The sequence below is a fragment of the Labeo rohita genome, chromosome 13, assembly GCF_022985175.1.
Source record: "Labeo rohita strain BAU-BD-2019 chromosome 13, IGBB_LRoh.1.0, whole genome shotgun sequence".
Lineage (NCBI taxonomy): Eukaryota > Metazoa > Chordata > Actinopteri > Cypriniformes > Cyprinidae > Labeo > Labeo rohita.
Window position 1 is genome coordinate 7,094,731 of NC_066881.1, and position 144,179 is coordinate 7,238,909.

At 35.4% G+C, this 144,179-nt stretch overlaps 3 protein-coding genes across 7 annotated transcripts; 1 reads left to right on the forward strand and 2 right to left on the reverse strand.

The window, feature by feature from the left end:
• Positions 1 to 322: 322 nt before the first annotated feature.
• On the forward strand, positions 323 to 121,380 carry LOC127174889 (echinoderm microtubule-associated protein-like 4). Of its 5 annotated transcripts, none has more exons than XM_051125530.1 (24): positions 323 to 616; positions 65,896 to 66,078; positions 77,983 to 78,115; positions 78,533 to 78,730; positions 83,044 to 83,184; positions 86,317 to 86,342; positions 86,981 to 87,013; positions 91,085 to 91,208; positions 91,586 to 91,735; positions 92,285 to 92,354; positions 93,135 to 93,245; positions 93,982 to 94,077; positions 94,415 to 94,549; positions 96,324 to 96,459; positions 99,552 to 99,703; positions 102,461 to 102,586; positions 102,754 to 102,885; positions 105,480 to 105,547; positions 105,666 to 105,754; positions 105,847 to 105,944; positions 111,760 to 111,847; positions 112,069 to 112,167; positions 113,545 to 113,675; positions 115,870 to 121,380. In XM_051125530.1, the coding sequence occupies exons 1-24, from the start codon at positions 592 to 594 to the stop codon at positions 116,362 to 116,364; spliced, it is 3,039 nt and encodes a 1,012-aa protein (XP_050981487.1). In that variant the 5' UTR covers positions 323 to 591; the 3' UTR covers positions 116,365 to 121,380. The 5 variants fall into 5 exon arrangements, with proteins under 5 accessions (XP_050981487.1, XP_050981484.1, XP_050981485.1 ...); XM_051125527.1 differs by lacking the exon at positions 323 to 616 and adding an exon at positions 47,865 to 48,158; XM_051125528.1 differs by lacking the exon at positions 323 to 616 and adding an exon at positions 47,865 to 48,158 and having other exon boundaries at positions 83,047 to 83,184.
• Positions 121,381 to 124,070: 2,690 nt separating this feature from the next.
• wu:fj16a03 (uncharacterized protein LOC335475 homolog) lies at positions 124,071 to 128,159 on the reverse strand. Its single transcript, XM_051126468.1, has 3 exons — positions 128,019 to 128,159; positions 125,951 to 126,049; positions 124,071 to 124,522 (listed from the first exon to the last, which is right to left on the reverse strand). The coding sequence occupies exons 1-3, from the start codon at positions 128,062 to 128,064 to the stop codon at positions 124,437 to 124,439; spliced, it is 231 nt and encodes a 76-aa protein (XP_050982425.1). The 5' UTR covers positions 128,065 to 128,159; the 3' UTR covers positions 124,071 to 124,436.
• A 3,374-nt stretch (positions 128,160 to 131,533) lies between these two features.
• LOC127174720 (zinc-binding protein A33) lies at positions 131,534 to 142,427 on the reverse strand. The gene is made up of 6 exons (XM_051125246.1): positions 141,914 to 142,427; positions 133,859 to 133,954; positions 133,549 to 133,779; positions 133,419 to 133,441; positions 133,158 to 133,279; positions 131,534 to 132,992 (listed from the first exon to the last, which is right to left on the reverse strand). Exons 1-6 carry the CDS (start codon positions 142,361 to 142,363, stop codon positions 132,424 to 132,426), a joined length of 1,491 nt encoding a protein of 496 aa, XP_050981203.1. The 5' UTR covers positions 142,364 to 142,427; the 3' UTR covers positions 131,534 to 132,423.
• Between the last annotated feature and the right edge of the window lie 1,752 nt (positions 142,428 to 144,179).

Sequence of the window (144,179 nt, forward strand, 5' to 3'; positions counted from 1 at the left end):
AAGATGCTATCTTCTAAAAACGTCATACTTGCATTTTTTGTAGCCTATCTAAGATTTATAAATGCATATACAAGACCAGCATGGCAATTGTTTGAGGCAGAAGCAAATGCATACACAAATAAATAAACAAACAAACAAAAGACGTTCTACAAAGACACTGGCGGTCCTTTCATGAGGACAGCAGCGCGCACTAGAGCTGTCCTGTTGAGCTGCTCTGTAGTGTCAGAGCGTGGCGCAGTCGGGCTCCGGCAGCAGTGAGCGCTGCTGTGCGTCTGAAGGGAAGCTTGCCGTGCCAAAGCAGGCGGAGTCGGAAACGCGAAAGCCCAGCGCTCCTTATACTCCCTCCCCCGCCGGAGGTGTAAACGATCGTGGTGGAGCAGCTCAGGGTGCCGCCGTGATCGACTGCCCCAGAAAAGCGCTGCGTTATCCGGACGGAGATTCAGCCGCCAGTCGGTCGCCCCGTTGTTCTTGCATTTAAGCGCATCCAGAGGAGCCGGCGTGACATTACACGAGCTCTTCCTTTTCTTCTCAAATAAAGGACGAATTCCCCCAGTCGCCCCAGGAATATCTCCCTGGATATTTACCCCAGAAATGGACGGATTCGCCGGTAGTTTAGGTGAGTGTGTCTGTCTGTCTGTCTGTCTGTCTGTCTGTGTGCTGAAATGTTGACTATTAATAGATGCGTCTTCTGCAGACATGGCGAATATAGACGCAAGTGTGGAATGTGTGTATGTGTGCTGGCTTACTGTACACTCGTGTCAGCTGTATAGCCACGCTCCTCTGACATTGCATTCGTGGTTAGAAAGCTACAATGAGAGGAGCGTTGTGTCAGGAGACTCATACCACGAATCACGATGGCCGTATATCTTTAACCTGGTGTTTATTTCCGTTGTTAAACCATGCTGTAACATGCCATTGGAAAATGCTTTGAACACACAACACACTACAGGCTCAGGCTGTATACCAGATTTGCATTTCCTAAAGGAAATGCCAGTGTTTATTTGTAATGCAGCCAAAAGGTAGTGTTAAACATACAGGTAGCCTATGCTTACAGGTTCTGGGTCAGTGTAAATGAAACCCCGCTGTTGTCATGACACCCAGCTGGCATCTTCAGTTTCATTTTTCAAGAATCACATAATTAGCTTGTTTCACTGTAACGCGGCAAGGATGCTGCCATATGTTTCATGTATTTAAGTATAAGACAATGCCAATTATAATTGGAAGTCACAATGACAATGCAAATGAATTCAAGGATGGAAACCAATCCCAAGCCAGTATGCAAATATTATGGTGACGCAGGTTACATTTTCAGTGGCTGGTCAAAAATGCAAAGTTTAATCTTTAATACTCTCTTAAAACTTATATTGTTTATAAAACAAACAGAGCACACTGAGGCTGAATAGTGTTTGCTGTACAAATAGTGTTGCTGAATGAGGACTGCAACCACAAGAATGTGAGTTTACATGTTGGACAAATCAGACATCTGTTCCAGCAACTACAAACCACAGCGACTTCAAATTACTGTGGGTAATTTATATTTTAGAACAAACTATGAAAGCAATATTGACCGCAAACCTTGATTTACTGAAATAAAATCAAAAAGAACAATTATAAAAACACACATGAAATTCATGAGGAAAACAGGGATGAATTTGGTTGTCCTACAAGTTAATGTCATGATTTAACAGCTCTATCATAGAGAAAAAAAAAATCATAATTTATGAATAATATAAGTTCTGTGAAATACATTATCAGTGCTGTAAAATGCAAGCACTGTATTGCAATGTGTGTGTGTGTGTGTGTGTATAGCACTAGTAGTGCTGATTTTTTTTGGTGTTGGTGGTTTTAGAGCTTAGGCTGTCAGTGCAGATTATTTGGTCAGATAACAGTCCATGCCAGAGGCACATGAGGCAGCAGGAATGTATTTATTTTGTTTATGAAGGGTGCACTTGGGGTTTATGGATGTACAGATCTTTTGATGTACTGTGTGTCAGTTTATCATTAGTGTCAGATGCGTGGCTGGAGGTAAAGGGGTCTCCTGAATAGCTACAGGTGACAAGTTTAATTGCATAATGGATTGAGTGTGCTCTAACACAGGGAGTGACATGAAAAGCCTTTATTGCTCCTTTTAAACCACTCTGAAGCCATATCACAAGGACTTTTCTATTGCATAGATGTTTATTTTAGTATGGATGCTTTTCATATTTCCAGGTTTGTCAGACGCTAAGTCGTCATAGCTGGGTAAACGTATATTGCAGTGAATGGGATACTATGTCAGTTGTATTTTTTAGCTTTCCAATTTGCTTGAATAGCAAAAGACAAGCTTGCTTTTGATGTTTTATTTATTTTTTTTTTAATTGATGCAAAGTTATTTTACAAAAGTATAGCGAAACAAAGTGTTATAAGTAGTGCGTGCCAAACACGAGTTACTTCCTTTTTTTACTTTTAATGCAAAAACAAACAAACAAACACATAATGTTTTTATGGTATTGTTTGTCAACTCTGTTACGGACATAACTCTGTTATGCAAAAATAAGATTTTAAACAATTTTATTATTTTTTGTGAAAATAGTTCACAAACAGAGTTGATATTTTAAGTAACAGAACTGTAAAGTCAATTGTCAATTCTGTTACTGTATTGTCAGCATTGTTACTCTACCTTGGTAACAGAATTGACATTTTTTTGCCCAAAACTCCACTTGCTAGCATAAATGCTAAGAGCACATGGCACTGATGAAATCATGATTAAATGATTTAAAGATTTATATATCCTTTGATATTTTGGTAACAGTTATGACACTTTATAAAATAACTCTTGGTTTAAGATCTTTTTAGATTAAAATATTTTCTTAGAAAGAACACTGAGACTTTTCAGTGCTTCAGATCTTATCAGCGAGGGAAAATGATACATTTCCTGTATCTTGCACAGCTGTGGGTGATAATTTTACTAATGTAAAGGCAAAGTATGGTACAGTAACAGCTGAAGCAAGATTTACAGACACATTTTTATAAGAAAGATTTTTTTTAAATAATACTATTGTAGATTTAGGTAAATTACTCTTTTGGGCTTTTATAAATAAAATGAATGAAATATTTTCAAAACAAAAGTAGAATAAAATATTTTGATTACACAATGATACATGATGGACAAAATGCACAGACTAATTCGGACAAGAAGAAATCATGTTTTTCAAGTATTTAGGACACGTTTTGCAGAAATTATTATATTGTTATGGACTGTAACTTGTTGCAATTCATAACAGTAAGTAAAATATTATTATCTTTGTAAATCAATGCTGATGAAACACCTTGTCGTCTGTGAAAAGGGTCCTTTTAACATAATACAAATAATTTAGTAATCAATGTAAAATTAATATATATTATTGAATACTTAATTTCTCATATTTTATTTTGGATATATTTTATTGTGATTTAAAAAAAAGAAATGAACAAAAACAGATACAAATACAATATATATATTATATATATACAATATATATATATATATATATATATATATATATATTAGTTAATCTGCAAAAAAAAAACAGTTTTTAACAATTTTCATATTTTTTCATTGTGCCTAAATTAAATCTTAATCTCATATTACATCAAAAAAAAAAACAATATTTAAGTTACTCAGAAGAACACAATTATATAAAAAAAGTTGTGTTTCAAATTCATTGTTTTGATGTCAGATCATTTCATTCATTTTAATGCAAAAATGTGAAGCTGTGTGGGACTTTGCCCGGTAATTGTTGACTTGAGAGCAGCTGCTTGAACATCCTGTCATATAACAGCTGATCAATGAAATTCTGTGCTGATTATATAACTTGATTCTGTTGCTTGGTTACACTCGGAGGAGAGTTGAGTGCTCAATTTGTCCTGCTCCGAGTTACCGTGGTGATGCTGCAGTGTCTGGCAGGGATGCGAGGTAAAGTAAAGGGCCAGTGAGCGACACAGAGAAAAGTGTCAGACTTTTTTGCAGGCGTATGTGATGGAAAACTTTATTTTGGGCCTGTTTTGAAATGGCAGTGCAGTTTTGTGTATATGGACATTACGCTGCGGTCTGAATTATTGGATATGACTGTTGCTGAACTGCAGTATGTGAGTGTGCGTGTGGTGTGGTGCATTCTCTGCAATGTCCTACATTGTCTCAGCAAAACTCCCCCATCATCCCATACTAATGACTTCTAGTTTTTCCTTTTTTCTTCTATAAATAAGCTATTTATCTTTTTTTTAAAATCTATAAAAAGGCGAATTGTTATCAAACCTCATCATCTAAATTTAATTTGTTATTCATTTGAGTTATCAGTCAAATAATAGATGAAATCTAGTTTTGGCTTCCTTTTTGTACTGTCTTTGTTTTCCCCCGAAACTGCTTGTCTAATGCCAAAGGTACAGGTTTCAAACACGAAAGCGCACTAAGCATGTCTAAAACCAGATCTAGTATCAGTTTTGCACCACAGGTACATCCGTCAGAGTCTGACCACACTCTCCGCCACACGCAACCTTGGCGTAAACCATGCGCTTGCCCTCTCGTCACCTCCGTTTCTGCGTCACACATGGCACCGGCAGCGATTGAACCCGCTTTTTTCAGTATGACGTGCAGTCCCGTGTTGACTCATTTGGTTCTTGGAAGATCTAAATGTGGTTTTCGACAATGTAAAATGTGGTTTTGGTCATGACGACAGAAAAGCAAAACTTGCACAGCTGAACTTGAAAGATGTACGTATGTAATAGAGAGCGGTCTGATTTCCTTTTATGACATCTTTGATGTAGGTGTGAAAAAAAAAAAAAAGAAATTCTCAATGCTTGTGACACGTTTATAAAAATGAATTATGTTGAAAAGTTGCTTTTGGAGAACTTGAAATCTATTAATTTTAATGACTCATGAATAAAAATATCATGTGGTGTCATGTTATGTGGGTTTAACACTTTGCTTACACCTTGAATACATGACTATGGAAGCCGGTTTCCGCCACTGAATAAAAAGATAATTGTGACTTTTTATCGTATAATTCTGACTTTTTTTTCTCAGAGTGCTGAATACTTGCAATTGTGAGTTTATATCATGCAGTTATGAGAAAAAAAAGTGATGATATAAACTCACAGTTGTGAGTTATGAAGTCAGGATTACAAGATATAAATTCACAATTGACTTTTTTTTTCCCTCAGAATTGCAAGATATAAACTCACAATTCTGAGAAAAAGCCAATTGTGAGTTTATATCTTGCAGTTCTGACTTTTAACTTGCAATTGTGAGTTTATATCATACAATTCTGAGAAAAGTCAACTGTGAGTTTATATCTTGCAGTTCTGACTTTATAACTTGCAATTGTGAGTTCATATCATACAATTCTGAGAAAATAGTCAACTGTGTTTATATCTTTCAAATCTGACTTTATAACTCGTTTATATCTTGCAATTCTGAGAAAAGTCAATTGTAAGTTTATATCTTGTAGTTCTGACTTTATAACTCGCAGTTGTGAGTTCGTATCTTGCAACTCTGAGACAAGTCAATTGTGAGTTTATATCTTGCAATTCTGAGAAAAGTCAATTGTGAGTTTATATCTTGTAGTTCTGACTTTATAACTCGCAGTTGTGAGTTCGTATCTTGCAACTCTGATCTTGTGAGTTCGTATCTTGCAACTCTGAGAAAAGTCAATTGTGAGTTTATATCTTGCAATTCTGACTTTATAACTCGCAGTTGTGAGTTTATATCTTGTAGTTCTGACTTTATAACTCGCAGTTGTGAGTTCGTATCTTGCAACTCTGAGAAAAGTCAATTGTGAGTTTATATCTTGCAATTCTGAGAAAAGTCAATTGTGAGTTTATATCTTGTAGTTCTGACTTTATAACTCGCAGTTGTGAGTTCGTATCTTGCAACTCTGAGAAAAGTCAATTGTGAGTTTATATCTTGCAATTCTGACTTTATAACTGTGAGTTTATATCTTGTAAGTTGTGAGTTCGTTCTGAGAAAAGTCAATTTGAGTTTATATCTTGCAATTCTGAGAAAAGTCAGTTTTATATCTTGTGAGTTGTGAGTATCTTGCAACTAGTTCTGACTTTATATAAGTTCTATCTTGCAGTCAATTGTGAGTTTATCTTTGCATCTTGCTGAGAAAAGTCAATTGTGAGTTTATATCTTGTAGTTCTGACTTTATAACTCGCAGTTGTGAGTTCGTATCTTGCAATTCTGAGAAAAGTCAATTGTGAGTTTATATCTTGTAGTTCTGAGAAAAAAAGTAAACTGATTACAAATAACTTTAATTTGGCAGGCACAAGTTTTTTTCCCTCCCTTTAATTTACAGTGAAGCTGATTGTAAAAAATGCCATTTTGATGCCAAAGTTTTGTCTTGTTTTATCTTAATGCATTTTTTATATTTAGAAATTCAAGTCATTGTACGAATGAATTGCATTTTTAGTGTTTTTTTTTTTTTTTTTTTTTTAAACATTAATAGATATTAATGTCATGTAATTGTCCCCTGTGGTTTAGATCAGTGCCTTTTAAGTGGTTTTGCTTCAGAACTCAGGTCAGTGTTGGACTTGTGTTGTTTACCCAACACAGTACTCATAGACAACCATTAAAATGATAATAAAAACATATTCTAATTTAATAAATCTAAATTTAATTTTGGGTTGCGACCCACCACTTAAAAACTAGTGTTGTCAAGCATGCTGAGTTATGTGTGCTTAAGAGTGTAGGTCAGTAGGTTGGCCTGTGAGCGGTGTGCTGCCTTTTAAGGCATGTGCATGTGTTATGTTGATGTGGAAAAGACACTGAAGCAGGGTGCTTCATGGAGGTGTAGGGTCTTGCTCATGGCTCCAGGTCTCCGTGTAGACCTTTGCTGTGTCGAGATGGCGTCAGCTTTCGCTCTGCACCCAATCAGCCGCCCAACTGTCAAACTCAACATAAAAATAGCAGCCGCCCCCGCTCCTCCCGTCGCCAGGTGCATTCCCCACCTCCATTGCTCAATCCCAGGCCTCTGTGGGGCCTTGTGTGGGTTATACAGCAGTACCAGGCTGATGTAGTATAGAGGCTGAAAGCTCACACTGCATAAACAGATGGCTGCTGGTTTAAGCCCTGTGAAGAGCGAGCTGTGACCTAGTGTGGCCTTGACTATGGCACAGTTTTCCACAGAGGCGTTTAACTTCACACTTACAGCAATTTGCATTGAAAATGCACCCAGAAGCCATTTGTTTTCAGTTACAGTTGGTGATTTCCTGTGATGTAGCGCAGGTTTGTCCAGTGACGCAACAAAGTTTTCTAAGCAAATGAAAAGCAACGCAATGTGACAACTACATATGTGACCCTGGACCACAAAACCAGTCTTAAGTAGCACGGGTATATTTGTAGCAATAGCCAAAAATATATTGTATGGGTCAAAATTATGTTGTTTTTTTTTTCTTTTATGCCAAAAATCATTAGGATATTAAGCAAAGATCATGTTCCATGAAGATATTGTGTAAATTTCCTACCATAAAACTTAATTTTTGATTAGTAATATGCATTGAACTTCAATTGGACAACTTTAAAAGCAGTTTTCTCAATATTTAGGGTTTTTTTCTGCACCCTCACATTCCAGATTTTCAAATATTGTCCTATCCTAACAAACCATACATCAATGGAAAGCTTATTTATTTAGCTTTCAGAAGACGTATAAATCTCAATTTCAAAAAACTAACCCTTGTAATTGATTTTGTGGTCCGGGGTCACATATATGAGTGAAGGCATTCGTATGAAAGCTTATTCATGACCCTGGACCCCATAAGGGTCAGTTTTTTTAATTTGAGATTATGCATCATTTGAAAGATGAATAAATAAGTGTTCCATTGATGTATGGTTTGTTAGGATATAATATATTTGGCTAAGATACAACTTTTCTGGAAAATCTGAAAAAAATCAAAATATTGAGAAAATTGCCTTAAATGTTCTCCAAATGAAGTTCTTAGCAATGCATATTACTAATCAAAAATTAAGTTTTGACATATTTACAGTAGGAAATTTACAAAATATCTTCATGGAACATGATATTTACTTAATATCCTCATGATTGTTGGCATAAAATTAAAAATTTGCCCCATACAGTGTATTTTTGTCTTTTGCCAAATATACCAGTGCTACTAATGACTTGTTTTGTGGTCCAGGGTCACATTTCTGCCATGGAATACAAAAGATCATTGTGATTGCACAAGATAGACTTGTTTTCCACACAATTTAGAGTATTTACTGTATCTCCCAAATCTGACATCGGTGTTCTGAAATGAAGAGGCAGAGTTTTATTTATTTATTTTTTTTTTTATGTCATGTCAGTAACAGTTTAGACAGTATAGCCAGTATAGCGTATTTTATTTGTGAACTTCACTGTTCTTTGTAATATTTAACTTTTAACTATTTTTTAAATTTTCATGTCATCAGTCGAGAGCCGGGATTTAACGCATAAACCAATCACAGCCAAACATAACCAGTCATATCCAATCATATCGTGATTGTCACATGACTTCCCTCCATTCATTCTCAATTATCCCCCACCAAACTCATTGCATGCTTTAGGGGGTCTTTTAAAACTCAATGGGCTCAGAGGAGGAGAAAGAGATGTGGACTCCTGCTGTAACTTTACCTGCTGGTGTCACACATAATCGCGAGATGTAAATGTATATAATTCTGAGAAAAAAGTCTGAGTTGTGAGATAAATTTGCAAGTACCTTCCATACTTTGGAACACATATGACAGGTTTCACTTGTAAGATACTATAGTCAAAAAAAAAAAAAAAAAAAAAAAAAAAAAAAATGTCAGAAAAACATCAGGAACATTTGATTCTTGCATTCGAATTTTCTTGTTTTTCGTTCTACTGTGATGCTTTTCCGTTGTTTTTCTATGGGATGCAACAATACAGTTAGTCCACGGTTCAATATGTACCTCCGTTTTTAACCACCGTTTTCAGTTCGGTTCAGTTCTGATATCTTGCCACTTCAGTGTTTTTTTTTTTTTTTTTTTTTTTTTTGCAACAAATCAACAAAATACTCCTGTAAACCTCTGTACACTGGAAAAAGCGTGGTTTAGTATATGTCTGCTTAAAAAAATCCAAATATGCATCAAAGTATCACTGATGACGTTCTGTTTCAGCTTCTCTAATATGGATAAAGGCATCACTATTGCTGTAGCTGAATAAAAACAAGATATAACGTTAAACGTTTTGAATGATGAAATGTAAGGACAATAAACACTGTAATATATGGTTTATCTGTGTTCTTCAAGCCATCTCATGTATTTTCATAAGCATTGCTAGCATTCGACATACGTAGAATATGAGTATAGAATTTATTGTCTGCCTCATTCTGTTATGAGAATCCACATCAGATCACATAAGGAAGTTATTTCAAACGCTTGACTGATGTTGGGAATTAAAAACAAGTTATAATGTTTTTGTTGGACAATAGGTTTAGAAAGGCTTATCATTAGAATGGAAGATGCTCTGCGTGTGTTGCTTTTTCAAATATAAGCAGGGGAGCATTTCCTCATTTCTGGTGAAATCGTGGGCACACATAACGTTACAGCAAATTCTGAGAGAAATTCACAAGCGCGTATTGAACCGTGGATGTCGTACCGAACTTTTGATATTATATTGAGAATTGTGACATCCCTAGTAAATAGGGATGTGACAGATCTTGTGACGATCTCCTCGGAAAACATTTTGCAGTCTTTACATTAGAGCTGCACAATTAATCCTTAAAATATTGAGATCTCGATTCAAACACCCACACGATTTAGCTATGACTATTAGGACTGTTTCACATCGCGAGTGTCAGTGGAGCGTGAGAAGCACGTTTTGTTGCTGCACATGTCAATGAATCAGAGAGTCGGGGTAAATGTGGACGCAAAAAGAGCAACACAAACAGTCTTTTCAACCACATTATAATCATTATTTCTGTGTTACAGACATTAAAATAATAGAAGTACTGAGATAAAAGTTTATAGTTTGGGTATAAACACTTATTGTCTACAGTAGCGATCAAAACAAAAGTATCTTAACACTTGTATGTATTGTAACACTTCCCTTCGGCCAGGATGGCGACAACTGCCTGTTTAAAAAAAAGTATGTCATTGAATCATTCATTCAGATTGGGATAAGTGTCACGTCACACCCCTACTAGTAAACATACACTACACGGACACGTCTAACTGTTGTGTTTACAAGGTCTTTTGTGCATGAAACCACATTCTAAAAATGTGATGCTCAAGTTATAAAAAGTAAAAAAAAAAAACATCTCTAGACCTTTCGTTTTTCTTTTTCCATTCCGCTACCGTACGTCTGGTGTTTTTAAACACAAAAATATGCTTTGTTGTGAGTGGCTCCAAATAGTTTATTTTGTTCATAATATGATTCATTACCAATGCTTTCCTCTCCAGAGTGTTTGTAAAGATTTCATAATTTTTAAAATGACATCTTATCGTCCAAGAGTTTTCTCTCTGCAGAATTTATCTTCCGTACTTGCTCAGAAACATAGTGTCATAATATCATAATATCTTCTTCGAGCTAAAAATTTAGCTAGATTTTTATGAAATCAGTTTGTGCTATGCTAAGCTAGTAAGCCAAGCTGTTAAATGAAAGCTAACTAACAGAAATGTTTAGTTCGACCATTTTAGCTTATTTATTAGGAACATCCACTACATTAAAAGACCTCCAGTGATAAAACAGTGTATCAACAATAAGGACACTGCAATCTCTTTGGAGTGTCTTCTAAATGAATGTTGACTTATTTATTGGAGCTACAGTAGATGCACCAGTGCACTGGCTTAGGTTTCTGATTCAAGGAAACACTACAGCATGTCTTTGTGTGCTCAGTTTTCCTCAGTGTTTGTGAAAACCCCAAAAGGGTCAGATGCAAATATGTTTTAACGTCAGCAGATAAACACAATGCAACTTCTGTGAAAGCCGTAACGGGATGCAAAGACCGTATCATTGATGAAACCCCTGACTAATGTTGGTTTGGGATGAGCAGGTCTCCAGCATCGTTTACGGTTCATTTGCAGTGTGTCAAACTGGGTTTTATGCACAAGTTTGTTTTGGAAGTATCTGATTAATTTGACTCTAAATGACCTGTGATGTGGTTTTGGTGTGGCTGTGATTGCATATGGCAGTTGTTAATGTTAGTGTGTGTGCTGAGTTGCACTTGGAAAGACGAGCTGTGGATCAGATTTCAAAATTCCTTCTTTGAAAGAAAAGATGGAGGGAAGCAGGACACAGACAGACAGAAAGAGAAAAAGCAAAGGGAGGGAGAGATCCGGAAAGGGACACACGTGTGCCCGAACGCTTCCAGATGCTGGAATGTTGCCTCCCAACTTTTTGCATTCCTCCTTCCCTTCTTCCCTCATAACAATGGATGAGATTACAGCTGGAGCGAGAGGAGAAATATGTGTGTGTGAGTGTGCAGAGGACGGATAGATGAAGCCTGATGAATTGCAGAGCTGCAGACGCTGATGTCCACAGATTCCAGAATATATGCACGTCATTATTTTGTTCTGCACACCGGGTCCAAAACACTCACCGAGTGCCAAACGTGAGTAAAAGCTGCCTTTGGTGAGTAAGTAAACCAAATAAGTCAGCAGGTAACTGTTTACGCACACATAAGCTTAGAAATAAAGCAACACACAGTTTGGCGGGATAATTTTTGGTGTGTGAGTTTGCAAGGGTGGATTTTGGGCCACTGGCTGCTGTATGTAAACATCACTACAGTGTCGCAGCCTTTAATTTGAGCGGCTTCTTAGCATGGGACACTCATATGGTTGAGTCAGCGAAGGAGTGTCTGGAACTTTTCCCAGAAGCCCTCTCTCGCTTTCTTTTTCTTTCTGTCATTCATGTTTGTTTCATTTTGGTTAATTGCCTGTAAACTCCACCAAATTTCCTCTTGGGTTCTCTGGGGAAAACAGGAAGTAGTATGATTAGTCAACAACAACCTCTGATGTCTGCTTTCAAGAACAAAAAAACACACACACACATGCAGATGCAGGATTTTAATGTTGACATCAGGTCTGTGCAGTATAACTTACAATATAATATCCTGATTATATATTGAAAATTGATGCAAGATATCTGTTTACGTGTTGGTTATCCTTTTTTTTTTTTTTTCTAGGGCTGGCGTCAACTAAAGATTTTTTTTCTGGTCAACTAGTAGTCGTTCATTTTAAGCATTAGTCGACTATTAGTTGCACGTTTATTAAAGGAGAAGTCCACTTCCAAAACAAAGATTCACATATAATGTACTCACCCACCTTGTCATCCAAGATGTTCATGTCTTCCTTTCTTCAGTCATAAATAAATTATGTTTTTTGAGGAAAACATTTCAGCATTTTTTCTCCATATAATGGACTGATATGGTGCCCCGATATTGAACTTCCAAAATGCAGTTTAAATGGAGCTTTAAATGATCCCAAATGCGGTTGTAAATGATCCCAGCCAAGAAAGAAAGGTCTTATCTAGTGTAACCATTGGTTATTTTCATAAAAATAATACAGTATGTTTACTTTTTAATGTCAAACGTCATCTTGTCTTACTCTGCCTGGACTGTTTTTTTGGTTCATGACAGTTAGTGTATGTTGAAAAACTCCCATCTCATGTTCTCCCTCAACTTCAAAATCGTTGGTGTTTTACCTTTTTTGTTAAGGGTGTTTGATCTTCTTTGCATATTCACTTTGCAAAGACTGGGTCGGTACTTCTGCAGCAATGTAGGATGATTTTAAAATGAGTTTTGAAGTTGAGGGAGAAATACCATTGGAGTTTTTCGACATACACTAACTGTCTTGAGGCAGAGTACACAGAGTTCAGGGAGAGCAAGACAAGATGAGCGTTTGAGATTAAAAAGTATTTAAATTGTATTTTTTTTAATGAAAAAAAAGAAAACGATAGTTTTGCTAGATAAGACCCTTCTTCCTCGGCTGAGATCATTTACAACCGCATTTGGGATTGTTTGAAACCACATTTAAACTGCATTTTGAAAGTTCAAAATCGGGGCACCATATCAGTCCATTATATGGAGAAAAATGCTGAAATGTTTTCCTCAAAAAACAATTTATTTATGACTGAAGAAAGAGACATGAACATCTTGGATGACAAGGGGGTGAGTACATTATATGTGAATCTTTGTTTTGGAAATGGACTTCTCCTTTAATAAACCATATAAGTCATAATAATGAGCCTTTAATTGCCTATATAGCCTAATAAGCACTCAAGTGCATGCAAAAAAAGCTTGCCACAGTGCACCATTAAGTATAATAATTATGAATGCATCAGGGAAAAACAGCAAGGAGACTGCATTAACATTTTAATAATTAATTGGTAAGTGATGAAGTTACAACACTGACAGTAGTGATGTGCCTGTATGCATGTTTCATACAGATTACATAATCTGAGAATATTTGTTTTCTGTTTGAATTGGTTCATTTCAAAGTAGACATTTCACTGTCTGTATATATATTTTTCACGTCTGTCAGCTGTATACACAAAGTTTCATGTTCAAGTTCACAGAGACAGAGATGGCAGAAAGCGCATCCTATTTGCTTGAATCATTTTACAGAAGTGCAACGTTTTGTTGTTATTGTGAGTGCACACAAATAAATGTAGAGTATTACTTTCATCTGTATGACTAAAAATGGAGTATTTTAAGAGCAAGTGACCAAGATGCAGTGAGTGCGCCACTATTCAGCTTCCACACTCCGCACATAGACTTAAACAGTTCACATTTTTCTAGGTTAACATTAGATTGAGTGTCTGTGTAAAGTTGCTACTACATACATCTTTCAGTTGAGAAGCCATATTTAAGGTCGATGAATAATAGGTGAGTGTTTGGATGTCCTGCCTGATGTACTATATTACCACATAGACCAGCCGTTAGCCGACTGCGTGACTTCGCCACTTCCTGTGTAATTTTTTTTTCTGGAACTAAGTGACTAATAAAATTTTTGGTCGACCAAGTCTCTTCTCGTCAACTAACGGTTTGTAAACTGTTAGGTGGCAGCCTTAATTTTTTCAGTCTTAATTTCAATCCAATTTACAGTTTTTAAATAGTAATTCATAATGCTTAATGCACTGAACTAAATATAGTAAAAAAAACAATCACTAATAACCTTTTTCACAAATGATTTTCATTTAACGTTCATAAGTGTGGGGTTGGTATGATTTTTTTTTTAAATGTTTTTGAAATAAGTCTTTTAAGCTCACCAAAGCTGTATTTATTAGACCAAAAATACAGTAAAAAGTAATACTGCGAAATGTGATTACAGTTCAATATAACTGTTTTCTGTTTTTAAAGGTAGTTTATTCCTTTGATTGCAAAGCTGAATGCTTTAAGAAACATTTATAGTAACAATTTATTCAGCTTAATAGTTTTGTTTAATAAAACAGTGACGCTTTTTAAAGGATTCTCCGATGAATAGAAAGTTAGAATTAACAGCATTTATTTGAAATAGACAGTTTGTGTTTTGTCACTTTTGATCAATTTAATGCATCCTCACAGAATGTTTTTTTGTTTGAAATCTGACCCTTAACTTTTGAGTGATATGTGTACATCAATATAAAATACTGAGGTTGATATATATAATTTATTGAAACATTAATACATTAAAAATGCCAATATTTTGAGTATTGAATCATTGCAAATCATCACTTCATTAAAATTTTCTTAACATCCCTAGTTAAAAAAAAATATATATATTTAAAATAAAATAAAACTTATTTTATACTAAGTATAGTTTAACATATTTACACCTATCTGCATTAAAATCGTGACTTTTTTCATGAATTTTTATTATGCTACTTAATTTTGTGATCAGCATACTTGTAAATAAATTTAAGTATTTAAAATATCATGTAACCCTTGTTTCTATGTTTATTCTGGAAATGAATGCACAGAAATCTATTGAACACATGAGACTTGACTGATTTATTAATCCAGGGCGTGGAGCCAGCAGCCATGAAATTAAGAATTAAAACAGCTAATTAAGATCTGGTTTGCTCTGCTTCTCCCAAGTGGGAATAAGAGCGAGAGAATGGGCTGCACTAAAGGACAGTGCTGGTGAACATAAGGGGCCAGATTTTGTGTTGTCTGTACTGTAACCGTAATCAGGATTAATCAGGATGTGCCGCCATCCCTCACGAATCTCTGTGTATGTGTGTGTGTGACGGGGTTGTAATCTCAGGGTGGGGATAAATCCATATGTACGGTAGAACAGCATGTAGTCTGAAGTGGTTCAGGATGGATTAAGTTAATGGCTGGGTTGGACACAGATCTTGGATGAGGTTTCAAGCACCCTTTCTCCACTCATGGAACCCAGTCAAAGTTTTTAGACACAAGTATTGAGTTCAAGATGCACATGGTCATGAAAAAAATACCATCTGGGTCATGTGTGATGTGGTTCAGACTCTATAAATGGTCCATAAACCATGAGGCGCACTAAAACACTTGTGTTAGGATAAACAGCATGTTTGGCAAGTTGTGCTTTAAAAGTTGTAGTTGTTTACAGTGTTGGTTGCCTTTACAAACTCATCTGCACTGACACACACACACATATTCTGGTTCTGTGTGTCGCAAAAGACAGGTGTGCGCTCAGCGGGAGCTGGATCAGTATCAAATGTACTGCTATAGATGTGCCAGATTATCTTCTCACAGGCTCTTTTCAATTAGCTTGCCTTCTAAAGTCAATGGCTCATAGATCAGTCGCCCTTTTCTATGTGTGTTTGTGTAGAGCAGAAGACTGCAGTGTTAGTTTAATATGATGTAACATGGCAAAATCATTTTAAAAACACTGCATACATTTGTTACATAGCTGAAATTTGTATCCAGTTCTTTAAAGGCATGGTGTAACATGGCACAGCAACAGTGTTGGCCAGTAGACTTGTGCCGATATTCGATAGTATCGTGTATCGACGATAGTCAGAGATATCGCCTGTTGCTGATGCCTTTGAGGATAGCAAGACGATTATTATTATTATTATTATTATCCATCAAAAATAGATTAGGCACCTAACTTTAGCGATGCAGGGCAGAGAGCCGCTTTTGGGGTGCTTCAAAAACGTGCTGGTATAAACACAAAGGCACAAATCACGGTGAGCGGGAGGGGGTGTTTCGTGTGGGACGCATGCAATCTGTAATTGCGTGCAGTGGACTACTTGCACGTAGCCTCGTGACGCTCTTCCGTTTTGAAATCTGTTATTTCCGGTTATGTACATTTTCAATGCGCTGTAATCATCTAGTTGACTTAAACGCCTAATAAAATGAGATTTCACGGGATGATTTCAAATTTGGAAATCTTCAGAGACAGGAGAAGACATATTCTGATGATTACTGAGTACTAACTCAACGGAACGTGTTTTAATCCAACATAAACCGATTTGAGAAAACAGCGGCAAAATATGAGTACTCAATAGTCGCACTGTCAGTGTTACTGTTAAAAAATTATTTAAATGTTTAACATTGTTAAATAAGGCAGTTACCTCACATTCATTAAGCCATTTTAAACAATGGTATAATCAGTATGGGCTCGGAATAAGAGCACCAACGCACACAAACAAATTAGCCATGGTTTTATCACAAATAAAACCAAAAATTGCAATTGAAGTTAAACCATATAACCACAAATTAACTCGGATATTACTACACTGTCCATAGTTTAACGATGGTAGGCTATTTGTAGTAAAAGTGTTGTTATACAAATGGTAAAATCATGGCACTTTTACTATAGTAAAACCATGGTTCATTTTCGCAAGGGTGTTTATCATTCAAACTCATTTAAAACTGAACATTCATCAGGTATGATCAGTAAAAAAATAAATACTGTTCATGAGAATCCGGCAGGTTAATGGGGAAATATTTATTTTTTATTCTGCACATACCGAAGGGAAATGTATTTATAGTAACCTTTCAGCGTTTATGTTAACGCAGAGAAATGATTAATTGTTTTTTTAAAGAAATGCCAGCCCTAAAATGTTTTGGGGAATGGCCCCCCTTCTCGCCGCAAACGTGTGCAGTGCAAATAAGGGGTAAGAAATGTATTCATCATACAGTGATGTAGCTGTTGTATTTACTTCTGGTAGCGGGAGTGTTTTTTAAAGTGCATAAACTCGCACTAGGCTAGGCTAGTCAGTGACGATGTTCTTTGATAATGTAAATGTTCTTCACTCGTTTTCTGTAACGTTAGCTGCTTTTTTGAATAACTAAGGAAATGTTAGCATTAGTAACTTACAATGTTTCTATTAAATTGTTATCATGTTAAAATTAAGTCATATTGAGAACATTAAACTGCTTTTAGCCTTATGCTGGTGTTGGTTTATTTGCTGGCAGTGAAACTAAGTAGGTAAATAATTAAATAAATTTGCACGATAATATCGTGCATCTGCGATCTCGCAGGCTGACGATATGAAAATTGAGCATATCGCCCAACACTATTGGCCAGTATGTTGTTGTATGTAATTTAAATATATACACTATACAATATCATTCAAGCATTTGGGGTCAGATCTTTTTTTTTTATTTTTTATTATTATTATATTTTAATATTTTAAAATGTCTCTTATGCTCACCCAGGCACTTATTTGATCAAATACAGAAAAATACCTGTTTTCTAAATAATATGTATTTTAAAATGTGATTTATTCCTGTGATGTAAAGCTGAATTTTCAGCATCATTACTCCAGTCTTCAGTGTCACATGATCCTCCAGAAGTCAATGTAACATGTTGATTTGCTGCTTAAGAAACATTTTTATTATTATCAATGTTGAAAAGTTGTGCTGTTTAGTATTTTTTTGGAAACTTGATACTTTTTCTTCTTTTTTTTTTTAGTCTTTGGTGAATAGAAAGGAACAGCATTTATTTGACATTGAAGTATTTGTAACATTATAAATCTCTTTACAGTCACTTTTGATCAATTTAATGCGAATTTGTTGAATTATAGTATTAATTTCTTTACAAAATTTGTATGTAAATACAGTATAACATGGAATGTCAACAAATTTGGCAAATTTTGGATAAATGGTATTTAAATTAAGGCCGTCAGAAAAATTACTATGAAAAAAAAACTGAATTATGGGGGAAAAAGTTTATATACACTGGTGTTCAAAAGTTTGGGATTAGAAAGATTTGTAATGTTTTTAAAGGCTGCATTTATTTGATTAAAATTCAAGAAAAAAACAGTAATATTATTGCAATTTAAAATAATGTATTTCTGTGTAAATATACCTTAAAATAAAATTTATTTTTCTGGCGCAAAGCTGAATATTCAGCATCATTACTACAGTCTTCAGTGTCACATGATCCTTCAGAAATCATTCTAATATGATGCTTTCATATCAGTAAACCATATATTGGTATACTATATATATGCTTTTTTTCAGGATTCTTTGAATAAAACATTAAAAAGAACAGCATTTATTTAAAATATATATTTTTTGGTAACAATATACACTACCATTCAAAGTTTGAGGTCAGTAATGTCTTTCTTTCTTTCTTTGAAAGAAATTAATACTTTGATTCAGCAAGGATGTATTAAATTGATAAAAAGTGATAGTAAAAGCTTACTTTGTTAGAAAATGTTTCTATTTTGAAGAAATGCTTGATTTTAACTTTTTAATCATCAGAGAATCCTGATGAAAATTCAGTTTTGCATCACAGAAATAAATATTATTTTCAAATACATTAAAATAGAAAACAGTTATGATTATGCTTATCTAATCACAATGTTTACTCAAAATTGTGATTAAATTTAATCACAATGTTTACTTAAAAAATGTACTGAAAAAATGTCCAGCACAAAAAAAGACTGTCTAGATTTCGAAACTTTTGCGAATTACCACTTCTCTTAATCGACAGGAAATGTACTGTACTTCATGAGACCTCCTAAGGTTTTTTTTGTGCGTGACGTGCTGACAAGTACAGTAGCTTGCTCTGCTCTCATGGGTTATTATTTTTAGATGTTTTGTCACCTATAAATCACAAATGTGCAACGGCTGTCATTTTCTGCTTTCAGACGCCTCCTCGCTATTCTCCTGAAATGCTAACCTTTACCACACGCCGGCCGCAGTCACTCACCTACGCACGCAAATACTGAGTACAGCTGCCTCAGTAAACACACACAAATGTACTCTAAAATTAAGCTAAACAAAGTCAGCTAGTGTGATTAAACCACAAAAACTGTAATTTAATTCATTTTAAGACATTTAAGTCTGTTGTCTATACATATTCGGATCACGCATGGTGGTCATAGCATTTCCAGAAACTCAATTTTATAATTCACAGTTCCAATCACAATCAAAATTGCAGACTAAACGCATCCTCACCAAACATTGTTGATATGTTCCAGGTTACTAAAAAGATATACATGGTTGTTTTACAGGAAAACACAAACGTTCCTGTGCTAACGTCTCTGCATAATTGAGGTTGTGGGGAGAGGGCATTTGCACAATTTGAGGTCAGCCAGTGCAGTGACACTGCAGATTTTCTGCTCCGCATAAACATGTGTTTGTCCGACGGCCAGGTGGCACAGAGCGCCGGCCTCATTCCGTCCCCGCAGTGCAGCAGAACCCAGTGATGACTCTGCATTTTCACTCAGGAGAGCTGGGTATTTAAAGGCAGGCCACTGCAGTCCATCCAACTTTCTCTAGTAGTTTTCCACAGCATCCAGCTCAAACATAACTGGTAAAACGATTTCCATGCCGACCAGGTGCGCAGCAGCAGTAGATGCTCACAATTTTGTCCCATCAGACGCTTTGCACAGTTTGTGTGTGGCACAGACAGGGGGCGCTGCAGACACTTCAGACAACTGGATTTGAGGCTGAGGAGGGTTTTTTTTTCCTCCAGATAATACAGTTAATCCTAATGAATAGTGCTTTTGACAGATGTTTAAAAGGATGGATGAAGATATAGTCATAAAAGTAGCCTAGAAAAGGTTGTTAAGTTGTGTTTCTGCGTGGCCCCCATACTGAGATAACATGACCAGTCAAAAATACATTAAACTGAAGAAGGGGAAAAATTAATAAAAAATATAAGTAAAACTACAATCGCAAATCATACAATACAATACTACAATACAATCATTTTTAATTTACGGATGTTTCCATTAACTCTAAAACTGCAATGATTCAGAAAAAAATCTAAATGTTTTATCTTATTAATACAGTACAAGTTAATTATTTATTTATTAAATGAATACGTTTATTCATCAGTTATGCATTATATTTTTAAAAGTTTTTGAAAATTTTCAACATTGATAATAATTAGAAATGTTTCTTGAGCCGCAAATCAACATACTAGAGTGATTTCTGAAGGATCATGTGACACTAAAGACTGGAGTAATGATGCTGAAATTAAATTAAATTTGAAAATATATTCAATTAGAAAATAGCTATTTTAAATTGTAGTAATATTTTACTATGTTTCTGTTTTTTTTTCTATCATTTAAATATAGTCTTGATGAGCAGAAAATACTTATTTTGAAAGCATGCCACACTACACGTCAAAAGTATTTGAACAGTAAGATTTTTAATGTTTTTAAGTCTTTTCTGCTCGCCAAGCCTGCATTTATTTGATCCAAAGTGCAGCAAAAACAGTACAATTTTGAAATATTTTTACTATTTAAAATAACAGTTTTCTATTTGAATATATTTTAAAATGTAAATTATTCCTGTGATTTCAAAGCTGATTTTTTTAGCATCATTCCTGCAGTCACATGATCCTTCAGAAATCATTCTAATATTTTGATTTTCTGCTCAAAAAACATTTATTATTATTTTGTTGAAAACAGCTGAGTAGATTTTTTTTTTTTCCAGGTTTCTTTGATGAATAGAAAGTTCAGAAGAACATTTATCTGAAATGGAAATATTTTGTAACATTACAAATGTCTTTATCATCACTTTTGATCAATTTAAAGCATCCTTGCCAAAAAAAGTATTAATTTCTATACTGGCTCCAAGCATTTGAATGGTACAATGTATAATGTTACAAAAGCTTTTTATTTCAGATAAATGGTGATCTTTTGGGGGAAAAAAACAAAAAAAAAAAAACTCAACTGTTTTAAATATTAGTAATAATAATAATAATAATAATAAATGTTTTTGAACCTCAAATCAGCATATTAGGATCATTTCTGAATGATCAGTTTACACTAAAGACTGGAGTAATGATGCTGAAAATGTAGCTTTGATCACAAAAATAAATTACATTTTAAAATATATTAAAATAGAAAGCGGTTATTTTAAATAGTAAAAATATTTCACAATATTACTGCTTTTGTGTATTTTTGATCAAATAAATGCAGGCTTGGTGAGTAGAAGTAATTTCAATGTAAATCTTAAATATTTAAAATATAGAAAATATTTATATATTCACTCTATAAAAATACAGTATTATAGAGTGATTCTATAATAAAGTAGAGCAAAATGTATCCTGGCTCAGATTCTAAGCCCATTTGCAATGTGAATACAATGAGATCTGGGCTTATTTCTTCTTCGTTTGACTTTTGGGTCATCTGAAAGAGGTTTGAGTCATTTTAAATTGCTTAAAACTGCACCTTTTTTGCAATGGATGAACCTTTTTTTGTGATGCTTCATCCTAGTGATAGGTGTCAGTATAACACCCAGATCCACAAACAAAAATGCTTAGTGCACCTGGCATCTAGTGAACACCACCATGAGTGTTCATCATCACACAGAGATCCATTCAATATTCTGCTCTAGAGAGAAATCATTAGTACCTAAAATTACCCTCTTAGGGACTCTTAAATAATCCTTTGTAATTAAGCATTTGAAGAAAGACATTTCAGTTTTGTTTTTGTAGGATAAACTGTTATTGCTGTAGTAATTGTATATCTCCAGTGAGCTACTACAGACAGAGTATTGTGAGCCTGTGTTTGGAACCGTGTGGTTCGGTTTTGCTGTTGGAAGCGTTTCACTCCTATAGTGCCCATTAATTCCTGTAAGTACCACACTGGGGTTTGAGTGTATGTACTTCCCCTAACATTTCATTTTGATCTGGCCTGAATAAATTTGAAAGCTTGCGTAAGCACATCAAGCTAAATGGCAAGAGAGACTGAGTGAAAGAGGAGAAACAGATGTAAAAAGAGAGAGTAAATAAGAGAAATATGGGAAGAGATATGAAAACATAAAATAAGAAAATCAGAAACAAGATGAATAGCAACGAAAACAGTTATTTTGATGTTACATTTGATGTACAAGGTAAAAAACAATTTGAGTCAACTTAAAATAATTTGTTACCCAGCTGCCTTAAAATTTTAAGTTCAGTCAACTCAAAAAAAGATTATTCAACTTGAAATGTTAAGTTAGACTAAGTGACATCTTAGATATTTGAGTTGATTCAACTTGAAAGGTTACTTACCCAGCTTTAAAGTTTAACAAACACACATAACTAAGTTGCCACTTAGTACAACTTAACATTTCAAGTTGACTAAACTGATTTGAGTTGACTGAATTTCTAATTTTATAAGGCAGCAAGGTAACAAATTATTTTAAGCTGACTCAACAAATTGTGTTTTTTTTTGTCCTAACTGATTATCAAAACAAGGTGAAAGGTTCTTCACAATATCATCTGTAATGGTAAAGGAAGGGTCAGTAAATTATGACTCTAGCATACTTTTCTACTATGTAGTATGCAAAAAACAATACCCTGTGACCTAAAACTATTGCTCAGATTCTGGTTTTGCATCTGATGGACACTTTAGTATCCCGTGAGGCCATAGGAGAGGATTCGTGAATGGCAGGTGAGCGACACAAGTAGGTCACATGACAAAACAAATATGTCATGGGTGTGAACTGTGAGGTGTGTGGATCAAACATACTCTTTGCACTCAATCACAAAGCATTTAAAGCCATTGTTGGCTGTTTAAGTTATCTGTAGGACGAACTCATTTTGGTTGGATTCATTTATTTAACAATGTGCTGTCATTTGGGATAAAACGTCCTGGTGATGCCCTAAAATATATACATTGTTTGTTCTATTCATGTTGACCTGAATTATACCTGAATGAACTGAACTGAAATTAACCAAACTTTTAATTATACACACTTTATTTTTTTTTATATTTATGTTTATATAGATGTTTTCTGAAAAATATATTTAAATAAAACGTTGAAAGATTATGTATGAAAGATGACAGAATGTATGGTTATTCTTTATTGCCAAGTTAACTAAAGGATTAATAGACGGATCAGAATACATTAATTGATTAAAATAAATACATGCATACATACATACGTTTTTAGTTGCAGCCTTACATACTACACACATTTATACTATATGGGTCAAAGACGAAATGCAACATTTTGGTGTCTGCATCAAATTAAATTTATAAAAGGGATTTTATATACATAGAAAGCATATTAAATGCAAGTAAAGTATCTTACTTTAATTTTTCAAATAATTTGTGTCAAAATATGGGTGAAATAATATTTCATCTTCATTATTCAGCGTAACAAATTTATGTAAAAATGAAACCACTCACATAACAAATTAATTTTACTTAAACAACAATTAATTTGTTTGTGGGGGCTGTACCTACTTTTTTAGGAAAGTTATAGTTTGCCAAAAATTTTAAATTGCATGATTTACTCACTCTCAAGCCATCCTAGGTGTATATGACTTTCTTCTTTTAGACAAATAAAATCGGAGTTATAGCAAAAATGTCCTGGATCTTCCAAGCTTTATAATGGCAGTGAATGGGTGAGACTTTGAACGCAAAATAAAGTGCATCCATCCATCATAAAAAGTGCTTTGAGGGTTTACTTTATTTGAAGTACTACTTGTGCACAATGCGCATTTCTTAATATTAAGCCTAAAATATGTTTTAATGTCACTGCTGATGAGGATTGTATGATTTTTACATAATGTCAGTCTTTAAATTCAAAATATTTAAAGTGTACCTAAAGTATACTTGCATTAGTTCCACTTTAGCACAAACAAATATATTTAAAGAAGATTAATTTCCAGAACACAAATTTACAGATAATTTACTTACCCCCTTGTCATCCAAGATGTTCATGTCTTTCTTTCTTAACTTAAGGAAAACATTTCTGAAAAGTTTAAACTTGAACTTGCAGATAATTCCTGATTTTTTTTTTTTTTTTTTTCTTATCAACTGAAGAAAGAAAGAACATCTTGGATGACAAGGGGGTGAGTAAATTATCTGCAAATTTTTGTTCTGGAAGTGGACTTCTCCTTTAAGTATATCTTTAGTTGGACTTCAGCACTACTTCCGTAATTAAATTGCATTAAGTACAAAATTAGTTGTACCAGTTTAGCAGACTTTAAATATACCAACTTAGTATACTAAAAGTACAACTGCAGGGTATATTTATTAAGTACATAATATGTAAATGTATTTGTAGTGTACTTCCAACTTAGTATACTGAAAGTACAACTGCAGGGTATATTTGAAGAGTTCAGATGCAAAACCAGCTAAAAGCCATCTCGGTCAAAAATGAGATAATGATACTGAGTGAATGCTCCTGACACTGATATTATACATCCATCAAATACTTTTTCTAAATTCCAGCCTCAGCCCAATCAGAAGTACCAGAAACCTATACAAAGTAGCCAGAACAAAATGCTAATTTTAAAGAAATATGTCAGATGGATTTAGAGGCTTTTGCGTCTGAACTCTTCATTTATTAAGTACATAATATGTAAATGTATTTGTAGTATACTTAGCATGAAATAAATGTATTTTAAATATATTTTAGTATATTTATTTTTCACTAGGGGTATGCATTATTAATCGTGATTAATCGCATACAAAATACAAGTTTGAGTTTGCTTGAAGGGGTCATCGGATGCCCATTTTCCACAAGTTAATATGATTCTTTAGGGTCTTAATATACTTTGGTTAAAAATTCTCAATGGTTGTGTAAAACAACACCCTTTTTACCTTGTCAAAATGAGGTAAGATGAGGTAAGACGCTCATGTCAATCAGCTATCGTGGGAGCGGCCTCTGTGGGTGTGACGCCACAACGACAGGCATCTGAGAACGGCTCGATTTGGAAAAAGGGGATATTATTTTTACAGATTAATTAAAAACCACTGCATGGATTTGTATCATTATAGGGTAGATTTGTACATACACTGCCAACACACATTACTGTTCAAACAACATGAAAAGTGAACTTTGCATCCGATGACCCCTTTCATATATGTGTGTGTACTGTGTGCAATTTTAATGTATATATAAATACACACAAATTAATTTATATATTTAAGAGAAATATGTTATGTACAACATATTTTTATTTATATATAATGCAAATTCTATAAAAAATTATAATAAATACATAGACTTGTAAATATTTCTTAACTTTATACATGAATATGCTTATAATGTTCATTACACACAGTACACACGCATATTAGGCAAACTCAAACATTTATTTTGTATGTGATTAATCACGATTAATCGTTTGCCAGCCCTACGATTAAGATATTACTGCAGACAATATATATCGCAGACCCCTAGCTGTAAACAAAACTGGGTTCTCGTGAGACAAGCATATTCTTACCGGAGCTTACGCTGTGCCTACATCCTCCTCCATCCGCTGGAACGCTACTGACTTGTGTACACACGTATGACAGTTAGCGTAAGCTACAGATTAAAGTTTGTAAAGTTTTAAAGGGGTCATCGGAGTTCACTTTTACATGTTGTTTGAACATTAATGTGTGTTGGCAGTGTATGTACAAATCTACCCTATAATGATAAAAATCCATGCAGTGGTTTTTAATTAATCTGTAAAAAATAATATTTCCTTTTTCAAATCGAGCCATTCTCGTTGTGGCGTTACACCCACAGAGGCCGCTCCCACGATAGTTGATTGACATGAGCGTCTTACCTCAGATCAGTTGTAACAGTCCAACCTCCATGTTTAGATGCCGGAGGAGGGATGTAAGTCAGACAAGAATTGAGCGATTGAGGTGTTGTGTTGCTGGCCGTAATAATAAACATAGTGGTCATCATTTACTCCCGACATCTGAGCCGCTGAAGATGCAGTAGATTACGTTTGTTTGTGAAGGGAATGCACCTCCTGATCTAAATATATCTGTATATGTTCGCACGAATCATTCGTGATCCAGCTTCACTTACAGCAGAAGTGAGTATAAGGGTTTTTTTTTTTTTTATGAATCTTTGCGATCGCCTTTCCTAATAATGTGCTAGTTAGCAAGTTTAGTGGCTAAAGTCCACTAAGAGAGAAGAGAGGGGTGGGGCGAGCAGAGCTCATTTGCATTTAAAGCAACCTCGACCAGAATGAGATGATTATTGCAGAGCTGATTTTGGCAAGGTAAAAAGGGTGTTGATTTACACAACCATTGAGAATTTTTAACCAAAGTATATTATGGACTTTTCATTAAGACCCTAAAAAATCATATCAACTTGATATGGCATCTGATGACCCCTGATTACACAAATGCATCAATTCACTTTATTAACATTAGAAGGCCTTTGTTAACCCCCCGGCTGTCGTGTGGAGCACTTTGATGTTAAATGGATGCACATTATTGGACTTCAAAATCTTAACAGCCATTTACCGCTATTATAGAACTGGCAGATCCAGGACATTTTTTTTAATAGAACTCAGATTGTATTTGTCTGAAAGAATAAAGTCATATACACCTAGGATGGCTTGGGGGTGAGTAAATCAATGAGTGAGTAATTTTACCATCCCTTTAATAGGCAATTAAAACATGCATTAAAATAATCACAATTTTAAGATTACTGCAACAGTGCCTCGAAAATGATTGTGATATTATAAGTTCTTGTTACACGAGGACATTCTTCTCACGGATGGTGAAATTAAATCTGATTAAATCTGAGAAACCATTTGGAGAGAGAAGCTGGGAATTGGCAGAGACGGAGAGAGAAGTTACTGACAGCAGTTCTGCAGTCAAACGAGTGTCAGCTTGTCAGTAAGTGTCAGGTTTGCAGTTTGAATTCTTGAGCAGCCCTGCAGCGCTCTGGCTATGTGCTTTCTTTGATTTCCCTCCTCAAAGCTGGCTTTAACGCCAAAACTAGACACGCACAAATTGACACTGCGGACTGTAGAAGATCATTTTTTTTCATACAAGTCTGACTGGGCTTGATGCTAATTATAGTCTTAAGGTGCAGTTAAATTTTTGGCGGACTGTGTTCATTTGACCTTGTTTGTCAGGGTGTTGCGATATGATTCTTAAGGCGTTAAGAGCGATTGTTGACAATTAGTATTGTCTTATCAGTCATAGCCCTGCAGCCAGTTGCAAACTGGTCCTGCGTGTAACTTCGCCCGGATCAATGTACAGCCCTCTAGTCAAGTTCAGTTACTGCAAACCCGATCCGTCTGCTATTATTTAGCTGATAATGTGGCTTTCATTAGTGCAGGCTGTATGAACTGTATCCTGCCATCTGTATGCTCTGCTTGTGCATGAGGACTGTGCGTTTCCTTCATTTAATGTGCGCTGAAGCATGTACGCAGGCACAGAGATGACCTGAGATGTGTGTTTGTTTGTCTGTGAGGAAGAGATATTGAAACGATTCATCGGTATTGGTTGTACATTTGGGTGTTTTTATTACTCTCAGTTGTAGTAGATGATTAACTCTCTCATATATTAGAAAGAAGGTTCATTCATTACAGAACATACTTCCATGCTGCTTTCATTTCATGCTGTTGACATAGGTTGTAGGGGAACTTCAGCTTGCATCCAGTTTTTGGCTTTAAGCAGGTGAGGAGAGAACGTCATGGACGACAGACTGCGGCAGATTGATACTGTTGATGTGTTCCTAACTACTACTACTAATATATTTGGGGACTTGTAAACACTACTTCTATTCTTTCCTTTCTTGTTTTGGGTCCCCTCTGTATTTTATGCGGTGTCTGAGCTGCCACAGACCCAACCGCTCTCTCAATCCCAATTAAATAATAGATTATAAAGCTTTATTTATTCTATATTATATATTTATTATATGTTTGGACATTTTGATTATTATCAGCTGATCAATCGAATTGAAGTAATTAATTAATTAATATATTTATTTAAAATGTGTATACAAGATACATTTATTATATTTTTATTTATATATTTCTTAATTATCATTTTATTTTTAAGCAATTTATTTTTTGAAAACATTTTAATACTTTAATTTGTTTTAATTCATTCATCCATTCATTTGTCTAAATAAAATTATGTATTTATTTATTCAATCAGTAATTAATTAATTCATCTGTTTACATGGAATTCTGTAATCATATTCATTCATTCATTCATTCGTCTAAGTAATATTATTTAATCTTATTTATTTAGTTATTTATTCAGTCGTCTAAAGAAAATTATATATATTTTGCATTCGTTCATTTATTTGTCTAAATAAAATTCTGTAGTCTTGTTCATTCATTATTTGTCTAAATAAAATTAATCTTATTTTTTAATCATTAATTAATTCATCTGTCTACATAAAATTATATAAGCTTATTTATTTATTTATTTAGCTATTCATTCATTCTAAATAAAATGATATAATAATATCATTCATTCATTTATTCATTTGTATAAATAAAATATAATATATCATTCATTCATTCATTTGTATAAATACAATTATATTATTCATTCATTCCTTCATTTAAATACAATTATATAATTTAATTCATTCATTGTTTCATTTGTCTAAATAAAATTATATAATCTTATTAATTAATTAATTAATTAATTCATTCATTCATTCATTCGTCTAAATAAAATTCTATAATATTGTTTATTAATTAATAAATTCATTCATTCATTCATTTGCCTAAATAAATAAAATTATATAATCTTATTTTTATTCATTCATGCATGCATTCATTCATTCATTCATTCATTCATTCATTCATTCATTTGTCTAATTAAAATTCTATAATATTATTAATTAATAAATGCGTTCATTCATTCATTTGCCTAAATAAAATTGTATAATATTTTTTTATTCATGCATTCATTCATTTGTCTAAATAAAATTATATAGTCTTATTTATTTAACTAATTCATTCATTCATTCATTCATTCTTTTTCTTAATAAAATTATATAAGCTTTTTGTTAATTCATTTATTAATTCATTTATCTGTCTTAAAACTATACAATCTTATTTATTTATTCATTTATTTGTGTGTTTGTTTGTTTGTTTGTTTGTTTAGCTAGTTAGTCATTCTTCTGAGTTATCATTTTGACCGTTTTCTGCCTTTATTGACAGTTTTGAAGCAAGGAGCTCTTGTTGTTTTAAATGATATTTCTGTAGACCAGTTATATTATTATTTTAATGAACAGAACATTTTGAAAAAAAAAAACAAAAAAACATTAGTGTTTTTAAAATCTGTTCAAATTTGGCTAACAGAGTCTCTGAATACAATGTATTGTTGCTGTAGATATCTAACACACAATACTTTCAGGGATGATTTCAAAGAATTAGACCATACAGCCATTATATAGCGTAGTAAACACCACTAACATCTGAGACAGGTTGTTTGCATTCTTTTGATGTTTACACCCCCTCCTCACACACACACACACACACACGCGTAGCGTAAGCCGGCTGCACACCTGTGATTTCACTCAGGCGGGGTGTCGGTGATCGCTGCCGTCAGCAGAAAGCCAAGTGAGCTCTCTGGCGCCGTACCACTCATCTGTGGCACACTGTTGCGTGTGTCTGTGTGTGTGTGTGAGGTTAGCAGCAGAATTGGCGGCAAAAGACTGAAACTTGTTTAAACGCAACTCTTTCAGGTTCGTCAACTCTTCTTGCAGCAACCAGTTGCACACAAACGGCGGCTTGGATTACCATACAAATGATTTAATGGCATGTTCAGAAACATATTTGTGGGATTTAATGTGTTGTAGGATTGCATACAGCTTTTTTTCACTCTGTACACAGAGATTGTAGCCCAGAATAGCACAGAGATTGGTTTATGATGTATGGCAGCGCAATACAAGTTTTGGCGGCATTGCACTAGATGAACTGTTGGGTTATGCCATTAAACATTCGTTGTTCTCGTCATGTACGCGCAGGCTTTGAACTCTTTGGAAGGCGAGATTGAGTAGAATGGCAGAACATCAAAGCATAATGTGCTTTATTTGTATGCAAATGTGGTGGTCTTTTGGTTTTGGCGCCACCGGCAATGATCCTTTGGTGTGTTTGAAAAGCGCAAGAATGCGCTAGCTAATAACGGCGTCTGGTAGCAGTGGTTTTTCTTCTTGCAGGGCTGATGAAAAAACAGAAATATGAGCAAGAAATGTACAGCCAACTTTTTCCGGTCCACAACATATCCAGGTGAAACGTGAATGTTGCGCAGAACATTGCGGCTTAGCACCGGGGCAGTAGTATTGTTTCCACTCGGCTCTCATGGCCCCTCAGTACTGCAGAGCTCTTCCAGGCTAATTGGAAACAGGGATGGGAGGAATGCAGCCGATGCTGCCGAAGGGTTCAGCGGTGGGCGGCCAAATCTGCACCCACACACGCACTTGACACACACCCATTTGCTGGGGCACCGCAGGAGGGGGCAGGAATCATGGCTCTTTGTGCATTTCGTCTTCAATTAGACAGACGCACCGTGAGCCTTGATGTGCAATTTGTGCAGATTGGAGAACAAAGTGGCTTAGATGAGTGTAGATTTGGAATAGCTGCTACTGAGGGCCGTACCTGTTGATCTAATGCCTCTAAGTCAACGCATGTGCTTAGGGTTGGGGAACTGAGAACTTCAGTTCTTATTTCGAATCAGTTGTTTATTTTTAAATACCAAAACCAAGTGGTTTTCATGATAGTTTTGTTAATGCTTCCTGAACATCTGCATTTTTTTTTAATTTATTATCATTATTTATGTTATCAAACAATTTATTGTTAAAGTTATATATGTTTTAGAACAATTTTTCTGCTGCTTTTGCTGATTAGCATCTTCTACTCTTGAGTTAGATTTATTTGTTTAATTAAAATAAAATAGTAACTAAATAGATTAATAAATAAGCAAAATTACATTAATTCATTCATATATTCATTCATTAATTTTAAAAATCGGTAAGTTTAGGGATGCACAATATTGGATTTTTGCCGATATCCGATATGCCGAGATGCCGATTATTATAATTTTTTTCAACTCATTTGAGCTGATAGCCATTGTTGATACCAGTATATTTCCTTTTGTTTGGAAACAACAAAGTCTCCCTTTTGCAGAAATTCTAAGCAAATAATTTGTAGTTTTTACCAAGAACTTTTTATTTGTTAGAATTAACCCTTTAACTGTCACTCCCATTTTTAAACACCAACATAAAAATGCACTATTTACTTTAATTTTTTATAATTCATTAATGAAAACATTTTGTAATATGATTTTAATGTACATTTTTTGTGGTAATGCAATGTCTGATTTTAAAATGCCTTTCAAAGGATGAATTTTGAGATTTTAAGTTTTGAACTGATATATAATTCCTTATGATTTCTAAAATGTGATCGAAGGCGACGAAGAAAGTCTTTTGTGGCAAAGGTCAGAACTGTTATGATGTAGAGTTGCACTCTTGACATATATTAATCTATTACTTTTCCTACATAATTCGTAACACAAAAATATGGTAAAATATCTATTTAGGAGTCTTAGACCTTTCCACGATGTATAGTTTGCCATGATTAGATTAGGATTTATTTGTAAATAAATTTGTGAAGTAAACTTAGGCATCCAACAGAGGGGACGATGACAGTTAAAGAGTTAAATAAACAATAATGTAGTTCTTTTATAATGACAGTACATTTGAAGCTTTAAAAACAACTATAAATAAACTATAAATCTTTTTTTGTTTGTTTTTTTTTTTTTTTTTCAGAAAAGTGCAGTGGTAACCTTAACATTTGTAGATGGTCTAATGCAAAAGAGTTTAAAAATTCTGAAAATCTTTTAGAGCTTATAATTTGTTTAAAAACATATAACTTATTGCACATTAATGAATAAATCAGTATATATAAAATTATTTAATTTACAAATGTCATGTCTGTGTATTTGTTTTTGGGTTTTTTGTGTGTGTGTGTGTCCTCGCACACACTGCTATCAACGCTTAAACTTAATTCTACTACTCATTCACATGAAACGGAGTCTAACTCAGAGTCTAGTTCAATGTCTTCCTGCTATCCATTCTGATTATCCATGTTCTCCCAAGCTCTTTCTTCTCTGCTGTGTGGGCGTCCAAACACAGCCTTCCTCTAACAATCTGCGGTTGAAATGAACTGAAGTTGAAAAGCAATAAAAGGGTTCTGTGGCCAAGTTAAGGAACAAAAAAAGCTTCAGACTGCATTGCTGCGTTGTACAATGCCATTTATAATGGCACCATGTTGCTGGATGTTTACGTAACGCTTTTGTTAGCATCTTAACCTCAGTCTCATACAGCCCTCACACGGACCATATGATGCATATTACACAGCAGAATAAAAAACACTTTGAAAACAGCAAGCTTTATTCGGATTGGCTTGCTTTGTGTAATTTCTGGGAGTCAGACTTCAGCAGTATTATATTTAGATATTTACAGTTACAGTCACTTAGTACCAATTAAACAAGATTAATTGCCAGTAAACATCAAAGCCTGTGGTTGGTCACTTCACATGTTGTTTCCTGTTAAAGTGGGCAGTTCTTGACTAAAATAAACTGCGATGTGCACCAGACTTCATGCCGATTTTCAAAAGTCAGATTACATGAGACTAGCTGACGTGGGAGGCATTTCCCTAAACGCTAGTTTGCGTGTGACTGCTGTATGTCGAACATGTCTTGTTTTGTCAGGCTCACCCCATTGTGGTTTCTCTGTCTCTGTATACATCACTTTTTGTGTCATCCCTCACTGTGTCTGTGTGTGTGTGTCAGTCCTGTAATTCATGGCTGCTATTCTCTCAGTAGTCTGTTTGACCTCAAATGCCCTTATCACTTCGTAGGGGCCAGCTGTGCATATGCGTACATGTGCGTTGGTGTATTTCTGGCCCTCTGTCTTTCTCGTTCTAATTTAGCGAGGCTTAACAAACCACGTTCATCGCTGGGAGGAGCGGTGGAGCTCTGCATGCTGATTTCAAACGATATTACATAGACTCTGAACCTGAAGTGTGTCATTTTTTTGACGTTAAAATACTTTACCCTAGATAAATATTAATGGAGAATTATTACTAAGCCAGGTGGATTCTTTTGAGTAATGTAAAGCACTAGTGCTTTCAAAACATTGCTCAATTTGTTTGAGAATCTGACCAGCCCAGCACAGCAACACTGGCTTAGCCAATAGTGTGAGTTTGGGGGTGGGGCTGTATGTTTGTCAGACCAATTGCGGATAAAAAGAGTGTTCAGAAAACACATTTACATTTACGCATTTGGCAGATGCTTTTATCCAAAGGTACACATTTTTTTCAGTTCTCTTTTCAGTTTTTCTGGGAATTGAACGCATGACCTTGCCGTCATTAGTGCCACATCATATTGTTTGAGCTAAAAAACAAAACAAAAAACAGTTTATATTATTTCTATTTCATTCAGTGATGCAAGTGGCTGAAAATTATACACTTCACCTTTTACTTAATAAAAAAAATAATTAAAGAGGCGAAAATACAACACAGAGATTCGGGGATCTTGAGTTTCAGCCTGATACGTCTTAACATAAAGTACATTGCGCAAGATGCTAAAAATAACAACGCAAAATGCGAAGCAGCGGCCAAAGATGCCAGAATCTAGAGACATTGAAGACGAACGCAAAGAGGAGACAGGACTGTACAGAAATTCAGGGGTCTTGAGGTGTTTTTGTTTGCAGTTTCTGTTTGCAACCTGACACGTCTTAACATGAAGCACATTGCGCAAGATGGTAAAAAAACAACACAAAATTCGAAGCAGCAACCAAAGATGCCAGAAGCCAGAGGCGCTGAAGACGAACGCAGGAGAAGAAAATACTGTACAGAATTTCACGAGTCTTGATTTATTTATTTATTTTTTGACTGTTTTCAATCTAACGCATCTTAACATGATGCGCATTGCGCAAGATGCTAAAAAACAACGTAAGATGCGGAGCGGCGACCAGAGATGTCTGTCGATGACTGACAGAACACAACTGAATGTAAGGAAATTCAGTGGTCTAAAGACGAATGCGAAGAGGAGAATATACTGTACAGAAATTCAGGGCTCTTGAGGTTTTTTTAAATTAATTAATTTTTTTTAACTTGTCTTCAACCTGACGCATTTTAATATGAAGCACATAGCACAATATGCTAAAAAACAATGCAAGATGCAAAGCAGCAGCCAAACACGCCAGAAGCCAGAGACTTGAATGCAAAGAGGAAAAAATCATTTTTTTTTGTTTGTTTTGAACCTGATGCGTCTTAACATGAAGCATATTGTGTAAGATGCTAAAAAAAACAACGCAAGATGCGAAACAGCGACCAAAGACGCCTTTCAATGACTGACAGTGCACAACTGAATATAAGGAAATTTAGGGCTCTGAAGACGAATGCAAACTGAAATTTAGGGGTCTTGAGTTTTTATTTTTTTATTTTTTTTTAGTCTGTTTTGAACCTGATGCGTCTTAACATGAAGCATATTGTGCAAGATGCTAAAAAAACCAATGCAAGATGCGAAACAGCGACCAAAGACACCTTTCAATGACTGACAGTGCACAACTGAATATAAGGAAATTTAGGGCTCTGAAGACGAATGCAAACTGAAATTTAGGGGTCTTCAGTTTTTTTTTTTTTTTTTTTTTTTTTTTTTTTTTTTTATAATTCTGTTAGTCTGTTTTGAACCTGATGCGTCTTAACATGAAGCATATTGTGCAAGATGCTAAAAAACAATGCAAGGTGCGAAACAGCAACCAAAGACACCTTTCAATGATTGACAGTGCACAATTGAATATAATGAAATTTAGGGCTCTGAAGACAAACGCAAACAGAAATTTAGGGGTCTTGAGGTTTTTGTTGGAGTGTTTTCAACCTGACGTGTCTTAGCATGAAGCACATTGCTCATTGGGTCTTGAGCGTTTTTTTTGACTGTTTTCAACCTGATACGTCTTAACATGAAGCACATTGTGCAAGATGCTAAAAAACAACGCAAGATGCGAAGCAGCGACCATAGATGCATTTCAGTGACTGACAGTGCACAACTGAATGTAAGGAAATTCAGGAATCTGAAGATGAATGCAAACAGAAATGTAGGGGTCTTACGGTTTTTCTTATTCTTTTTCTTTTTTTTGGACTGTTTTCAACCTGTTCTAACATGAAGCACATTGCACAAGATGCTGAAAACAGCACAAGATGCTGAAAAACAACGCAAAATGCTGAAAAACAACGCAAAATGCAAATCTGTAGAAATGCAGGGGTCTTAAGTTTTTTATTTATTTTTTTTTTTTTTGACTTTTTAACCTGATACATCTAAACATGGAGCACATTTTGCAAGATACTAAAAAACAGCAATGCGAGATGTGAGGCAGCGACCTATAATGCCAGAAGCCAGAGATGCTTAAACGTAAAGAGGAGAAAATACTGTACAGAATTTCAGGGGTCTTGAGTATTTTTTTTAGACTGTTTTCAACCTGATACATCTTAAGCACATTGCGCAAGATGCTAAAAAACAACACAAGATGTGGAGCAGTGACCAAAGTTGCCAGAAGCCAGAGATGCTAAAAAATGAATGCAAAGGGGAGAAAATACTGTACAGAAATTCAGACTCTTTTCAACCTGATATGTCTTAACATGAAGCATATTGTGCAAGATGCTAAAAAAACAACGCAAGATGCGAAACTGCGACCATCGATGCATTTCAGTGACTGACAGTGCACAATTGAATGTAAGGAATTTCAGGGGTCTGAAGACGAACGCTTGGACTGTTGGACTGTTTTCAACATGATGCATCCTAACATGAAGCACATTGAGCAAGATGCTAAAAAACAGCGCAAGATGCTGAAAAATGATGCAAGATGTGAAGCAGCAGCTAAAGATGCCAGGATCCAGAGACGCTGAAGACGAACGCAAAGAGGAGATAATACTGTACAGAAATTCAGGGGTCTTGAGTGTTTTTTTTTTAGACTCTTTTCAACCTGATATGTCTTAACATGAAGCATATTGTGCAAGATGCTAAAAAACAATGCAAGATGCGAAACGGCGACCAAAGATCCCTTTCAATGACTGACAGTGCACAATTGAATGTAAGGAATTTCAGAGGTCTGAAGATAAACGCAAACAGAAATTTAGGGGTCTTGAGTGTTTTTTTTTTTTTTTTTTTTTTTTTTTTTTTTTTTTGTAATCTGTTTTCAACCTGACGTGTCGTAACATGAAGCACATTGCGCGAGATGCTGAGCTAAAGATGCCAGAACATGAAGAGGAGAAAATACTGTACGGAAATTGAGGGGTCTTGAGTTTTTTTATTTATTTATTTATTTTTTCACTGTTTTCAGTTTGACATGTCTTAACATGAAGCGCATTGCGTAAGATACTAAAAAACAACACAGGATGCGAAGCAGCAACCAAAGGTCCCAGATTCCAGAGATACTGAAGGTAAACGCAAAAAGGAGAAAATACTGTACCAGAAGGGGTATTCAGGGGTCTTGAGTGCTTTTTTAGACTGTTTTCAGCCTGGTACAACATGAAGCACATTGCACATAATGCTAAAAAACAACGCAAGATGTGAAGCAGCGGCCAAAAATGCCTGTTGATAGTGTCAGCAGGATGAATTTAAAGATGCATTTTCAGAGTGTTTTACCATGCAAACTGTCTAACAGCTGAAGTTAAGTATGCGGTCACAGGCCACGCTAATTAAAGCACCACTAGAAATATCAGAACTAAAAATAAGAAAACATCTAAAACTAATCAACCTCACTATTTAGACTTGAAGTCAGGGCTTTACTAGTCTCACAGAACTAAACTTTTAGTTATTTGTAGCCCACTTTGAAACTTATACTGTCTAAGAATTCCCCATTTAGGAAAAGTGGGATTCTTAACATGATGTTTAAGGTTGTTTAGGATCTTCCGATTCAGCCACTGAGACTCTCATCTCTGACGTTGACACCTCTCTCTTTTAGGACGTAGCCAAAGTGATCATACTGGTATCAGAGTGCATTACTCTTAAATATTGTGTAAGCGTTAACGCCACCGTTCAGACATGCCCAAATGTGTCATGTCAAAAACCATTAGACTTATTATGATTTATGCAGGGCAGAGATGTAAAGATATGGAGCAAATTAAAAATAAGAATGGAGAAGAGGAATAATAATGCAGTAAATCAAATTAGAGACCTTCGGCTGGGTTTGACATTGCAGAATGGATACGCAATATGTCTTTACCTACTCAAGTGCAAGCTTGCTTGATCTGTACCTTCCCGCTTTATCACCACTGTTAAAAAGAAGAATATTTGGAAACGTGCCCTTGAAAATGTTTTTTTTTTTTTTTTTTTTCTTTTGTCTGGCCTCAGTGGGTGTTATGAGTCACTAGTTAAGAGTTTTGGATAAAGCACTGAGAATTTCAGAGCTTTCACAACACATTTTTCAGGGCAAAGTTTATTCACTTAACTGCTGTATCATGACATTTATAGATTTCTGAAATGACTCTCACCTAGCCAGACTTTAGATATAGAGTAAGGTCTTCCTTCCAGATTATTCTGAACAAAAATGCCTATTTAGAAAAGTTCTAGTATGTTCTAGTACTAGTGGACTGCTAGTTATGTATAGCCAAATCTGACAGGAACTGCTCATTTGTTGTAAGTTCGTCACAATTTTAAGTGCAACATATGTCACTTGGTCCATGGGTGTTGCATCTGAGGCTGAAAGTGATTCTTTCTTGGCTCAACAGAGTGATGTGGTGTTGGTAACCAGGAGGTTGTAGGTTCAGACCCCAGATTTTTTTGAGCATTACTCTTAAACTCTGTTTGCTCAAAGGGGACCATCCCTATAATAAGTAGAGTAATAAATCTTTTTGGATAAAAGCATCTGCTAAATGACTACTTACTCACTCTCATAAACCGCTGAGGTGTTTAATATTGCTGCAGCAGTGCGTTTTACTGGTGACAGTGTTTCTGGGAAGGCGTCGGGCGTTCGTGCAGATGCTTCACTGAAAGTATGAACCCCCCTTCTGCTTTCACCCTTTGCACATTCTCTCTTTCCTGTGTGCCACCGGCTGCCTTCCTGTCATCTCTATTTTAGTGTGAGGTCTGTGGGCCTCTGACGAGTCTCGTTTCCTTTCTCGAGATGACTGTGTCCACCGCCAGGCCACACGACAGCGGGTCCTGCTTCTCGGGCATGCTTGGATATGGGGAGTGGCACATGCCTTGTGTCTGTAGGGGAGTTATTTTGCATGTCTCACTCTGGGATTTGTGCATTCTGCCAACATGTGTACAAAAAATGTTTTCAGGCATCTCATTTGTTCTCAAGTTTGGTGAGAAATCAAGAACTGAGCAAAACAAATGCGTACATTTACAGACACAAAAGGCTGGAATTCACCCACACATCTGTTAAAATGATATATTGCACCTTTTACCTGTTTAACACCAGATAAACACCTTAGCACTTCTGTTACGTGTCAGCGTTTTGAATTAGTGTATCTGCACACCTGAATATGGCAGTTTCAGCCGTGTTAAATTTGCCTTAGGGTCTCACCCGCCAACACGCCCAGTTTGACCTGACTCACAAAACGAGTCAATCTGCTGCTGAAAAAATAATTAATAGATCAAAAGTGTCATTTCTTGTTGTGCAAGCATGCCTTTTTTATTTTAAAGTGACATTAATCACTTAAATTGCTCTGGTATGAAGAGTAAAGGTACAGCTCAATAAAAAAAAAAATGTTCCTGTTGCTGAAAGATAAGTCTTATGCATCCACTCTTTTTAAAAATGACATCTATCTATCTGTTGTGTATATACACACACACATACATATATACATTTAAGAAATACATAATATATATATTTAAATTTATATATAATAGAAATCATGTAAATACACACACGCAAATATACATGTATGTGTGTTTACACACACTCATTTTTGTATGTCTGGTGCTGGGAAAAGGCTTACGTGCCCTAACGTTTTGAATGTACATAAATTAAAGACATTTTTAAATGAGCAAAAATGCAATGCTGGGCATTAGGGGTCCAAACTTTGTGATGATTAATTAAATTGTCAAATTGTAAACTTTCTTTACTTTTCATAATTATGTCCACACTGATTCAAATGTCTATCGTCTCACAAAATGGCACAATTCCTAACACTTTAACAACAAAGTATTTACTAATACACATATTTGACATCTCATATATATCGATTAATCACGATTAGTTGCATCCAAAATAAAAGTTTGTGTTTACATAATATATGTGTGTATTGTGTATATTCATATGTATATATAATATAATTCTCTCTCTCTCTCTCTCTCTCTCTCTCATATATATATATATGTATGTATGTGTGTGTATTTATATATACACATAAATATTCACAGTACACACACATATATAATGTAAACAAACTTTTATTTTTGTTGTGATTAACCGATTTTGTGATTTTTAATTAATCAGTTTAATTTCTGTGCGTCTAGTGATGGGAAAAGGCCTACATGCCCTAACATTTTGAATGTACATAAATTAAAGTCAAACTTCTTGATATGTAATACAATAGCTAAATGGTCATAATAATAAAATTTCTTAACTTTTCATGGTTATACCTTTACTGGTTAAAATGTATTGTTTTTTCCAATATCTTTTGAATTCAAAGATTTTTGTGTCAAAAAATAGTGGTGAGCATTTGCTTGTTCTGATGGTTAAATGCAAACATTATCCATCATGGCAGCAATAATTCTGAAATGATATAGCGGTGCTGTACAGCCTCAGTAAAGCATGCCAGATTGTGCTGGTCTGCTGCATCCTTTAGAAACTAGTGCTTTGAATTCAACCCATGAAACATTGTGATCAGCAATAACGTGGTGGATATGCTTGTGAAATTTGCATAATTGCTTTGTGCTCAAGCGAATCGACAGCAGTTGTAATTCATTTTCTGTGGATTTCCCCAAAGTATTCTAGGAACAATGCTGCAGATTTGCAGTTAATATGCAAATGAACAGTTTGTGCAAGTGAATAAAAGAAATACTCAAAAGACAGTTATTCAATTTGTGATTCTGGAAACTGTGGGACTTTACCAACCAGATATAGGTGACAGTTGACATGGTGCGTCTATAGACAGACTGCCACTGCTGTGTTAGTAGCTGTATAGGAGTTGGCACTGTTATCCGCAAGATTCTCTTACTGTAGTTCAACTGGTACAACAAGGTGCCAAGGTCAAGCGAGGTCATGGGTTCGATTCCCAAGGAATTGGAAATTGTCCAGTTTGTGCATGGATTGTGTTTCTGCATAGAGAAATGAAAAATGTTTAATTAACTTAATAATGAAATGTAGAATAACACCCGAAGTTTACATTTTTATTTATTAAAGGGGCAATATTATGCTTGAACTTTAGTCAGTGTGTGGTATCTTTGGGCATAAAAAAGTTACAAATCTCAAAGTCCACTCCAAAAGGAGATATTTCTTTTTTAAAAAATCCCTTTTCAAGAACTACAACGAACGGCTCCTTTGGACTACAATGTTTGTTTTCCACATGCAATGATGTCACAGCGTGGTCCATTAGAATATCTTTAAATTAAATCCCGCCCACGGAAATTCGAATTGTTGGGGGTTTTGTAGGGACAAGATGGGGGATTAGTCTAATGATGCAGCACAGAGAGCTGCTTCAACGAGGGTATAAACACAAGCATTGACTAGAGTGGCCGCTTCAGAGCTGTAACGTGCCGCAGATGTGAGCAGTACAGGGGGGTCAAAACACATGCCGAAGCCATGATCTACTGATCTACTATAGCTTCACTTACAATGCGAATGTGTTTTTTTTTTTGTTTTTTTTTGTTTTTTTAAATGCATAAACCTGCACTAAAATAGGCAAGGCTAATCAGTGATATTGTTCTTTGATAATGTTAGGCTGCTTTTAGCCTTATGCTGGAGCTGGTTTCAGGCAATGAAACTAAGTATGTAAATAATTAGCACGATAATATCATGTATTGGCGATCTCGCAGGCTGATGATAGGACCCAACACTACTGTAGCATATTATTTACTCACCCTCCATGCATCCTAGTCATATATGACTACGAATGCAAGCAGAGTTATATTAAAATTTATCCTGGCACTCCCAAGCTTTAGAATGGCATAGACGGGTGTTTCTCCTCATCAGTCCAAAACAAGTCCAATAATATGCATCCAGCCATAATAAAAAGTGCCTCACACGGCTCCAGGGGGTTAATAAAAGCCTCCTGTAGCAAATCGATGCATTTTTGTAAGAAAAATATCCATATTTAAACGTAAGAATCACTTTAATCTAGCTTGCACTAACAGTTGTACACGGAACTTGCTTCTTTGACAAGGGTCAAGGCAGTACTGAAACACCATCTAAGCTGTTCACCAATCACAACGCAGTGGGACAGCTAACCAAACACAACACATTTCGATTTTCGGAAGGCTAAGGAACTAATCGAGCCATATGCCCAGGCTGGGAGAAATGTATAGTAATAATGTAAATTATGTTAAAAATAATGCGTTTTTCTAACCAACAAGCATGAAAGCATGTTCTAGTACACCCCCAAAACAAAATCAAGACTTATAATAATAGGAGCTCTTTAAAATAAAAATATTTTCCAGTTCATTATTTGTATGATTCACAGAGCTATTAACTTTAGAATTATCAGGGTTCCAAACAGTTTTTAAGGTTTGGAATGTGTTTGAATTTTGAATATTGTCCTTGAAAACGCTTGATCTTTTTTCTTAGAACTTCTAGTGTGATTATGAAAAAAAAAAAAAGAACAAAAAAAAAAACACTTTTCTTTTTTTTTTTTTTTTTTTTTTTTTTTTTTTTTTGGAAGTGAAATCCTGGAAAAGTACTTGAAATTCACTCTAAACAACTGTACAAACTCTGAGTATTCCAGATCAGTTGCATTTTAAATCAGAAGTTCCATTTCACTTGGAATACTGCCATCAATGAGAGCTGCCTAATGTAGGTAGAAGGCTAATGTAGCTTAGTATGTTTTGGAAAAGAGCTAATATGTCTTTTTTGATCATTCACATGTAGGCGTGCTCGCTGTTTGTGGTTAGTAATTTCATTGTAAGCTGAAATAAGTTTGGCTGAAAGAAGATGTTAATTGTGCAATGCATATATATGCATGTGCATGTGAGAGTGGGAGTTTGACAGTCCCTATGATTGGCCTTTGACCTACTTTCTTTTCATTCCTCCTCTGTAATTGTGTCAGTATGACATATCCCATCATATCCCAGCGCGAGAAGACGTTTCCACCTCGTTTGCCGTCTCTTGCGCTGCGATTATCTTCTCAATCTCCTGTCGTTCGGTTTATGGGGTTTTTTTTACACCGAAAGGATTGCGGTGTACGTGGCCGCGATACTCTTTCTCTCCTCTGTTCTCCTCTCTCTGGCTTCTAAGCAGTCACTTTTTGTTGTTGGTTTTTCTTCCAACTTGGCAGCTGTGTGCTGAAGGAATGCTCTCTCTCACTCGCTCTCCTTCTCATTGTTTTATAGCTGTCCTCAGTGACAGGCTGGCCTCTCACAAATGTGGGATAATTAAATGTTTCATTCTTTTTTAAACAGTGCTTCTATGCTCCACTACTTCTACTCAGGTCGAAGATTAATAAACAACCATGTTGTTTTTGAACGAGGGCCCGCCAAGGCACACTTACCATTGTAACTCATTGAAATCTGAGGGATATAATCATGCTGCGATTTAAACTACGTACCTCTGGGAACTTTTTCAAAAAACGTGAAATACATACTAATAAGTACATATCAATTCAGTTTCCAACAGAAATTAACACTAGAGGCACTAAAGCAGTGAGCACTTGTAATCGTTTCCATCCACAGTTATGATTACAGCTCCATATATTTTGCTTTTCGGACGCAACAAAATTGCTTGGTAGCATTTAGTTATAGTGCCATTCAATGTACATTTCAATTCAGAACTACAATGGCGCATATAAAACCAACGTCACATAAAACGTACCATATCGTTAATCTGTTCCTGGAAAAAAAAAAAATTCTTTTAGTGCCACCTAGTGGACATTTTACATCGAATATATCAGGAAACGTACATGGAGGTACACATTCCATGTCTTGCGGAAAAGTTCCCACAGGTGCACAACGATATAGTGAAAAGTCTTTTCAGTTTACAGATTTCCATCAATTACCATGGATTTACTGTAGTAACATAAACTGCACCCTGGTATTGTGGCAGATATGTGGATATTTCATTATATTATTCATGTAGATGTATTAAATGTAGTAAAGGAGTAATGGAATATAATTATAGTATTTTTTTTTTTGTGATTAAGCTATTCGTGAATTTAATGTATTTAGACTGCTGTTTTTCATATAAATAGCTAGAAACCATATATGATCTAAATGTATGCTAATTATAATTAAGTACCTAACGTGCTGTAGTCAGCCCAATCTCACGGCAATTTGTACATATTTAATGAGGTGGCTAATTCATATGAATTCGTACGACCTCACGTGTACAAATTCACATGATTTGAGCGAAAACGTAGGTATTTTACGAGGTGCACAAAAAAAATATGAATTTGGATGAATGACCTACACCTACCCCCGCCCCGAAACCTACCCGTCACTAAAATCGTACAAATTCGTATGAATTAGCCACCTCGTAAAATATGTACGAATTGGTCGTGAGATAGCGTTAGCTATACTACGTTAGTCAACAAGTCAAAAATAAGTGTACTTGTTTAAAGCATTACAAAATATTCAGAAAACATGTTGGTGTATATTGTACTGCATTACAACAAAATGCACTTAAAGTTTGTAAAATTCTTGATTACTGTATTTTACCGGATTAGTTCTCTTCCAGATGTTCATGTCTTTCTTTCTTCAGTTGTAAAGAAATTATGTTTTTTTGAGGAAAATATTTCAGGAATTATCTTCATATAGTGGACTTCTATGGTGCCTGTGAGTTTGAACTTCCAAAATGCAGTTTAAAAAAAAAAAATGTACACGCTTCTTAACATCAAATGCTAGCTCTGTGATGCGCAGGCATACTCTGTGTAATCCGGGTCAATACAGTTAGGGTAGATCGAAATACTCCCATCTCATTTTCTCTTCCAACTTCAAAATCGTCCTACATTGATGTTTTACAGTTTTTTTTGTATATACATATATATATATATATATACACACTACCGTTCAAAAGTTTGGGGTCAGTAAGACTTGTAATAGTCTTTAAAGAAGTCTCTTATGCTCATCAAGGCTGCATTTATTTGATTAAAAATATAGAAAAAAAAACAGTAATATTGCAAAATGTTTTTACAATATAAAATAATGTTTTTTATTTTAACATACTTTAAAATAGAATTTATTCCTGTGATGAAAAGCTGAATTTTTATCAGCTGTTACTCCAGTCTTAAGTGTCACATGATCCTTCAGAAATCATTCTAATATGCGGATTTATTATTAGAATGATCAGTGTTGGATAATATCAACAGTTGTGCTGCCAAATATTTTTTGGAACCTGTGATGAACCTTTTTTTTTTTTTTTTTCAGGATTCTTTCATGAATAACAAGTTTAAAAAGTACAGTGTTTATTCAAAATATAAATATTTTATAACAATGTAAATTATTTATTATGAACTTTTAATAAACTTTTAATTATTAACTTAATACATCCTTGGTGAATAAAACTATTAATTTCTTAAAAAAAAAAAAAAAAAAAGAAAGAAACAATAAAAATGTACTGACCCCAAACTTTTGAACGGTAGTGTGTGTATATATATATATATATATATATATATATATATATATATATATATATATATATATATATATATATATATATATATATATACAGTCATGTGACAAAGTTAGGACACCCTATTGAATTCCATGGTTTTCCGTATCAGGACATCATTAAAAAAACTGGTCCCTGGCTGGTCTTAAAATTTCGAAAATTAAGCCTCAGCATGAACATCAGCACATGACAAATTGCACCGTGTCATTATTTACTGAACAAAAATAAAGCCAAAATGGAAAAGCCACGTGTGACAAAGTTAGGACACCCTTACATTGGAATTAAGAGGGTAAATAACAGTCAAGCACTGCTAATCAAATACCTTTGATTAACTGATTATCAGTAAGTCTGAGCACCTCTATAAAAGCATAAGCTTCACCAGTTTGCTGGTCTGGAGCCTTCAGGTGTGTGTTAACACAATGCCAAGGAGGTAAGACATCAGCAATCATCTTAGAGAAGCATTTGTTGCTGCCATCAATCTGAGAAGAGTAATACGGCCATTTCCAAACAATTTGAAGTTTATTCACAAGTGGAAGACATTTAAAACAGACACCTCTCCTTCCTGAAGTGGACGTCCCAGAAAATTCACCCCAAGATCAGACCGTGTAAAGCTGAGAGAAATGGCAGACAACCCAAGAACCCAAGACTCTACAGGCCTCAGTTAACAGTTCAGTTTTAAATGATACATTTCATGACAATACTATTAGAAAAATATGGGACAAAAATGGCATGTTTGGAAGGCTTGGCAGAACAAAAACCTGTTCTATCTAAAAAAAAAAAAAAAAAAGAAGAAAGAAACATTGCAGCACAATTTAGGTCTGCAAAGTTGCATCTGAACAAAACACAAGTCTTCTAGAATAATGTTCTTTGAACAGACAAGACCGAAGCAGAGATGTTTGACCATAATGCACAGCGCCAAGTTTGGTGAAAACCTAAAGAGAATATCAGGACAAACACCTCATACCAAAAGACAAGCATGCTGGAGGAAGGACCTGGGCACCTCACAGTCATTGAGTTGGCCATGAACTCCTCTGTATATCAGAGTATTCTAGAGTCAAATGCGAAGGCATCTGTCTGACATCTAAAGTTGGGCCAAAATTGGGTCATGCAACAGGACAATGATCCCAAGCACACCAGGAAATCTACAACAGAATGGCTGAAAAGAAAATAATCAAGGTGTTGCAAAAGCCCAGTCAAAGTCCAGAGCTCATCCTGACTCAAATGCTGTGGTGAGAGCTGTGCATAAGCAAATGCCCACAAACCTCAATAAACTGGAGCAACGTTAAAAATTTCTCCAGAAGAGTGGTCCAAATTCCTCCACACAGAAAATGAATGCTTCAAGTTATTGCTGCAAAAAGTGGATCTACAGGCAGTTGACTCATAGGATGTCCTAACTTTGTCACACATGCCCTTTCCCTCTTGGCTGTATTTTCCTAAATAAAGAATGACACTTTATGATATGTCATGTGATGATGTTTATCTGAGGATTTATTTTCCAAATTTTAAGACCTGCCAAAGACCAGAGAATTTATTATGTCCTGATACAGAAAACCATGAAATTCAATATGGTGTCCTAACTTTTTCACATGACTGTGTGTGTGTATATATATATATATAGCCATCTCGGGTATTTTCATAATGATTTTCATAATGATATTTGTAAGCCATAATCGACGTACAGTGTAGAATTTATTGTCTGCCTCATTCTATGATAAGAAGCCACATCAGATCACAAAAAGAAGTTATTTCAAACACTTGACTGATGCTGTGAAGTAAAAATAAGTTATAATGTTCTCTTTTGTTGGACAACAGGTTTAGAAAGGCTTATCACTGCATTTCATTAGAATGGAAGGTGCTGTGCGTGTGTTGCCTGTTTTCTCATCTCAGCACGTGAAATCATGGGCACACACAGCAAATTTCGAGAGAAATGAAACTAATTATTTAAATGCAAAACCGAAAAACCGCAATTCACAAGCGCGTATTGAACCGTGGATGTCATACCGAACGGATCGATATTATATTGAGTATTGTGACATCCCTAACGTGTATATATATATATATATATATATATATATATATATACATACATACATACATACATTATTTTATTTATTTATTTATTTTTTAATAACATTGTTTCGCTAGATAAGACCCTTCTTCCACGGCTGGGATCATTTAGAGCCCTTTGAAGCTGCATTTTGGAAGTTCAAACTCACGGACACCATAGAAGTCCACGATGGAAAATAATAGAAATAATGCCTGAAATATTTTCCTCAAAAAACATAATTTCTTCATGACTGAAGAAAGAAAGACAAGGTGAGTACATTATCTGTAATTTTTAGTTCTGGATGTGAAATACTCCTGTATGTACCCTTAAGTGACCTTTTATTTCATAAAACTAGTGTTTTATTTATATATATATATATATATATAAGTATTGAATAGACTACAAGTGTACAGTCAATTTAGTAAAACACCTATTTTTTGCAAGGAAGCTGAGTATAGTTGCTAGTGAATTGTCATGATGTTATTTTTTTTATTCAGCTCTAAAGTAATTAGTCACAAGACACAAAGTTCCAGTGAGCAAAGCTGGCTTTGGAAGCGTCTCAAGGACGCTTGAGTTGTTCACAGTCTGTGTCAACTGGAATAGCCTTAGCAATTATATGGAATTGCAATTTACAGTTTTGTTTTGCATCTTGAAATCATGTGATGTGATGACATTTCAGCATGTGCGCTTCCAGCAGCCAGTGCAGCTGCAGAGCTGTTGTAATTTGCTGTAGTGTGCATGGCTGATTTCTTAAAGCTTTGACACCTCCACGTGGTCTTCTCCCCTCTCCTGGCGCTCCCTTCCCCCAGTCCCAGCACACAGTAAAACAACATACAATGTGTGTGGCTCCGTCGGAACGGCAGAGGTTAAAGACGTGCAAGCTTTAGCCACTCCCTTAGCCAACCAAGATTTTCTTTTTTTATCCCTTTATCTCCTCCTCCTCTAGTTTCCCTTGTTCTCTCTCACCCTCGCGCTCACTCGCTCGCCCTGGCTTTTGTGTGAGCAGGCGTATGTGTGCAGCACCGTCCGGGAAAGAAAGAATGCGTGTGTGAGACCGAGAAAGAGAGACACACGGGCAAAGAAAGACTGCAGGGAGACAGACGAGCAGACACGAAAGGAGGAGAAGAGTAGAAGCGGACACACAGCGGAGAAGATTGCAGACGTACGCGCGAGTGGAGAATGGAAGACAGCACGGCAGGTTTAGCTCCAGTGTGCAACTCTACAGCCACGCTGAACCACCACTGCACCGGTAATGCAGCGCTGTGGGATTGTGGGGAGGGCTGTGCTTGTGAGTGAATTTATGAAGGGGTTGTATTGAGATGCATGCGTGTCTGCGTGTGTGTGCGTGCGCAGTGTAATAGCTTGAGTCTTCCTTTTTGTCATTTAGAGGTTCCCCTCTACACACCACACAGAGAGGAAGTGTGTTTAACGCTCTAACCTCACTACATTGATGCACGTCTGTTGTGTGTCTGTGTGTTTAGTGAGCAAAGCAGTTTATCTGAATGCTGTGTTGAATGTTGGTCACCACACCGGTGCGAAGTTGTCGTGTGGTTAGTTGTACTTTGAATAAACCATAATTTGATATTCAGGTTGGCTTGACAAAGTTGGCATAGTTTTTCTTTTCTGACTGATTCAACTTGTGGTTTTCTTGGAATTGATCAAATATCGCCCCCCAAAAACCATTTTGCTTTGAATGTTCAACATCCATTGAAAATGTTTCTAGATCCTTCAAGCTACATCCAGCAGACTCAACAAAGACCTGTAGTCTGTTCTGATGTAGTGTGTCGAATCTCTCATAACCAACTGAATGTACAGTTTTCCCACAGCAGAGGATTCAACACTGCAAAAATACCTTAGACTTAGAAAATTTCTCACTGTGTTTAATCTAAGTGCAACAAACTTGGCACAGACTAAACAGAACTATTTCTTGAGCAGCAAATCAGCATATTAGAATGTTTTCTGAATGATCATGTGACACTGATTTCTGCTTTGCATCACATGTATAAATTTAAATATATTACAATTTTAAAAAAGGGTCTCGCTTTATATTAAGTGGCCTTACTATGTATTACTATGTACGTTTAAATTAATCATTTTATTCAATGCATTTACTGTGTACATACATGTTTTTATATTGTACTTACATACATATATATATATATATATATATATATATATATATAAATTATTATTTATTTATTTATTTTCCCCAGAATGTTTGAATGATTTTTTTTTTATACGATTTTTAACTAGTCAACTTGAAAATGTAACTGCAACATAATTCAAGTAACTTTTTCTTTATTAATCTTCTAGTTAAAGACAATTCTATTCCAATTGCACCACACATGAATTTGTCAACATGTAAATGTTAAACAAATCATTTGTTAAATATCTTTGCAGAAAAGATGCATAAACTACATCTGTATGTTAAGAAATAATACGAAGAAAATGCTTTAAAAACAATCTAAAAAAAAAGGTTATTCAAATTCAGAATAACTGAAGGCATAACACCAGTAGACTATTATTAACTATAAATGTTTTGTAAAAACAATGAACAGCAGCTTTCAGCCTATCATCATGATAAAAACATGAAATATCAGACATATAGTATTAGTTCTTCATAGGTTTCTTTTTATTCGATTGCACTGCTTTTCCATTGTTTTTTCTATGTACACATGGACGCATTTGACTGTTGCACGTGCGCTTCTTGCAGCGTCTCATGCTTGAAACGACATTCTAAAAATGCGCCGCTCAAGTTGAAAGAGCTCAAGTTCACTCCCATCTTCTTGCATGTTTTTCCTATTCCACTGCCCGTGTTGCATCTTTGTCAACACAAAAGCACATTCTGTGGGAATGACACAAGGGTTGCCAGGTTAACACAACAAAACCTACGCAACTGGTACTCAAAACTAGCCCAATCGCGTTTCGAGGGGGGTCCCCAATTAAAGATCGCGTTTGGCCGCGTAAAATGCATATTTTTTGGCGGGGTTCCTCTGGTAAAATTCACATTCCAGAGGATAAATATCACATTTTTGGGGTCGCTTAAAGTAGCCCAATTTCGTGGAAAACTGTGGACTTGGCAACACTGAATGGCACCTAGCGATATGAGCATGTTACACGTGAACGGTTAATCACATGCGCCGACATGCGGTTGAATCATTCTTTTTCTCTTTGCTGTTATCATTGGCATATTGTCAAAGTGTCTAATTCTAATGTTCTATTTTATTTCTATTCAAAATCATGATTCCTCAATTTCTAAAAAATAAAGTCGTGGCAAAACATTAAATTCAAATTAATAGATAAAATCTGAAAAATCTCCAAGCCCTACTGTACAGTATATGCTTATAGGAATTTCTTAATGAAACTCTTTATGAAACTATTTAAATACATGAGGTATAGTTATACCTCAAATAATCAGATTCATCCATGCAGAAAAGCTGTGTCTGTCTTTTTCTATCTGTCTTTTTCTCTTCTGTCTATACAGCCTATATAACCTTCAGTCCTCAAGGCTATTAATACATTTTTAAACTTCTAGATACGGCTTTCTCGAGTAAACATTCAAGGATTATCTTGACAAGCTGTCTTTTTCTAAGTTGATGTTTTTGTCTAGCGTGTGTGTGTGTACTGTGTAGATGCTTGTATCTGTCTTGTGGTTTTTTTATTGGGATGCCACGTCTGTACACTCTGTTTGTGGTGTCTCATTCATGGTGAACTGGCTTGGGGGAGCATAAGCAAATCTCTTTGTTAAAGTGTGTGTGTGTGTGTGTGGGGGGGGGTTAGGGTTTTAGTGTATTACTGCTGAGGATGTGAAACAGAAATACTCGGGTTCAGTGGCTTAATGTGGGCAGAATCTGCCTCTGGTCAGGGTGGTTCTTCCTTTCATTGTAATAAATGCTGGTTAAAGAAACAATAAAAAAGTGAACGATTAACTAGTGTGTGTGTGAGTGTGTATGTTTGTTTACACACACCATTTGTGAATCTACCTGTAGTATGTGTTCAGCTGGTGTTCGGAGTGTGTTTATCTCTTTGCAGTGGTACTCCAGCTTTTCTGTTTAGTTCCTTTTTTGTCTCACTTTGCCTTCTTTGTTTTTTTCTTTTCTCATCTTTAATGAAGGCTGAAGTGTGTAATTTTTTTAAAAATGGTAAAACACTTTCTCCCATCTGGGTTTGTGTGCAGAGACAACAGTAAGTAAACCATTACAGGTTGATTTCCTCTAAGTGTAAACACAGAGTCTCTGTGGCGCTTTCAAAACATTGCTCTGTTTGTTTAAACATCCAGACCAGCCCAGCCCAGCGCGGCAACAAAGTCACGACCAATGGCGTAAGTTCGGGGCGGGGCTATCTGTTTGTCTGACCAATGGCAGATGACGGAAACCTGTTTGAAGACATTTATCTTGCAATTCGGTTAGTGCTGCAGAAAAGACACTTCAGCTTTTTTAAGGCAATGAAAAAAAGGAAAACGAAACAATGTTGTGTGACAGTCGCAAAACAATTTAATCTCTACAAAAGTTAATCTTTTTCTCTCTATCGCTATATCACTATCTCTTATCACATCTTTCATAAGCATGTTGACAAACATACAGTACAGCACAGTTGGACCCATAGTCAAAAGTTTTTTAAATGGTAGGATTTTTAATTTTTTTAAATAATTCTCTTCTGCTCACCAAGCCTGCATTTATTTGATCCAAAATACAGCAAAAGCAGTAATATTGTGAAACATTTTTACTATTTAAAATAACTGCTTGTTATTTAAATATATTTGAAAATGTAATTTATTCCTGTGATCAAAGCTGAATTTTCAGCATGATTACTCCAGTCTTCAGTGTCACATGATCCTTTAGAAATCATTCTAATATGCTGATTTGCCCTTTAAGAAATATTTATTATTATTATTATTAACTTTAAACATTTGAGTACTTTTTTCAGGATTCTTTGAATAGATCCAAATATCAAAAAAAAGTATTTCAATATGTTACTGGTATTACTGTACTTTGGTACAGATAAAGTGTCACAATTCTGACTTTATAACTTCATAATAATTTCAAGTTTATATATCACAATTTTGAGGTAAAAAAATCATAATTGTGAGAAAGTCGCAATTACCATTTTTTTTTTTTTTTTTGATTTAGTGGCTTTTTTTTAATTTAGTGGCAAATTATTAAAATAATTGAAAAATAACAAATGTACAAATCATCAGATGCATATTGTGGTGACTTACAATAGCTGAGTGATTGCTGAATATTTTAATACTTCAAATGAAAAGTCATAGTTTTAAATAGCAATAAAGTTTTAAATTCAACACAAATAGCAGAGAATAGACTGGTTATGCAACTGTATAATTATACATTGATTAAATTGATTATTTCATGATTAAACAAACAAACAAGCTTTATTTACATTGTTTTTCTACTGTTTTTACAAATGAGGACATTCCCTAAAATTAGGTTTTGTCAGATTCAGCTCACTTCTGAGCAAATGGGGACAAATTTGTCCCCAAAATAAGTTTAGGTAGCTACACACACACACACACACACACACAGCTCTGTATAGCTATCTTTGTGAGGACATACATTGACACAATGCAATTTCTAGCTCCTTACTCTAAACCTACCCATCAGAAGTAAGTGCCTCACCCAAATTTTTACCCAATTACAACCTGATCCCTAAAACCAAGTCTTGACCCTCAAACAGGCCTTTAAAGGGGTCTCAGGAAGTGAGGACCGGCCAAAATGTCCTCACTTTACAAAATTGTCCTCACTCCGATGATCTAAAACTCAAACCGACCCTCACAAAGATAGCTGTACAAGTGCAAACACACACATCCAGACATGCAGGTTCTGTAATGACCGTCTGCTTGTCTTTGGCGCTGGAGTTGATGTACGTTAGGCGAGATTCCAGCTGAGAGAATCTCTCAGACAACTTTCACAGATGGACAACTGCTGTGTGTGTGTGTTTGTGTGGGATGTGTTAGTCTGTTTAAGTTTATCTAGTGGTCAGAGGTTAGTTTGAAATTGTGCAATAGATATCTAAACCTTGAATAGAAACTAATAGCTGTTCTGCTTATGTTTGCTTGGATGCCTGCACAGATATAAAACTGTTTAAAATATACATATACCAGGGGAAAATTACATTTCGATGCACAGTATCACCAAAAAGCTAACAAGGTGTTGGGTTTTTGGGCACAGTGCAATGTATTTTTAGGCACTCCATTAATTAGATGTTATTCTGTAGCTTTCTCCGAAGGACTTTGGAGTACCATGACTATTATAAATATGGTATTACCATCTGATACCATGATTGTGACGTGATTCTCCCTAATTATTTGCTAATACAATGCTGATAGTGGTATCTAGAAGTCAGTGTATCTAAAGGCCCGTGTAGGAGTGCTATTAGTATTAACCGGTTAATAAGCAAATAAAGTGATGTATACCTGTTATGTAACAGGCTAAATCAATATATGGTTTTATAGAGCGGATGTGGCATTCTCTGTGCATCTCTGTGATAATCCTTCTCATCCATCAGCGAGCGGGCTGCCGCTCCACTCTCCATAGTTGGCCCGGCTGTGCAACCTAATGTCTTTAAACAAACATGTCACCACACGCGCTAAACAATTTAAAGCCGCTGCGAGGCAAGAGGCTGGAATTCGCAACGCAATAATTAGCACTTCATGCAGGCGCACATTTTATAATTTCCATGCACAGACTTTCATTGTTGGGCACAAGTGTTCAGAATGGAGTGCTAGTGTACTGCATACTGCACAGTGTGCACTGCATACTCCCTACTATTATTTATAAATACTAAACTGATACAGTATTATGCAGAACTGGTATTGCATAATTGCAAGTATGCTTTGTTAGTATATGTATATGGTAGTATGCAGCCAGTAGTTAATCTGCAGATATTCTGTGCTGTATGCTGTGGATTGGCTTAACCAGAGTCAGTTTTATCTTTTGAGCATCAATGCAGCTCAGTCTGTCCATAATCTCAGAAGGAGAAAAGGTGAAAAAAATGCACGTCTCTGTCACTTATCATTATCTAATCTCACAAAGGCTTCACAGATGTGTGAATGCGCATGTGTGCAGTTTTGTGTGAGGGAGAGTATGTGTGTACCTTGTGTGTCAAACTTTGGGCCATTACAGTGAATCATTAACATGAAGCTTCAGTGCTGTGTAGTTAATCATGTCTGTTACATGCCTGCTAGTCTGCTGAAGGCAGGGGAATCTCATTCATAAAGCTGCACCGAATCATTCTCACCGCAGCTCAGCACAGTGTGGACTAAAACATGCAGAGAATGATGAAAATGTTTGGCTTAAAGAGGTAGTTCACCCCAAAATGAATCATTCTGTGGGGTGACTTTCTTCACAAAATCACAAAAGGTGATCTTTTTAAAGTATATTCTGAACACTTTTTGTATAAACAGTTGAAGTTAAAAGTTTACATAATCCAAAATAAGAGTGATCATACAAAATGCATGTTATTTTTTTATTTTATTTAGACCTGAGTAAGATATTTCACATAAAAGATGTTTACATATAGTCCACAAGAGAAAATAATAGTTGAATTGATAATAATGGCCTCGTTCAAAAGTTTACATACGCTTGATTCTTAATACTGTGTTGTTACCTGAATGATTTTTTTTTTTTAAAGTGATAATTGTTCTTGAGTCCATTGTTTATCCTGAACAGTTAAACTGCCTGCTGTTCTTCAGAAAAATCCTGCAGGTTCCACAGATTCTTTGGTTTTTCAGCATTTTTATATATTTGAACCCTTTTTAACCAAAGACTGTATGATTTTGAGATCCATGCTTTCACACTGAAGACAATTGAGGGGCTCATATGCAACTATTACAGAAGGTTCAAACACTCACTGATCGCCAGAAGGAAACAATGCATTAAGAGGCAGCGGGGGGTGAAAGCTTTTTGAATTTGAAGATCAGGGTAAATTTAACTTGTTTTGTTTTCTGGAAAACACGTAAGTATCTTCTGTAGCCTCTGAAGGGCAGTACTAAATGGAAAAAATATGATATTTAGGCAAAATAAGAAAAAATGTACACATCTTCATTCTGTTCAAAAGTTTTCACCCTCGGCTCTTAATGCATGGTTTTTCCTTCTGGAGCATCAGTGAGCGTTTGAACCTTTTGTAATAGTTGCATATGAGTCCCTCAGTCGTCCTCAGTGTGAAACGATGCATCTCAAAATCATACAGACATTGCTGGAAGGGGTTCAAATATACAAAAATGCTGAAAAACCAAATAATCTGTGGGACCTAAAGGATTTTTCTGAAGAACAGTGGGCAGTTTAACTGTTCAGGACAAACAAGGGACTCACGAACAACTGTCACTAAACAAAAAAAAAAAAAAAAAAACAGCTGTGGATCATTCAGGTAACAACACACTATGAATGAAGTGTATGTAAACTTTTGAACAGGGTCATTTTTATAAATTCAACTATTATTTTCTCTTGTGGACTACATGTAAATGTCTTTTATGTGAAATATCTTATTCAGGTCAGCACTAAATAAAAAACATGCGTTTTGTATGATCCCTCTTATCTTGGTGAAATAACATTTTGCAGATTCTGCAAGATGTAAACTATTGACTTCAACTGTATATATGTATGGCATGGCAGTATTCTGCCAGAGAAGCAATCTTTGCAGCAAAGTAGACTAATATTGTTAAATTCAAGAAAGTTAGTTAAATATATTCAAGGCATGTTTTCCACTTTCAACTACTCATATTTCATTTTTGAAGCATATGCATGCACAAATTAGGAAGTACATAGTATTAAATTGCAATATTTTCCCAAATATCTATTTTAATAGATATTAATATTAGATATTAATAGATATTAATATTAATAAGATATTTTTAAAGTTAAATATACTACACTGTAAACGTTTTTGAGATGCATATGAATTGCTGAATCTGAGTTTTGAATTGCTTTATTTAAACAGAGAGTTTGAGCTGATTCAGCATTCAGGCTAAATAAAAAGCATATGATATGAACCATTATATTGGCAGCAAAAAATGGTGAAGATTGTGAATAATCACGCTCTACTGAACAGTCTGGTGTGGAAGCTTATAACCTTGAGATGAGGACAGAGCACAAGCATCTTCCTCCCTAGAGTCTCTCTATGCAAATGTGAGCTTTCATGTCTGTTACACATGTATGAGTGTGTAATCCCCTGTGTGTGGACATGCTGAATTATAATGTTTAATTCATATTGTATCCATGCAATAGTGATACTCAGTCCCCAAAGACTGTCTGGAGCTGTGCGTGTGTCTCAGTCTGTCACTGGTACATTTACAGTAGGACTTTCCCCTTATAAAAGTATCATGATGGCATTACATCACATGACCACAAACATAGATTTTTTTTTTTTTTTTTCCCCTCAGGTTAGTGAAAATCCACCGGTGGATTTTAAAAATCCGAACACCACTCATCTTTCTTCTCAAATGTTAAATGTCTAGTTTGTATTATGAATATCATTGGGTAGCTTGAATCTTTGCATATTAGCCGCTTTGTTCATACAAATGTAGTTGAGATTTCACTCAGCGGAGGTGCATCACTGCTTGCAAGCGAAGTGCCAATTTATTTCAGTATTTTCACTCATCTCTCACATCTTTGAGGTCACTTCCTGTATGAGCTCACCCCTCAAATGACTCAAAACAGTATCACAGAAGCCTTGCACAGCTTCCCTTTTGTGGCTTTCCCGCCTTTCACAGTCACATGTTGAGCAATTACCATGATGGTATCATTTTAAATGATAAAACAGTATTTTCAGAGTTCTTTTTTTTTTTGTAAAAGTTGTACCATTGTATTATAACTGTTATATATTCAGTATATATTCAGAGTTACTTTAAATACAATGGTACATAAAAAGTATAACCAAGATAAAGCACCAAAAGACAAAAAATGGTCAGGAGGGTCAGAAAATAACTTTCCCATTAAGGGGCAATATTTGCTCCCTGGAATTGATTTCCAGATGCATTTTTTTTATATTCGTAAGGGCAATTTTTATAATCATCTTATTATTATACAAACCACATATTGTCTTTAATGTCAAGTACTTAAATTTACCCATTTGTTAAACTTTATTGGCACATTTTCAACATTAACTAATCTAAACGCCTCTGATTGGCCAATGCATTCCTCAGCGTTCAACAGAAACATGTTTGATTGGTTATAAGGTTCAATGCTGCTCAAAACAGCACGTAAAAGCAATCTGATGCAGTGTGAGCGAATCTAAATGTAATTCCACAAATTGATTCTTTTAATTCCCTTTGTCTTGAATTTATGGGCATTTTTGTTCATTTTGGCGGCATTTTTGCCACAATCTCTTTTGGTAATTTCCGACCTTGCATGACAATAACATATATCATTGTTTGGTAATACTGTCTTTATACTGTTTGTACCATCTGTTACATAAAATGTTCCTGAAAAGTACCACAGTACTACAATGTATTTATTTTGTTTTATTTTTTACATTACTATGGTTTTTGGTGTGTCACAGTATTCTTTAAAGCAGCGCAGTACAACATAGTTGGTTTATTTTACAATCCCATTCTGAATGTACATATGTACTTATTACAGTAAAGCTACATATGTCGCCAGAGGCTGTGACGAGGTTGGTAGTGGGCGTTCTCACTATTGGTTGCCTTAACGGCAAATCAGGTTTCTTGCCACTAAATACAAACATTTTGGAGGCAAAAGACTAAATATAATATAAATATAAATTAAATCTTTACATACAAACAAAAACGAATGAGAAGCATACTTTTTTCCATAGCGTATGTTTATCTACGGCTGAGATGTGAATGATCATGAGCTCCACTGTCTTCTTTCCTATTGGCAGTTGCTCCCGAAAGTCGCTTTTCATTTGCATAAAGTTGAGGGATTCTGAACTTTGTCACATCGCTGGACACGCCCCATCCGGTTGGCAACGTTCGCTGTAGCTCGATGTCGCTCTTGTTGCCAGAAATCGCCAGCTCTCCATTGAAATGAATGGGATCGTGTCGCTTTGTTGCTGCCTGTTGCTTGTAGTGTGAATGGGGCTTAAGTGCTATATCTGGGTAATAACTTGGTACTAACCCTGAATCTACCCCTAAACCCAACCTTAACTTATGTGTTACCATATCTTACTCAGTCTTTTCTTGAGTAAGTACAATGTAAGTGCTTGTTTAAATTAAAGTGCAACGAAAAACGTTAATGCCATAGTATGATGTCCAAAAAAAGGTTGTTACAATGTACAAAAAGACATGGTGCATGTCTAATAAAACTGATAATTCCATAGTACTTTTTGCAAGCAGTGAACATTTATTGTGGAATGCATGTGTGAGCGTATAATAACACAACTTCAGTTAAATGTTTTGTTCTCTAAACCGTATAAGATATAAAAACACACGCAACCAGTTCAGACATGTGCAACCTTGTGCACTACTCCAGTTTACAAGTGTGCCAAGTGTTTTAATGATCTCCTAACCTTGGCAGTGTGACTTGATTATTTTTATTGCCAGGTACATAAGAGTCGTCTCTGGTGCTTCACGAGGGTCAAGTCCAAACCCAGTTGTGCGTGTGTGACCAGTCAATGCTTCCGGCTTATCTCGTACTCAGGAAGCTCACAGCTAAACACCACGACAGATTAGCAGGGCTATCTGTTATCAATAAGTGTTGCAAATGGTGAACATTAACAAGACACATCAATCAATGCTAGCCAACGTTGTGTTTGTGTGCGACTAGAGCCTGAATGCGGCTGATTGCACCACTGAGTCTTTATCTCAGCTGTAAATCTGCCATCTAATCCTGAGGACTTCCTCCATAGACCTCCAGTCAAAATGAAGCACGCCAAAAACAAGTCTTACGAGCATGCAGTCTGGCCACGTGCCATGGGATTGTCCCGCACCGAGTTTAGGAGTTGTGAACGTATGTTGGGCTCCGGTCCGAGTTTGGGAGGTTCGCACATCTTTTACGCAAGATAAATTGCTTGCTTTCTGAGGAGGTGTGTGTTAGCTTGGAGGTGTGTGTGCATTTAGGTGTACGTGCTGAACGGGTGGGGGAGAAAACTGAGGAATGTGACGAGCTATTGTGAAATACGACATGTGCGTAGGCCTTCCTTCCTCTTAGCTCGCAAGGAATCATGGGTATAAATGTGAAAGAGGGTGCGTTTATAAGTTTAGGTGTACCCCATTCTGGAGAAACTTCACGCCTTTAAGATATTCGATGGAGGTTACCTTGGGATACTCCGTCACCTTCCAACCCTTCCTTTCTATTTAGCGTGCTCCCTCTGCCCTCGGTTTTTCCGTATGCACTGCCAGTATCAAACAACCTCCCAAAGTGATTTCCTCTCAAAGAAATGCATTGTATTATAAACGTTTGCCCTCTCCATGTTTCCGTGGTCTGCTGAGATAAGACGGTTTGAGAGGAAAGACCTGCAGACAGGGAGGAAACCACGGACAGAGAACGCGATTGAAATATTGCGTTGTTTCACAGCCCTCCTGAGGTTGGATTTTATTGACTACTTCCTTAAACCTTGAGATGTTTGCTTTTAGTTTCTTGGTCAATTTTTGACAAAGATGAAACAGTTGAGTGATGTTGGTATGAATGGACCTGTGTCTGGTGTATATATACGCCCCAGTGGAGTCTTTTGTGGTAACTTGGGAATGTTTACTTACGTTTAAGTTTCTTAGTTCAGTGGCTCACAGCTGTTTTTAAACATTTAAGAATAATGTGCATCACATTATCAAACGTTTGGTGGTTTCTTGGAGGGAAAAAGCTCTATTCTCTATTGTCAATAGTGTAGTGTTTTTTCTACACTATCTTCAAAATTTGTTCACCCATGTAAACTTGGAAATTGTTGACAAAACGTTTGCGTTCTCTCTCAAAACTGTTGTTTTTACCCAAAAAATGTTGTATTTTCTTGCAAAAGCAATGAAATATAATATAGCCGCAAGCAGCGGTTCAGGCGTTTTAAGGCATTTCAGCACATGAAAAACAACGTTATTTAGCAAGCCTGTAACCATCCAAATCAATTAATAAAGCATTTTTGACAAATCCAGGTAATTTACTATAGAAATACAGTTTTTTTTTTTTTTTTTACATTTATGACTGTTTTAGTGCCAGCTGTGGTCTGATCTCCTTAAAACTTTGCATGCTTGTTTAGAATCACCTGTCGCATGTGCTCACCAGGTTTCGTGACATTTTAAGTTTTCCTTTAGGCTTTATAGGATTTGGGGTAAATTTGGAAAGGCCCCTTTTCTAAATGACACTTATAGCTTCCCAAAGGGTAAATTTAAACTTTTTTTTATAAGTATTGACACAGAGAGTCCAGTGAATTGTACTGCAGTGTTTTTTTTTTTGTTTTTTTCCAGATTCAGCAAAAAACCTGATTAGTTTGCAAAAGTAGGTTTTTACATCTTCTGAATGATTTAACAAAGGATTTGACAGCAGTGGTTCTAAAAGCAAAGTAGTCCGGAATGAGGAGAGTGTATGTGCGAAAAAACGCACAATGTACAATTGTTTACACCCTTTAAAAATGCGAAATGCACCTATTTCTCACAGACCTTTGTGGCCGTTGAGTCAGACAGGCCAACCGAATTTCATTCTGATTGGCCTCTGTTAACCTTGTCTAATAGGTGCTCAAACTTCATCAGTCAATGGTAGCCACGTTTTTTGAGATACACAAACATCCTTATAGATGGTAGATATTTTGGACAAAGGGTTGTGTTGGTATAGCCATTTTATGTTTTTTCCCTCTTATAGCGCCACCAAGTGGCCAAGCTCTGTGATTTTTGTCCTGTGACCTTAAACTGAGCTCATACATAAGTGTTGTGAGTTTGGCAAAGCTATCTCATTCCGTTCAGGAGTTATAGGCATTTTACTAAAAAATGGCCCTGTCCCTTTCAAATGTTTTGGTGTCCCAAAGTTCAACTTTTTTTTTTTTTGGTAATTATTAATATTCACTTTCCAGAGAATCTTCCAGCACTGGTTTAGTTCCGATCAGCTGAAAAATATCCAAAATACCCGAAAATTTTGCCAGGCTCACAATCGAATCTGAGGTGTGTGTTTTGTCCGGCGGGAGCTAAGGATTCCAACGACACTTGACACTTGATTCCGTGACTGACAGTTTAGGAGTTATGAGCAATTTCTTAGTTTTGACCATTGTTGGGGCGAGTCTTGGTGACTTTTTGTAGCGTAGTGAGTACTACCATTCCAGTACTACCAAGTTTCAAGTCGTTATGACTTACGGTTTCATCTGCACGATCAGTTTTACTTGGAGATAGCTGATCCTTGGCCATTCTAACAATTGCACACTTGAACCCCTAATAAAGATTTTGGGTTTGTTTCTTGGGAAATGCAAACCTTTTGTGTGAAAGACGTACTTGCTTAAATCTTGGTTCAGATTACGTGATGTTAGCCCGATTTTGGCACAGTCTGCATGATGTTGGGTGTCGGGGGATTCGTAAAACGACAAAGGGCGTTGGCACGCAAAATGTAATAATTTCATTGTGTAGTGTGATAGTGGATGACAAATGATGCCAAGTCTACGACATTTCACAACGTCACCAGAAAAGGACATGTTTAATTTTTTTTTCGGTAGTCCACGATGAGTTCCGTCATATCTGTGACACTGGCCAATTGGAGCACAGAAACATCTTCATACATGCTTTCAAACACGCCAAAACACAAAGAGAAACAATGGTATCAGTTCTGCTAGGTGGAATTTTACAATGGAGGAAATGTTTGGGGAGCTATGGGAAAAATACTCCTGCATTTATGATGTTTTCTTTCAGGGATGACCATGACAGAGTGAAAAAAAGGTTAAATAAAAAATATTTTACCTCAGTTCTCTTTGACAGTCCACACTGTCTTCTTCATGCAATCCAGATTTGTATCCACTTTCAGGTTTTCTTTAATTTTTGGGCTGTTCTTACAGCACGACAACAAAACACGCTGTTTGCTAGCCATTGTTTGCTTATGCTCATGGCACCTTCTGTCTGTTCCTGTCCTGTTGATGACAGCATAACATGTCGTTAAAGACAGCAAACAGTGAATGGTCGGGTAGCAACGTGTAATCTGATGCAACAAAATTTCTGGAGCAAAAATCGCAGAATCTGACGCAGCAACTGTCGTAACTGACAAAAAAAACAATGTAGTCTGAACCACCCATAGGATGGTTCATTCTCACTTTGTAGCATGAGATTTGCATTGCTAGTCTTGTGAGAGAGCAACCCCACATTAGTGCCACATTTCTTCCACATTTATTTCTTCTAAGTATGGCAGTTTAGAAAGCCTTTGAAAGTCTTTGTGGTTACAGTTTATGGCTTTGTGACCTGGTGTAGAGCTAGAGAGAGGAATTCATTAATAATTCTGCTTGCTAATTACATTGTTTATTTGCACACGCTAAATTCTTCACTTTAGCATCACTAATAAAATGCAAGTGCAGGTACTGTTACAAACATAAACACAAAAGTATTGCTGATCCCAAATGGCATCTATCTTTTAATGAATTACTGCTGCTGTGATCAATTGAAAATATACAAGCACATAATTTTTACATCAAATTCAGATTTACTTCCTGCTTTTCACAGCATCAAATATTCCCTGATTATTCTTTGAAATGCTGCCATAATTTGGTCTTTAGATGTCAAGACTTTAAAAAGAAAATAAAGAAAGCAAGCAGCACAACTATGAAGCAAATTCATTTTTAATGGTAGCATTTGTGATTCACAGAGGAATATGCAACTCTGACAGACTAAGTATCGATCAGTAGTTTTGCACTCTGACTCACGACAGCCTATGGCTTGGATGGCTTCAGGACGTTGATTGCGGCTTTACTCTCCATGGCTGCAGCTGCCAGATTGGACCGATTGATCTCTATGCTAACAGCTAACCGTAAAGTGGGTTAGCTCAGCTGTTGGCGTAGTATCTAGCTAATGTACTTGGCTTCATGTCTAATAATGGACTCTAGGTTAGGGTGCACAGAAGGTCCCTTTGTTGGCTTGTTTGACGTGTTTTGTTTGGGTATTTACCCACTGACTTCCTGTTAGGAGGTTGTGGGCCAGTCTGTGTGAGTGTGTGCCAGGGCATTCCTGAACCTCCTCCCCGTCTCCACACAGTGACCTTAAGACTTCAGGCAGCGTTATCATTAGCGCTATGTGGGGAATTTGCAGATTTTTTTCAAGAGCTGAATGTGCGGTGTGGTAATAAGCTTCTTGTATTTACGCCTATGTGTTTTGTTTGTCCAAATTCTGTGTGGGTGAGAGTGTGAGTACTTCCAGTAATTTATAAGTGGTGTAAAAGTGTCCTATGGTTTGGTTTCAAGCTTGGATCTGCGATGTGTTGGTGTGTGAGAGTTTGAGTTGTTATATGCTATTTTATGCCCCTTAAGCTAGCTAACCGCAGCTCAAAACGCAGGGCCCCTTCGATCAGGGAAGCAGTCCAGCAATCAAAATCCCAACCACAGTAACGCCTGGCAGCACTGCAGCACCATCCAATACCCCCTATCCAGAACCCAACACTAATGTCCCTTAATGTACTGCAGCACCAGTAATACTGCTAACCGTCTGCGGCAAATAAAAGGACTTACAGTAAAAGTTCACTCAAAAATGAAAACCTCCCCTTCTGTCTTTCCAAATAACTTTATTTCTTTTGTGAAACACAAAAGAAGGTGCTTTGAGAAGTGTCTCAGTTTTTTTGTCCATATGCTAGGCGCCAGATTTACTAACAGTTTGTGCCAGCGCAAATCCTTGTTTGGCATTAAAAACTACTGTCAGGATTTACTAAAGTGGCTCAATGAAAATAAACACTAAAAAGGCATCGACAGTCATTTTTGCAGCTGACTTGATTGCATTTGCATTTGCAAGTGTCCCTTTCAGATGCAAAATGTATAGGAGGACAGTATTTAAACTACGCAATGTGATTGATTAAGGTTTGCAGTAGTCAGTTGACCGCCGAAAGTTTGATTGGCAGACGATCTGACCAGTTATAACACAGAATCTGCCATTACGTCCAACAAACAAACCAGACAGGAGCGTATACTAGCATCTTTAACTAGATGTGTTTTAGTAAAAAGGAAGAGATGATTGGTTTACATACCCCTTGAAATGAGGTGCTACAGAAATCTGTGACGACATTAAAGAGTCACAAAATGCTATTTATTGTTTGAATTTCTTAAAAATTACAAAATTTGATTTGAAAGCTGAGACTTTAATACCAAAAGTGTCCTGTTCTCTCTTGTCTGGCTTTATCATTTACATGTGTGGAGCGTCTCAAACTCCATTTCTGCATATTGCTGGGTTTGGGTTTATTATAACGTTCATCTGGGAGAGGAATATGCACAATTTAATCAGATTTGTAAGGTAAATAACTTTCGTCTGCAAGATGTCTGTTAAAGATCTCTTGATCTGGAAAGCATCTGCTGGGTACGAACATCTGACAGATGTCTGCAAGATGTCAGTTTTACATACAATATAAATCATAAACATCTTAAAGACATCTAATAGACATCTATTTGTCATCTGATAGGAAACATCCAATAGACGTATTGCAGATATGCAAAAACTCTAAAAAATACATCTTGCAGACCTCAAATAGACGTCTCTAAGATGTATGTGTGCTGTCAGGGATTAAGTGGACATTTGAATTGAATGTTGTTGAGTCAATATTAAACAAGGATTAGAATGCACTGAAGTGTAAAAACAATTATCAGGCCATTACAATGTACATTAGCTCTATTGTTTATAATACATGTATTTTAACAGCTTTGTTAAAACCATATGATTACTTGCTTTTGATACTTTATTTGAACTAATTATTATTGTATCATTGCTTATATATATATATATATATATATATATATATATATATATATATATATATTAAGTAATTTTAATGCCTATTGTTCACTTAGGTCTATTTATATGACTACAAAAAAAAATTATTAGATTACTCAATCAATCGTCTGAATAATCAACCGATTACTCGATTACCAATATAACTGTTAGTGACAGCCCTAGTGTCCTCTTTGCTATGTGTATATTTTTAACATGATATCTATATTAATTTTAAATATCAATTATTATCAATACTGATATTAAAACCACCTCCTCGCCTTTTCCAGACATACATTAGGAAAACACGACTATTTACTAAGCCTAGTTTACACGAGAAGACTGACTCTTCTCGTTCTGTCATGTTTGACTGCTAGATCATGTCTGTTAGCTTTGAGGGCGTATGGAATTGCTACTGTACTTCTGTACGTTACAAAATTCACTTATAACAAATATTTGCTTTGTACAATTTAAATATTACATTTTTAATTAAATGTATTTTCTGTTTAGGAGAAATGGCCCAGAAGTATTGATGATAATAACACGTCCCCACTCCCTAATGACACCTGAGATTGCAGAGATGCATGATTGCAGAGATGCAGCCTACCTGTGTTTAGATGCATTCACAGTCTCTGACAAGCAAGACATTGAACTTGCTATTGGAAAAAATGGCTTTTGCTTACCACCGATTCCATCTGTAACTGATAAGCTGTGCTGTCCACGTCTCCCACTGTCTCATTCATAGTTTTTGCCTCTTTCCTACTTTTTCCGATTTGTGTATAAACGGCAGCAAGCCCATTCTCTGTGTTGTTTGTTGACATTAGTGGTGTCTGGTGCTCTTCAGGTTTGGGAAGGCACAGATGTCACTTACTGTATAAATGAAGAACGGCTACAGTGCTGCTGTATATGGATGGCGCGTCCACTGACGCTCAATGGATGTATTCATCTACACAACAGAGAACTGTTTTGAATCATGCTGAGTTTGCTGAAATAATCCAGATAGGAGGATTTTTTTTATATTAAATATACTTAATAAATAATGTAGATTTTGTTATCGTTTTTGTCCATAGAAGGAAAGCTATATATGGTAAAACTTGTATGTTGTGCATCTGTGCTATATGATCAGTAAGGCATCTTTATCTCTTTGTTTCTCTGGCAGATGACAGTATTTCTGCAGCGAGCACGTCGGACGTGCAGGACCGCTTGTCGTCTCTTGAGCTGCGGGTGCAACAGCAGGAGGATGAGCTGACGGTGATGAAGGCCGCGCTGGCAGACGTGCTCAGACGTCTGGCTCAGTCGGAGGACTCCGCCGCCGCTGCCAAAAAACAGCAGAGCAGCAAAGGTAACCTAGCACTGCTGTGTGTGCGCGTCTTTGCCTCCAGTGATCCTCGCACTGTTTACATGGAGGAAGTGTAGGAGCACAGCCAGACCAGGATCTGTTAACAGTTTCAATCCAGCCTTGACCCACGGCGCTGAACGTTTCCATTTGAATAGCAGCTGTGTGTGTGTATCAGTGTGTGAACGTGTGTGTGTGTGTGTGTGAGTTTGTGATCTTGGGGGCTGCTTGAGGAAAGGCATTTTAATGTTTGACCATTAAAACTGACTTCACTTTGTTCTCCGTTTAACACGCTGTATAAAACACACTGGCTGCCTCCCGCACCCGTTTCTCTCGCTCACACGCACACACGTATACAGCAAGTATACGCAACTTAAAGTTTTTTGATGTTAAAATACTTTTTCCTTTTCTGGTTTACTATGTGAAGACTAAGGTTGAGTTATGAAGAGTGTAAACAGTGTGGCGCTGACAACATTGCTCTGTTTGTTTGAGTCGCCCAACATGTTGACAGCTGACTCAGCTAATGAAGTGAGTTTGGCTTGAACTATTGGTTCATTTGCTATTAAACACTGGTTTTTAAAAAATATTAAAAGAAACAGTAAATGTTTCTTCTTCCATAAATGGTTTAGAAAGTACACCTTTGTCACGTAAGAGCATGTATTTTTTCATTTTATGATAAAAGTTTGTGTAATTTTTTTTTTTTTTTTTATGTTAGAAAAGGAATGTTTGAAATACAGAATGTGACATGCATATCAAGTCAAGTGCATTGTGGGATGCATCACCTTATGTAGTGTTCATTCATTGTACATTGTACAGATATAAAATGCACAAATAGTAAGATTAGTATGCTAACATGCCATTTTAAATGTATTTTTTGTTATTCTATTTGGTGCTGCTAGTAGCTTGTAAATAACACACTTAACCTCTGCATGTGTGTGTAATCTATGGAAGCCTGTTTGCACCGCTAAATAATAATAAAAAAAGGTTATTTTGACTTTTTATTTTTCAGAATTGCGTGATACAAACATGCAATTCTGACTTTTTTTTTCCTTAGAGTTGCAAGATATAAACTCACAATTCTGAAAAATAAACTCACAATTCTCAGTTCTGCCTTTTTTTCAGAGTTGTGAGATATAAACTCGCAATTCTGAGAAATGAACTCACAATTGTGATAAATAAAGTCAGAATTGCAAAAAACTAATTCAAAATTTTTTTCTCACAAATGCAAGAAGAAAATGCTTTTTTTTCATGCAATTCTGACATTTTTTTCTCTCAGAATTATCAGATATGAACTGAGTAAAAATCCAGTTTTAAGGGAAGAATAGACTTCTCAGAATTGCAAGTCTATATCTCACAATTCTAACTGTAATTGCAGGTTACAAAGTAGCAGTTCAGGGGGAAAAAGTAAGAACTGTGGGTTTATTTCTTGCAGTTCTGACTTTATTTCTTAAAATTGTGAGTTTATATTTCAGTTCTGACTTTTTTCTCAGAATTGCATGATACAAACTCGCAATTCTGAGAAATAAACTCACAACTGTGTTAAGGTCAGAATTGCAACTCAATTCAGAAAACTCAATTCTGACTTTTTTTTTTTTTTTCTCACATGCAAGTTTATATCTCATGATTCTGACTTCTCATGCAATTCTGGCATTTTTTTATCAGGATTATGAGATATACTCGCAATTACGTGTTATAAAAGCAAATTTTGAGGGGAAAAAACTTATGTTTATATCTCACAGTTCTAACCTAAGAACTCACAATTGCATGCTATAAAGCTATAATATACTTTTTTCTCAGAATTATGCAAGCTCGCAATTCTGACTTTTTTTCTCAGAGCTGTGAGATATAATCTCGCAATTCTGAGAAATTTACACACAGTTGCGATAAAGTCAAAATTGCAAAAAACTCAATTCTGACTTTTTCTTACAAATGCAACTTTATATCTTAGATTTTGACTTTTTTCATGCAATTCTAACATTTTTTTTTTTTCAGAATTGCAATTATGAGTTATAAAAATCCAGTTTTAAGGGAAGAATAGACTTCTCAGAATTGCAAGTTTATATCTCATAATTCTAGTCTAATAACTCATGCAACTCATTGCATGTTATAAAGTAGCAATTCTGAGGAAAAAAGGAAGAATTGTGAGTTTATATCTTGCAATTCTGACTTTATTTCTCAGAATTGCGAGTTTGTATCAGTTCTGGGAAACTGTAAATGTAAACTCGCAATTGCAAGAAAAAAAGTCTGAATTACGAAATATAAAGTTGCTATTACTTTTTTTTCAGTGGTGAAAACTAGCTTCTATAGTAATCTTCTCAAGCCCACAGTGTGCGTGGCATGAATTGCATTGTTTAGCACCATACGTGCATATTCTGTACACTCAACTAGCACATGCGGCTTAAATTTATTGCACTCCATTAATGCATTAATTACTCCATCCACTGGCATCATTTCACAAAAAAAGATACAGAGGAGACAGAATAACAACAAACTATTGTAGATGCAACAACAATAATGGGGGGCTAACAAATACATGCAACTCCAGTTAAATTTTTTTTAAGGCCGTTTTATTGGTCTTAACTTGTGGAGAGAAATTTAGCAAATACTGGACACGGATTTTAAGTGTCGAGTGCCTGTGTTCGGTCGTAAGCAAATGCTTAGTGTTCACAGTAAAACTAAAGTATGCTTTGGACTCTATTTTCATCAGCATCTGATTTAGCTCACGTCCTCACATTTACTCTATAAAATTAAAGCTCTGAACACAGACAGTTGTACTCAGAAGTTTACATTTATACAATCCTTCTTATTTAAAAAAGCATAATGAGAGTAGATGAATGAATGAAAGGAATGAATTATTGTACACGTGAGGACAGGAGAGATTGAAGAGCTGGAAAATGTGGCACTGTGTTCTCATCCATTCACTGGCCACCGGTTTCATTTTCCCTTTGGGATCTGTGTATGGATGGCAGTACTGTGTGTACCAGAGAACGCTTTCACACTAGCAGTACGTTTCAGTGACACCTTCCACCCAGCGATGACTTGACCGAAGGTGTGGTCACACTAGACCTCATGTTCCATTCACTCCCATTCACAAGTAATTCATGCCGTTTTACAAAGATTGCTGGGTTGGATTTCCATTTGCATGTCAGATGATAGGCTTTAGACGAAATAAACTTGGAATAATTATACGTATTAGTGTACAAACGTCTCCAATTAGACCAACGGACAGACTAATGAATGTTTTACTCAACACAAACAATAACAAAGAGCAGTTTCATCACAATGAAATGGTTTACAACTGAAGATTTTTTTCAGGTCTGGAATTCACTGTTACTTCCAGGTTTTTGAATACTAAAATACATACTTGGAATTGACAGTATTGTTATTTTATTATACGTTTTTATAAATATTTTGTATTATACGTGTTATTGTTTAGTCTAGCGCGCCGCAGCTACATGGTAGTATTTGTGCAGTATGTGTGTGTTCAGATATTTGATCTGCCCTGTGTAAAGGAGCTGGTCATGTGATAGACTCAGGATATGAGGATTGCAGGGGGTGTTTGAATTTCTGCCTTTAAAAATATACAGGGCTGGGCCTAGAAATAATTTTACCAACTGAAAAGAAAAATAAAGAAAGCAACAACAATTCTCAGGCAGTGAGCAATGAAAACAGGCAAAACGAAACCAAGTCTCTAAACAAAATAGAAATCCAAGCTGTGAACAGCAATTGCCAGACAAAACCATCAGAAAGAAAGCCAACCTCTGACTCAACACAGAACACAGCTTGGACAGCTACGCTGCTCATTCTTTATTATGACTGTTTTCCACATTTTACAGTAATAGTCATCAAAACTGCAAGCTAATAGCCAAAATAAACCTCAAAATAGTGATATTATTTATTATAAGCATGCAGACTTAGTCTTTACTAAAAACACTTGCCATAAAATCAATGTCATATCATCCTTCCTGACTGATTTTCTATGTTTTGCTTTCCTTGCTTTTTTATCTTTGTTTCATACAGTATTGTTGGACAATTTTGGGTCAGAAGATTTTTTTATACAAATGATTACTTTTGTAATCAGCAAGGATGTGTGAAATTAATTATATATATATATATATATATATATATATATGTGTGTGTGTGTGTGTGTGTGTGTGTGTGTGTGTGTGTTTTTTCTATGTTGATAATAATCAAATTATTGTAATAATAAGAAATGTTTTCTTGAGTAGCAAATCAGCGTATTAGACTGGAATAATAATGAAAATTAAACAGAAATAAATTACATTTTATTCAAAATATTATTTAATATATTATTTCAAAAACATTAAAAAACTCACTAAACAGCAGTATACAAATTATGAGTTTCTTAACATTTATTAACGTAATTAAATGTTATTGTTATTAAAAAGTTTATAATTTCTAAAGTATATTTATTTGCAATGTGCATTTCTGTGGGTCAAAATATACATTTTTGAGTGCAATTTTTGAGTCCATAAATTGGCTCTCAAATTAGAAAATGACAAAAGAAAAAACAAACAAACAAAATGAAACAAAATAGTTAAGTATTATACAAGTAGTCCACAAAGTTAGCTCTCAAACCCAAAAATGACCCCAAAAAATTGTGTAAAATAGTATGAAGTATTTATTTTTTTTCCTTTTTTTTTTTTTTTTTTTTTTAGAAATGTTATTGTTATTAATATCATTGTTTATCATTTATAAAATAAGTATTTATTTTCAAATGTGCATTTGAAAATATATATTTTTTTTGCACTGTCAGACAAAATATTTTTGAGTCCACAAATTGGCTCTCAAACCCATAAATGACCACAAAATATTATAAAAGTAGTCCACACATTAGCTCTCAAACTCAAAAATTACAAAAAAAAAACAAAAAAACAAAAAAACAAGTATAAAATAGTATGAAGTACATTTTTTATTATTCTTATTAATACCTGTAAGTTTATCAGTAAATTTATAATAAGTTATTTATTTTTAAATTAGCATGCTTATGGGACAAAATATACTTTTTTTTTTAGTACTTGCATTCAGTTATTATTATCAGCTTATTTTCATAATTTTTCTTTTAATTAGTGTGGTGCTAGTTCTCATTTTACCCGCTATTCTCATCCGAACCGCTGTTTCTTTCCACTGGCCGTATTTACTCGCTACGCCCATTGTGACCCATTTTTCTCACTTTTACTCCTTCATTTCTCTTTTATTCTCAGCATGTTGATTTGAGTTTCAAGGCTGACTCACTGCTAATGTAACATTCAATCCCCCTATCAATTCCCCCTCATTTCCCATAATCCCCCACACTAGTATCTTTTCCCAAATGTCAGTCTGTCCACCCAAGTCCTCTCCCAAACCTCAGTTTATCCTTAATCAGCCACTATCGGGACAATATCTATGAAAGGGCTCAATTCACTAAGGAAAAGAAAAAGCGTGGGTTCCTTCACAGACGACTAATTTCTTAGTTACAGATGAATGCTAGGCTGCGATTTGTTGTTTTTGTGATTTATCTGATCACTTATTCGGCAAATAAATCCATTTGAATTGATGGACAGCTCTGATTATTGTCTGGTTGAGTAAAGCATGTTGCTACTGAGATGTTTCTATCATATGAAGTAGACTGAATGTGATTAAGAGTGACTTGACGCATAAATCCAGCAAATTAACCTGTATTTTGAGCATGAAAGTGATTAAGAATAGCAGTGGTTTTGGAGATGAATGGCTAGTTGACAGGCTTTTGATTAAAGGCAGATAATTCCTTGGTTTCCTGTTGGAGTGAGGTCATAGGAGGACTTCCTGTGCGGCTGTGCTGACTAGACACATACAGTACTGTGCACAGGAAGAAGCTCATCTTATGCTTGAATGCTCAAACTCTGTCCATGAAAGCCGACTCTCTAAACACACACATTAATTATTTCTTTGATCCAAAAAGCATGATGTGTTGTGACAGCGGCGAGAGCTTCCAGTAAAGCGACCTATTACTGAGGCAGGAGGCTGAACGATTAAGTTTCCTTAATTATAACAGTATGATGTCGAAAAATAAAAGATTGTGTAGTTTGTTTGACATTCACTGTTAAACATGTAAAAACACAGAATTCCTTCATGACTGCCAAACGTCCACAGAATCGCAACGTCTGGAATTTGAAAACGTTTTACGTTTCTCCTGCTCCATGCGTGTCTGCTTATTAAATATTTTGCCTCTTTTTCAGCTAGCAATTACGACGCCAAAATGTAACTTAAATTTTAAATGCAAAATGTTTTTGGTGCATTTTTTACCTGTTCTGTTCCCAGTACTCATAAGCAGTCTTGGGAACCCAAAATCAAAATGTGATATGGATTTGTGTCTATAAATATTAAGCTGCAAAAACACTATTTAAATATGAATCCTGCATGTTCTGCGTGTCTCTGCGTCAGTGAACTGTGTGGTTTTGTTTACTACACACATACTGAAGCGTACGTGACGCTTGCAGAGTTTTCACCCCCTGTCACTTCAATATATGAGTACATGAGGACATAAACAATCTCTAGAACTGCTCTGAGAGTCACTTCATGAGCATTTTACTGTCTCCTTTGAGAAAAAAACATTGTCATATCCAGTGGTAGAAATGGCCAAAATTCACTGGGGGGACTCTAGCTTGGGGGGAGGTGGGGTGTCCATTCAACTGTATTTAATTATAAAACCATTTATAATCTATAATAACGTTAAACTTATTCATAATTTCTCTAAACCTTCTTGCATAATAAGACCAGGGCCAAATGAAAGATTGTATGTTGTGTTCTCCTACTGAAAAAGAAAAACAAAAAAACTTACAAACACCTTCTGATCAATGACAGAAATTAACCTTCCCATTATAAAGTGAGATTTGACCTCTTGAAGGTTTTTTTTTTTTTTTTTTTTAATTTTGTAATGTCATTTTTCTAACTTTATTAAATGCGTGTCATCTTTTGTGACAAAAAAATAGATTTATTTATAAATTTTTTTTCAAATATTTTAATTAAATTACTAAACGATTTAAATATGAAATAATTTTAATGACTCAATTTAAGAGGGGTATATAACTGCAGCTTGGAGATCTCCAGATGGGGGCGGGAACTCCAAAACAGGGTGGGCGCTCCAAAATAAGGCGTGGCTTCTTCCCTTTAACAGACAGGCACATGACACGCATGCGCAGTTTTCCCCCCCAATCCACTTCAGCGCAATCTCCGCTCCGGTCATGTCATATACAAACAGAAAGTTAAAGGTCTTCACAGCCACTTGTCAAAATAAAAGTTTGGTTTAACTTGAAGAAACTGTGACAGAAATATATTACTTAATGTAATGATAGTACAACTATTATTTTACTATAAAATTATTGAAACTTTTTTTTCAACATTGGTGATTTTTATTTTTATTTTATTTTTTTTTCAGTAGAATATTTGGCAGAAAAATTATTTACTAAATTTTATTTTTTATTTGCCAGAAAAATGTAAATACACAACATTATATGGAATAGTATATGTTAATATGTAATATAATATAATATAATATAATATAATATAATATGTATTATATGGAATTATAATAATAATAATTATAATAATAATATATTATAATTATTGTTGCTATTATTAGTAATTATAAAATCAATTATAGAGCTGCTTTTGATTATTACATTTAATAAAACTGTTAAAACTGAATCTAAAAAATTATTGGAAATCACAGAAATTGGTAAAAAATAAAATTTAATTTGAGGGGAAAAAATTCAGTTGCATTTCATTGAGCCTTGAAAATGTAATTTATGTTAAACTTTTAATAAACTGCTATTAAATTGTGCAATTTTTTAATGATTTCTATTGATTATACATGCTTTTTGTTTAATAAAATGTAATTTAACCAAGTCTAGAAATATTAAAACTGGGAAAAAAGAAATCCAGAAATAGTAAAGTGGGGGAAAAAATGAATTTGGAATAAATGAATGAATGAATGAATGAAACTAAATATTATTCAGCTAATAATAATCATAATACAGTGTAGGTTATGTTGGATAGAAGTGTCTACCAAATGCATAAATAATAATAATAATAATAATAATAATAATAATAATAATAATTAAAATCATCAAATAAATAACATTAAATAATATTATTATTGCATAATAATAATAATAATAAGAAGAAGAATTATGATGATGATGATTATTATTATTATTATTATTATTATTATTTATAGCAAATTGTAATATTAATATTAATTAATGGGCGTTTTATCTGTTATTTATTTGATGATTTTCATTTTAGCCCTAGCAATAAAAAGTAAGTACCATGTTTTAATACATTTTGCAGATTTTTCCACAAAATCAGCATAGAGAATTTACAAATACTTCCAGATTCTGTGTGTAGCTGGAACTGATTTAATTTTAGAAATAAACTAAGATAATTACATCATTAATACCTTGTTAAATTTGTTGATGCACATTTAATATTTCTAAACATTCCAAATAAATTTTAAAAGAAACATGCCTGAGACAAAGTCTAGCTCAATGTGACCTGTAGTTTTTTGAGGTGTTTTATCTGGAACACTATGAAGTTGTGGAAAGAAGGGGTTTGAGGTTTGTTCAAACACGCGCACACATCACTTCTTTCAGCAGTCTGATGAGGTCAGCCACACACTGTGTGTTTTTGTTGTGGGCTAATGGAGCGTGAAACTAAGCCATGTGGTACTGACATCGCATCGCCGCCTCCTAAGATAATATACACACGAGTACGCGTGCCCTGGAGAGAAACGATTAATCGAATTCACCACGCACTGGCTGCAGGGTGCCATAACATACAATGGCTACACAGGCGTCAGTCTCTCTCACAAAGCAAAGAGGTCAAAGGGAAGCGACCAAGTGAGAAGCCAAGAACCTAAATCAGACATTTCCACATGCAGGCCATTCAGAGAGTTTTAAATAGCATGGCTGATGCAAACCATTGCAATCATGGCAATGACGTTTAGCGTGAGAATACCACACCAAGCTCAAATGGACACCTCAGTCTGTTCTGTAGCGTTTCAGGACAACCGCAATAAGGCCAAATGCTGGTTTAACACGAGTCTGTGTGTCTAAACTAGGATCCAGACATCTGACACTGCCTCTGTTGTTTATTCTTACTCATTTCTTTATTTTTGTGTTACAATGTATGATATACACTAGAATAATGTCATTCAAAACCTGGTTCAAATTGAAAACAACTCCCAAATTTTCATTCATATATAGTGGGCTCCATATATATATAAATCCATATATATAAATCAAAGTTTCAGTGTACTGTAATTAAGATGGACTAGTAAATCAGATGACTAATCTAGTTAGCATGTCTGGATTGCTGCCCTATTTAAGTCAGACATTATCCTCCCTTTATAGTTTATCCTGTCTGTCTCTATTTCCTGACTGTTGATTTTGTTTAATTCTATGAAATTAAAGCATACAAAAGTCACTGAAATCAACAGAATCATAAGTCACAGAAGAGTCTGGAAATTTATTTAGTGAATTTAAATCTAATATTTAAATATTTTATGTTTAAAATCTTACATAGTTATGTTCATGAATAAAATATTTCTGGAATATTTATAAAATATACTGTACATGAATTTGGTAACATTTTACAAAAAGGTCCCATTTATATGGAAGCATGTTTTTGCCACAGAATTAATATATATATATATATATATATATATACACACACAATTTATTTATACTTTTTTTTTCTTTCTCAGAGGTCTCTCACTTTCTTTCTTGCATTTGCACCTTTTAATTCTGTTGTCTCAGTTGTTTTTGTTTTTTTTTTCTGCAATGAAAGTTCTGACTTTATTTTTTCACAAATGTGACTTTGTATCTCACAATTCTGAGACAAAAGCTGCAGTTTAAAAAGTTGCAATAACCTTTTTAATAGTTTTATCCTGTGGCGGAAACAAGCTTCCATACATTTAATTGAGTTAAAGGGATAGTTCACCCATGATTTTCTCACCGTCAAGCCATCCTAGGTGTATATGACTTTTTTCTTTCAGACAAATACAATAGGAGTTATATTAAACAATGCTTTATAATGGCAGTGAATGGCTGTTGAGACTTTGAAGACCAATAAAGTAAATCCATCCATCATAAAAGTACTCCACACGGGTTAATAAAGGCCTTCTAAAAACAAATCAGTGTGCTTGTGTAAGAAATATAGCCATATGTGACCCTGGACCACAAAACCAGTCATAAGTAGAATGGGTATATTTGTACCAATAGCCAAAAATGCATTATATGGGTTAAAATTATCGATATTTCTTTTATGCCAAAAATCATTAAGATATTAAGTAAAGATCATGTTCCATGAATATATTTTGTAAATTTCCTACTGTAAATATATCAAAAATTAATTTTTGATTAGTAATATGCATTGCTAAGAACTTAATTTGGACAACCAGATTCCAGATTTTCAAATAGTTGTATCTCAGCCAGATATTGTCCTATCTTCATAAACGGAAAATGGAAAGGTTTTTTATTCAGCTTTCAGCCGATGTATAAATCTCAATTTCAAAAACTTGACCATTATGACTGGCATAGGCGGAGCGTGTTTAAGGCTGGCCACGGGTACTTGGGGCAAAAAATGCCACTAAATTGGACGAAAATGCCCCTGCACAAGCAAATTAAATCTATTACGTCTGTTGCTAACAAAGTGAAAATAAATAGAAAGTGTCGATTGCAGCATTAAATTCAGATCTGCTTAGGCTGCACTGTAATTCCATTTAGGCGTTTTTACAGTGTTGTGCAGTCGCATTATAACCAATCACACGTGATTCTGTTGAGCTTATGAATGCAATGGCCAATCAGAGGCGTTCAGATGAGTCTTCGCTGAAACTCATCAGTGCGATGTATTCTTGAATTCTCATCATAAACAACAAAGCACAGATGTACGTACAAAGTAAGTAACAGATTAACTTCACAGCCAGCTTCTGTGATTATAACGATGAGTTAGTTTTTTTGAGAGTGCTTAAGCTTACAATAGATCAAAGTTAGTGCTAATGTCGCTTTCTGCATATAATTTATTCACTGTTTGAATAACTGTGGAAATTAAATGTTATAATTATCCATTTCTAATGTTTTTATTAAATTATCACGTTAAATTGAAATTCAGTCCCATTAAAAATATTTTATTAGCCTACATAACACCCATGTCTGATTCTTTCCTAAAGAGATGAGTTTATGATGTTAGTAGTTAATAGTAGTTATTATGAGCTTATGAATGCAATGCGATGGCCAATCAGAGGCGTTCATATGAGTCTTCGCTGAAACTCATCAGTGCGCTGTACTCTCTACGATCAGAAAGGACAGAGTAATTGAAGTTCTTTTCGTCGTTATCAGAAAAACTGCCACAAACCACGCTGGCGCGTTTTTCGACCCCTGAGGGTTAATAAACTAGTGTTTTCTGAGTCGGAGTCACAGTGATAAAGTTGCCAATCCTGACTCACCATCTCCTCTTTGGATGTACCTTTAGAGAGAAAAACATCTTTACAGATTACATAATGAAAGAGTTATTTTTGTTTTGTTTTGTTTTATTTTAAGTAATTTAAAGCTTTCTATAGATATATTTATCATGTCTGTGAGGTATGTATTCGCTGAGTTTCGGTTCATTTTTGTGAAGCGCTCCTGTTGAGATGACAGAAAGCGCATTATGTTTGTCATATTCACTTAGGATGGCTTGAGGGTGAGTAATTCATGGGGTAATTTTCATTTTTGGCTGAACTATTCCTAAAATTCATGGAAATTTAACAGTCAAAGGGTGTGGAAACTCTAATAGAAGGTCTGTGCAGGAAAGTTGTTGCAGCGCTGAAATTTCAGTCATTGTTTTGAGTATAAGAGGAACTAAAACCGATGCGCAATGTGTCTCCTGCAGGTCAGACCCCGCTGCGTGAGGCGTATTCGATGTCCTGTATTGCCAATGGCAGTTCCAGCGGCCGCAAATCTCACAGAGATAGTTCCACAGTGTCCGTAGCCAGGAAAGAGACACTCTCCTCCGCTGCCAAGAGGTAATGCACACACCCAGACACACACAGCTGAAAAATGCAAATGATCTCAAAGCCTCCTCTACACATTTTGGACATCTCCCTTTTCTGACCCACTTCAGCTCTGCACTAACGAGCTGATGATTTGAAGCAGGTGTGTTAGATTAGGGAGATAATCACAGTGAGTTGTAGCAGCAAACCTCCATGAAGGGTTTGGGAAATACTGTGCTAGCATACTCTTAATTAACTTTTAACAGGCACAATGTACAGACTTCTGGAAAAATGCTCCCAAAATATTAATATGTGATGTTCCTTTCAGCCTGAAGAAGTATATTCTTCTGAATGTCTGTGAGTGTTTCACCAGTGTTGAGATGCTCAGCTCTCCTCGTCTTTTCCTGTGTATCAGATCTTTCTCTGTTGACCCACATGTTGTTTTTGCAGTGGTGGGGAGAAGAAAAAAGACAAGCCTCTGATGGAGGGGATCAAGGAGAAAGAAGAGCCGCCACAGGCTAACGATAAAACCCCCTCAGCGCCCAGCACCCCTCAGGCACCGTCCCCTTCCAGCAATCCCCCCTCCCCACATCCCCCACAGCCCCAAAGACAGCTCTCGGAGAACAGGGGGTCAACCCCGGCCAAAAGGTTCCTCCCAACAGCCATGCAATTTCTGGCAGCGTTCGAGCAGCGTTTGGCAATCTGCTTGCAGCGGTTTCGCAACCTATTGACGTAAAGCCAAGGGGCAGGGCTGACACGCTTCCTCAATCAATATCGAGATCAATAGAGTGCAACAGTAACTGGCTGCTTTTTATCTGCCTTGGTTCCGGCAGTATTTTCCCATTCTTTTGTTTTTTTCCCATAGGCATTTAGAAAAAAAAAAAAAAAACTAAAACTCTTGGACCAAACCATGCAACTTAGATGGATTACAACATTAAAGCATTTGATTTGAAAAAGGAACTTTAATTTGTAAGTTGCTTTGGATAATACCATCTGATAAATGATTAAATGTAAAATAAAATTCTTTATAGTGAAATTCTCCTATTTAATAAATTAAAAAAAGAATTGCAAATAATATCAAAAACAAAGGTACAGTACAAAGTAATAAAATGATTCACTGCTTGTCATTGATAAGTATTGTAAGTATAAAAACATAAAATGTAAAATGTATTTTTAAATATAAACACTATCATGAAAAATGGAATCAGTAAGGTTATTTAATGTTTTAAAAGAAGTTTCTTATGCTTACCAAGGTGGCAATTATTTGATTTAAAACATACAGTAAAACAGTTGTATTGTGAAATATTATTACAATTTAAAATAAATGTTTTATTTTATAATATATTTTAAAATATAGTTAATTAATTCATTCCTTTGATGGCAAAGCTGAATTTGTCATCAGTGTTGTGCATATATAATAAAAAAAAAAAAAAAAGTAAAATATTTATTTATTTATGGGAAACCATAATATATATATATATATATATATATATATATATATATTTATATATATATATTTATATATTTATATATATATTTATTTAGAATTCTTTGATTAATAAAAAGCCCAAAAGCACAGCATTATTATTATTATTATTATTATTATTATTATTATTATTATTATTATTATTAATTATTTATTTATTTATTTGAACGTTTTTTACTTCCATTTACTTATGATCAATTTAATGCATCCTTCCTGAAGAAAAGTATAATTTCTTCCTTTTTTTTTTTTTTTTTTAATAAATCATACATTTTACACATTCCGATACATACAAATAGATATTTATTTTATTTTATTTTATTTTATTTTATTTTATTTTATTTTATTTTATTTTATTTTATTTTATTTTATTTTATTTTTTATTGTGGAAAAAAGGATGGGATTTTTACTTCCAGGAACATTGTATGCATTGCTGTTCAAATGAAGGAGCTATACATAAATCTCTCAGACTTAAAGAAACAACTCCTGTCAGTACTCATTATAAAAACCTAATTTCCAGTCTCTTAAATTAATTATATCTAAACAAATCATTGCTTTCTCATCATTTATCAGTACTTGTCCCACATTCTATGCTAAATGTCCTGCTAGCATCAAGCTGACAGAATTGGTTGGAGTATGTTATGCTCTGGATCACTCTGAGCTGTCCACCCAGTAGGGGAAAGTAATGAAAAGCAGATGTGATGTCCTCTCAGTGCTCAAAACCCTTGGTTCTTGCTTAATAATCCGCAGAGTAATCAGGCTAACACATTGGCCCAGCCATGCTTCAACACCATTAGCAAACCTTCTAGTCTGTACTTATTAACCCAAGATCCTGCCTGCTGAGTTATTCATATTGACTCTGCAAGCTGTCCTATCCAATTATCTAAAGAGAAGTGGAAAACCAATTAGCCGTTTCCTTAATGTCATTTCATGGCCAGATCCATGCTTGTTAGACGTTGCAAGAAGAAGATTATTAGCCGGGATTTGGCCTCGGCCACATTACTTAAATACGTTTCTGCAATCGATGAAGATTTTACTTAGGCTAACATAGACGTGAGCTTTATTGTAAGTAGTTAGCATCAGAGATGCTACATTTGTGGTTGATGTGGTTAGTGCAGTGTGCTTTAGAAATCTTGCAGAGATTGCATTTGTTTTGAGAAATGTTGAGATGTCAATACAGTGAAGCAAGAGCATGTGATTTCTAGAAATAGAATAGAAAGTGCAGTAAATGCAGGCGTTTTGCATGGTGTTTTTGCTTATAAGGCAAAAACTAGCATACATGTTAATGCTAGAATAGCATGTTTCTACTAATTCATGCTGATTAGATGTGTTTGACTTGGGAGATCTGTAAAGTAATGCAGTTAACCAGGGAAAACCTGCTGGTGAAGCTACTAGACTAAGTAAGTCTTGTTAAGCTAGTACCATGGTAATATTTTGGCAGATGGTCATCTGAAGCACTCACATTATGCATATACAAGGAATTGACATCGTTAGATCTGTATACCTCACAAGTGGCCCCATATGTAGAACTCAAGCCAGTTTTTCACATGTGGAAGTGTGTCCGCTCTGCTCCAGGGTATTATCCATTCCCTTTTCTTTCCTCCTCTCATACTCCCATGTTTGGTGAGGTTGGAGGTACTTTGCTACAGCTCTGACCTATTTAATGCCCTTAAGCCCCAAGTATACTTCAGTTTTAACGTGAACACTTAGCGTATGTGTACAGCCAAACGCAGACGTTCAACACAGTTTCATCCTTGCCCGGTGTCTGCGCTATTTCTCTGCACAAGTTATGACCGTCAAAAATGCCTTCATACTTGTTTAAACTTGCGAGTATCTCTTAAAGGGATAGTTCAATCAAAAATTAACATTGTGTCACTAATTACTCACCCTCATGTTGTTCCAAAACCTTAAAGCCTTCGTTCACCTTCAGAACACAAATTAAGATATTTTTGTTGAAATCTGAGAGCTCTCTGACCCTGCATAGACGGCAACAACACGGAAGAGAAGAACATTTATAAAGTCATTATTTTTGTTTTCTTTGCACACAAACCGTTTACTCTTAGCTTCATAATATTACAGTTGAACCACTGATGTCACGTGGACATTGTAATGATGTCCTTACTACCTTTCTGGGCCTTCAATGTGTCAGTTGCGATGCAGTCTATGCAGGGTCAGAAAGCTCTCGGATTTCAGCAAAAATATCTTAATTTGTGTTCAGAAGATGAACAAAGGTCTTCCGGGTTTGGAACAACATGAGGGTGAGTAATTAATGACAGAATTTTTATTTTTGGGTGAACTGTCCGTTTAACTCCCTCACACAAGTGCTTGTCAACATGCATGGACGTCTATTGTTGGTGATGAAATTTACTCTGCGCAACATACATGTATCCTAGCATACATGTAAAAACTGAAGTATACTTTGGACTTTAATGTTTGTGTGTACATCTGTGAGTTTCTGGATCACTTCTACCAAAATTTCTTCCCGTGCTCCCCTGCCTTGATGTTCATATTCCGCTAAGTTCTGAGAAATGTGGTGTAGTGGCTTAAGTTTAGGGCTCAAGATGAGCCATCGTTATTTTTTTGGCCTTTAGTTTGCTTAAAGTTTAAATTCTCCCAACATTTTTATTGCACTTCCCATGTTTCTGTCAAAACGAGCCACCCGTTCAGCTCCCATTGCGAATGAATTGAAAATTGGGTCGTGTAGAAGGGGTGGTCCAGAAAATGAGTTTGTTTTGGACTGTTAACGTTTTCTTCTTGCAAACAGCTTCGTGTGAGGAAAACGCTCCTCTGTTTTCCCTTTCTAAACCTTTGATGTGTTTCCTTCTTTGCCTTACTTTAGCTTTGCTGTGTGGCATCTTTTTCCTGAACAATCTCATGCAATTTCCCACAGGACTGGGTTTTAAGATTTTCAGCTTCCCTGTGTGTACTAACCATCGAGTTGATTGTGCTTTGCCATATGCATGATGTTTTACCTGAGGGATGCATCTTTGACTTTCAAGGGGCGTTGCTTGTTTTCTGGCTTCCAGTTTGAAATTAACCAAAGAGGAAGAGTGGTTATTTGAGTTTGGAGGACCTGGATAGAGTTAGCATCTAGACCACGGTTGCCCAAACTCAGTCCCGGTGTCCTGCAGAGTTTAGCTCCAACCCCAATTATACTCACCTGAGCTAATCAAGATCTTACTAAGCATACTAGAAGCTAGGCAAGTTGGAGCCAAACTCTGCAGGACACCAGCCCTCTAGGACTGGGTTTGGGCACCCCGATCTAGACTTTGCAGTCTATCCTAAGTAAAATTGTCTGAACAAACCAAACCTGTGACCCATTTTGGTGGGTCTATGTAGATCTATTTGATAGATTGTCCTCCTCCAAGCTCACAATACCGCTTCTCTAAATTTTTAACTCGTTTTTCAGCTTCTCTGCTATCGCTTCCTATTCCAATGAAGTCCTTACATGTTTTTCCTGTGTAATTTGCGTCCGCAGCAGAGGTAGCAGTGCGAAGCGTGGAGGAATGGAGCGTTCTCAGAGTAGCACGTGGGACAGTGGAGAGGAGAGCAGGAACAAGCTGGTGAAAGCAGCCTCCACCTCCAAACTGCTGTCCAAAGTGGTGAAGAATGCAGAGAAGTGAGTGTTAGGTTCCTTCTGTCCCCTTTGCCCTACTAAGACTCGTGCTGTTGACTTGAGTCCTCATATACTGTAAGTCATCCAACTGAGGTACAAACAAATCTGATTGATGGAAGTGTATCTGAAATGAGGCTTCAGGTTTTTCAAGTTACGTTAACTGAGTTCAAAAAGTGTTGCATAAGAATCTCCAGAGAGAATTCCAGCGAATTGGAACACCACACCATTTATGAAGTTACACTAATACTCAATTCATTCCATGTTTCATTTGTTTTTGGTAATATGTGACCAGGGACCACAAAACCAGTCATAAGAGTCAGTTCTTTGAAACTGAGATTTATACGTCATCTGAAAGCTGAATAAATAAGCTTTCTATTGATGTGTGGTTTGGATAGGATAGGACAATATTTGGCCCAATATACAACTATTTGAAAATCTAGAATCTAAGTGTTCAAAAAAGTCAAAATATTGAGAAAATCGCCTTTAAAGTTTTCCAAATTAAGTTATTAGCAATGCATATTACTAATAAAAAATAAGTTTTGATATATTTATGGTAGGAAATTTACAAAATATCTTCATGGAACATGATCATTACTTAATATTCTAATGATTTTTGGCCTGAAAGAAAAATCGATAATTTTCATCCATACAATGTATTGTTGGCTATTGCTACACATATACCCATGCTACTTAAGACTGGTTTTGTGGTCCAGGGTCACATATCATTATGCTTTTAGCTACCGATATTTCGAGTAGTAATTGCTGTTCAGTGCGTTTTACCTTTCATTTGAATTCATTCAATGAAATTTCATTAAATTTGTGCACATAATATGCAAGAAAAAGTCCAGATTCCATCTGGGTCTAGTTATGTGTTATTGCAAATAATGTAATTTATCTATGGCTCTTGCTTGAAAATCCTGAAGAAAATCTTCATACGCCCTCATGTTGCTGTCAATGTATGACTTTCTTTTTTCATCAAAACACAAAATGAGAAGTCATGGAAAACGAAAGTGGATAGACAGTGACACGTTTGAAAAATAACATTAAAAACATGCTTGGTTGACCAAAAGTTTATTAGTCACAGTTGCAGAAACAAAAAAAATCCACAGGAAGTGGTGAAGTCATACAGTCCATCACGAGCAGATCATTAATAGCTGCTCTATGTGGTAATACAGTACATTCATCAACCTTAAATATGGCTTTTCACCTGAAAGATGTAACTTTACATGGGCGTTCAATCTAATGTTAACCTAGTAAAATGTGCGATATTGAAGTGTCTATGCGGTGGAAGCTGAATAGTGGCGCACTCACTGCATGACAGATGCCGGTGTAGTCACTTGCTCTTAAAATACTCCGTCATTTTTGGTGATACAGATAAAAGTAATACATCTTTAGAATCTGTGAAGACTCTTCGTTTATTTGTGTGCACTTACAATAACAACCAAACGTAGTGCTTTTGTAAAATAATTAAAGCAAACAGGATATACTTTCTGCCATCTCAATCTCTGTGAACTTGAGCAAGAAGATGACGACTTTGAAACTCTGTGCACACTTGTCTTACAGACATGAAAAAATATATCTGTAGAGAGTAAAATGTCTACTTTCAAATGAACCCATTTAGATAGAAAACAATTATTCTCAGATTATGTAATCCGCATGAAACCACATACAGGTGCATCCACTACTGCAAAGATGAGAAGTCAGTGTCACAGACTTCATCTGTAAGCCGAAAACAAACACTAGTTTATTAATAAATTATTAAAACGTTAATGCAGTACATCTCCTTGCTGTTTTCCCCAGACACATTTATAATCATTATATCAGCCGGTGTGCTGTGGCAAGCTTTTTTTTGCATGCACTTGGTTGCTCATTAGCCTATGTAGGCAATTAAAGGCTCATTATTATGATTTATATGGTTTATTAATAAAGGTGCGACTAATAGTCGACTAATGCTTAAAATGAATGACTGCTAGTCGACCAGAAAAATCTTTAGTCAAGGGCAGCCCTATAAATTGGACTATACACTATATTCCAAATTTTCCGACACTAATTGACAAAATTTGTGCTTAAAGGTTTAGTTCACTTTCAGAATAAAAATGTCCTGATAATTTACTCACCCCCATGTCATCCGAGATGTTCACATCTTTCTTTCTTCAGTCAAAAAGAAATTAAGGTTTTTGAGGAAAACATTCCAGGATTTTTCTCCATATGGTTTCAAGTTTCAGTTTCAATGGAGCTTCAAAGTGCTCTACAAGATCCCAGCCAAGGAATAAGGGTCTAATCTAGCCAAACAATCTGTCATCTGTCAAAATTATATACATTGTAACCACAAATGCTTGTCTTTCACTAGTTCTGCGTGGTACTTCCGTGACTTCACGCATTATGTAGTTTTTTTGTCTGTGTACTTCGGTCCAAAAGGTAGGTTAGGGTGAAGAACTCCATCTCATTTGGTCCTCCAACTTCAAAATCATCTGATATGGTTGTTTTACCTTTTTTTTTTTTTTAAAGGTAAACGTTTTACTTTTTTTTGCACGTTTGCTTTGAAAACACTGGGTCGGTACTTCCGCCTATGTCACTTGTGACCTTTCCAACGTGACTATGTAATGCGTGAGGTCAAGCTAGTGCAAGATGAGCATTTGTGGTTGAAAAGTATATCATTTTTTTTATTTTTGGAACATAAATGGAATTCCACTATATTGAGAAAAATCCTGGAATGTTTTCCTCATAAACCCTAAGTCCTTTTTGACTGAAGAAAGAAAGGCATGAAAGTCTTGGATGACATGGGGGTGAGTAAATTATCAGGAAATGTGTATTCTGAAAGTGAACTAATACTTTAATATTAGGAACCTTATTGCAAAGTGTTCTGTGATTTTATTGTGAACATTAATTTCTGCTCACTGTCATTGTATGGAAAAGAGCATGTCAGAGATTCTCTTTCTGTGTTCTGTGGAAAATAGAAAGTCATATGATTTGGAAACATCATGAGAGTGAGTGAATGATGACAATAGAATGATTCCTTCTTTTTGGACCGGTTCCTTTAACACATTCCTGTAGTTGAACAAACATGCCATTTTTGGAGCTCACGTTTTGTCTCGTGTTAACAATATTTTGATTTTCTTCCCATTTCCTCTTTAGACACAGAGATCCAGTCATCAGCCAAGGTAAAGTCTCATTTTGTCCTTACGTGATCTATTATGTTTCAACTTCATTTTTTCCTCGTGTGTTCCTCTCATTTCCTGTATCACAGTGGTGCGAGCAAAACTCGGTTGCCTCGTGTAGTATGTCTGACTTTTTGTGCACATTAGAACCATCCAAATTCTCATTTCCATGTCATTTGCACAGTAATGTCTGTAAAAACATTTAAGCTGTGCCCTGTAGCCAACTTGCATTTTATAAGTGTAAATAAAAGCTAGCATGATGCCACCTCTTAGTGCTTGGCTTTGCACCAGGGCAAGATTAGCAGTGACACTGAGAAATACTCTTAGCACAGGGCTCATTCCAGTGTTCCCAGGCTAAGCGTGCCCTGGAACGACCTTCCCCCGAATCTGGATTTAGCCCTGGGCTGAGAACAGTACAGGTGTGAGCATTTCTCAAGTCAATTTAATCTTGGCAAAGATGCACACAAACTGCATTCTTGTGTCTTGTGGTTTCTCATTTGTTCCTACCAGAGTTTTCTAATGATCACACCCTTCTTAAAAAGTGTTGACAGGCCTTTCTTATCATACGTCAGTAAAACTGTTCCTTGTCTGTCATTCTGTGTTTGTTTTTTGAGAGATTATTATTTCTGTCCCATACCCAGCTAAAATGTCAACCCGTGAAAAAAACAGTCAAGGTAAGGCCTTCCTCTCTACAGGACCGAAAGCCGCCGAAAGCGTTTTTTTTTTTTTTGTTTTTTTTACCCCTTCCTTGCCCCGCTTCAGGCTGGATATAAGCGTTTCTGGCACTAATCCCACTTTAATTCTCTTAACATGTTGATCGATCTCTCTGAAAGATCAATGTTCAGTCACTTCTCGCACTCTTCTTCTGTGTCTCTATCTCTCTGCCGCTCTTGTTCTTTAAAATCTTAAATAACATTTCTGGAGGAATCAATAGTAAGTGGATTTCCTCCCAGATTACAGGCTAGATGATAAACACACATCTCGCTTCTTCATTTGTTCTTGCAATTCAGTTTGTCTAAATAGATGACTTACTGTAGATTCACCACCAGTAACTCATTAGCAGAGGAATGTGTTTGTCCAAAACTAAAGATACCAGAACAGCTTTGTGGCTGAATCTCACTAAACCCGCCACAAATCTAGCCCAGACTTCACCACAAAATCAAAAGAAAGAAAATAAGAAAGTGCATTTTGTGCAAAGAAAATCATATTTGTGACCCTGGACCACAAAACTAATTTTTTCAAAACTGAGATTTTGAAAAAATTGAGAAAAATCTAAATATTGAGAAAATCACCTTTAAAGTTGTTCAAATTAAGTTCTTAGCAATGCATATTACTAATCAAAAGTTAAGTTGTTATATATTTACAGTGGGAAATTTACAAAATATTTTCATGGAACATGATCTTGATTTAATATCTTAATGTTTTTTGGCATAAAAGAAAAATTTATAATTTTGACCCATCCCATGTATTTTTGGCTATTGCTACAAATATACCTGTGCAACTTAAGACTGGTTTTGTGATTAAGGGTTACATTTATTATAGCTATCCATTGTAACACTATTTTTTAAGATGACTAAGCCCATTTTTAAAATAATGCTACGAATTCTCATTTCCATTATGGTATCTGAAACAATATATGTGACCCTGGACCACAAAACCAGTCTTAAGTTGTTGGGGTTTATTTGTAGCAATAGCCAAAAATACATTGTATGGGTCAAAATTATTGATTTTTCTTTTATGGCAAAAATCATTAGAAAATTAAGTAAAGATCATGTTCCATTAAGATATTTTGTAAAATGCCTACTGTAAATGTAACTTAATTTTCTAATTTTTAAAACTTAATTTTTGATTAGTAATATACATTGTTAAGAACTTTATTTGAAGAACTTTAAAGGTGATTTTCTCAATATTTTGATTTTTTTGCACCCTCAGATTCCTGATATTAAATAGTTGTATCTCGACCAAATATTGTCCTATTCTAACAAACTATACATCAATAAAAAGCTTATTTATATGACTGGTTTTGTGATCCAGGGTCACATATATACAATCATTTGAAAAAGTTAGGACACCCTATTGAATTCCATGGTTTTCTGTATCAGGACATCATTAAAAAAAAATGGTCCTTGGCTGGTCTTAAAATTTCGAAAATAAAACCTCAGATGAGCAACACATGACAAATTGCACCGTGTCATTATTAACTGAACAAAAATAAAGCCAAAATGGAAAATGCCAAAATGTGACAAAGTTAGGACACCCTTACTATTAACATTGGAATTAAAAGGGTAAATAGCAGTCAAGCGGAGCTAATCAAATACCTTTGATTAACTGATCATCAGCAAGTCTGAGCACCTCTATAAAAGCATAAGCTTTGGCAGTTTGCTGGTCTGGAGCCTTCAGGTGTGTGTTAACACAATGCCAGGGAGGTAAGACATCAGCAACCATCTTAGAGAAGCAATTGTTGCTGCCATCAATCTGAGAAGAGTAATACGGCCATTTCCAAACAATTTGAAGTTTATTCACAAGTGGAAGACATTTAAAACAGACACCTCTCCTTCTAGGAGTGGACGTCCCAGAAAATTCATCCCAAGATCAGACCGTGTAAAGCTCAGAGAAATGGCAGACAACCCAAGAACTACACCTCAGACTCTACAGGCCTCAGTTAACATGTTAAATGATAAAGTTCATGACAATATCATTAGAAAAATATGGGACAAAAATGGCATGTTTGGAAGGCTTGGCAGAAGAAACAAACAAACAAAAAAAAACATTGCAGCACAGTTTAGGTCTGCAAAGCTGCATCTGAACAAAACACAAGTCTTCTAGAATAATGTCCTTTGAACAGACGAGACTGACATGGAGATGTTTGACCATAATGCACAGCGCCAAGTTTGTGAAAACCTAAAGAGCATATCAGCACAAACACCTCATACCAAAAGACAAGCATGCTGGAGGAAGGCTGATCATTTTGGGCTTGTTTTGTAGCCACAGGACCTGGGCACCTCACGGTCATTGAGCTGGCCATCAACTCCTCTGTATATCAAAGTATTGTAGAGTCAAATTTGAGGGCATCTGTTCGACATCTAAAGTTGGGCCAAAATTGGGTCATGCAACAGGACAATGATCCCAAGCACACCAGCAAATCTACAACAGAATGGCTGAAAAAGAAAATAATCAAGGTGTTACAAAAGCCCAGTCAAAGTCCAGAGCTCATCCTGACTCAAATGCTGTGGTGAGAGCTGTGCATAAGCAAATGCCCACAAACCTGGAGCAATAAACTGAAGCAATGCTGAAAAAAAGAGTGGTCCAAATTCCTCCAGAACGATGTGAGAGACTGATAAAGTCACACGGAAAATGAATGCTTCAAGTTATTGCTGCTAAAAGTGAATCTATAGGCAGTTGACTCATAGGGTGTCCTATGGCCTTTCCCTCTTGGCTGTATTTTTCTTAAATAAATAATGACACAGTGTGATATGTCATGTGATGATGTTTATCAGAGGATTTATTTTACAAATTTTAAGACCTGCCAAGGATCAGATAATTTTTTTATGTCCTGATACAGAAAACCATGAAATTCAATAGGTTGTCCTAACTTTTTCACATGACTGTATATTGCAAAATGAAAGTATTTTTACACTGATTTATTTTAAAAATGCACTTAATTTTCACTGAAATAATGACAAACTGCAAAAACAATATATGTAATATATTATAATATATATAATATTATAATATATAATATTTATTATTTATAAAATTGTATTATGTGTATATATGTATATGTGTGTGTGTGTGTGTGTGTGTGTGTGTATATATATATATATATATATATATAATATTCTTATTTTGGTCTTTGATTTTGGAGTGGTATGTAGCCTAAATATGTTTCCGTCAAATAGGAGATAGAATTGGGACAGTTCACCCAAAAATAAAAATTTTGGTCATCATTTACTCACCCTGATGTTTTGTTGTGTTCCACAGAAAATGAAAATGCAAAAGTCATATAGGTTTGGAACAATATGAACATGAGTAAATGATGACGGAATTTTCATTCTTGGCTGAACAATCACTTTAAATATATTAATGTCAGCTAGGAATGTGTTGGTGATTCTCAGCCAACTAAACTGTTTTTTTAGGTTATCTGTGGTCAAATGTCTTGTTCTGTGTTAAAAACTTTATGCAATGCTATTATAATTTGTGCTACTGGATTCTGGAGACCAGAGAAAATACTATATTTTTTCTGCCTCGCTCTGTCTCTGTCCATTTTTTCACCACCTTGATGCTGCTTTACACCTTCTTTTTATTAAATCACAGTTAAATTTGGGCATTGCCATTGCTCTTGCCCTTCTGCACGCCGCTCAAAGCTTCACTTTTGATTTGCTTGGGTTTATGAATGAGTTCAAAGCATGAGCTTTACTAACTTCATCAAAGAGTTTCAATTAGAGACGTTTTAGACTTTTTAAGTAAGAAGGTAAAATACTGTATATGCTATGTGTATGTTATATTAAAAGTTGCTCAAATGAACAAACTCTCACAATCTGTTCTGAAAGACCATGTTCACTACCAAATTTCAGATAACTTGCTGTTTAAATTCAAGATATTCTTCACACAAACAAACATGGGTTTTGTTTGAGATATACCTTTCATTTGCAGTAGTTACTAATTGCTTTTAATTACTGATTCTAAATAATTTGTTTTATGCTAGTATTTTCTTAAAAAATATTTTTCATCGAATCTCTCCACAGAGGGAGAATATGTTAAAGTGTTCATGCGCGGACGACCCATCACGATGTTCATCCCATCGGACGTGGAGAATTACGAAGATATCCGCACCGAACTTCCCCCAGAGAGACTCAAACTGGAGTGGGTGTATCCTTTCTAGCATGCTTGGCACGTATTGTGTTTTAAAATGGTGATTGAAAATGCTTTACATAGGCAAAGTAAAGACATAAATGTCAAATTTAAAATCAGAGCACGACATTACATAAAAATGTATTAAAAAATAATGTGTAAATTTAATTTTAAAATGGATTAAAACCGTTATGGCAAGAAAATAAGAATTTAATTTAATTTAAAATGTAATTTAATTTTTAATTTAATTTAATTTAATTTAAATATGAGAAAATCCCTCATTCTGTGAATTAAATTACACCATTGTGATTTACATGTAAAACACTGAATAGATATCAATTCTTGTGTTTTTGGTATATTGTTGTATTCTCTTTGTCCTTGACTTGAATGGATAGATACGGATACAGGGGACGTGATTGCCGTGCAAATGTGTACTTGCTGCCTACTGGGGAGATTGTATATTTCATCGCCTCGGTGGTTGTGCTCTTCAACTATGAGGAAAGGACACAGCGGCACTATTTAGGACACACTGACTGTGTTAAATGGTGAGACTGATGAAAACACATATTGTTTTATTGGGGGCATGCAGTTATCTGTTAGTTTCATTAATTATCTTACGGGACATTGGCACTGACAGTGATTAAATCGTCAACTGACACTGGAAATTTCATTGAAAGATGTTGTAGTTTTCTGTGTGAATGGCTGTCATTGTTTAGTTTTGCCTTCCTGAGGCTGTGTAATCACAGGATGGAAATGACATGAAAATGTCTTCTGTGGGCCCTGAATTAAACAAATGAGCTGATGTGATTTTTTTTTTTTTTTTTTTTTTTTTAAATAAGATAAAAAAAAACTGTGAGCATTGTTCAAATATTGTGTGAAATATGTTTATAATGGAATTCATACTGGTCTCTAGATATCAGTATATGGACAGACAGGCCAGTGGAAATCTTTTTTAGCTGATCTCTAAACAAGAGTTAGGCAGAGCATGTATCTTTACTTGATGACAAATGAATGATAACAAACAATAGCTATTTTTACCTTTCAGCAGTGTTGACCAGTGCATGTTCACTTCGCTTTGCCTGTTTCTTTCCTAGTCTTGCTGTTCACCCAGATAAGATCCGTATCGCCACAGGACAGATAGCAGGCGTGGATAAGGATGGCAGGGTGAGTTTTAATTGTAAATCAATTTGGGATTGTTTTTTTTTTAAGAAAATTAATAATTTTTCTTAACATGGATGCATTTAATTGAGCAAAGATGACAGGAAAGACTTTTATATTGTTACAAAATGTTTATATTTCAAATAAATAAATCATACGGACCCCCAATTGTTGAACAATAGTGTAATTGTGTCTCTCTGAGTATGTAAGCATTCAGTCTTTTTTATATTCACCTTCGAACAATGGCAAACAATTTATAAAACTGTTCTGTATCTGTTTTCTTAATCTTATAACTGCAGTGAATTAAAGTATGATACTAGTGCCTCATTCTTCCACAACAGTTATTTCTCTCAGTTTGTCTTGTCCCGTCAGTATAACTTGATTTTGTCATAGCATTTGCTCTTTGCTCATTACATGGCAATCTTTTACCTGTTAAGTACCTGTTAAACTACCGTACTTCATTCTCAGATATAGTGCTTCATCTTTTCGCTTTAGTTATGCAAAATAGGAGAACAGGTCTAGAATAACTTGCTAGTTCAAACAAACTTTCAAGACAAACAGTATGTGTTGAAAGTGCAAAAAACAAACACATCTAGCTGCGTGTATTCAGAGGATCCCTAAAGAACTTAAACCATTAAACACTGTAAAAACACTTTCTTCTTCTTCCCCCGTGTTACTATATATATCTAAGTTGTTGCTTGTTTATGAGTATAAGCCCTTTGAACTCATGAAGCCCTGCTGTGATATTTGACATCTGTGTATTGTGATTCATGTTTGATCCTGTAGCCGCTTCAGCCTCACGTGAGAGTTTGGGACTCTGTCAGTCTGTCCACGCTGCAGATCATCGGCCTTGGCACCTTTGAGAGAGGAGTTGGATCCCTTGCTTTCTCTAAAGCCGTGAGTATAACATCAACCATCTCATTTGATTTCACTTCATTATGTGTTTAATTAGCATTGCCTACAACTATTTTGATAATTCTTAAACCTAGTGTTGTTGGTTTTTCCAATTTAGCGAATATTTTTCACAGTTTTGGACTGTGCTCTTCCTGGATCTGGGTCATATTTGCATTTTCCTTTGTAACTGACAATAATTCTAACCTTGAAATCAGGATTAGCCATGTCATATTTGTGAAAATCAACTGAGAACTGAACAATATATTTGTAACTTGGCTCAGAAGATGAACTTTGATGCCGTTGTGACAGTTTTTCTGGTGATCAATGGATAATACAAGATTTCTTTACCTTAGAAATGGTAGACGTTTTTATGAACTTTTCAACATCAGTCATTGAACTTTTTGGTCATTTTGGTCATTGGCAGATTATTTTGCCTATTTCAAGCAAAATCTCACTTAATTTTGACTTGTTTTTTTCTGAAAACAAGACAATAATTTTTGCTTGTCTAGAAAATCCTTCTTGATTTTAGAATTTTTAGACATTTTGGCTGGAAACAAGTAAGAAAAGCATTTTTTGCAGTGATGACTATTTGAATAAAGTGCTAATATATCAACAGCTCTTTTCAGGGGCGACTCAAAGAAACTGGAAGTGTTGTATTTAGTGTTTGTTAATCTAAAATGTTACAGTATGGAATTGTGATGCTCAGTCTGTATTTGTGTGTGTGTGTGTGTGTGTGTAGGACTCAGGCATTCATCTCAGTGTGATTGATGACTCTAATGAGCACATGCTCACTGTGTGGGACTGGCAGAAGAAATCAAAAATCGCAGAGATTAAGGTAAGTGGATACACTTCTTTTATTCATTTGGTTCTCTGGTCTCACATATCACCACTCCCTTCCTCTTTTACCATCTCCCTCCCTTTGTTCCTTTCTTTTAGAGTATCTTAGCCCTTATCTTATTTCCTTATTTCCTTCTTCTCCTTTCTTCTCAGTCCTTTTCATCTTGTTTCAGATGCCTTCCTTCTCGTCCTTTTATGTTTTGCCATGTCTGTTCCATTTGTACCTGTTTGCCCTTTTTAATTGCACATTCCTTGTTTGCTTTCTCTCATCTCTTTGTTCTTCAAGTAATGATTTTGGCAATGTGCTGTTTTTTTTTTTGTTTTTTGTTTTTTAGACAACCAATGAAGTGGTCTTAGCAGTGGAGTTTCACCCGACTGACGCCAACACCATTGTCACGTGTGGGAAATCGCATATTTTCTTCTGGACCTGGAGCGGATCCTCACTCGCTCGCAAACAAGGCATCTTCGGCGTAAGAACACACTTTATATTTCTCATGGGGATTTTAAAGAAATAGTTCAAAAATAAAAGTTTGCTAAAAATGTACTCACCCTAAGGCCATCCAAGATATACATTACCAGTCAAAAGTTTTTGAACAGTAACATTTAAGTTTTTTTAAAAAGTCTCTTCTGCTCACCAAGCCTGCATTTATTTGATCCAAAATACAGCAAAAGCAGTAACACTGTGAAATATTTTTACTATTTAAAATTACTGCCTTCTATTTGAATATATTTAAAATGTAAAATATTCCTGTGATCAAAGCAAAATTTTAAGCAGTCATTTACTCCAGTCTTTAGTGTCACATGATCCTTCAGAAATTATTCTAGTATGCTGATTTGCTCTTCAAGAAACAATTTTTATTATTATTCTTATCAATTTTGTTATCATTTGAGTTGAGTAAAATGTTTTCAGGGTTCTTTGATAAATAGAAAGATCCAAAGATCAGCATTTATCTGAAATAAAAAGCTTTTGTAACATTATAGAAATTATAGAAATTAATAATTTTAATTATCAAGGATGCTTTAAATTGATTAAAAGTGATGATAAAGATATTACAAAAGATTCCTTTTTAAGATATATGTTGTTCTTCTTCTATTCATCAAAGAAACCTGCAAAAATTCTACTCAGTTGTTTTCAACATAATAATAATAATAATAATAATGTTTAAAAATGTTTTTTTGAGCAGCAAATCAGAATATTAGAATGATTTCTGAAGGATCATGTGACTGGAGTAATGATGCTAAAAATTCAGCTTTGAAATCACAGGAATAAATTATTTTTAAAATATATTTAAAAAAAAAAAAAGTTATTTTAAATAGTAAAAATATTTCAAAATTGTACAATTTTTGCTGTACTTTGGATCAAATAAATGCAGACTTGGTTAGCAAAAGAGAATTCTTTAAAAACGTTTACAATTGGTAGTATAGATGAGTTTGTTATCAAAATTTGGAAGAAATTCAATATCACTTGCTCACCAATGGAGTGAATGGGTGCCGTCAGAATGAGCGTTTAAACAGCTGATAAAAGCATCACAATAATGCACAAATAATAAGACTCTGGTCCATCAATTAACAGCTCTTAAAAAACTGTGTTTTTCAGAAACAAACCCATCATTAAGGCTTTTTATTTTTAAACTCTCAATTCTGGCCAAAAATATGAATCCATCATCTATAATATTGCTTCCTTCAGTGAAAAAGTCCATCTCTTGTTGTCCTCTCACATCACAGCGTTTTCACTGGAGAAAGCAATATTATAAATAGAAGACTTGTATTTTAGAGAGAAGCAAAAGATGAGTTTATAATGTATTATTGTGATTTTCATTAGTTTCATGATACCTCTTTGTCTTATTGAAATGTTTTAGTAAAAATAGATGTACTATAGGTAACTATTGTTGTTTTTTACAATGTTCTTTAAATATATTTGTGCTCATTTGGTAAATAACAATGTAAAAAACATACCTTGATTATAACAACTGGATTTTTACTGATTGGAAAAATAAAAATCACTATTTAGACCATTTCAAAGAAAATACAGTAGATATGGAGTTGTGTATGAAATGGAGTAAAAAAAAATACATCTGTAAAATATCAAGATAAATTACTTCAGCAACCTTTTCCAGTCCAAGAAACATTTATTGACTAATGCTGCAGTCTGCTTGATATACAAAGCACAGACTAGTAAAGAGTATGCAGAGTTTATAAAACCTGACTTTACATTTATAACTTCTCTTTGTGTGTTTATGACAGAAATACGAGAAGCCCAAATTTGTGCAGTGTTTGGCCTTCCTCAATAATGGAGACATCCTGACTGGAGACTCAGGAGGAATCATGCTGATATGGACCCGCAGCACCGCTGAACCAGCACCAGGGAAAGGGCCGAAAGGTAGACGCTCGTTTCACACACACAGCCAGCATACTAACACACTTACCTTGACATTAACATTGTCCTCATTTTTTCCATCATCACCTGCATTTCCTTCCAAAAAAAACATTGGTGGCAAGTGATGGTATCCTTCTCCAAATGCAGTCTCGTCCTCTGATCTGCTGCACGCTCTGAAAGCACACAGACAAGAGAAGTTCCCACTCCGCATAAATAAAAATAAAGGAGGGAGAATGAGGCCAGATGCATGTAGGGTCAATGCATAACCACATTCTGTTCTACCAAAAATCATGCCATATTAAGGATTAAGACACACTACTATAGAAAATTGTAGTTTATTTCTCATGACATGACTGTGAAAATTACATGAAAAGAACCGTTTATGAATGCCATTCCATAGTTTTTCACTTCAGTAGTAAAATACACTCAGTTAAAAAGAGGAATTTGTTACATTATGGTAAATGCTACTAATAATAATTCCTTGCTGACCTTCACATTTGACCATGTGTGTTCATCTGGCAGTTCATCTGCCAGCATTTCTTTGCAATAAGTCTCTTATGCACACAAAGGCTGCATTTTTTTGATCAGAAGTACAGTAAAAACAGTAATATTGTGAAATAGTATTAGCTAAAGGAGAAGTTCACTTCCAGAACAAAAATTAACAGAAAATTTACTCGCCCCCTTGTCATCCAAGATGTTCATGTCTTTCTTCAGTCAGTAAGAAATTATGTTTCATAAGGAAATCATTTCAGGAATTATCTCCATATAATGGACTTCAGTGGTGCCCCCAAGTTTGAACTTCAGAAATGCAGTTTCAGTGCAGCTTCAAATGGCTCTAAATGATCCCAGCCAAGGAAGAAGGGTCTTATCTTGCAAAACGATCTGTCATTTTCGAAACAAATTGACAGATTATATACTTTTTAACCTCAAACGCCCATCTTGTTCATCCGGTTCAATACGATCAATAAAGTTAGGGTATGTCGAAAAACTCCCTACTTGTTTACAAAGTGAACATGAAAAGAAGATCAAACGCCCTTTACAAAAAAAGGTTAAAACAGCGATGTAGGACTATTTTGATATTGAAGAAGAAAACGAGACGGGATTTTTATGACATACCCTAACTGTATGGATCCGTATTACACAGACTACGCATGTGGATCGCAGAGACAAGATGAGCATTTGAGGTTAAAAAGTATACAAATTGTCAATTTGTTTTGAAAATTACTGTCAGTTACACTAGATAAGACTCTTCTTCCTCGGCCGGGATCGTTTAGAGCCATTTGAAGCTGCATTTAAACTACATTTTGGAAGTTCAAACCATTAAAGTCCACTATACAGAGAAAAATTCTGGAATGTTTTCCTCAAGAAACATAATTTCTTATTGACTGAAAAAAGAAAGACATGAACATCTTGGATAACAAGGGGGTGAGTAAATTATCTGTAATTTTTGTTCTGGAAATGAGCTTCTCCTTTAACTGTTCTGTTTGAATGTATTTTAAGACGTAATTTATTCCTGTGATCAAAGCTGAATTTTTAGCATCATTACTCCAGCATTCAAGGTCACATGATTTTACAGAAATCATTCTATTATGCTGCTTTGCTGCTCATAAATGTTTATTATTATTGTCAGTGTTGAAAACAGTTTGTGGTACCTTAATGTCTGCCAGTTTAGAGTTATGTTAATGAGACCAGCAGTCATTTCAAGGAGACAGAAAGAGAAACTTCTAGAAACCTGTGGCGGAGTAGCTTTCAAGAAGACTTTCTGTGGAAATCCACCGCTTGTGATATGTGACTGAAACTGTGTTTGCATGCACGCATGCTAGTGTCTTTGTGCACAAGTTGACAGATTGTTTTCTCTGTGTTGATCCTGGAGTTGTAATGGTTTTCACTGGCATGCTGTGGAACTGGATTGGCTGCGCCAAAGGCTGAAACACTGCCAGCTCCTGCTCATTTATCACTCCTTTATTTACCTCCTCAATTTGTACTTTACACTCCTGTGACACAGCGCCCCCTAAAGGACAGAAACTCCTACTGCTCCCAATCATAGAGCTCAGCAAAGCACTTTAAAGAAAGTATCAGTTTTCACAAAAAGAATCAGCACAACAGTTTTCAACATCGATGATAATAAGTAATGTTTCTTGCACAGCATATAAGAATGATTTCTGAAGGGTCATGTGACAGTGAAGACTGGAGTAATGATGCTAAAAATGCAGCTTTGCGTCACAGGAATAAATCACATTTTAAATTAATATTCAAATAGAAAACAGGTATTTAAAACTGTAATATTTCACAATATTATTATTTTTACTTTATTTTTTTTAGATCAAATAAGTCAAAAAAAAGTCCCGATCCCAGTTTTTGTCAAACTACTTTACCTAACTCTCGTCCAATTGTTGCTCCGCCACAGTCTGAAAGAAAACAACTTGCTGTGTTATCAATTACATTATGACTTGTTCCAGAAAGCAATGACATTTAAAATCAAACTTGCATAGCTGCGTAACATCCCGCTTTTATGAAGGCTTGCATGTGCTGCGGCGGCTGCTGAAATTCATTTTTTCTTTTCCTCTTAAGTCATTTGGCATATGTCATGTCCTGAACTGGCCTCGTCTAGCTGACTTCCTGTCTCTACGTCTGCGTGCTTGCAGATACCCTGTAACTGTAGAAGTGCGATAGTGCAGGTGTGTTACGGTGTGTAATGTCAGTCTGTTGAGAAACACAGATCTGCGAGCGTGTGTGTGGAGTAATGTGTGTATTGCCAGGTCTGGTTCAGCACTCCAGGGGTCTATATTTCCCTTGGTTTGGCTCTTTGCGCAGACAGCCGAGCCATCGGTATTATTACAGGGAGAAGTGATAATCTACTGGAATTCCCAGAATGCAACATCATCACACACACACACGCACCCCTGGCCTCACTGGCAAACATATCTATGAGCTTCTCTTTCACTGGCTTTTCTAAAAGCCCTATCACATCCCCAATGGCAAAACAGTCTGCCACTTAAACCACATTAGCCAGGAGAGATATTTGCGGCGTTCTGTTCCCAGAAATTGCGCGAGTTGGTCTCCGTCTGTTTTACTAACCCATCCCGTTCCCACAGGAGCGTTTCAGATCGCGCGTCAGATCAAGGCTCACGACGGCAGCGTCTTCACTCTGTGTCAGATGAGGAACGGCACTCTGCTCACAGGGGGCGGCAAAGACCACAAGATCATTCTGTGGGACCACGACCTGAATCCAGAGAGAGACATTGAGGTGAGAGACTAACACACTGCAAAAAATGCTTTTCTTACTTCAGATTTTTTGTTCTTGTTTCCAGCCACAATATCTAAAAATTCTTAAATCAAGAAGGATTTTCTAGACGAGCATTGCTTTCAGAAAAAAGAAGTCAAAATTAAGTGAATTTTTGCTTGAAACAAGCAAAATAATCTGCCAGTGGGGTAAGCAAAATAATCTAGTTTTCAGTTTCAAATAAGATTATTTTGCTTACCCCACTGGGAGATTATTTTGCTTGTTCTGAGCAAAAACTGACTGAATTTTGACTTCTTTTTTCTGAAAACAAAAAGTAGATAGATATATCTATATATAAACAATAAATAGATTTTTAACAATAAATAGATAAAATTTTGGTCACACTTTATTTTAAGGTCCAATTCTCGCTATTAACAAACCTTTAACTATGACTTATGCCTCAATAAACTACTAATTTGCTGCTTAGTAGTTAGTAAGGTAGTTGTTAAGTTTTTGTATTGGGGATGTAGAATATGGTCATGTAGAATATGTGCTTTATAAGTACTGATAAATAGCCAATATGTTATGAATAGGCATGCTAATAAGCAACAAGGTTAATAATGAGAATTGTTCCCTATATTAAAGTGTTACCAAAAATTCTTAGTCAACCTAAACTTTTGAATGGTAGTATGATACTGATAAACATTAATTGCATACAAAATCAGTTACGCTTTATTTTCTTTAGACATTGTTACAGTGTAATTGGGTCAGAGACAAAACAGGATTTTCAAGCATCAAAACAATACAAATTTAATACAGCTTTACTTTTAATTTTCCGTACATTAGAATGTGTCCTGTTGATTTTTTTTTTTTTTTTTTTTTTTTTTTTCAGAGCAAAAAATAATGACTATCAAACATTATTTACAGAAAACACCCACTAAAATGTCATTCAGTACAATAGTTCATATACCAAAGAAATGTTGTGAGTCATATTTAGAACAAGAAACATACGTTGAAATTAAAACACTATTTATGGATTACATTGCAGCCTTCAAAAACAAATTTACTGTCATTTTAGAACTGTCCTTTAAACCACTACTTTTTACCCATGTTTTAGCAAGGAGTTTTAAATCATCAATAAAATAAAATATAATGAAATGAAATATATGTATGAAATATAAATAAATGAAATGTAGTATACTCATTTTTCTTTTATGTATTTTAAAGGGAGCCCTGGGTTTTAAGACTTAAAACATAAAAGACTTACATAAAACATAAAAACATAAATTATGTATTTTACCTAAATATATAGTAGAAAACCCATGAATGGTTTAATTAATTTGAAAAATCCACATCTTTTTATACATATTTGGGACTATGGGGAGAGCGCCATTATTTTGGTAACACTTGACAAACACGGAACACATGAGTTCAGATGCAAAAGTATCTAAATCGATCTGACGTATTTCTTTAAAATTAGCATTTTTTTCTGGCTACTTTGTATAGGTTTCTATGTAAGTACCAGTACTTCTGATTGGGTTGAGGCTGGAATTTAGCGAGTTTGAAGTAAAAGTATTTGATGGATGTATATTATGTGTCAGGAGTATCCACTCATTACCATTATCTCATTTTTAACCGAGATTGCTATTAGCTGGATTTGCATCTGAACTCTTCACATATTCACTATTAACTAAGACTTTTCCCCTAAATAACCTCTTAATTTGCTGCTCATTAATAGTTAGTATGGTAGTTGTTAAGTTTAGGTATGGGGTGGATTAGGGGATCTAAAATATGGTCATGCAGAATAAGGCATTAATGTGTGGTTTATAATCACTAATAAACAGACAGTTTACTAGTAATATGCATGCTAATAGGCAACTAGTTAATAGTGAGAATTGGACCTTAAAATAAAGTGTTACTGTTATGTCAATTATGTCAAATGGTTGCACGCAGTGAGCTGCAGTGAGTGTGGGCTTAAACCAAATGCCGTACCATTGATTTTTTTTTTTTTTCCCCTGCAATAAGTCTTAAAACCCCTGGATATAGAGTAAAATCCAGACTGAGAAACTCCTTCAGTGGCTGCAGCATCATGACAAGCATCACATGTTTACATCCTGCCAGGATGGCATCTAGCATTTCTTGTTTCTGTCATTTGTAAGCTCTTTCAGTAGCTGTGCTCTACTAAAAGCCTCAAAGGCATCAGGGCTAAAGCAGAAAGAACAAAGACATGGGTCTTTAGGAAGGTTTTTTTCGTCCACAGGCATCTTCCTATTCTTTTCTCCTCTTCTTATCGCTAGGAAAGCAGAGAAGACTTGCATCGCTCCTCTTGTTGCCCTTCGACTGAAAATTACAAACAAAAGCCACACAATGTGGCATTGTATTAGTGTTTTATTTTCTAAATTGTGTTGCGAAAAAAATAGCAACAGCTAGCGCCAGTAGCTCACAGAGTACAACCATTTAACATAACTGAAATAATGATCCCCCCCATAGTCCGAAATATGTATAAAAAGATGTGAATTTTTATATAACGTAAATCTTTCATGGGTTTTCTACTATATATTTCAGTAAGAGACATCATTTATGTTATATTAAGTCTTTAATTGATACAGACGCCAAAATGTACTGTCTTGTCTTTGACCCAATTTCACAAACGTGTATCTTAAAATACCTTAAAATAAAGTGTTACCAGTAAATTGAAGCATATAACATGAGAAACATCACAAGCTTCTATAACAACATAAGAAAATAAGATATCTATAATGCCTGATTGCTTTTCTTCAGGTCCCAGATCAGTATGGCACTATTCGCGCAGTAGCCGAGGGCAAGGGGGAGCAGTTTCTGGTGGGCACATCACGCAACTTCATTCTGAGAGGCACCTTCAATGATGGATTCCAGGTGGAAGTGCAGGTAAACCAGATCTTTAAGTCACACACTGTGTGTAAAGCAAAAGACGATAATCTTAATCACTCAAATACATACAAATATACACAAAAACTGAGCCGATAGTTATCAAACTTGTTAGTACCTGTGGTGACAGTTGTGGAGTTAGTTTTATGGGAGTCTATTTTTTTCAGGGACACACGGATGAGCTGTGGGGTCTGGCCACCCACCCATTCAAGGACCTGTTCCTCACCTGTGCTCAGGACAGACAGGTGTGTCTGTGGAGCTCAGTGGACCACACGCTGGAATGGACCAGACTGCTGGACGTAAGACACTCCCACAAACACACTTCTGCATACATGCTCTGACTATCAGTGGCCTTCTAAATATTACATATGTTAATAATTATAATAAACACAATACATTACCCTTTCACCAGGTAATGTAGTTCATTAGCCTCAAGGGCTATATTAGAAGTGGCCTTTAAGGAGTAGTTCACTTCCAGAATGAAAACCTTAATGACTTTCTTTCTTCAGTCACAAAGAAATTAAGGGTTTTTTTTTTTGTTTTTTTTTGTTTTTTTCCTCCATATAGTGGACTTCAGTAGTCCCCAATGGGTTGAAAGTTCAAATTGCAGTTTCAATGCAGCTTCAAATCCCAGCTGAAGAAAAAGGGTCTTATCTACTGAAACAATCAGTCATTTTCTAAAAAATGGGTTGAAGGTCCAAATAGTTTTTAAAAAATGCTTGTCTTGCCTAGCTCTGGGATTTGCATCGTCACACATTGCGTAATCACATGGGAAATGTCATGCATGGTTAGTTCTTCGTCTGTGTGCTTTGGTTAAACAAGTTCAAAATCATACAAGATTTTTGTTTTACCTTTTTTATAAAGGACGCTTCACTGTTTTTGCATGTTGCTTTCTAAACACTGGGTAGGTACTTCCGCCTGCAGTACGTCACACGTGAGTGATTACGTAAGTCGAGCTAGTGCAAGACGAGCATTTGTGGTTAAAAAGTATTTGGACTTTCAACCCATTGATCCCCAATGAAGTCCACTATATGAAGAAAAATGCTGGAATGTTTTCCTCAAAACCTTTGACTAAATAAAGAAAGACAAACATCTTGAATGACTTGGGGGTGAGTAAATTATCAGGAATTTTAATTTTGGAAGTGATATTCTCTTTTAAAAGGCATAACCGCAATTTTTTTGTAACTATCAAAACCATCCAGGGCTACAGTTATATTCTAGAATTTAGACTTAATTCCACTGGTTGCTGGCATAAATTATGCAATACCAAAGAAATTAAACTCATTTGTTGACTTTGTGGAAACTTTCTCTTTGTCCAGATGTGATGCATACTGAATAATAATCCAGAGGCATCCCAGAAAATAAAGCGGAATAAACAGATGTGCTTGAGCAATTTGTCGACAAACTTTATGACACATGCCATGACATTAGTGGTTCTTGCTAAACCGTTTTATTAAGACATCAGTTAGAAGGTCATCTTGCGCAGTTTGGCAAATACTGATTTTTTTTTTTTAACAGAAGCACTTATTTTAACAGCGATTTTTGGACAGCGTGTCTCTGAGCTGAGACTATGGTTAGTAGGACCTTGAAAGATTGAAAGATACTCAAAATAACCACTAAATACCCCTTGTCATTTTAATTGTAGGCTGTTTACATTACATATGCAAGTATTTAGTTGATGTATATAAGGTTTTTTTTTTTTTTGTGACCTCATCCATGCATTTAAAGCAGTGCACCTCAACCAGGGGGCTGCCCCAGCACACTTCCAAGAGGGCCATAAAATGGCTTTAAAAAAATTTAAATAAGTCTTTTTTTTTTTCCTCATTCTTGTTTTTTTTTTTTTTTTTTTTCTCTATAAACAACTGAATTCAAGAACTGCTGTTACCACAGTCTTGGAAAACCTGAAAAGTCATGAAAATTGTCTGTAATATTAATTTTTGTAGTTCAAATACTAAAATATTTATCAGGTAGAAATGAAAAAAAAAAAATTGTCATCTCGAAAAACATGCAAATGCATTGGTCATAATAAGTGTAAATTTTAAATGCATTCAATTCTTGAAACACTTCAAATTATACTTCACTTCTAGTGTCCATAAAAGTTTAAAACAAGCATCTTTAATTTCAGCAGAAATACAGTACAGTTGAGGTCAAAAGTCACACACCTTGCAGAACCTGCAAAATGTTAATTATTTTACCAAAATAAGAGGGATCATAGAAAATGTATGTTATTGTATATACTGATGCTAGGAAGGAAACACAGTGCATTAAGAGCCGGGGAGTGAAAACTTTTTACTCTGATCATTTGAAGATCAGAGTAAGTTTAACTTGTTTTGTCTTCTGGGAAACCTGTAAATATCCTCTGCAGTTTCTGAAGGGCAGTACTAAATGAAACAAAAAAAGATATTTAGGCAAATTTTGAAAAATGTACACAACCTCTTTCTGTTCAAAAGTTTACACTCCTGTCTCTTAATGCATTGTTTTTCCTTCTGGAGCATCAGATTAACTGTTCAGGACAAACAATTGATTCATGAGCAACTATCACTAAAAAAAACAGCTGTGGATCATTCAGGTAAAAACACAGTATTAAGAATCAAGCCTATGTAAACTTTTGAACAGGGTAATTTTTATAAAATCAATTATTAGTTTCTGTACACTATATGTAAACATCTTTTATGTTAAATATCTTATTCAGGTCAGTACTAAATAAAAAACAACATGCATTTTGTATGATCCCTCATATTTTGGTGAAAATAAGGTGTATGTAAACTTTTGACCTCAGCTGTATATTAGAAATATACTAGAACATCTGCATTAGAACCACAACTCTTACTTTTTATAATCGAGTCCCGTACACTTTGGACGTGAAAGTATTGATGTGTTCTTGTGTTTTTAGGAGCACGGGCACTGCGCAGACTTCCATCCTAGCGGTTCGGTTGTTGCCATTGGTACTCACTCAGGGAAGTAAGTGATCTCTATGTCATCTCTATAGCAAGTTTTAATGCAGAACTTTACACACATTTAACTTAAAAATGGTTGTTGGCTGTACAGTAGTTCAGACATTGTTTTGTATGCGTCTCAGGTGGTATGCTCTGGACGCAGAGACGCGAGACCTGGTGGCCATTCACACAGACGGCAATGAGCAGCTGTCAGTAATGCGCTACTCAGTCGGTGAGTAGGAGTGTGGTTTGTTTGCATACTCTGTATATTTCTTGCATTTCTGTGTTGAGCAGACAGCCAAGTGTCTCTCTGTCTCTCCTCAGATGGCACGCTGCTGGCAGTGGGATCACATGATAACTTCATTTACCTCTACACGGTGTCGGATAAGGGACGCAAGTACAGCAGATATGGGAAATGCACTGTGAGTATCTAAAGGTTACGTGAATGTTTGCACTAGTAGTAAAAACGGCTCAAAGGTTCTCCTAAAGCTTTACAACTAGTGCTTGTGTATGAAAAAATAATGAAAAAAAAAAGTAAAACAAAGATTTGAGATTTATTTTACAATTCATATAATTGTTTTATGCCTGTATCATTGTCTATTTTCACTACACCCTTTTTCTGCTGGATGCGATTGGGTCAGAGGAGAGTGGAGGATAAAATTTTACCATGCGTGACTGTTTGCCCACGTCTGACCTGGGTCTCGTTTCGCTCGGCTGTACTCCATCAACACACTCTGAATCACACCACTGTTCTTTTGATTTCAGACGTTTTCTTGCTTTGTTTTAGTATTCTTCTGTGCAGTTTTTCAGCAGTTGACAAGTTTAACGTCGTTAACATCTGTGTTCGATCACAGCAATAATAGAGCCATTCTCTGAAACGGGTGCCGCACAGAGTACATTTTGTAGATTTATCTTCTGTCAGACAAAAAAAAGAGTTCTGTCATGTACTAATATATTTGTGGGCACAAATGAATTATCCAGTTGAATGAATATTATTTTTATGTAAAAAATAATGTGATTGATATATTGCAAATGGGAAAACCAATTATTACTACAATTACAACTATAACTAGCTATACAGACATATGCAAAAAGATTTACACTACCATTCAAACTGTTTGGGGTCAAAAATGTTTAAATGTTTTTAAAAAGAGGTCTCTTATGTTCACTTTTATGTGATCAAAATGCAGTAAATGCATTGATGATGTAAATTTTACAACTTTATTGCAATATTACACATTACAATTTTAAAAATAACTGTTTTCTATTTTACTGGTTTTTATTAAATGTAATTTATTCCTGTGATCAAAGCTGAACTTTCAGCATCATTACTCCAGTTTTCAGTGTCACATGATCCTTCAGAAATCAAATATGCTGATTTGCTGTTGAAATAAAAATATTTTTAAAAGATATTTTTAGTAGCGCTGTCAAACAATTAATCACATCCTAAAATAAAAGTTTGTTTGTTTACATAATGTATGTGTGTGTGCTGTGTATATTTATTATGTATATATATATATACAGACACATACATGTTTTTAAAAATATTTATATGTATTTTTTTAATATTTATGTAAATACAAATATTTTATATATTAATAAAATATTTTTATAATATATACATGCATGTTTCTATTTATATATACATAATAAATATATGAAGTACACACGCATGCATTTTGTTAACACTTTTATTTTTACTTTTTTACTTTTATTCTGGATGCAATTAATTGCAATTAATCGTTTGACAGCACTACTTTGTACAAAAATGTTACATATTTTACAATTTTTTTAATATTTTTTTTTTTTTTTTAAGTACATTGAATATTGAACATTGAATTTTTTAGGATACTTTGGTGAATATATTTTTTTAAAAAACATTAGAAATGTCATTACAGTTTTTTTTTTTTTACTTTTCTTTAAAAAAAAAAAAAAAATCTTACTGACCCTTACTTACTGACCTTACTTTTTTTTTTTTCTTTTTTTTGAACACATTTAAAAATATTTATCTTTAAACACATTTAAAAAAAAAAAAAGATTTCTGTGTTTAGAGTTCTTTATTAAACACAGATGCACAAATGGTTCACCTTTCATAGAACAACCCAATTATGAAATTACTAGCAGAAATGAAATTATTTTCACATAGTCCATTTTTGCCAGTGTCTTTCCTTCGACATGTCATAAAGAGGGTGAAGAAACGCTGGTTTTGAAATGGCTGAAGATGTCAGTGTGATTTTAGCAGACAGAATGAAAGCGTGCCTCTCTTTCAGCACTCTTGACTGCCTGACACGTCTGAGCTTCCAAAGGGAATTCAGACATTGTGGGAACGCTGGCCTGTGGTTTTATTGATGCTGGCAGACGAATCGCTCATGTGTCTGTCAGCGTAGCTGAACCATGTTACTCACAGACAGATGAGAGCAGAAGAACACTTACAGTGGCCTCAAAACGTATTTGGACACGTATGCACAACTTAAAAATATCAAACTGACTGATTCATTGTAAAAACACATTTTCAAGAAAAAGTCATAAAACCTACAAATGACCAAAACACCATCTTATTAAATGCTCCAACAGCATTTGAGTGCAGATGACATGGTTTAATAGTTGATCTATGCAATTCATATGAGATTCATACATTTTAAAATGTGACTTAAAGTGTCCAAATACTGTCGAGGTCAAAAACTTCAACCAATGCACTGTTGAGCTATAAAGCATTTGCATTACAGTGCAGCGTGGGAAAGTTTGACTTTTACTGACCTCTTTTCATAGCCATAGAAAGGAAGTTGAGGATCTAGGATAGTGGAAACATAAATCACGTCAATATGTGTATGAAAACCTGGAAATGAAAAGCCAGGTGATCTTTATAATCTACAGGGGACTCTGATTGTGTGCAGATAGAAAACTTTCGCAAACGCAAGACTCTTTAAAACACGTACACACACTCACACGTGTAAATGTCAGAGCACATGTGGGAGGGAAGCTTGTCAACTCTCGGACAAGTCAGAGCCAAGTCAGACAAACTGAGATTCCCTCCCTGAGCTGTAAGTCAGACGGTATTAGTTTTGTGTCTCTCTCTGCACTGGGTGGAGACCCTCCTGCATTATTTATTGAGACCACTGAGTTCAGTCTTTGAAAAAGCCATTTATTTGTGCCATTCCCTGGCTTTGATTAGTTGTCAGTGTCTGTGAGACGCTCAGGCTCTTGTTGACTTTGTCTCATTTGAAGAGGGTTTATTTGTGCTGTTAGATTAATTGATTTTTGACTAAACTTTTGAACTCTGATCTAGGCTAAAGAGCTAAGGGTATTGCAAAAATTAAATGGTCATTATTTTGCAAGTGCGATCAGCTGTTTTCCATGCAATGAAAATGGATGTTCATTCACTCTGCCAAAGTTCCAAAAAGGACATCAGAGAACCATAAAAGTATCCTGAAAGTAGTTCTAATGACTCACACTTGTCATTTCTAGTATAAGAAAATTATTTAATCGTTTGGGGTGTGGAACAGCTCTCAAATTACCCTTACTTCCATTCAAACATAATGCTTCAGGTTGTGTTGCTCATACTTTAAAAGGTTATACTCAAGTGCAAAGAGAATGTTATGATTTCACACAATTAAATGCATTTTAAGTCTTATTCTTAAATGTACATTAAATGCAATTAGCTGGACTTTAGAGTTCAAGTACATTATTATACGTAATTTCAAATTTATTTGGATTGTCATTGAAATAACAAATGTGCTTTAATTAAAATCTCATGATTTAAACTATAAACAAACTGTTTATTTGACTATCACATCACAAGTTATCACAAGTCCACTTACGTTTAAGACGTTTTTATTTTTTAGGGCTGCGATGATAAATTGTTCGCGATTTTTGGATTGATTCCGAGATTTTCTGAATGCATCTTTATCCTCTCTGGAATAGATTCTGAACTTTATGATGCAAGATTAATGTAAACACAGCCCACTGTGAACACCCTTGTAATTCGCTTCAACCTTTTCGAACCTTATAAATGATTATTTTAGGTTCATATGTGTGTGTAAGGAACAGGAAGCAAGCAGAGTACTGCTGTTTCTAAAACATGCAGTGCCATCTGCTGTTTAGCTTCCCAGGTCAACTTTTATGTCTGATATTATATTAATATTATATTATATCATATTATATTAATTTTATTTTTGACTTTATTTGTTTCATTTTGTGAAACCTTGCTATGTATATGGAATATCCATTTTATAAAAGCAATAAGTCCCGTGAAGACGTGGTTTACAGTGAATTTATAACGCCGCTTTGTGCCGTGCTTAACAACGTCCCTTAGCTGTAATAAATTCACTGTAAACCACAGCTTATTGGGGCTTATTGCCTTATTAGACACTTTTAACATTGAATAAAGCACATAATCAGTACATGAAATTATAATTGCCATAGTTTGTATGTTGTTGCAGCCGCAATGTCGCAGAAATAGAAACCGTTTTTAAAATAGAAATTTTGTGTGTCGCCGTTATGGCTAGTTAGGGGAAAAAACTCAGATTAACATGGAAAATAAAGCAATAAGCCCTAAGATGCCGTGATTTACAGTGAATTTATAACAGGAGCGTTGTTAGGCACAAGTGCTTAAAACCCCCTTAGCTGGGATTATTGCTTTTATAAAATGGTTATTCCATATCCGTAGTAAGGTTTTTCATGGGCCGAGCCTACTCAAATGAGTTACTGTGCACCCCCTTTCAAAACTCTCCTCTTCTTGCTTATCGTGATTGTTTTCGAAGGCGAAAGTGAAACCAAAACAAAAAAACAGCTCGCATAAGAAAGCGATTGACTATCCATTATGACATGTAGACATGTTTACAATAATCTTTTACATCTTTTACATAATCCGTTCATTTTTAATATTTGGCATGTTGTGTGCTGCTGTGCGTCCCTGTGTGTGTCATAAGCAGGGTGTATGTGCATTGTGCACCTGCCTATAGGCGCATATTACTAACCCGCTCTTTAAATAACAAAAAAAAAATATTGCGGCATTGACTTCAGACCAAGTTTCAGTTGGCCTATTTCAGTTGCCTCAAAATAGCTATGTGACTGAACATGCCTCATTTTCAGACCAGCATGCCCATGGGCGCACAAATGGGCGCAAATGCATTTGCTATTTAAACAACATGGCGCAGGACGTGAAAATGATAACAGCAGTACACATTTGCGTCGCACCTGGCGCCGCATTGCACCAGGTGCATGATAGGGCCCTTAGAATGTATAGGTTGAATCATGGACGTCGGAAGCAAAATAAATGTGGGTGGGTCCTCCCCCCCAAAAAATGACTGGAGTATATGCCATTTTCTGTAGGCTGGTGCCTTTTAATTAACGGAATAGGCCACCTTGCTGGTAGGAGTTGTGTATATTACCTCTGCCCACTAACGTCACAACATTACAAAAGACAGCTGTTTCAACACGTTTCCAGTGACGTAAGGGGTAAAGCAAGTAATCAGTGTTTTTTCGTTCAGTGAGTTCGTGTACGCCTAATGCCTAAATCGTTCTTCTGCGTTTTCACATCTCATTTTACATCGGAAAGGCATTTGTTTTCAATAAAAATGAAGGAAAAAATTGAAAAGTTTGAATAAAGTATTGGGTAGGGTTAGGTGTGTCTGAGCAGCAGATACGCTCAGATGCTTTGTTTACTTTGCTGTGTTTTGGGAGTGCAGCGGGCGTGAATAACCAGTGAAAACACAAAATGGAGTTTAATTAACATGCAGTGGTGTAGTGCAGGTTATACCAAAGTATATGGTGTATACCCACTTCTTTATCAGTCGGCTGTGCGTATGTTACCCACTTCTAAATCCTCTCTGGTGCACATTATAGTATCCTGTATTAGCCAAAATCATGACAGTCCACCAGTAGCTAATCAAATCACATTGTGAATAATGCAAGTATTGCCTGAACCCACCCAGTAAAGACAGCAATGCGGGTTAGGACCGTGGAGCTGGCTTCCTTTGAAATACGTTTCATGTGTTTGATGCGCCGTCCACTTGAATGTACATTTTTAGTTCCTTTTTGTCCTTTTTGGAACTAAACAGCAGGAATCTCAAATTCTTTGCAATGAAAATATGAGCTTAGATATTCCACAAAATGTCCACATTTGTGTTCCATTGAAGATTGGAGCTGCTCTGTGATCCATAACGGTGTGATTCTGATTATTGAAAATGCTGTGAAAGAGCTGTTTTCTTTCTTAAATCTCTTAATCTCTGTCCACAGGGACATTCCAGCTACATTACACATCTTGACTGGTCCCCCGACAACAAGTTCATCATGTCCAACTCAGGAGACTACGAAATCCTTTACTGTAAGTGGACAACCGCAACAAGCCCTCACTGACTCGCTTTCTCAGAAAAACATTCATCTCCAATCATATTTAATTTTTGTCGTATTGGCTTGGTAGAATACATCATTACTGATTCAGCTTGTGGTTTGTGTTGCACTTTTTGTTTTTGGACGAAAACCTGAAAATTCAATTTTGCACCACGTCCCAGATTTTTCTGACAGCTTGTTTTCCCGCTTTCACAGGGGACATTCCAAACGGTTGTAAGCTGATTCGTAACCGTTCTGAGTGCAAGGACATCGACTGGGCCACGTATACCTGCGTGCTAGGATTCCACGTCTTTGGTTAGTATCTGTAGAGTGGTGCATTGTGGGTATTACTGCTAGTAGTGTGTTTAACCCACTGCTGAAATCTTGCCCTCTTCTATCATTTTTTAACGACTATGTATAAAAAACAACCTTATGACTGAAAATTGACTGGATGAAAGCTTACTTAATGTAGCATGAGTATGTGTGTGTTTGCGTGTCAGGTTTGTTTCTTCCATACGCTTGGCTGGTGTTTGAACTCTTTGCTCTATTTCACGCTTATTTCCTGTCAGTGTTTTAGGCTTGAGGGGGTCTTAGTCATTCTCTCTCTTACATACCAACACACTTGCCAGTCTAAATGATGACAAACCAGACTTCTATTGTTTTTCTATGAAGTGAATTATGACTTATTATAGCTACACCCTACTTAGTATAACCTACTAAATCTATTTAGCAATCTAGTATATGCCATCCCTATGGCTTTATCGTATTTAGCCAGTTTCTGGGAAAATTTTGCGCATCACCTTTATTTATAGTCTGATTCTCAGTCAGCTGGTTTCCCTTTGCAGCATATTTCATCTCACTTTCCTTCTGTCTTTGCAACTCTGTCTTTATACTCGTAGTTATAGTCTGTCGTTCTCATTTTTCTCACATTCTGAGTGACTTCATGTCTAAGCACGGTGATTACAGAAACCAAAAGTAGTTTAGCCCGCAAACTCACTTTATCTGTCAGCGTAGCGTACCGTCTGGTGTGTGCAGATCTGTAATACTGGAGCACTTTCTCACAGAGTGCTTTTAAATAAAGCCAGCCCAGTCCTGACCACAGCTCCACATATTTTTGCACTTTAATAGACTGGAAAAATATTTGGTTGAATTGTACAAATTCCCTAGCACTGAGCCAATAGATTAGAGCAGTACAGTGAATGTGATGCTACAGAAAACTGTGTGTGTGAGATTCCTGTACCTGGTGTTCTTCTGCCTCCTGGTGGTAATCTTGATGAAGCCTCCTAATCCATTCATGGTCATAGGTTTTTTTCAATGTCCTTATGGATATTATAGTGAGGAGATTAAAAATGCATTCCCTTGTTACAGTTAGTAAGGATTTGAAGTTTCTTATTTCTTGCTACCAGTTTAAACTGGTTTTAAAAGAATGTTTAATTACCATCAGCATAAGTGCATTTATCAAGCACAAAAAAGGACGATGAGTAATGACTTTTGAATGAAACCTTTTCATTGTGTACTTTTGTGACTCAGCACTTCATCATATTGGGAAATAACACTTGTTCCTGGAAAAGCTACAGCCTGAGATACTGACAGGCTACTGATAAATGTTGTTATTAAGTTTGTAGTGTGTCTTCTAGCTAGTTACACCCCATTGTTGTGCACTGATGTGTTTTGCTGTTTGCTGTGTGACAGGTGTTTGGCCGGAGGGCTCAGATGGGACAGATATCAATGCCCTTGTGCGATCTCACAACAGGAAGGTGATCGCTCTGGCTGATGACTTCTGTAAAGTGCACCTTTTCCAGTACCCTTGCTCAAGACCGAAGGTCTGTCATGTCACTTTACTACCATATTTTAAAGATTTTTATTTTATCTTTACATCTCCATTTGTGTATTTGATAAATATAGCATTGGAAAGGTTACTTTAGAAATGTAATTACGAGATACCCCATTGAAATTCTAATCAGTAGTGCACCTGTTTGAATTACTTTATTGAAGTAATGTAACTGATTGCGTTTGATTACTTTTTGAAGACTTTTTAAAATTTCTAACAAATGTTTTCAAATGTGAATCATTTTCAAACATTTAAACCAGGCAGGGTTAACCTTACAGTAGAGCTCAAGACTTGTCAGACTGTCAGACTTTTAAAATCCTTCATTACTTGAATTAAGATTAAGATAACATTTAATTTTAAAGCACAGCCACCATAAAATCAGACTTTAGGACCTCTTTTAACTTTGAAATTGTTCTGAGGTTAAATATGGTTTTAAATCATAACAGGATATAGTATAGTATTATTTTTATTATAGCATTATTAATTGTACAGATGTAACCCTTTGTAATCGTTAACATACGTAAGTACAGTTGAGGTCAAAAGTTTACATACACCTTGCAGAATCTGCAAAATGTTAATTGTTTTACCAAAATAAGAGGGATCATAGAAAATGCATGTCATTTTTATATAGTACTAACCTGAATAAGATTGTTCACATAAAAGAAGTTTACATATAGTCCACGAGAGAAAATAATAGTTGAATTTATAAAAATGACCCCATTCAAAAGTTTACATATTCTTAATACTGTGTTGTTACCTGAATGATCCACAGATGTTTTTTTTTTTTTTTTTTTTTTGTGTAGTGATAGTTGTTTATGAAAAATCCTTCAAGTCCCACAAATTCTTTGTTTCTTTAGCATTCTATTTGAACCTTTTCCAACAATAACTGTATGATTTTGAGATCCATCTTTTCACACTGAGGACAACTGAGGGACTCATATGCAACTGTTACAGAAGGTTCAAACGTTCTCTGATGCTCCAGAAGGAAAACAATGCATTAAGAGCCGGGGTGTAAAAACTTTTGGAATTTGAAGATCAGGGTAAATTTAACTTATTTTGTCTTCTGGGAAACATGTTAGTATCTTCTGTAGCTTTTGAAGGGCAGTACTAAATGTAAGAAAATGTGATATTTAAGCAAAATAAGAAAAATGTAAACATTTTCATTCCGTTCAGAATTTTACACCCCTGGCTCGTTTTTCCTTCTGGAGCATCAGTGAGTGTTTGAACCTTCTGTAATAGTTGCATGTGAGTCCCTCAGTCGTCCTCAGTGTGAAAAGATGGATCTCAAAATCATACAGTCATTGTTGAAAATGGTTTAAATACACAAAAATGCTGAAAAACCAAAGAATTTGTGGGACTTCAAGGATTTTTCTGAAGAACAGCAGGCAGTTTAACTGTTCAGGACAAACAAGGGCCTCATGAGCAACTATCATTAAACAAACAAACAAAAAAAAAAAACAGCTGTAGGTCATTCAGGTAAAAACGCAGTATTAAGAATCAAGTGTATGTAAACTTTTGAATGGGGTAATTTTTATAACTTCAACTATTATTTTCTGTTGTGGAGCTTATGTAAATGTCTTTTATGTGAAATATCTTATTCAGCTCAGTACTAAATAAAACAAATAACATGCATTTTGCATGATCCCTTTTATTTTGGTAAAATAATTAACATTTTGCAGATTCTGCAAGTTGTATATAAACATTTGACCTCAACTGTAACTGTAATTTATTTACTTTTTTTACACATTGTAACAGATTACAGTTACCTTTATTTTATAATTAAATTGCATACAACTTGAAAGATCCTGGATCCACAACATTATAATAGGAACAGGATAATAATAACATTGGTTAAATATAAGAAGCCACACCTAAGAGTGTGACTCAGTAAGTACATAATTAAACAGTTTGTTTTATGATTAATTCATTTAAAGTTCAGTTGGTTTCCAGTCAATCAACATCCAATAGATTGAACCAAGTCTCACCCTACTGTTGTACATCACAACACAAAGCTTTGTTACTTCCATTTCATCAAGACTGTGATAATATTTGGAAGGGTGTGATAAAATATGAGTGGAAATGTTCTTGACAAAACATGAGCTATAACTGATTGAATTTCATGAATCCTGGGGGATATTATTTTATCTCTTTATTGAAATTTTACTAGTTTTATTATTTATTTGCAGGCCCCAAGCCACAAGTACAGCGCCCACAGCAGTCACGTGACAAACGTGAGCTTCATGCACAGCGACAGTCACTTGGTTTCAACGGGCGGCAAGGACATGAGCATCATGCAGTGGCGTCTGGTGGAGAAGACCTCATCCTTGGTGCACAGCGACTCCAGCTTGGGCCTGGGCGATTCCCTGCTTCACAACTCCACCCCTCGCACCCTGCCGTCGGTACCCAGTGTTCCCCACACTCCTACTGAGCCCATGCCAGTGCCAGCCTCGCTACCCATCAACACCCAACCCGACACCAACACTCCCCCTCCCACTCCCCCAGAACCCCTGCACATGGTTACTCCTAATGGACAGCAGGACGGCTCCCCTGAAACCCCGCCTCCTTCGGATGAGGCCACGCCCCCATCCGACAGCACCCTGAGCCCCAAGGACAGCCTAGAGCCTAGCGACGATACGGCCACACCCAGTGATGAGGGCACGACCTTTAACCCACCCTTATAAGGCAGTCCGACCCCTTCTCTTGCCTGCTCGATAGCCCACCCAAAGGCACCAGCATGTCACTGCAGCCTTCATGTCGGATTACAAAAAGCAGGGTCTCAGTTTTTATCCTTTCAAGATTTTTTTTTTTTCGTTTTGTGTCTTAGATAGTTATGTTGACATTCAGTAGATGTGGTTGTGGAGGCATTGGTTTGGGTGGATGGTGAGAGATTTGGAATGTGTAGTTAAAAATCTTTGGAATAATTTAGCGCACCTACAAGTTTACACTGACACACACGCACTACCACACAAACACTAAAACACGCATGCATAGACACATCAGTAACTGTGACATATTAAAAAAAAAAAAAGAGAAAATGATTTTCTAGTTTTAGATATAAACAAAATGTATGTTCATATAAACAGGCCAATGGACAAATACAACATAAAAATGGACACGTCATTTATTGACATTTTGGCATGAACATCAATGCACTTATTATGATTAAGGATCAGTAACTATGGATGAATTAAGTTTAAAAATTCAAAAATTACCAAATCTTTTCCACACTTTTCTCACCCAAAAATGAACATTCTGTATTTCTTTACTCATACTCATGTCGTTCCAAACCTGTATGACTTGCTTTCTTCTTTATGAAATGTTTCATTAATGTTGTGAAGATGTTTCCAAGATCTTTTTAGAATCTTTCAAAGATGTTTAGAGGATCTTTCCAAAATCTTTTGAGGATCTTTTAAAGATTGCTCGAGGATCGTTTGAAGATCATTTGAGAACCTTTCGAAGATCGCTCGAGGACCTTTCGAAGATCGCTCGAGGACCTTTCGAAGATCGCTCAAGGATCTTTCGAAGATCGCTCGAGGATCGTTGAAGATCGTTCGAGGACCTTTCGAAGATCGCTCGAGGATCGTTCGAGGATCTTTTGAAGATCGCTTGAGGACCTTTCGAAGATGTTTCAGAGATCTTTCTGGGATCTTTCAAAGATGTTTTGAAGATCCTTTGGGGATATTTTGAAGATCTTTTGACTGTTTTTGTCCATACAGTGAAGGTCAGTTGGGTCCAAATCAACATTGGACTCATTTGACTTTCATTTTTCAATATATAATTTTATTTATTGTGCAAGTCATACAGGTTTGGAACGCTGAGTAAATGATGTTCATTTTATGGATGAACTACCCCTTTAAATGATTAAACCTTAAAAAAAATTACATGATATTCATTTTTATTCTCTCACTTTATGTGAAAATTAGTGGAGGAGTGCATGTAAAGCTGACTTGCGTGCTTGCATAGCATCTGTCCCTGAGCCAAGAACTACAGGATGTGGATATCTAGTGACACCAGGCAGGTATCCCTAGCTCATTGGTCGGACTCATGGACCTCAGCAATTCAAGCTGCTTCTGCCGGTCGTCATGGTCACTGACATCTTGAATTTCAACTCAGCACAATTTTTGCCGCTTTACAGAAGAATAGCCATAAACAGCAGAGCACTTCATTTAACACTCACACAACAAAACTCACACACACACTCACACACAAGCCTGGCCTGCCTCAAAATGGGGTCTGCATGGCGATAACCAAGCTATTTTATTTAAAAAAAAAAACAAAACAAAACAAAAAAAAAAGAGACAATTTCAGTCTCACCCGCCTGTCTAAAGATGCCGCACCACCCTCACATCTCCCTCAGTTTCCTGTGTTGGACTGGAGAACCTCCTCTGTATTCTTACCATCCGTTTTATTACCATCCGTAACCTTGCATCCAAATGACTCTCTTCTCACTGAGACTGAATTGTTTTTAGGTTTCATTTTGGGACAGTTTTTCTTGTCATTTTGTTCATTGGACTGAGATGTTCTTGTTTTTTATCGTATGAGAGAAACGAAAGATTAAACGAGTCTTAAATGTGCGTGCGTGAGTGTGTATGTGCGCGCGAGTCGCCGCTTCTTTCATTCCGCTGAAGGGTGATCGCCCTCCCCCTCTCTCCCTCACATTTTCTCAGGATCACTCTTTTTGGAGTCCAAAAGAGAAAGAAAGTCAAAGGATGAAATAATGTTTTTCCCCACTCCTTTTTGTAACGCTTACAAAAACAGTACCAGAAAGTACCATGGTAATACAATTTAGGTAATTTGGGCAAATTTTTGACATTGAAAGGGAGGAATATCATGGTATCTGAGTATGATATCTTATTATATTTATATATATGGTGATGAGATGGGAGGAAGAATTATATTTCAATTCTGTTGCATTCTGACGTAAATGTACTGCGTTCCTCTGAGAAATTTAGCTTTCATTTCGTAAAACATATGCGCTTTCTCGCAAAACATTTGCGTTCTTCGGAGAAACTTGGCATTGTCTCGCAAAACATTAGTGTTCATTTGTAAATGTAGTGTATTCTCCCGAGAAAGTTTTCGTTAATTCGCAAAACATTTGCGTTTTCTCCCAAAACAGGTGTCTTCTTCTGAGAAACTTTTTTTCCTTACGAAACATTTGTGCTTTTGTAAATGTAGTGTGTTCTCCCGAGAAAGTTTGCGTGAATTTGCAAAACATTTGTGTTTTCTCCCAAAACGGTTGCGTTCTTCTGAGAAACTTTTCTTTTCCTTGTGAGGATTTGTACTTTTGTAAATGTAGTGTGTTCTTCCGAAAAAGTTTGCGTTAATTCACAAAACGGTTGCGTTCTTGTGAAACGTTGTTTTTCCTCGCAAAACATTTGTTCTTTTGTAAACGTAGTGTATTCTCCCAAGAAAGTTTGTGTTCAATGCAAAACATTTTAGTTTTCGTTCCCCCAACTTACATTCTTTCCATCACAAAAGATTTGTGAGCGAACATGAGAATGCAAAAGCATTGAAATATAATTGGGTATTACCATATGATACCATGGTACTGTTTCATGGTACTGCCACTGTACTTTTTTGTAAGAGGATGCTCTCCCAAGCCTTTGTGTGTTTCCCTCAAAAATGCATCGAAGAAGAAGAAGCTCACTGAAAATTAAACAGCATTCAGAGGCTTCGATATCTTGAGATGAAGCGATTCTTCTTTTCTCTGAAGTGAATCAAAATAAGAGAAACTTAAGAGCGCAGCTGGTGAGAGAAATTCCCTCCAGTGCTGCTTGAACCCGAATCATCAATATTACACCAGAAGAGATGTCAAAACAACTGTCAAACCAGCTTTTGGAAGCAACCTCAAGATTTTGAAGCATTGCAGAGTATTAAAACACAATGTATGTGCGGTCTCTGTGTACAAAGGCATGAGAAAGCAAGGTTTACACGTTCATATTTTAAGATGCAATGCTGTATTGACATATGGTATAGAGAAACCTGGTTTAAATGCTTTTTTTTTTTCTTTTTCTTTTTTTTTGTGAAAGAATGACAATCTTCTGTAATGTGTATAACACAATACACATCAGCAGTCAGATACTTAGTATTTTAGCCAACTGCCTCAAATTCACGTGTCTGATCCAGGTAGTTTTTTTTTTAAGTGCATGAAATGGAGATAATATTGGACTAGGTGGCTTTAGCAGTGTTTAGATAGGTAGAAATGGTGGAATGATAGCTGATTGATTTTGTGGTGTTGTGTTTATGCAATGTTTGCTCTGTAGACGGTGTTGAGTTGAACGCCCCTCAGCTGTTCTGCAGTTAACTTTTTATACCTTTTGTATGTACGCTGTATGGATTACTCCTGTTTTATAAGCAAGTGGGAAGGTTTTCATTGAGACTGACTTAGTTAGGTTTCCATGGACTTCCATGTTTGATGTTTTTGTCTTGACCTGTACAGTGGGAAACTTAAGCCACACTTAGTTCATTGCATTAGATAGTAAATATAGCATTTACATTACTGAATCATAGTGCAAGAGGAAGACATTTACATTTGAATGAAGTTTAAAATGCTGCGACACTTTGTGGTCGTCAACTGTTAGTAGATAATGTTCACAGGTGATGTTATTCTCTACACCTGTGTCAACTTAAGGAGAACTGATTAAATACATCCACTGAAACATAAGCTTATTAAAAGGGACATTTGAAAAGTGCATCAGATTTAAGTGTGACTTGAGTATCAAATTGCTTTTGGAGGTCACTAGTTAGGCTTTGGCCTCCTAAAACTTCAGGACACCATTGATATCAAAAGGGCAACTCTCAGAAGCTTTACACAAGTTGCAAACGAGGATGTCGATCTTTCACAGACCTTTGTTGTTGCATTCAGGGCTGGCTTTATTGTGTATATATTGGTGTACCTGTATGTATATAACTATTTTGTGGGTGGGGAGGTTCTCTGAAATGCAGGGGCGATGATTCATGTTTGTTTTCATCCACGAAAAAGCTGGGGGATTGTTTCCTGCAGATGCAGGTGTAGTGGCCTTGTGGCATGAGTTCAGATTTTAGGATACCTGGATATTTCTCAGTTTGGAGACTCCAGAGTTTTTCTATAGACCTGTCACTTGCAAGAGCATACTTGTTTATCTGAAAGCTGAATGGAGCATTGCATACAGAAATTTTTTGAATGTCAGATTATTTGCCTTGTTATTTGATATTGAAAAGAATGATGTGTGGTTTGGGTATTTTGAAAGAACTGCGAGGCCGTTGATGTCAGTGTATTGGTGTTCAGCATTGAGGAGACTGCTGTTTGTGTTTTTATATCTGCTAATATCCAAGAGCTAATTTCCAAACATACACAGGGAGAGAGAGGGATTGGAAAAGTCCAGCTGTTGATTGTATCTACACTTGGAGGAAATGTTGGGCTTGAGTACAGCTAAGGACTTACAAACGCTTTGCTGTTTGCAGGGCGTCTGATTATATCCTCATCGAATAAAGGTGCGGAGATGAAACTAAGCTTTTCTGATAAACAGAATGACAGTTATGAAAACCACAATAATGATCCTGATTATGCAAATGATTCAATGATGTTAACAAAATCTGAAAAGGCAATTTTTTTTCTTTCTTGTGACAAAGTTTGAGCCAATCTGTCTCTTATGCATTCCTGCCAATGGGCAGAAAATACTGAAGAATTTAGAAAATAAAGAAACGTTTTAAAAACAGTTGTTGTGTTTTTCTCTTGGAGATGCTTGGAGTAATTTGTCCATTAAAAAATGTCCATCTTTCTCTAATGTGAACACCTGAATGAATAGTACTGATAGTGACAAATATTTTTAAAGTGATATACACTTAAGTTACCAGCTGAATACTACACTGTAAAATATGATGCACTGTTAACTTAGTAAATTTACGTTCATCTTACTTATTTGTTTCTGCTCTGTAAGTATAATTTATCTTTTAAAAGGAATAGTTCACCCAAAAATGAAAATTTGATAAAAGTATACATACCCTTAGCCATTCCAAGATGCAGATAAGTTTGTTTCTTTGTCTGAATAGATTTTTGGTTTAAAATTACATCACTCACTCGCCAATTGATCCTCAAGTGAAAAAGTCATCTTATCTGAATCAGGAGAGAAATATCCACAGATCAAGCACAGTTTACAAGTAAAAAAAAAAATGTCCAAAACAGCTCTTAAAAAAAAAAAAAGCTTATCAGTGGATTTGGACAGAAGTAATGTTTTTTAAGTTAAACACCTTAATGAAAGATTTGCTTCTTATAAATATGCAGCTTTTTACTTCACAAGGTGTTTACTGATGGACTGGAGTCATATGAATTACTTGTGGATAATTGTGGTGTATTTACAGTTAAAGTCAAAAGTTTACATACACCTTGCAGAATCTGCGAAATGTAAATTATTTTACCACAATAAGAGGGATCATACAAAATGCATGTTATTTTTTATTTAGTACTGATCTGAATAAGATATTTAACATAAAAGACGTTTACATATAGTCCACAAGAGAAAATAATAGTTGAATTTATAAAAATGACCCCGTTCAAAAGTTTACATTCGCTTGATTCCTAATACTCTGTTGTTACCTGAATGATTCACAGCTGTTTGTTTTTTTGGTTTTGTTTTGTTTTGTTTAGTGATAGTTGTTCATGAGTGCCTTGTTTGTCCTGAACAGTTAAACTGCACGCTATTCTCCAGAAAAAAAAAATCTTCAAGTCCCACAATTTTTTTTTTTTTTTTTTTTTTTTTTTTTTTTTTTTTTTGTTGTTGTTGTTTTTTCAGCATTTTTGAAAACTTTTGGAATTTGAAGATCAGGGTAAATTAAACTTATCTTGTCTTTTGGGAAGAATGTAAATATCTGCTGTAGCTTTTGAAGGGCAGTACTAAATGAAAAAAAAAAAAAAAAAGATATTTAGGCAAAATACACATTTTCATTCTGTTCAGAAGTTTTCACCCCCCAGCTATTAATGCAATGTGTTTCCTTCTGAAGCATCAGTGAGCATTTGAACCTGTAATAATTGCATATGAGTCCATATGAGTTGTCCTCAGTGTGAAAAGACGGATCTCAAAATCATACAGTCATTGCTGGAAAGGATTCAAATACACAAAAATGCTGAAAAATCTAGGAATTAGTGGGACCTGAAGGATTTTTCTGAGTAATAGCAGGCAGTTCAACTGTTCAGGACAAAGAAGGGACTCATGAACAACTATCACTAAACAAAATAACACAGCTGTGTGGATCGTTCAGGTAACAACACAGTAACAAGAATCAAGTGTATGTAAACTTTTGAACAGGGTCATTTTCATAAATTCAACTATTATTTTCTCTTGTGGACTGTTATGTAAACGTCTTTATGTGAAATATCTTCTTCAGGTCAGTATTAATTAAAAAATAAAATGAATTTTGTATGATCCTTCTTATTTTGGTCAAATAAATAACATTTTGCAGGTTCTGCAAGGTGTATGTAAACTTGTGATCTCAACTGTATCAGCTGTTAGGATGCATTGGTGACCAAGTTATTTATAAATTTCTCCAAATCTCTTCTGATGAAGAAACAAACTGATCTACATCTTGGCTGGCCTGAGAATGAGTACATTTTCAGCAATGTTTCATTTTTGGGTCAACTATTTCTTTCACACGCCATAATTCAACACTTTGGTTGAGTAATAAATTAGTCATGAGTGACAAATGTACCCGTGAATAATGTATTTCCACAACAGCATCTGTAAGTGACACACCAGTTGGTGTAATTATAGAACTTAACACCACTGTATCCCAGGAAGTCTACAATAGACGTGTTTTTTTTTTTGTTTTGTTTTTTTTCCCCACAAACAAGGTAAGAGCAAATCCCACTATGTGACTGATTTCAGTTTAACTGGATTATTGAAAATAGACACTGTGTTTGGTTAATTCAGCATTCATTCCTAATTTATTTTATTAATTCAAATTTTACAGTGTAAACAGCCTTTGCCAACAAGGCTGGCTATTTGCACTTAGTGTAAATAGACACTCCTTAACTTTATATTATTAACTTGGCGTTTTTATTATTCAAATTTGGCTGTGTGGTTAATAACATTTATCTATGGCGTGACATATTGCTTTACACGGACTGTGAATATTATGAAACCCATGGATGCTGCTCCTGAAGGGATCGTAGGATCTAACTAGAATTAAATGTTAGCAATATGTTGCTTGCAAATACCTTCCTTTGTCAGAATGCACAGCTAATCTGAATGACTATCAAGGAAGAAAGTTGCTTTTTGCTGCCAGATGGTGTGGTGAACTTGCTATACGGTAAATCTACCAGCAGGGGCTAATGGAGTCATGCCAGCCAAACCTTGACCCCCTCAAACTTTGAAGTTTGGACCAGTAAACAAGCAAAACTGCAGACCTTGAATGATGTTTATGTTCTTTATTGATTTCATCTGTCTGTGTCAGAGAATGAGGTTATGTTGTGGTGAAACCGACAGAGAGTCTCACTGAGAGATGTGTCCTGACTCAGCAAAACTGCCTGTTCTCTGCTGTGCAAACAAATAACCAGCCAGGACAAAGTTTCTCTCCTTGGCGTATGTGTGCAACGTGCTAGCTGCAAAACCTTGGCCAAGTGAAAGCACAAAATCACAGGCTGATTACTGAAAATTGCTTTTTATTTTAAGTCATTGGTGTCACAATATAAAATCACATTGGTGTCAAGAGTATAAAATGAAAACAAAGATGACTGAGGCATAAATGAAGCTGGTGGTTAGCAGACTCTATGTGAGGTTCAAGCATTGCAGCGGTTTTCGTTACAGCATTTCCAGCCCTTCCTTTTACAGAACTCCACACTCACGCAGCCTTTCTCTCCAGTTGCTGTGGAAGAGATATCAGATAAATCAGTTGATCAGTACATTATTAAAGCACATTCAAAACAATGAATGAACTTTTTTCACAGTGGTTGTTATGAAATAAAACATTTTCAAATCATACACATATTAGTCAATACTATACAAACTACAGATCATTCATTAGACACTACATCAAAAAAATGGAGAACACAGTGTCCAGTGCATGTAGTTACAAAAAAAGAATGTTTACTGTATATAGTAATTGTTTGGCAATAAAAAAACATACACACACTCAAAAGAAATCACACCTAAGTTTGGTGAATATACCAAAAAAATAAAAAGGAAATATATAGGCATATATATATATATATATATATATATATATATATGTGTGTGTGTGTGTGTGTGTGTGTGTGTGTGAGCATGTGCATATGTGTACATGTATATCTATATATATATGAAGAGTTCAGATGCAAAAGCCTCTAAATCAGCTACAGAAGAGTGTATATCTGAGTGTTTATATAATATACTGTACAGAATATAGTAATTATTTTGCAATAAAAAAGAAACATAAAAATACACACGCTCAAAAGAAATCACTTCTAAGTTTGGTGGTTTCTTTTGAGTGTGTGTATGTCTTTGTTTCTTTTTTTATTGCAAAATAATTGCTATATTCTGTACAGTACACTCGTATATACACTCTTCAGATTAATAGATGTACCTTCTGTGCACTTTGAACTGGCTTATATTTTGTATGTTTAAATACTTAGAAACAAGTGTGAAGAATTTTGAATTATTGTGAGTAAATGATGACAGCCGTTTTGCAGTTGTGGTTAACTTTTGCTTTCTTGTGTTTAGGGTTTTCCATCACTAGTTCATCCCAGAGCAAATTGTGTCTTAGTGAGTGAGAGTGTGTTTAGAGTTTTGCAAAAAGAGTACATGAGATCTGCAAACAGTGTCTAAACTGCCTGAACTTGTTTAAGGTTTTGCAGAAAGAGTGATTTATTTGACAGATTGGTTTAGGCTATTGAGAATTTGGTTTAGAGAATGGGGTTTAGTGTTTTAGAGAATGTGAAAAACTGTAATCATTATTAATCCATCCATCCATCCATCATTAATCATCATTCATGTTGTATTAAAAATGTATTTTTTTTTTTAATAAAGGTGTTTTTATTTAAAATACAGCAGCTTTTTATCTCCATTCATCCATGACTTTGTGTTATTACTGTTGGTATGTGTAACTGTTTCTTGCTGGGAAATGTTACAATTGCCCTGATCGCCAATATAGTTTTGTTGTTTCAACAACTTATCGTTGTTATGAAATCGTTCCAGTGTTCTTTGAAATCTTGATTTTATTTGATTCCACTGGTTGTGTAATGCAGAAACATGCAATGTTTATACTTCCCTGAGGCTGACCTTGAGTCGGGGTTGACTGTGATGTGCACTTATTTACCTCTGGTATAGCAGGACTGAGGAACTTTACTCCTGCACTGCAGAACCATGTTCCTCACCATCAGGAAGTCTTCCCCGTAGCACTCGATGTAATAATCCGCTGCACCACAAATATACAAAAGGACCATTAGTTTGTTCAGTTCGGCATCAAAACAGAAGGATTTCAGAACATTGTAATGTTAATACAATAGAATTGGAAATAAATACTGTACTGTGGTAAATGAGCATATTCATTTTTAAATACATAAGTTACACTACTGTTTATAGGTTTGAGGTTGGTAAGACTTTTTTTATTTGAAGAAATTACTTTTATTCAGCAAAGATGCACTAAATGGATCAAAAGTGACAGTAAACACAATTATGTTCTTCTGAACTTTCTATTCATCAGATGATAAAAAAAAAACTGTTAACAACATAATTAGCAATGTTTCTTGAGCAGCAAATCAGCATATTAGAATGATTTCTCTAAGAACGTGTGAGACTGAAGAGGAATAAATACATTTATTACAGTATGTATAAATATATTCTAATAGAAAACAGTTATTTTAAATTGTAATAATAGTTCATAATATTACAGTTTTTACTGATTTCCTTTTCTTTTTTTCTTTTTCTTTTTTTTTTTTTTAAATAAATACAGTATGTTTCTTTAATCACTATCTATTAATTACATTTTAACTCTTAATATTCACACTTTACATTCATGTTACTGTGTATTCACAAATACTGAATAATACTACTGAATTGCTTTTTCATTACGTTTTATTTTTATATTTCATTTCTTTAATTATTATTATTATTATTAGCTTTGCATCACAGGAATATATTTAAAAATATATTCAAATAGAAAACAATTTTAGTTGTAGTAAAACAATTACTTGTAATAATACTACTACCATTTTTACTGATTTTTTAAATTTTTATTTTATTATTATTATTATTATTTTGATAAAATAAATACAGCCTTGGTGAGCAGAAGATACTTCTTTCAAAAACACTTATTTTTTTAAATTACTTTATCTATTAATTACATTTTTCCTCTTAATATTCACACTACATTCATGTAACTGTGTATTCACCAGTGTTGGGGGGTAACACATTACAAGTAATGAGAGTTACGTAATATTATTACTTTTTTCAAGTAACTAAAGTAATGCATTACTTTTTAATTGACAAGAAAATAGTTACTTTTTTCAAATAAGTAAAGCCAGTTACTGGCCTGAGCCTGAGGCTTTTGGTGTGAAAAGGCTTTTACATTTGCCAAAAATAGAACTTCTTATATTAAAAACAAACAAGCAAGCCCTGCCCAAATGTAAAAAGTAACGAAAAAGTTAAGTAACACATTACTTTCCATAAAAAGTAACTAAGTAATGTAATTAGTTACTTTTTTAGGGAGTAACTCAATATTGTAATGCATTACTTTTTAAAGTAACTTTTCCCAACACTGGTATTCACACATACTGAGTAATACTACTGAACTAAATTACTAATTAAACTCCTTTAGACGTTTATTTAGCTGTTGCTTTTTCATTACTTTTTCTTTTAATTTATTTTATTGTAATGACATCCATCCATTTTTCTCTATTCTCCATTCTCTTATCCTATGTAGTGTCTAAATTGCCCATAGGAATATTAGGAATACATAGTTTATTCCAGCATATCTCAGACACCCTGGACGGACGGCCAGTCCATCACAGTGCCAACACACACACACACTCTCACACTCACACACACACACTCCTATGGGCAATTTAGTGTCTCTAATTCACCTGACCTGCATGAGTTTGGATTGTGGGGAAACCCGGAGCACCCGGAGAAAAACCACGCCAACACGGGGAGAACATGCAAACTCCCCGGACCTCAACTAAGCCACCGTACCCCCCTGTTGTAGTAACATACGATATTTATATGACATTTTTAATTAAAATCACCTTATAGAAAATTGGCAAAATACTCTTCTTTGAAAGCAAAAAGAAAAATAAGTTGATGTTGTAGAAATCCAACAAGAATTCACTTAAAACAACAAAGTAACAGCTGCCAACTGTGAGAACAAACAATCTGAAATGACTTACCCGTGCAAAGAGGCAGAAGAAGGAACAGAATGAACCAGGCCTTCATCTTGGATCTGTTGTTTTGTGATGTTGTTTCACTGCTGTCTGACTGCTTTGAAATGCCTGCTGAGCTCTGAGCTTTGGCTCTTTTATAGCATTGTGGAGACGCAGGGTCACATGTTTCAAACAAACACACACACATTGTGCAAAGTGTAAACAGTCTTATCTCCACGGATACTTCTAAGAACAAATAATGATGAATGAGTGTTCTATGAATGGATGAGGTCAGATTCAAATATACAAATAAATCCTGCTGTACTGGATATTGTCGTTTGAATTACACAGTGTACTTTTTATTTTGGTTACACAAAGTCTAACTGTAACTATTAACTGTAATTTAAAAAAAAAATATATATATATATAAACTGTCATTACTTTATTATATTTAAAGTTAACTTAAAAAGTTTACTTTAAAAGTACGTATAATGTAAATTGGGGTTCCCAACCCTGTTTCTGACGATCTACCTACCTGCAGACTTTAGTTTCACCCCTGCTGTAACACAACTGTCTGTAATTATCAATTATTATCTGTAATAGCTGATTCAGGTGTGTTTGTAGGATGGTAGATTTCCAGGAACAGGGTTGGACACCCCTGATGTAAATATATGTAACTGTAATTACTTTAAATATATTATATTTAAAGTTATATAACTTTAAACTTACATATAACATATAATTGAAGTATTTATTTAAATGCTGTTCTCAACTTATTAGCTGAACAACATATTTAAATATTATATTAATGAATGCAGAATAAAGCATTTACAATAGAATATTGTTTGTTTTTAGTAAATATTTGGATTACTGATTTTTAAAAAATTGTCAAGAGTGTCAAACTTAGTTCCTGGAAAGGCACGGCCCGGAAGAGTTTAGATTTTAACCCTAATTAAACACACCTTATCCAGCTAATCAAGTCCATCAGGCTAATTTAAAAACTACCTGGTATGTGTGCTGGACCGAACTTGAAATATAACTCCAGGAACTGAATTTGACACCCCTGATCTATGCGAACACCACCACTCACACTGTTGACGCTTTCGTGATGCGTGAAGCCGGACTGCACAACAGAGACAGCCGGCGTTCACTATCTCTCTTTTCATTTCCCACCAGTTCACATTCCTGAGATTATCAACACTGCATGTGAGAACATTATGTTATCTGTGTTTAGCCCAAACAGAACTTCTGAATGCTGTCATTTGGGAACGCTTCTGGTGCTGTTTGTAATAGCTGTGCATAAGTGACCCAAGTCCATGATGACCAGATAATGAACTGGTTGTAACTGGTTAAGAAGTTAAGAAGGTTAAGATGTGCCAGCACAGGTGGATAACACTTCATGAGAACATCAGTGTCAGAATCACCTACATTTCCCTGTATGTTCTGGGAACATTAATTTATGGTTGCAGAATAACCTGTACTAACTGTGTTTTGAGGTTTAATATTTACTGACACATTCAAACTTTTTGGAAATATGAAATGCCATCTACATTGTATTAAAGGCTATTTAAAGGTCATGAAACAATAAGTTACATTTTATGTAATGTAAACAGAGATATGTGTGTGTTTCCACAACGTAGAATACAATGTTAGTATCTGTTAATTTTTAATTTAAGGAGTAACTTAATAACTAGCAGAAGAATGTTTTTGCTTTGTCCATATCAGCATGACCATGTGTATCTGTGTTTTTTTTTTTTTTTTTGCTGCACCAGTTATAAGAGTAAAACCTCTGTGTTGTACTGTATATATCCTATATTGTGCTGCAATATAGGAAGCAGGCATTCGCTTATATAGATCTTTTATTCTGGCTCCTTATACCGCACAGAAAACAAGCAGCCTCTTTGAGTAGATTGGTTACATGGCAAAATCACAAAATGTGAGAAAAATCACATTAAACGAGAATAATATAAAGCAAAAAACATACTTGATGCAACACAGAAAACAAGCAGCCTCTCTGAGTAAATGGCCCTTATAAACTGCCTCTATGAAATAAAACATAACAAAAAATGACAAAAATGATCACGCATGAATTGATGTGAAAATGTGGAAAGCAATGAAGATTGAATAAGATTATCAGAGCGTCAAATCTCTCCCATGCAGTTACATACTAGAAAGAGGGGACAAAATGTGAAGTTTTGTTGACCCATAACATGAGAACAATTAAAGGGGAAAGCACTCATAATTAAATTAGGCAGCTACATCAGGTATTTAAATGAACAATTTTGTTATACATATATTTAACAGTATGTACAATATTTACTGTACATAATGTGTCTAGTTGTATTATAGATCTTTGGCATCACACAAACAAGAAATATGTAGCAATATAAATATAAGCTAATACACTCATAAAGAGATGCTCTGTATTTATAGCCAATCCCAGTGACTTCACATTGACAACCGTTTAAAAAAAAAAAAAAAGTGATGGTATCAGATACTATATTTACATGGCAGTAGTCTGGTACATGTCCAAAACACTATGTTAAATGGTCATGTCGGTACTTTGTAAGGTGCATAGGAGTCTACTTTTAGTAATACTGTTGGTTACAATCTAGCCCAAACAGAACTCCTGAATGCTGTGTCAGTTACAGTCTAGCCCCTTCTCATCCACTCACCTAGCTTGCAAGTGGCGTCAGTGCTTGCATGGCAAAAGAAGGAGACAAAACAGGAAGTTCTGCATCAGTGCTCATGAGGAGATGATCTGTATTTACAGTCAACTCCAATGACGTCACATTTATTTGTTTTAACTGACAAGCATCTTACTGAAGCTTTCTTAATTTTTGTGATGTCACTGGCAGTTGGGTTGTTTGGTGTGCTTCTCGAGATGTCAGTTTGTAATGAATAATTCAAACTTATCGTAAACAAGTTTGAAACATTGAAATCTTAAGTGCAGATATGACAGAAAATCTCATCAGAACAGATCTGACTATACTATTCTTCATTTTCATCTGAATATCAACATTTGTGAGATTTAGTCAGTCAAAACAAAAACAGGTTAACTGATCTAATTTTGTGTAGGCCTGTCTGGAAGGTTAATCTGTGGCACTGTATTAAAGAATTAGTTCACTTCCAGAATAAAAATTTCCTGATGATTTCCTGACCCCTATGTCAAGATGTTCATCTTTCTTTCTTCGGTCCAAAAGAAATTAAGGTTTTTTTGAGGAAAACTTTACAGGATTTTTCTCCATAGAGTGAACTTCAGTGGGGATCAATGGGTTGAAGGTCCAAATTGCAGTTTCATCGCAACTTCAAAAGGTTCTACATTGATCCCAGCTGATGAATAAGGGTGTTATCTAGAGAAATGATCAATCATTTTCTAAATATATATATATATATACTATAGTTGAGGTCAAAAGTTTACACTCCCCTTTCAGAATCATTAAAAATGTTATATTACTAAATTCAGAGGGATCATACTAAATGCATGTCATTGTTTTAGTACTGACCTGAATAAAACATTTCACATAAAAAACATTCACATATAGTCCACAAGAGAAAATAGTAGTTTATTTATAAAAATGATCCAATTCAAAAGTTTACATACACTTGATTCTTAATACTGTGTTGTTACCTCAGTGATTCACAGCTGTGTTTTTTTGTTTAGTGATAGTTGTTCATGAGTCCCTTGTTTGTAAACTGCCTGCTATTCTTCAGAAAAATCTTTGAAATCCCAAAAGCATTTTTGTGTATTTGCACCCTTTCCAACATTGGCTGTATAATTTTGAGATCCATCTTTTGCACTGAAGACAACTGAGGGACTCATTTTCAGAAGGTTTATAGAAGTAATAGAAATTTGTCTTAAGTAAAAGGCACACATATACACAGTACAAAAAAAGCACACACAACAACCCAACCACAAAAAACACCTCTATAATAATAATAATAATAATAATAATAAAAAAAAAACACAAATCTGTTTGACCTTTAGAATAGAAATTGCAGTAGGAAAAAAAATTACTACAAGCCTTCCTTCTGGCCAAATGAGTTCTAAACTGACAACCTGATGGGAGAAGCTGAAAGAAATAATGCAAATAATGAGAGGGGTCAGTAATAATAGAAGCAACAGAAGCTTTTTGTTTTTTTTCTGAGAAGCTCAGAAAGCTTCTATTTTTTTTCTTTTTCTGAGAAACTTTCTGAGAAGCTCAGAAAAAAAAGGAACAAAAGGTGGGACAGTACCCTTTCAAAAGTTACTAAATTGCACCTTTTAAGCACTAAAATGTACCATTTAGTTACTCCATTGTCTAATGTGTACAATTAAGGTGCTAACATGCACCATTTAGGGATAAAAAAAAATACATAGATTTTTTGAAAAGGTACCACCCGAGTAACAACTTTTTTACTTTTTTTTTAATCTGAGAGTGTGGGTATATGTTCAGTCAGCCAGTTCTGGAGTGATGGTTACTGCCACCTTCACTGGCACAATTCTCAGCGGCTCAGTATTGCTTCCCTGGTCACTCACACATGGAGAGAAGAAAGGAATGAGCTTTTTGGTGGGCAGATGTGAAAAGGTGTAGATATGCGTCATGTCAAATGGGTCGTAAAAGGAGAGTTCCTTATTGTTGTTGTTCAGGCAGACACGGATCCTGTGTGGTTTCCTTTTCACATAGAGCTTAGTCCAGGGTTTTGTACTGGCACAGTATTGGCCACCCTCTCTTAAAGCCAGAGCCCAAAATCCAGACTCGGAGTTGACGTTCAGAATGCCCTGACGGCTCACAGACTCCTTCACAACACCCAAGTCCCATTTAGTCTTATTCCCCACCTCCACCTCCCAGCAGTGCATGCCTGCACTGAGAGTTTCATTACCCAGAACGCAAACACAGAGGTCAAAGCGCTCTGGGTTATTAGGAATGTCTGACTGTAAGTCTCTGTAATGTACACTGGTCAAGTTCTCAGACAGTTTCAGCCATTTAGCTGCAGTGTTTGGATCCATTATTATGGGACCTGAAAGAGATATTCAGTGCAACAGTATAAATCCATGTAGACAGGTTTGAAAAATTCTCACACAGATTTCAATGGTGTTTACAATTGTAGCAGTTCTGTTCTTTTTGTTCTTTGCTTGGAACCAAACCAGTGTGAACACACTCTAAAAATGTTCCTAATACTTACTGTACTGCACTTGTCCCAACATCTTCTCCCACACTTTAAACTTTAGGTTTCCCACGTGCTTAGAAACATCTATAAGAGAATCTGGTGCTAACACATTGGAGTCTTGAGGACTGTAGATAACACTGCAACAGAAAGTCGATCAAATACTTTACACTGATGATATACAATAACAAACACATAATGGAAAAGATAAACATGATAACATTCAAAGAGATGAAATAATTAATCCATTATGTTTCTTGTGATTCTCTCTGATATTACCTGTCAGTGTAGCTTTTATAAGCCTAAAAGTGGAGTGAAGGAAAAAAACAGTAAACAATTACAATAGTTATTTTAGTATTTTAGAGACAAGTGTCCTACAGAAGTCACTGCTATTTGTCTGCATTACTACCTGGAGGAACTGGATATCTTCTCTTTCCAGATCTGTCTCTCTGTTTTGGATGGTGTTGGAGAGGCTCACTATTTTATTGCTGAGGTCTTCCAATTTCTCCTGCATGATTTCATTTTTCATCTCTGCTTCATCCTCCAGCATTGAGATCCGTGCCGCTTCCTCCAGCCGCAGGAAGTGACGCAACTGCTCAAAATCCTTTTTGATCAAATCCCTAGTGAGTCTGGTTTGTTCCTGGGGAACATTATTCAGTCAGTGTATCTCATTTAATGTAATATAAAGATGAAGTTACACTATGACTGGTGTACAGTACCTTGATGTGCTGTGTTGTCTTCAGACACTCATCCTTTTGTGTCTGGAAGGTCATTAGATCCTCCTTAAGTGGCCATAATGAGAGCCTCACCATTTCCTGGAAATGTGGAAACTGTATTAAGCTTCATGAGTATCATGTCATATCCTACCCATCTTCATCTACATGCCTTGGACCCCAGTGTAGTCATTTGTAAAGCATGATCAAAAAGACTATAGTTTTTTCTTATGTGTGTTTGTTTTTGTTTAAATATATCACTTTTTTTTCAGTTTTGTAGATCACCTGACCTCATTCACTTCACCTTTGACTCATTTCTCTCTCTATTTACATCCTCCTTCTTTCCTTGTTCTCTGCCAGATTGTGTTACGCTATTTGCGGTGTCAGTCCCACTGTATCCTGTTTAAGTCTTTTCAAATTTGTTTGGTCTTGGATTACACTGCTTTTTAGTTAGATTATTTATTTATTTTTTTTTTTTGGCCTGCTGATTCATAGTAACCCTAGCAAAAATAATAGATTTGAATGCATTTATTTTATACTAAGTATAGTTCAAGTCTATTAAAATATTTACTGACATATCACTCGAGACTTACATCCAAATGTTTAAATTTTTTGCCATGTAACATTTGGTTGCTAAACTATTACCTGTGATGTAAACAAGACTTTGTAATTCACTTGTGTTCCAATATTCATGTAAAACATCATCCTTCACATGCATAAAAATGTTTATTTTGGCCCTGCACACTGATTTTACAGCAGATCATTTATATTGAGCAGCGTAACATTTATGTTCAGTTGACTGAATTTTAGTTTGATTAATGCCTGGAATGTAAAGTTAGCAATGCTAAAATGTTGTGTGTGTGTGTATGAGGTGCATACGCAATCAGTTACATTTAATAAAATAAAGATATAAAGAAAACAAATCAAATGCTTTAAGAGTGTGACAAAAATGAAAAGTGGCCTATACTTGTTGCACATTTTTTTTTCCTTTTATTAATCTGTTAATTATTTAAGGGAAACACATTTAGTGTAGCCCTATTTGTTTTATTCCTTTTATAATTTCAGTTTTTCTCTGAAAGCGGCAGGTGCATGGTGCAACAATGTGTGATTCCTCATGGTTCTGGTTTCCTCTTTTGCGCATATGAATTCTAAAGCCCCAAAAGAAAAGAAAAGAAAGCTTTATTTGTCGGTCAGGAAAATAATCTAAATGAACAAAATGCTGTCATGCTGCACGCAAATCCAGGCTAACTTAAAAACTAATATCAACAAGGGTGGATTTTGTGTTGCTATTGATGTTCATGCCTTTGTGGAATGGCATCCAAACACAGCGAATCCAAAGTATTCATGTTTAGTTGCTTAGGGGTTCTTATCTCATCAGCTTGCAATGTATATCCATTTATAAACTACACATAGTACACATCTAATTAAGTATACATATGGTGTTTCTCAATTTCAAATATGCAAAGAATGGACTTGCATTGTTGTGAAGACCGGTCTTACCAGGCTTCCTTGAAAGAAGGAGATTCGCCCAGTCAGCCCAGGCACACATAGTCAAAGGCCACTATTGTTAAGCCGAAAGGCAAGGTAAACAAGGCACACGTATGGTATTTCTCAATTCCAAGAACGCAAAGAACAGACAGGTCCAGACCAGTCTTGCCAGGCTTCCTTGAAAGAAGGAACGATGTGAGAACATGGAACGCATCTTTGTGAAAATTGAGATACACTGCAGTGATCTCAGCACAGTAGACTTTATCGCTTTATTGTTACACGGCTACATGGAATACTTGATTCTAATTGGTCAGTCACCCCATTCCGAGGTTTATTGTTCCCTGATAACAACCGGTAAAAACTACTAACACAGGCTCATTCGGGTAACTGCAGTCTGCGCTACTCGCTTGCTAAGAACATTTTTTTCTTTGTGGAAGCTTTGCGTTTGGTTGGCTAATCAAATATTAAAGCTCAAATTAATATTCTGTGTACAATTATTTAATTATATCATCTTGGTATCGCAGACCTGCTCTCTCTTGTTTTCTTGCCATTTTGCAACGATTGTAATGGATTGTAAGTAACTAACAAAGTGATAAGATTTTATTGCCATAATTATTATCATAATGTGGTGAAATGCCACCTTGTTTGAATTTGTCACTTGCTAGTAATTGCTTTCTTCAGGGAAGACTGCGTTCAGATATTTAAACTCAAATCAATATTTTGTGTCTAATGATTTAGTTTTGTGGCACACTCTAAACCCGGTTAAGTTGAATTTACTTAAAAAAAGCTTAAGGAAACTGGTTGCCCTGAAAAATTTAAGTAACGTTTACTGGAAAACTTGAAGTAATCATTACTTAAATATAAGAATCATTTTAACAACCATTTTAAGTTGAATTTACTTAATGCTTTTAATTTATCTAGTTACTCCATTCCTCTAATAGCTACTCACTGACTCCCAGAGTGCATTGCGACATGAATAAATTATGCAATTGCTTTGCTGTACTGTTGTTGTTTGTATTTGCCAATTTCATTTGCTGTCTTGTGTCAGTAGTAGCACAACAAAAAACAAACAAAAAAAGCTCATAAAATGGTTATTGATACAGTTAATAAAAATAAATAAAACTGAGTTGTTACCATTGTTGTGATTCACATGCTGAATGTGACTCATGCACATTATCCCAAATATTAAAAGATTGTATCAACACAGGTAAAAGCTTCTTATAGTGTTTATAAAAAAAAAAAAAGAAAAACAGTGAAATATCATTAATCAACATGAAAAATACGCAACCTAATGATTTAATTAGAAAACAACCTATTTATTATTTTTCTTTCTTCAAAATCAAAGAACTCTGATTTCATGTTGCATTGCTGCAACAATAAAAAGAAAACTATAGTGATATAAACAAAGTTCCAAATGCCCAACCAAAAGTATCACTATTCACTATAATGGTGAGTATTAAAAAAAAAAAAAAAAAAAAAAAAAAACTTTTCAGGAAAATCAACATTAATTTATGAAGTCAGCTTATGTCATGTTCTCTCAAATATTTCAGTTGTATTGAAAATTCAACATTCAAGATGACTTTGGGAAATGAGTGAATTCAAGTAGTGTAAGAAAGATGTGAGTGAAAAGTCTACTAAAAATTGCCCCATCTCAAAAACTTTATTTTCTTCTTCTTCTGTTGTCACGTTGCACATTAGCAACATGTTAGCGCACTGCTGCCTCTCACTGGTTTATTAATGTCATTGGTTTCTTTGTGGATACTTGGATATTTTAAGTAAACATCACTCAAAGCAAGTAAGTAAATTGTTTTATTTGCCTTGAAAGTAGCTGTAACTTAATAAAACCTAGTAAGTATAGTAACTAAGTAAAGATAACTAATTGTAACTAAGTAAGGTAAACTATTGGGTTTTACAGTGTATGTATCTGTGTAATAAGTGGGATAATCCAGCCGGTTGTTATTGCAAAATAAAGCCGTTTTACAACTGCTGATAAGTATGTCAGGCTTTATTCTGCGATAACAACCGGCTGGATGTATATTATTCCTTACTTAAAATTCTGCAAAAAAACAGTTTACTTTCACCAGCCATCACAATTGCAAGCTTGCAGCGGGAATCTCTTAAGCAAGAACAACAAGCATAATCCCACAGGCTTCCGTACGTTTCCGTTCCATTTCAAACGGTTCAATTCTCTGAAGTCTGCATTTGATGCATCTTTGAGAACACATTCGGGCACTTTCATGCGTCCTCTTGCTTTCTTGAAAAATGGAATTGAACTTCGGTGGTGTTGATGACATAGTACAAGAACAGATCAACACAAGATTGCTTATTGAGAAAGGGTTGTAGTCATAGGCCACTAGTGTTAAGACGGCCGGCATGGTCGGCATGGTAGTAATACATGCGGTTCACATGGCTCTTTGGAGCAGCATCAGTACATATGTCTTGGCGATAGATATGCTTGTTTGGGGGATGTTTTGTTCTATCCTGTCCTGTTTTTATTCTTTTAATGTGTGTGAATATATGCATGTCCGCTGATGCAGCAGTTTTATATTCTTAAACTCACATCCAAAGGTTTGTCATGAAACAGATGGCGCAGCCTGATATGTCTAACGCAATCTGACATGATGACTTCATTATTCACGTGGTGCAGCTGATTGGTTCTTTTCGTATCAGCAGCCAATGAGCTTGCTGCTAAAAATTCAAATACTTGGCCAGTGCTTGCTGTAGCAGCTGCAGCACGTTTTAGAAACCCGTCACCTTCCCCAGCTCCACCTATATAGATCTGCTACGGGGTGATTTTATGTATGTTATAAGTACATACAGTGCACAGCATAAATGAGTACACCCTCTCCAAAACAAATTGAGCAATTACTCTTTACTTGCAAGACATATTAGGGTTCTTTGGACATATAATGTTCCAACAAGCCTGCTTGATCTATTATCAAAGAAGAATGTCAAAATTATTTAGCAAAATAAGATTTTTTTTATCAAAGTGATAAAATGTTGTGTCGCAAAAATGAGTACACCCTCCTTAAAGTTACTAAATAAAACTAAAAAAAAGAAAACAAAAGTGTAGTTTTAAGGCTATTATTGAACCAAAACTTTTAAAGACAAGTAATTTCCTTACAGTTACTGGCATTTTGTAGCCTACTGAATCGTACACAGTCTTAATGCTGTCAATAATGAAACCACTTGGGAGAAAACTGCCAGGTTTTTCAGCATAAAAGAGGACAGTGGTACAAGAGGAATTCTAAATTATTTTTTTTAAGTGTGAAAATATAGCAGAAGTAGCACCGACACTGAAAAACAATGGACTTGTGACAAGGCTCCTAAAATAGTCTCAGAGTCTCAGAGTTGGCAAAAAATTATGAAAAGAGTGACACTTTATCTCATGGAGTACGACACAGTCTGCAGAAGTGACATGCATGCATGTTGTTGTTGTCACCACTAGAATTACCTACTGTAGCCAAAGCAAAATAAACTCATTTAACATCTTCCAAGGCCCATATTTACAATATATAGTCTTCTGTGAATTCTGTGACGTTGTGCTTTATCAATGCTGTCATGAATTCACACACCACTGTGTGATGTAATACAAAAAACTGAAACTGCAGATGCTACCCTCCCCTCATTCCCTGCATTACTGGGCATTTTTACAGCATGACAATGAAGATATTCATTCTTTCAAGGTGAAAATCCTTCAGTGGACATTTATTTCACTCAATCTTAATGCTTTTGAGAAGCGGTGGGGGATTCTGTAGAGACGAGCTGAGCAAAACTCCCCATTAAAGACCAGGGCATTTAAGGAGGTCGTCCTCCAGGAGTTAAACAGGACAGATGTGAAAATTTGTCATGAACTTGTACACTCAGTGCCAAGAAGGGTCAGAGCAGTATACTTAAAGTTCTGGAGGACATACTAAGTACTAGAATATTATACATTTGCTGAATTAAATCTAGGGTGTACAGAAAATATTGCATATATTTTGTTGTTTTTATTAAGTATATGTTTAATACATTTAAATTTTGCCATATTTCCATGAATTATATTACTGATCATTAAGAAAATACATATTTTATATTTATTCAGAAGGGGTGTACTCATTTATGCTGTGCACTGTATATTCTAGTAGGATGCATGTGGATGTACAATAACAGATTTGCTCCGTTTTGGTGATCACAAATTCATCAGTGCAGAGGAGCACACCGTAAGCAAAACTCTGCAAGTAAATTTGCGTTTTTATGTTATAAACAGAGATGGCGATAGAGAGGCAAAAGTTAAGTACCGCAGCTTTAAATAATTATATCTTGTTGTAAAGTGTTTCCAAAAAATAGTTGATTCCTAATGATTTGACATTTGAAACAGTTTTGAGGAAGCGGAATCCACAAATCCAAAATTCTGTCATGAAACTCTAGATGACGCAGTCTGATAGGTCTAACTCAATCTGACATAATGGCATCATTATTCATATGGTGCAGCTGATTGGTTCTTTTTGTATCAGAAGCCAATGAGCTTGGTGCTAAACATTCAAATACTAGTACTTCTTGCAGCAATTGAAACCCTCCATCTTCCCAAAACTTAGTCAGTATCTGTAGCATTAAAGCTACAACCAGCAAACTCAGGTCAGACCTTCAGACTGGTCTGAAGTTAGTTGCTATATATTTTCTAACTGATCCAGCTTACGGTTTTGAAAACCAGACTATCACAACCACCTGAAATATAATAGACTTTCATTGAGGGGGTGAAAACTTAGCTGGCCAATTTTGTTCCCAAAACTTTGCTAAAAGACAAGCCAAGGTTAAACCAGCTATTTTCAGCTCAAACCTGCTAAGACTATACAACCAGCCTAGGCTGGTTTTATCTGTTTTTTACCAAATCAACTGGTTTTAGCTGGTTTAAACGTGCTAATCATGCTAGAAACATGTTAATCATGTTATCAATTTGCTATTAACATGCTAATCATGCTAGCAACATGCTAATAACATGCTAATTATGCTACAAACATGCTAGCAGCAGGCTAGTAACTAGCTAATCATGCTAGTAACATGCTACTAACTTGCTAAACATGTTAAGAACATGCTAGTAACTTGCTAATCAGGCTAACAACATGTTAGTAATATGCTAATCATGCTAGCAACTAGGGCTGAACGATATATCGTTATCGTATCTATATCTAGATATGAACTTTCAAGATATTACTATCGAAAAAAGCAACGATATAGACGATATAGATTTCCCCTCTCTGCGCTCGCCCCGCCCTGCATACAACTCTGGCAGTCACACAATGAACATCAGTTTTACGAGTGCCCTTGAATGCACCGCTAAAGACAGCGCGCACACACTACAGAGACAGCGGAGAAATTAAAAAGAAAGAAAATGAGTGCGGGAAATAATGCGGCCGGTGGTAGTGCAGAATCTGACTTGGTGCCAAAACATAAATCATCTTCCATTATTTGGAGGTATTTTGGATTCAGAAAAGACGATGTAAACCAGAGTGACGTGTTGTGCAGGTCGTGTTTAACAAAAATTGCGACTAAGCAAGGTAGCACAACAAACATGTTTCACCACCTGAAACAACACCATCGCGTGCTGCATGAAGAGTGCATGACAATGAGAGAAACACCGGGGACTTCTCAGTCATCCCAAAATAAGCCAAAGCAAAGTTTGATTGCTGACGCGTTCAGTAGCGTTACGCCGTACGAGTCGACGTCCACCAGACACAAAGAAATTACAGACGCTATAACATACCACATTGCAAAAGACATGGTACCTGTGTACACAGTTCAAATGAAGGCTTTGTTTTTATTTTTCTGAGAAATGCTTGGTTTTCACCGAACCCGTAGTCATATCGTATCGTATCGATATCGAGATGTCTGGCATGAAAATCGAGATATGAAATTTTGTCCATATCGTTCAGCCCTACTAGCAACACTTTGGTAACTTGCTAATCATGTTAACAATATGTTAGTAACATAGTAATTGTTCTAGGAACTTGCTAATCATGCCAACAACATGCTAGTAATATGCTAATCATCCTAACAACATGCTAGTAACTTGTTAATCATGCTAGCAACATGCTAACAACATACTAATCATGCTAACAACATTGTAGTCATCCTATAAAAATGCAAGCAAAAGCTAATCTTGCTAAATCATGCTAACAGCATGTAAAAATCATATAAGCAATGTGCTAAATCATGCTAACAACATCAACTTTCATACTTACAACTGCTTCAAACCTTCAGGCAACTCAAATTTTGTTCCCAGACTTTGCTTATCTATGCTATATGTGCAGCAGCAGTTTTTCTTACATGCTCACAGCAGCACTGTCTGGATGTATTGGCAGTAGCAAGTCTTGGTACTTGCTCTGCCGCAGAAGCAGAGTAGCAGATCTATTCCACCAAGCCCAAACACATTAACATCGTCATATACATTACCATGCTAAACCCTCTGAGAGCTGTCATGATAGAAATACAGTTAATTTTTATGACAGTACTAACTGAGCTTGATTTACTGTATTTGCAATAATAATCACTGCATAAGCATATATATGCATGAAATTAAATGTTTTACAAGACCTTAAGTTCCTTGGCAGCTTCTTCCAGTGGAATAAGCTGATGGTCCTTGTGCCTCTTAGAATACTGACAAACTGTACACAAAGTCTCCTGGTCATCCTCGCAGAAGAAGAAGAATCTCTTTCCATGGGTTGCACAGCGCTCCTCTGGACTCTGTGTTGATTCCCTTTCTTGACTCTCTTGACTGGATTGTTCTGGCTCTTCTACATTGGACTGTTGCCTGACTCGAAAATTCTCCACTATGTTCCGCAGAGCCAAATTGGCTGGTGGCCTTTCACTGAGACATGATGCCCTACAAACAGGGCATATTCTTGTGAACTGACCGTTCCAACAGTTGTCAATGCACGTACGGCAGAAACTATGGCTGCATTCCAGAACCACAGGGTTGGTGAAGAGCTCAAAGCACACAGGGCAGTGCAGATCTTCTTCTGAAATTAAAGCCTGGTAAGTCATTTCTCAGTAGGTTTTTTACCAAATTTCTCCAAGTTTGGTCGAAGTCTCTCGTTTGAGTGGCAGAGTAACGTTGCTTTCATTTTCTCAAGAAAGAAAAACTGGTTTAAGAATGCAGTTTAGCAGGTAAAACTAAATAAACAGGTAGATTCTAAACAATAGTAATAACCTAAATAACAATGACTGAATGAACAATGTTCTGATCTAAATTTTGTTATGTTTATTTGAACGTAAAGAAAACCTCAAAAATGCTGAACCAAGTATGTGAGTAGGAAAGGGCCATATCCTTCTTTGTTAGTGGTGATTATAGCCCTTCGTATATTCTCATACATGATTTTTCTACACTGGAGGTATAGTCTGAAAAGGCATACAGACAGCTATGTGTAACTGGGTAAATCAGTGTAAACCACAGATTAACATCTAGAAGTCTTTCAAAGATCTCTCTTCATACTTCCTATGTGACAGTTTCTATCTTAGCTCTGTTCTCACAGTGTTTGTCATTTCATTTACTACCACTAGAGGGTGCACATGCCACAAAAGTGGACGATCAAAGCAATCATAACCTACCGGAAATGTAATTTGTCCCTTGAAAACTCTTCACCACGTTTGCCATATATTTGCAAGTTTCAAGTTTTAGTCTAGTGCATTTTATTTTATTATTTTTTCCTTTTGCAGGGAAAAAGTTTTAATTTTTTTTTTAAAAGACGTAGAGAAAACACATTTCAATAAATATATATATATTTTTTATATACCATAACTGCTAATTTTATTTCAACATAAATGCACCTTTATTGCAATATGTAAAAGTAGCCCTGGAATAGAGCACTTACTGTTACATGTTATTAATAATTTTAATGTTAATTAGAAACAGTCACTTTTGTCACTTTTGAGTGGCTTTCTGAGACATTTTAGTCTAACATCAAACAGTAATTTTATATATATAAATAAATATAAAAATAAGCACACTATGATGTAAAGTATGCATTCACAGCAGTCATAACCTACAAAATATTTAATATTTGCCATTTAAAAAACTTTTCCCTCTAGAAATTAACTACAATAGTTTATTTGCCCCTGCATTCAGGTTTTTGGTCAGGCACTTTTTTTATTATTATTATTATTATTATTTTTTTGTAAATCACAGTTTACATCTTTTACATCAATTACAGTTTGTCATCTTTTATTCATTTATTCAAAATGCTAAAGATGAAAACAAATTCTCAATCTAAATATTTTTATATGTTATAACTGACACAGATATTTGAACATAAATTTATGTTTTGTGCAATAATATGTCTGGAATAATGGGCCTGGAAAAGAATATTAATACTGTTGTATGTTCTTAATAATGTCAGTGATAATTAGACTAAAAAAATCTATTTCAGTGCCTTTTTGGCACTTTTGATGACATTTTTGCCTCAAGCTCCTGTTAATTAATTTTCCAGAATAGAAGTACTGTCCATTTAATAGGTGCTGCTGTGTTTTTGGTGTCAATCATTCACCCCTCAGATTTTGAAGATACAGCACACACACACACATACACACAATCTAAAAATGATTACAGTGTCTAGCCTGACTAAAATCCATAGAAGCTCGTCTTTCAGTATAAGATCAATATAATTTGTTTAGTTGTTCACTTTAAAAAACATTTCTACAATAATCTGCAGTTTAATTGATCATTTTGCAGCCTCAAATCAGTAAAACGGCAGCCTCATAGTTAACACTAGATGATTATTGCAGAGTCTGGCCTGAGAGTATAAAAATAGGCCACGTTCTGACAGTGGAGTTAAGGTCATTCCTGTCATCTGTTCAATTTCAT

Excerpts from the sequence above, each read along its gene's own strand:
- LOC127174889 (XM_051125527.1), top strand. The coding sequence starts at position 48,089 with ATGGAAGACAGCACGGCAGGTTTAGCTCCAGTGTGCAACTCTACAGCC. Across the intron at positions 93,246-93,981 it reads CCCTTGCTTTCTCTAAAGCC|GACTCAGGCATTCATCTCAG; the intron begins GTGAGTATAACA and ends GTGTGTGTGTAG. Across the intron at positions 102,587-102,753 it reads GATTCCAGGTGGAAGTGCAG|GGACACACGGATGAGCTGTG; the intron begins GTAAACCAGATC and ends TATTTTTTTCAG.
- wu:fj16a03 (XM_051126468.1), bottom strand. The coding sequence starts at position 128,064 with ATGAAGGCCTGGTTCATTCTGTTCCTTCTTCTGCCTCTTTGCACGG. Across the intron at positions 126,050-128,018 it reads TCTTCTGCCTCTTTGCACGG|CGGATTATTACATCGAGTGC; the intron begins GTAAGTCATTTC and ends TTTGTGGTGCAG. Across the intron at positions 124,523-125,950 it reads TCAGTCCTGCTATACCAGAG|CAACTGGAGAGAAAGGCTGC; the intron begins GTAAATAAGTGC and ends TCTCTTCCACAG.
- LOC127174720 (XM_051125246.1), bottom strand. The coding sequence starts at position 142,363 with ATGACTTACCAGGCTTTAATTTCAGAAGAAGATCTGCACTGCCCTGTG. Across the intron at positions 133,955-141,913 it reads AAGCTGCCAAGGAACTTAAG|GAAATGGTGAGGCTCTCATT; the intron begins GTCTTGTAAAAC and ends CCACATTTCCAG. Across the intron at positions 133,442-133,548 it reads AAGATATCCAGTTCCTCCAG|GCTTATAAAAGCTACACTGA; the intron begins GTAGTAATGCAG and ends CTCCACTTTTAG.